The sequence below is a fragment of the Camelus ferus genome, chromosome 21 (genome assembly GCF_009834535.1).
Source record: "Camelus ferus isolate YT-003-E chromosome 21, BCGSAC_Cfer_1.0, whole genome shotgun sequence".
Taxonomy (NCBI): Eukaryota; Metazoa; Chordata; class Mammalia; order Artiodactyla; family Camelidae; genus Camelus; species Camelus ferus.
This window is the reverse complement of record NC_045716.1, coordinates 16,775,625-16,919,803: the sequence shown is the minus strand read 5'-3', so window position 1 is coordinate 16,919,803 and position 144,179 is coordinate 16,775,625. Positions and strand designations below refer to the sequence as shown.

At 42.4% G+C, this 144,179-nt stretch overlaps 2 protein-coding genes across 2 annotated transcripts; both read left to right on the top strand.

Moving 5' to 3' along the window:
- Nucleotides 1–34,629: 34,629 nt before the first annotated feature.
- On the top strand, nt 34,630–122,424 carry DDR2 (discoidin domain receptor tyrosine kinase 2). Its single transcript, XM_006173134.3, is given in 18 exon segments — nt 34,630–34,821; nt 60,207–60,315; nt 82,792–82,894; nt 84,350–84,581; nt 84,904–85,051; nt 85,440–85,545; nt 89,566–89,749; nt 95,530–95,773; nt 98,802–98,864; nt 99,686–99,816; nt 102,765–102,923; nt 102,925–102,976; nt 104,400–104,623; nt 105,870–105,997; nt 108,066–108,257; nt 108,530–108,764; nt 110,701–110,850; nt 114,950–122,424. Coding segments are annotated over 18 exon segments (2,613 nt in total). The 5' UTR covers nt 34,630–34,803; the 3' UTR covers nt 115,085–122,424.
- Nucleotides 122,425–123,593: 1,169 nt separating this feature from the next.
- Nucleotides 123,594–142,834, top strand: HSD17B7 (hydroxysteroid 17-beta dehydrogenase 7). The gene is made up of 9 exons (XM_006173133.3): nt 123,594–123,840; nt 125,723–125,926; nt 129,058–129,150; nt 130,215–130,329; nt 133,413–133,607; nt 137,524–137,628; nt 138,349–138,405; nt 139,947–140,045; nt 142,498–142,834. Exons 1-9 carry the CDS (start codon nt 123,662–123,664, stop codon nt 142,597–142,599), a joined length of 1,149 nt encoding a protein of 382 aa, XP_006173195.2. The 5' UTR covers nt 123,594–123,661; the 3' UTR covers nt 142,600–142,834.
- Nucleotides 142,835–144,179: the final 1,345 nt, after the last annotated feature.

Below are 144,179 nucleotides of genomic sequence, written 5' to 3'. Positions count from 1 at the left end.
CTTCACTATCCAGTCATCTGTCGACGGGCATTTCGATTGCTTCCATGTCTTAGACTTTTATATTTACTTTCCTAGTTATATTTCAAGGGTCAGCTCAGATGATGCCTGCTCCCTCCTTCAAGTCTTCCCTGAACACTCTACTGGCTTGATTTTTCTTCTTTTAGCATCTTATTCTTTCTATTTCATTATCCCACCAACCCAAATATATATATATTATTGTTATATATATAGTTATATCTATTATATCTTATATTCACTTTATCTTCTTCAAGGCCAGGGAACATCTTTTCTTTGTCTTTAGCATTTATAGTATCTGATACATACTAGGGGCTAGAAGTGTTATTGGCTAAATCAATATTAAATTATTAGTCTATTTTGAAAATAATAATGATAAATTAAAATAATCTATTTATCTTAATGATTGGTCTAATCAAATACAAATAAAATAAATAATCTACAAATCCAAAACTAATAAAATATTGGTTCTGGTGTCCTGCCATTCTGCTTTTGTGTCTAGTCTAGATATGGTTCTTTGAAGAATTTTAGTTTTAATTTTTTACAATATTAGGTTAGTAAAATCACTAACTTACAGTTAAGGATAATTTATCTCTCTTGTGAGGCCATTATTATGAAGCCTTGCTGTGTCATGACAGAGCTGGTTTCCTTTCTAGTTGGAGCATCATGTAATGACGTGGTGAAAAACTTGAGCTTTGGCGGGGAGAGTATAGCTCAGTGGTAGAGTGTGTGGTTAGCATGCTCGAGGTCCTGGGTTCAATCCCCAGAACTTCCATTAAAAGAAATTTTTTTTAAACAAATAAACAAACAAACAAACAAACCTAATTGCCCCATCCATAAATAAACTAATAAAAGGAAAAAATGGCAATGGTTAATTTAAAAGACAAACAAACAAACATAAGCTTTGGAGTAGGACAGACCTGCTTTTGAATTCTAACTCTGCCTTTGTTAGCTGTGTTACCTTGGGAAATTAACCTAGTGTCTCCAAACCTTAGTTTCCTCGTCTGTGGATGGAGGTTACAATGCATCTGTAATACGTGAGGTCCTGTAATTCTTGCAAGTGCTGGTTCTACTCCTGGGAATTGTTCACAAGTAAATCTCTCTTCATCCTCACCTGAGCGGTTCTCCCAAACCTGGTGGATTTTCACTAGGTTTATGGGCCTGAAAATGCAAACCACACCAGCCTAGAGCATTTCAGAGGCAGACTGGAAAGTTGAAGCAGAATTGCCAGGAATGTTGATGCCTGTTTTCCTGGCCTGGTGAGGAGGAAAGCAGACTGTGTCTCTCATTTTTTTTTTTACATTTTTTGTTGATTTATAATCATTTTACAGTGTTGTATCAAATTTCAGTATAGAGCACAATTTTTTCAGTTATAATTCATTGTCACATTTTTTTTTCTCTGTGAGCTATCATAAGATCTTGTATATATTTCCCTGTGCTATACAGTATAATCTTGTTTATCTATTCTACATTTTGAAATCCCAGTCTGTCCCTTCCCACACCCTGCCCCCTTGGCAACCACAAGTTTGTATTCTATGTCTATGACTCTGTTTCTGTTTTATATTTATGTTTTGTTTGTATTTTTTTTTTTTAGATTCCACATATGAGCTATCTCATATGGTATTTTTCTTTCTCTTTCTGGCTCACTTCACTTAGAATGATATTCTCCAGGAACATCCATGTTGCTGCAAATGGTGTCATGTTGTTGTTTTTTATGTCTGAATAGTATTCCATTGTATAAATAAACCATATCTTCTTTATCCAGTCATCTGTTGATGGACTGTGTCTCTCATTTTGAATCAGACAGATGACCAACATCTCATGGGAAAAAGAAAAATTATCTGTCATCTTCTATTGTCCCAGTCTCTGCTAACTCCATACTTACTTAAACACTAGACTCCGGGGTTCCCTGAAAAGCCAGTTCAGTCCAGGACATAAGATCAGTCTCACATATTATTTCTGTTCGCAGAACAATAAACGAGGGAGGCTAGCAATTACTGCACATTGAGCACCTACCATGTGGAAGGCACATTTAATAGAGAATTACAACGATTCTTCTTAATAACTTTGCAAGATAGGTATCATTATCTCCATTTTATAAGTTAGTAGAAGCTGAGCAACAACCAGGATTATAAAGCTGGTGAATCTCAGAGTGAGGAAATGAACTCAGATGGTCTGCATACATTTTAGCATTTGAAGCCTGCAATGTAATTGGACCGAATTAGCCATACGAGGTGAGAGTTTCCTCTTCTATGTCAGGGAAATTGTGCTCTAACAGGGTTAACCTTTGGCACCTTAGTACCACAGGGAAGCAGGTTTCAGAAATCCCGTTTGGGGAACACCTGGACCCTGGTCCTGCTTTCTGCCCCCATGATGAGGTGACACTGATGGTAGTATGTTTCAAGAGAGGTTGATGTTTGTAAACATTCCTGCACAAACAGGCACAGATTATTAGTGCAAGTTTTTCTAGAACAGTGAGGTAAGCCCCAGATATTAAAAGACTGTACCATAGCACAAATTTTGATATTTTCTCAAATTTTGAAGGCTTCAGCTGCCTACCTTGTCAGAGAACTAGAAGCCAGAGGAAAGCTGTACTAAAATACATGTGACATATGTTCTTGCTCTCTGTGGCCACTTTATTCCCGTGAAGTTCTAGATCTTTCACTGAAGAAACTGGCAACTTACAGTAGCCATTCGGCAACCCACGTGGATGCTCTGGCACTATGCAGAGTTATGTATCATTGTATCTATTTGGCGGAATAAGATAAACCTGTGGAAAGGAATGATATAACTACATATGCCAAAATGCAACTCCCCCCAACGTGTATAACAGAAAACCCAAGGTGAATAGGATGCTAATACTTTTTTTTTTAATTAAAAAACCCACTGTGGATGGGAATGTAATTTGGTGCAGCCATTACGGAAAATAGTATGGAGAGTCCTCAAAAAACTAAAAATAGACTTACCATGTGATCCAGCAATCCCACTCCTGGGTGTATATCCAGAGGGGACTCTAATTTGAAAAGAAACATGCACCCCAGTATTCATAGCAGCATTATTTACAGTAGCCAAGACATGGAAAGAACCTAAATGTCCACTGACAGGTAACTGGATAAAGAATTTGTGGTATATTTATGCAATGGAATACTACAGTGATTAAAAAAGAATAAAATAATGCCATTTGCAGCAACATGGATGGACCTGGAGATCATCACTGTAAGTGAAGTAAGCCAGAAGGAGAAAGAAAAATGCCATATGATATCACTTGTATATGGAATCTAAAAAAAAAAAGACACAAATGAACTTATTTATAAAACAGAAACAGACTCACAGACACAGAAAGCAAACTTATGGTTACTAAGGGGGAAAGAGGGTGGGAAGGGATAAATTGGGAGTCTGAGATTTGCAAATACTAACTACTACATATCAAATAGATAAACAAGTTTCTACTGTACAGCACAGGGAAGTATATTTAATATCTCATAGTAACCTATAATGAAAAAGAATATGGAAAGGAATATGTGTATGTATATGTATGACTAAAACATTATGCTATACACCAGAAATTGTAAAGTAATTATACTTCAATAAAAAAATGAAAAAAACCCCTGCACATCCATATCGTTTTATATATGTGTAGGATGCTTCTAGGAGACTACTCTGTTGGTAACTGATAACCAACTGCATCTAAAGAAGGAGAATGACAGTCTGAGGTAGAAGTGAGACCGTATGGAGTAGTGGGTCCAGTCTGGTCTGGGGAGTCCTGGGATTTCTTGAGACCCTTTCAGGGGATCCCCCAGATCAAAACTATTTTCATAAGTAACACTAAGATGTTTTTGCTCTTTTGACTCATTCTCCCATGAGTGTATGGCAGAATTTTACAGATACTAAATGACATATGCTTTTGCAACACGCTGAATCCAGAAGCAGATAAGAGAATCTGTTCGATTGAGCCAGATATCAAAGAGATTTTAAAAAGTATAAAACAATGTCACTTTTCTCCCTGAAGTTTTTTGAAAATAGCTGTTTTTACAAAAAAAAAATTCTTTATGTTAACATGCACTTACTGTTTTAATGAGTTAATAAATAATAAATGAAAAAGTCTCTGTTTTAAATTTCTAAATTGACAAATAGCAATTGACAAGTAGAAAATAGCAATTGACAAATACCCCGTAAACAAAATCTCTTAGAGGATTTGTCAGATTCCCTCAGGGCCTGGGGTACTTGGGAGGCTTCTGTTTGATAGTGGTGGGCAGAAATGTCAAGTAGAAAAGAAAATGTGAGCGAAGAAAAAGCTTGTGGTAAAATACTGCTTTCCCTTTTCTCCCCTTTCCTAAAGGCAGAGCTACAACTGGCCGGGGGTTCAATGCTCTAGAAAGTTCCGAGGCACGTGGCTTGAAGCAAAGGAGCTGCAGTAATTGAAGAGAAGCAGGGGCCGGCTGTTCTTGGGGATCCTGATCCTCAGAGAATGTTCTGCACCCGTTGATGTAAGTAGGACCAGTCACTGAAGCTGTGTTGCCACATGAGATTAGGGTGACAGTGTGGCTCCCCGTGAGCCCCTCACTTACCCTGGAGGGTGTCGCAGGGAAAGGTGAGCAGCTGGGTTCCGTCCTAGAGCTGATATCAAATGAAAGACCATGCATTTGGTAGTTTGGGAAACCCAATGCTGTGTGTCAGTTTCCTCTTTGTACTTCACTGATCCATTTGTGGCCAGCCCAGATGAGAGGCCCATCCTGGGGTGTCCTGGCTCAGGGTGTCTTCCCCAGCTCTGAGTGGCCCAGGAAATCTAGTCTGTTCCTGTCCCTGCAGGACCCACTGGAATCTCAGGAGTTCCTGGGCCACTTCCAATAGTACAATTTCATATATATATATATTTTTTTAATAAATAAATTGTAGTTTTCCAGCAATAATTTGAGATGCTTTAGAGGAAAATAATATTTAATAGAACAACTAAAACTAGAGTAAGGGAACCAGATCCCTGTAATAAGGTCTGGGGGAATTAAATATCCAGGAAAACCTACCCCAGGGATATTTACTCTGGATAAGTGCAACACTTAGCCCTGGAACTCACGGCAAAAAGAGAAGCAGAGCTTTCATGAGGAAACCAAAAACATCTGCACGGGTCCAAGAGGTCTGCTGTAGGTGAATTTTGGTGTGAATGGGACTTCCCAGTTTATCCTTTAGCAGACTCAGATCCCACCAGCAAAGCTAGTAATTGCCACGTCTGAGACCTTCTCAGCCTGGAGCTGACTGAAGGCAGAAACCTGCCTCCTTGCTGCCTGGATCCCCAGCATCTGGCTCGGGGTCTGGCTCGCGGAAGATGCCCGGTGAGAACTCACTGCCTTGACTTAGGCTTACGTCACTCTCAGCTTCTGTGGTGCCTGTTGAGTGAAAGGACGATTGAGTAAATAGTGGGGACCAGTGAGTTCCTGGGACGAGGGCAGGAGGTTAAAATTATTTCCTCATATCCCCAGGAGATTTCTTCCCGCTATGAAATGCTGCCGGGATTATCTACTCCTTTCTGTTTGTTATCTAGGTAACGCCTCCTCCCCCCCCCCCCATTACCCCTTAGCCTCCTTGTGGTGATAAACTATCTTGGGTCCCCTTCTTATAGGTTGCCTTGAAACCAATTTCCTTTCCTTCCTCCCTCCCTCCCTTCCTTCTTTCCTTCGTTCCTTTTCTTCCAGTAGACTCTTGATACTGGAGAATGATGCACATTTCAGAATGAATAACCCTTAGCGACATTTTACCACTAACCAGAGGCGAGTGCAGATTTCCTCTGTTACATCAGACTCCTCAAACATTACTTAGCAGTGAATCATTTCATTTTACCTTTCAGGAGGGTAAAGGTACCTGTCACTGTGGTCTTTTCTTCCCCTGCCACCCGGTCTTAAATGACTATTTCGAGAAATTATTTCAATATCCAAGGCATGTGCTATGAATAGCCTTGGTTTGAGAAGCCTGATCTGGGTGCCTCCCCTACCCCCACCATCCTAGAATTATGCCTAGAATTATCTCAAGCACTTTGGCTCCCCCAGGAAAGAGCCCTTCTGGTTTCTTCTAGTTGCCAATGCAGGCTTCCTCCTTTTCTGAGAATGATGAGACCAAGTATTCCAGTCTGTTTAGAGACTTAATAAGTCTCAGCTTCCTGTGTCTCTAGTTAATAGGAAGAGCAAGTCATTTAGCATCTAAACTGGAACACTTGTGAGGGAAGGGGGCGTTATTAATAATAGAAACTCTGGAACACGAGGCTTAGTCTGTGTGTATGGTCACCGACTTTTCGAAGATCTTGCATCTTTAATGAAGTCGATGAGCTCAGAAGGTTAACGATAGCTTTTGGAGATAAACTCCCTGAATTCTGTGCAGTTGTCTATTTTGGGCCCCTGGGGACTCTGGCATAGACTTCCTAGCGCCGAGAGTGTCTGATAAGCCGGTGGAGAGCCCATCCCCGGGGCAGACCATCGGGACTGCCACAGACACGGGGGCCTGTGTTTGTGGGACCCAGGGGTGCGGGCCTGCCTTCCTCTGCCCTTCTTCCCTGCCTCTTCCGCCTCCCCCACCTTCTCCTCCGCCTTCTATTTTTTCCTGACCCTCATTCTCTTGCTCTGCCCGCTCCCCGCCACTGTTCTGTTCTCTGGTCCTTTCCTCTTTTGTCTCCCTCTTTCTCTCTGTTCCCTTCTCTCCATTTGTCCCTCACAGTCTCTTCCTCTCTCTCCCAAAATGGCTCTTTCAACACTCTTGGAGAGCAGCTCAAAAGAGCCTTGCTGCCAACGTTACTTTCTCCTTTAAAGGAAAAGCTTGTGTTTCCAACTGTAACTTGATTTTCCTTCATGAGTTACAAACTGTCTTTTTCCCGTTGCAAGTGGCCTGTATCTCATGGGCCTCTTTGATGGGAGGTTCTGGTATCGTGTGTCCTGGGGGACGGGGACGTGTGCTCGGGCATGAAGACAGCATGGCCTGGGGTGAGGGAGGTGAGGGTGGCGGTGGCGGTGGGTGGACGTTGGGGCCATGACAGGAACAAACCTGGGAGGTGTCTGCTTGTCGTAGAATGGATTATGGGCTGAGATAAATGAGGTGCTGTGATCACGCTGCTGCATGAAGCTCAGTGTCTGAGATTTTGGAACTGGGCTGTGCCAGGATCATTTTAGAGAAGGCAGGGTCTGCATCAGCGTCGAACTAATCAGGGAGCCACAGCTGTGGCGGGCGTGCCACCACAGGACAGGAGGGAGCCCGTTAGAAACGGAGGAAGTGAGCCCTTCACCGGGAACTGCGGGGTAGGTGTGCCAAAGTGTAACACAGACATTCTGAAAACATTCTGAAAAGCAGAAGCTGAGAACAGTCTGCAGTGATCTGAAAAAGGACCAGTGGGCAAGACAACAACATGCTTTTTTTTTCTTGTGGGATCCAAGGACTTCGCGTAGTATGTTTACTTACTAAAATAATAACACTGTTTACCCAGCACCTGTGATGTGTAAGGGACCCTGGAAGTGACTTGGAGGGATTCAAAAATAAACAAGCGATAACACCAGCCTAGGTTGCACGTGGCTAATTGGAGCGGGAAGGGACACAAAAGAGCAATACACTCCAGGGAGGTGAGGATGTATGGCGAGAGTGATGAAAGGTGGAAGGAAGGAGAGAGCACTTGTAGCTGGGCTGTCAGAGAACAAAGGCCTTGACCATGGAGGGCGTGGAGCTTGGGCCAAACCCGGGAGTCTAGGCAGGATTTTCAACATGCAGAGAGAAAGACGTGGGTCAGTCATCGTCAGGGAACTGACCTAGGCAACCAGGATGCAGGATGACCAGTAAACAAGGGCTGCACTGGGCACACCGGTGGAGGGGAGAGAGGAAGTAGCAATCTCCTGGGAGCAGAAGCTCGGGGTCAAGGAGTGGAGGAAGATAAAGCTGGAACGGAGGGTGGCTGCCAGACTGGGGAGAACTCTGCCCACTGGCTGGGCTGAGACATCTGGATGCCATCCTAGGGATTCAGTGTTTGTGTGGTACCTGCTCTAGGAGGGAAGGATGGCTTCGCTTTTGGAGATGCTCACTTCTGATGCCCCTCGTGCTGTGTGTGGGTACAGTTCTCAACCAGATTTAAGGTGTCATAACAATAAGCCATTGGGGGAAATATTTGGGAGCCAAAAAATATATCTACACGAAACACTTTGAGCCAGTGTTTTCTAACATCTCAATCTCTTGCTTTTGCTTTGAGCTTTGTAGCTTTTAAGCATTGATTTAAGGGGGATCCACAAACTGTATGCCCTTAGAGTTGATCTAGGGCTGCTAGAAAGAATCTTATTTGTATTGTGTCAATTTTCATTGCCTTAGAATTTCTTACATTACATCAACCATTTTATTCGGAGATTGTGGGCTGAAGGAATCATGTTGTGTTCCTGGCTGGAAATGGTTGCAGAATTTCCTCCTGACCCTGAATCTGCTCAAAATTCCTGTGTCCTGGCTTAGAGAGCCCCTGGTTCCTCCCTTTATGATGGATGAGAAGGACTGGGGCTTCCTTCCAGACATTCATAGCACTTGTCGGGGTTTCTCACTGATGTCTCATTGTCTTACAGGAGACATTCACAAAACCTCTTGTACTTACTAATTTTGTTATGTATATGAGGCTTCCCCCAAAAGACTGTGAGATCCTCTTAGTCAAGGTCTGAGGCTCTATCAGAAATGTTTGCTTTGGCGTAACATTTAGCATAGTATTATGCATGTGCTGTTCTGCCTGAGGGTAGAGGAGCTGGATGGGTAGTGGTGGACTGCTGGTACCCACCTGTTCCCATGTGCCAGTATTGGGTTTTGTAGAGAGTGGGCTAAAATAGATCTTTGCTAATCAAAGCATCAACCACTGACAACATCAGTATCATCTGGGAGCTTGTTGAAAATACAGAATCTTAGGCCTTGGAATCTGTAATTTGATTAGTGTTTGAAACACATTGGTTTCCAGATGTACTGTATATAGATCACTTGGGGATCATGTTAAATATCAGATTCTGATGTATTTCAGGGTTACTTAGATAATGATAGAACAAGTACTCCTGTTCTTGTAAATAAAGCTTTATTAGAACCCAACTATGTTCATTTACATATTGTCTATGATTTCTTTTGTGCTACATCCACTTATGGCCCACAAAGCCTAAAATATTTGCTATCTGTGCCTTTACAGAAACAAGTTCGCTGAACCTCAGCATATGAGATGAACCCTCACTATTTTCTTAAAGAAAGGACATAGCTGGGAGCTTTCGCCCCAGTGGCAGAATTTGCAAGCCCATCTTAACCCATCATGGCGTCGCTGAATCATTAATTCTTAATTCTCAAGCAGGCAATGAAGGGTCTTGAGCCCCAGATTATTCCAAATAGCGGTACCAAAAAGTCTGTGACTTTCCAAGGCCCATATCATATCTCCCTCCTTGAAGAAATGATTGTGACTTTATTGAGATCTTTCCTCTACAGATTGATCCCATTAATTATTCAAAATAAGTTAGGCTTTTCTCAAGAATTGGAAAGACCCAAGAGGAAATTCTGAATAGAAATGTTTGGGACTAAGGAATAAAAACAGCCTTGTATGGGTTGGGTCGAATCCTCATTTTACTACTGAAACGGTAGCCCTAGCCCCAGCCCACCCCTGGGCTGTTCCCTGGCAGCCAGACTCAGATGGCCAGGGCCTGGAGTCCTTCCTCTTGTTCCCTGGGGAATCCCACCACCTGTCTCTTATTTGGAGCTTTTGAATTGTGAAATGATGGCACACACAAGCGACAAGCTTGCTGCATGTGTATGCCAAGCGTCCGAAGGCAGAGGCAGAGGCTTGGGCGGAGAAGCAGGAAGTGCGGAAGGGGGTTGCTGGCAAGGAGGCCTCTGCTCACAGACACAATGGAGGGGAGCTTGTGGGAGGAGAGAGGCGGCCCCAGGCAATCACCTGAGGATGTGGGCGCACTGAGTCTTGGAGATCCTGGTTCTCCTCCTTCCAGAACCAAGTCTCAGAGGAGGCAGGCGTAGGAGAATTAGGATCCTTTCCCCTTGTCTGGAGTTATCTGGAGACACAGGGTTTTGGTATGGGGTTCTGTGGGAGTCTTTGCTGTAGCACTAGGAACTCTGGCCTTCCTTAGTATCTCTTCTTTCTGTCTGCATAGCCCAGGACACTAAAAAAGGTTTTTTTTGAGGTGGTGGAGTGGACAAAAGTGGCGAGTCCTCTCCTCAATTCCAGCATCTATCCACCAATTCGGAGAAATTGTAGGAGTGAACTGGGGCCTCGTATGTTGAGAACACCTGCCCTGTTGCCAGGGAGCTCTCCTGGAGTTCTCTAAGGTGCCTCAGCCAGTTAGCTCAGCTGATCAGAATGTGGTGGTTTTAAAGCCAGAGTCACTGTCTGGGCTGATATTTCAGCCATTCTCTCCGTTGGAAGAAGCATAATGTATTCATTCATTCATTCATTCATTCATTCATTCATTCATTTCTTCCCTCACTCAATGACTATTCATTGAAAACCTACGGTGTCACAGAATAGTGGGAAAAACAAGAACTGGAGAGTCAGAAACCTGAGTTCACATCCTAGTTTCCCCATCCGTGCGCCAGCGTCTCATTCGAGTTCCAGTTTGGTTGGCACGTCTCTTCCTTCCTCGCCCGCTTTCTCTGACTCTCCCTGACTCTGCAGGTTGCACCCAATGCCTCTTCTCTCTACTTTTGGTGCAACTTCTGCAGTCTGTCCTCACACCTATTATGTGGAGATGATCTGTTGATTTTCTGTCTCTCTCCCCAGATTGTAAAGCCATTGATGGCAGAGATCTTCATAAATACTTGTTCACTCTCACTCCTGACACATATTAGAAATTAAACGTGCATCTGTTGCCCTGAAAGGACCTGGCTGGGTGACGTAACTTTCCTGAAGTGTGTTTTTTCTCATCTGTGGGATGAAGGTGATAAGAACGTACCTCATGACTTTGTCGTGAGGTTTAAATCACAACAGGACATTGTGGGAAAGGTTTAGAATGTTTGGCAGACTGTTCTGTGAACATAAATTGCCCACAAATATTGTGGTTGTTCTCATGTCTAGATTGATTGGGATTTGGTAGGAGACAAGTCCAAGAGAATCAGGAAGGTATGTGATGACCTAGCCCACGTTTCTTAAACAGAATGATTGAATGAAAGAGGGCCTGGAGACTTAGTTTGTCAGGCACGGTTTGGGTGTATGAGTTGACAATGGACAAGGGGACCCCCTCCTGCAAGCTCTAGTTCCCCTCCACTAGATTATATGCTCACAACAGCGGGGACATGCCTCATTTGTTTCTCTGCCCCTTTATGTTCCTAAGCACAAAGTGAATAAGTAGATAATTGAATTTTGATGGGCACTACAAGGCCCAAATCTCCTGACCCTTAACATCTCCCCATATTCCTGGCTTGTATCTGCCTTGTCTTGAGAACTTGGATAGTGGAACCGTTCTACAGAAAACATAGATTTGGGGAGAAAAGAGTAAGTTCTGCTTGAAATACGTTGAGTGGGAGATCTGGCTGTCAAATATTCAGGGCTGGGAGCTGGAGCCTGGTTATGTAACTTTTCACATGTCTGTTTTAGCTCCTAGAACCAGACTCAGAGCTCACTGTATAGCTCCCAGGGTGCTTGACGCTCACTCATTAAAAAGCATGTGATAAGTATTTCTTGATCCATTGCAAAAATATCAGGCTGTTTCCCATGTAGGTAACAAGGCAGTGCCGCAGATGTTGGAGCAGAGGTGTAAGATGATCTGACTTCTGCTGCAGGAAGACCTGACTTTGCTGCAGGGTATGAGAAAGATGGGAAGGGAAAAGACCTGGGGGTGGGGAGGCCCAGCAAGAGAGCAGATGGGCAGTGAGGGAGTCTGAAGCCGAGCTCTGCCAGGAGGGATGGAGTGGAGGGGGTCTGACTCCGCGAGAGACTGGTAACTCATCTCTCCCCATAGCATCAGCCCTAGAGAGGTCTCACTGCTCTGGGAGAAGCACTGACCAACCTCGAGTGGCTTTGGAACAAAAGCCAGTGACTGCATCCAAGGGAAGATAATGAGAAACACACAGGCCGTGAAGATCAGGAAAGCACCACTAATCTTTTTGTTGCAAAACTTTACTTTCCCAAACCATGGGCAAGGGTGCAGAAGACTCTGCGTGTGAACTTGGCCCCTTTACTAGGAAATAAAAGATGGAATCTCCCTTAATAAATCACAGAACTGACCCTATCCAAGAATCTGAGAAGGATGGAGTGGGTGGTGAGGAAAGGGAGGGGGGTGTGATGCTGATCAGTAGACAGGAGAAAGCAACAATGCAGACAGTGGCCCAAGGTGAGGAGACTTGAAATTTCATCTAAGTCCCCCCACCCCTAACAGTGTGATTTTACAAAGAGTGTTCTTTTCTTCAAATATGAAATATTTTTGTAATTAGAGCAAAGCCCTTAAAAAGGAGAAACTGCTTTTATTCAGTTGAAACCTCTAGTAATTCTATATACAGAATAAGATCCCAAGAATTAAAAATCAATTCAACAAAACATATGAATGACCTTAAAAAAATTTCTGTGCTATTTGATGTAGGAGTTTAACTTTTATGAATCTGTTCTAAGAAGACAACCTGAAAGGAACAAAATTTATACACAAAGATAGATGCACTGGGTACAGAAAAGAACTCATCTAAGTGGCCAGTATTGAGGATATGGTTAGATATATAGGTTGTAAGTCTTTAAAATGATGGTTCTGAGAATTTTAGATACCATAGGAAGGTATTTATGATTTTATATTAAGTAAAATTAGAAGTCACAAAGTTGTATAAAGGGCATGAGATCACTTATATAAAAATGCACAGAAAAAGCTCAGGAGGAAATATGCCAAAATATTAGCTGTGCTTGATTTTGGGTGAGAAGATTATAAGGTCATTTTTGGTTCTTTATATAATGGAAAGTTGATAAATAAGCATCTATTATTTTTATATCAGAAAAAGAAAAGAAGGTATACATTTTTTTAAAGGAAGATATTGTAAAAGAGTATTTGTTTTTTTCAGAGAGAATACATGAAAAATCTAGGTACCCTCTTGCCTACCCTGGGATTCTGAGATTATTTTTACCCTCAGGAAGATCTTTCCTTGCTTCTACTTAAATTATCCTCACACATCAGTTTGTTTCTGGGGACAAAAAAAAAAAAAAAAAACAACCCAGCAACTTTGCATTTGATTGCTGCTCAACATATGTGGTAATTCTCTGTTATCTTCATGGAAAAAAAGATATAAACGTCTTGATGTGGTATTCAAAGGCTTTCAGAATAAAATCCCACCTGATCTTTCCAACTTCACTTCCTATCAGTTTCCTATGTGTATTTTAATTAATTTTTTATTTTTTATTGAGGTGTAATTGACCTACAACACTGTTAGTTCCAGGCTTACAACATAGTGATTTGATATTTCTATATTATTAATGATCGCTATGGTAGGTCTAATTACCATCTGTCCCCATACAAAGATGTTACAGTATTATTAACTATGTTCCCTGTGCGGTACCTGTCATCCCTGTGATTAATTTATTCCTACATGTTTTCTACTCAAATCAAAACCCCCCTCGGACTTGCCATTTTTTGTACGTGTCCCCATTGTTCTATCTCTGAACCTCTGCTTCTTCCTGGGGACATGTTTGCAGAGCATGCATTAGAAAATCAAGTGGACCGGGGTCCTCTTTCAGCACGATCAGGCTTACGCTGCTGTGTGGCCTTAGCAAGCCATTTCACCTCTCTGGACCTCAGATAGCATACCTTTGATATAAGAAGGGGCGATAGATGGTTGCCAAGATTCCTTGCAGCTCTAGAGCTGGGAAGCCTTGTTCCCTCACTGCCCTGGGTGTGCTCATGCATCTGTCTGCACCTTGTCTCGGGTTATAACTGCTGCCTTGAGTGCCCCTATCCCTCCTCCGCACCTGTCAGATTAGAGCAGAGAGGTGGGCATCTGATCCCTCCACTTTGCTGCTTTCTGAGCATGTGGCCTTATCTCACCAGTCAGCCTCTCTGTATCTCATCTGTAAAATGAGATGAATAGCATCTCTCCTCTTGTCTCACGTGACAGATCTCAGTGCTGATCAAGGGAGAGGGAGAAAATGGAAAAGTTCCCTGTAAACTCTGAAGTGCCCTACAAGGCATTTCTGTCCTGTTGGCAGAAATCTCACCTGGACCCTGCAGCCTAGCACTTCGGAACAGGCACAGGGAGGAGGGGACAAAAACACCTAGATGCTCCTTGGCCTGGGATGGCTGAGAGCAGAGGTAATCTAGTGAGAAATAGCAAGAGGCTTGCGGTAGGCTGGATGATGCTGCCTCCGGCTCCCTGCCCCCCAAATGCCCATATCCCAATCCCTGCAACCTGGGAGTATGTTACCTCCCATGGTAAAAGGGACTTTGCAGATGCCAGTAAGGTTAAGGACCTTGAAGTGGAGAGATTATTCTGGATTATCTGGGTGGGCCTGATGTAATCACAAGGGTCCTTAAAAGAGGGAGTCAGGAGGATAAGAGTCAAAGAAAGAAGATATAAGGGTGGAAATAGAGGTCAGAGACGGGAGAGGATGCTATGCTGCTGACCCTGGACCGCAGAATGCAGGCGTCTGCTAGAATTTGGAAAAGACAAGAGAATAGATTCTTCCCTTGAGCCCCCAGAAGGAAGAGAGCCTTGCCAACACATTGATTTTAGGACTTTGAGCTCAGGAGAATACATTCATGTTGTTCTAAGCCACTAAATATTTGATCATCTGTTACAGCAGCAATAGAAACTCAGGGCCGCCCGGCCCGGCCTTCAGCTGTGGCCGTGCACCGGCTTGTGCACTGGCTTGTGCACAGCCCTTCTTGCCGCAGGGCTGGAGTTACCTCAAGGTCCTGACTGTGATAGTTTAGCGTTTTCTCCCGTTTTACCCTTGTTTCTTTAGGCTGGTGTGGATAAACATCAAGTTACTAAAACATCAAAAAAAAAAAAAAAAAAAAAACCCCAAAAACCCCGAGTATTTTCTGACTGTCTTCACCCCCAATTAGAGCGCTGTCTGCTCTTTCTCCTTCATGGCATTCGGTCTCTTGTAACAGTTCCAGGGATTCTTCGGGGATGTCTGTCCCCCACGTCGGGAGGAGGCTCCGTCTTGCTCCTCTTCTTTCTGGGCTCCCTGCCGGCTCCTGGCGTGGCCCGCACAGTGGGGGAGGTGCCTGCAGCTGCGGTACCTCCCGTCCCCTCCAGCCCCCAGGGGCCACCTGGGAACGTCCACCCTGGGCCACTGCACCAAAGCTGCACTGGGACGGCTCTGCTGGGCCGCACCTGCCAAGTCTTGCCGAACCCGGGTCCTCTTGATGCCATGATCTGGGTTTTTCCACTTAAAAGGAAGTATCATTTTCATCCCACTTCAATGCCAGGATGCAGTTCTGTCTGGTGTTTTCAGTGCCTCACAGATAATATCTATCTGTCTGTCTGTCTCCCTCTCTCTCTCTATTTCTATATATGTATTTTTATATAGCTATATATCTCTATATAGATATATACTTTTATATAGTTTATATATCTATATAGAGATATATATTTAATGAAAGCATATTTTTTTCAGCCTTAGAGGGATCAGTTCGAGATCCCTTTCCTGGGTGCTGAGAGACACCGTGCGTGTTGTCACATCGCAGCGGCTGGCATGAACAAGACATGGCATGCTGAACTCATTGCCACAGAGACAGCAACACAGGGGAGGGTCAGTTGCCCCAAATGTGTAGCCTTGATTCTCTCTTCCTTAGGAGGAGTGATTTCCTTGGAGGAGCCTCAGCTCCTCATCAGACAAACTTCTGGAAAATTCCATCTCAGAATTCCTCCGCACAGGCGAGGCCATACCTGAATCCCACGTGAGCTCCCCCTCAGTCCTCTGCTGCATATCCACAGTGTGGAATCCCTGCCGGACCTCCGGTTTCATCTGGAAAATCGGTGGGAGACCTGGACTCGCTGGACGCATAGTAAAATGGTCATTCTGTTCTTATTTTGCCTGAGTTTCAAAGTGTTAGGGTTTCAAGTGCATGCCCTCAAACTTACATATAGCCTTTAAAATATGTGCCTTCTTTGAGGCTAAAAAGTATCCACCATTGCAGTGCACTTCCCCCCACCCCCTCAGCTGCGAGAAGAGCGCGTGAAGGTGTGTGTGGTGCGCGGCTGGGGTCAAGGTTTCAGAGGCTTGACCCAAGCCTGGCGAAGGAAGAGAGGTGGTGCTAGGTGCCCGGTTTTCCCTTCTGGCTCCTTCATCCTTCTGTGACTCAGGATCTCCTTCCCGGAGCCCTATGCCCAGAGCTGCTCTCAGCCACCCCTCCTAACCTCACTGCTTAGAAGCTTGCTGTTTTTGTAGAGTTCTTCCCCATCTTAGGAAAAAGTGTCCCAAGATTTTACTTCTGTAAAATGAATCCTATTTCCTTATTCCCTTTAGAGTCCGCAGCTATAAGACAGTTGGGAAAGGGTAGTTCCAGGTATGGTATGTGCATTTAAGAGGGTGTGCGGCAACCGCCAGCACCTAAAAGCAGGTTTTCAGGCCTGTGTGGGAGGAGCCCGTGGTGAGGCAGGCTTGCTAGCACTCATGCATAGCAAGGTGCAGGCAGCCGCTGCCCCTCCACCTGTCTTTATTCTGTTCTGTTGCATCTCTGCCATCTGAAACAGGACGTGGCACCTCGTCAACACTCGAGAAACATTTACTGACTGGGTGCATCTATTCAGAGGTGATTCTGGATTGTATCATTCAGGGTTCAACCAAAGAAGCAGAACCAGTAGGAGGTATATATTAAAGGCTTGATCACAGGACTTTGCTTAGATGATGGTGGGGCCTGCCTAGGAAGGTCCCACATCCGTAGAGCAGGCCGTTAGGAAAGGCAGGCGGGAGCTGCTGCTCACGGTGGAATTTCCTCTTCAGGGAAGTCTCAGCTCTGCTTCTAATGCCTTTTGATCGATTGCATTGTTTCCGTCTGGATTATCCAGGATGCTCTCTCTTACGTAAGGTCAGCGGATTATGGATTTTAATCACATCTGCAAAACACCTTCACAGTGACACCTAGATCAGTATTGAATAACCAGGCACTGGAGCTTAGCCAAGTTGACAGATCAAAAAGACCATGAACCAGTGATTTAAAGAAACTGCTTGCCCCCTAGTTTCCTCTTGGGCATTGACAATATAGCTAATATCAAGCTGAATACTTTTGATGGTATGGACTGAATTCAGCCTTGCTGCTCCTTCTGACTTCAGTTGCTTTAACCAAAAGTGCAAACCCTGAGCTTCTTCTGTCATCTGTTGATGCTCAGAGGCTCACATGGTCTGGAAGGGTAAGTGGCTCCTCTCTGATTTGCCAGGAGCAAGTGGTTATGTTAGCTGGGGAGCCAGCACACTAATTTCAGTGATTTGACTCTGGTACAAGTTCTGTGGGGCCAGAGGGTGGGACGATGCTTTTTCCTCTGGCCCTGGTAAACATTTTATGCTTGTTATGGTGGTTGAAATGCTGGATTTCATCTTTTATTCGTGCGCCAAGAGGTTCACAGTAAATGAGGGGTGTGGTCTGTTAGGGGAAAGTGGCTGTGGCTTGGCCTCTCCACACCCTGTCCTCACACACACATGTTCTGGAACATGCGAATGTGTCGTGGGGGGGCTGCCCCTGGGAAACCATGGACCGTGGTCTGGGGGTGGGGAGGTGGCAGAGCGTGGTAGAAACGGCGCTGGACCAGGAATGAGTTTCGTTGCTAACTAACTACTACTAACTTCTCATCAGTGAGGCTTCTCCAGTCCTCTACTCACCCCTTTATTACCCAGGACAGATTTATTTAGTGCCAGGCTGAGCAGTAGGCTTTAGGATAGAGCAGGGAACAAGATAGATGCTACCCTTGTCCTTTTACAGCTTACCTTCAAGCACTTTGAATGCATAATAATGATCCTATTCATAGTGCTCACTGAGGGTCATCCTGCCCCAAGCATGTTATGACAGAGGAAGCAGGGGGTTCGCATAGGTTAAGATCAGGGAAGACTCTGGGAGGAGGTGACTATTATTAATGCCTTTCCTACTTTGTTTTGTTTGTTTGTTTTTAATTTTATTGAGTTATAATCAGTTTACAATGTTGTGTCAATTTCCAGTGTAGAGCACAATTTTTCAGTTATACGTGAATATACATATATTCATTGTCGCATTCTTTTTCACTGTGAGCTACCACAAGATCTTGTATATATTTCCCTGAGCTGTGCAGTATAATCCTGTTTATCTATTCTGTATATACCTGTCAATATCTACAAATTTCAAACTCCCAGTCTGTCCCTTCCCACCCCCCTCCCCACTGGCAACCACAAGTTTGTATTCTATGTCTATGAGTGTGTTTCTCCATTTTGTATTTATGTTCATTTGTCTTTTTCTTTTCTTTTCTTTTTTTCTTTTTTCTTTTTTTCTTTTAGATTCCACATATGAGTGATCTTATATGATATTTTTCTTTCTCTTTCTAGCTTACTTCACTTAGAATGGCATTCTTCAGGGATATCTATGTTGCTGCAAATGGCGTTATGTTGTCATTTTTATGGCCAAATAATATACCATTGCATAAATAAACCACATCTTCTTTATCCAATCATCTGTTGATGGACATTTAGGCTGTCTCCATGTCTTGGCTTTTGTAAATAGTGCTGCCGTGAACATTGGGGTGCAGGTGTCTTTCTGAAGTCTTTCCTACCTTGGAGTCATGTCCTTTCCCTGACTCTCTTTTCTTCTCCTCTGTGTCCTCTCCCTTGGCTATTTTGGGCCACCCACTGGTTTCTCAGTCTTATTCAAAGGCCTCTTTCTGATCAGCCTCTAGCCCGACCTTTTGCCGAAGCTCTTGTCTTAAGTCTCCAGCTGCATGAAGGACACCTCCTCATGGGGACCCTTAGGCATTTCAAAGATACAGCATCTGTAGAAGAACTCAACAATGCCATTGTATCTTTTTCTTCCCTTTTCTGTCTCTGATAATTTTATCACAATTCCTTTTTTTCATTTAGGTAAAGAACTTAGTCATCTTTGACCTAGCCTTTCTATTGCACCTGCCAGTTGCTTATACCCTTTGTATACTGGGCCAGTTATTAACTACTGTTCTGCAGTTATCTCGTCTATAATAAAAGAGTTGTGCTCATCTCATAAGACTGTGATAAAGATTAAATGAGTCCATGCAAGGGCAGTGATATAATATCAGCAGTCTATCCAGGTAGATCCTCTGGTTCCTTGTTTCTCAGTGTTTTTCCTCTTATACCTTGGCTTTTTGCTTTTCTAACTCTCATTGTCTATTATATTTCTGAATTGTTGTTTGCAGTCTACAGACTAGTAGCTAGACCTTCATGAACTACATGAGACATTATATACTTGTTTTTCTTCACATTTCCCTAAAAACATGCATGCTCTCTCTCCCTTTCTCTGTATACACACACACACACATACACACCCACAAACACATATACATACAAAAATATACACACATATATACTAAACTATAAATGCACACATATATTCACACATATGCATATATGTACTAAACTATACAAACACACACGTATACACATAGACTTACATATACTCCCTTCTTTGTTTCTTAATTAATTGACTTAATGTTTTGATAATGCTTCTAAATGGAAAAGATATAGGCAAATCCCTATTCATTGTGTAATGGTGAAAGATTAATTTTTCCAAACTATCCAGACTAATCATGCTTTCCATCACACTAATCATGAGCTACATTTTTTTCCCCCAATGTACCAGTCTCTCTGATGAGGGTGGACTGTACTCACTGGTCTTAGTGAAAGTTACCAGGGGGCATGCTCTCAGGGACTCCCTGTCCCTATGAGATGGATCCACTCAGAAACACGGAAAACCTTCCTCGAGATAAGCTCATGTAAATGGCTTCTGTGATGAAAATAGCATCGTGACGTAGTGCCAGCAATTCCAGGTTCACAAAGGACGGTTAGAATTTTCCCCGGTTCATTGCACACTGTAATTTCATCATTACATACATCCTTTAATTATGGGCTCTAATTGTGCATTTTAGTTCTGTAATTAAATATAAAGATGTTAATTTTGTAGGTGTTCCAGTCAGCTCAGATATACTTTCAGATTCTTTCCCCTACCCCACCTTTCAAAGAAAATTACTACATCATTAAAAAGTTTGTGCGCGGAAGGAGCCTCTCAGAGGGCTGCTTTTGGGAGCCAGTGGCTGTTTGCGTGGGAGGGGCCCTGGTTCAGGAAGGATACAGGAATGTTATCCTGATTATATTCCCCATAGACTGTGCAGACTCATGTCAGAGAGACCTCGCTGGGTCTAGGGCAGTGAGAACTCCTTTCATTTATATAGAACCGGTTTCTCTTGACTGGACTATTTAAAGGTGACATCAATTCTTAATGAATCATAGGAGAGGGAAGAACTGATGTTAGAGCAGCTCTGGCTTTTTGTTTCTCTTGTGACTTATTAAAGATGAAAAGGCATTTTGGATTACTGGAGTTTATAGTTTTAATTTGTGTATGGGCAGCTGATTATCTATGTTTCTGTCTATCAATCTACCTATTTATCTATCTGTCTATTTATTTATCAATCAATCTATCTGTCACCAGCAAGAGAGAGAGACAGAGAGAGAGAAGAGAGAGCAATTGCTTTACATTTTTAACAAGCACAGACCCAAGTTAAACTAGAATTCATTTTATAAGAACTCTCAATAATTTAGATCTTTCTTCAATTCTTTCTCTACTTTAAAAAAAAAAGGCTGAAAGACAGGATTTTCCCCCATGGACCACATTATGTCCATTGTATCCTATATATTCTACATATTTATCTAGTTGCCCCCATTTATAAATCTAAGCAAAGGGAGGCAATTCGATAGAGCGTATCACAGGACACAGCATGCCTGGTAATTATTTTCCCCAACATGTAAATTCCTTTTGGACAGCAATTCGATCCTTTTCGTATATCCACTAAGAGGTTATCCAGTGTTTAACACAGAGCCTGGAACATATTCCATACTCAGTAATACATATTGAGGAATGAATGGATGAATAACAGACACTCTGCCTCCTAGGAATTAGTCATTTGGAGCAGGATTAATCTGCTTTCATAGGTAGTCAACAAACAGGGTAAAGTGTGACATTTATCTTTTGGTGAGAAAAGAACATCCTTTTTGTTTACTGTTTCACCAACAGATATCCCTTTCCCCCTCAATTTAAAAAAATGTGGTAAAACATGCGTAACATAAAAATATCATCTTAACCATTTAAAAGCATAAAGTTCAGTGATATTAAATATATTCATAATGTGCAACCATCATCGTCATCCATCTCCATAGCTCTTTTTATCCAGTAACTCTGTATCCATTAAACAGTAATTCCTCATTTTTCCCTCCCCTCAGCCCCTGGCTACCACCATCCTACTTCCCATCTCTATGATCCCACTTTTGTTTTCACAAGTTCTTTTTATTTTATTGGAGTATAGTCAGTTTACAATGTTGGGTCAATTTCTGGTGTACAGCATCATGTTTCGTCACCCATATACATACATATATTCCTTTTCACATTCTTTTTTCATTACAGGTTACTACAAGATATCAAATATGTGTTTTCACCAGTTCTTTTGAACATGCAAATCAGTCTGAGTTTGGGTCCTACGTCTGCCACTCACTCATATTCTGATAGAGGCTATTGTATAAAGAAACTTACCATTGGCTAATTTCTTTGTAATTGTTATTACTAAAGCTAATATCAGTGTTGGAGCCCATGTAGAATTTCCTTTCTAGAATCCACTTTATCAGCGAGGGATGAATGCTGCAAACCCAAGTTTTCACGATTGGGAGCAGAGGAGAAACACTGCTTCAGTCAGCAAGCATTTCCTAAGAGCTCTTCATGATCCAGGGACTCTGCTGGACGCTGTGGATATGGGAATGGATAATACCAGGGCCATAGGCTAGTAAACAAGTGGATGGAAGAAAGGGATGCTGGCCTTGGCATACATAGCATTGACCACACGGTGGAGTGGTTGGGACCACAAAGGACGTGTGGTCCCTTCTGTGGCGGGTTGATGGTGGGAAAGGGGAGGTTGGTGGTCATGTCACTGTTGGTTGTGAGTTCACCAGTTGAAAGGAACAGATGAGCAAAGGCCTGGCGGCTGGACATAGGCTGGGGCCCTTAAGGAACCACACTTTGGCCTGCTGAAGCATGTATTTTAAAGAGAATGTGCCCGGCCCAAAGATTTGCACATATTAGGCACTTAGTTAATAGTTAGTAAATGAAGGAGTGGATCAAAGCGGCAGAGGGGAGGCTAGAGACACTGGTGGAGGCAGGATCCCTGAGGGCCTCGTAGGCCGTGCTGGGATTGGTGATGGGAACGGAGAGGCAGCCAATGGAGTTCTCTTTAAGCACTGGAAGATCTCCTACTGGTTTGAATTTTTTTTAAATCCCTGTGGCTGCAGAACAGAGAATGGATTGGAGAGAATGAGGCTGAAGCCATAAGCCCAGACAAGAAGGGTAGCAGCATTGGCTGGGAGCTGTAGTGCAGGCGAGAAGAGCATTCAGAGGCTGTTACCTAACCCAGGGAGAAGTCCCGGGGCTGCCCTGGCGGTGCGGAGGGGCAGAGACAGGCAGGCGGGACATCGCAGTCTGGCGACTGATTGCAGTGTGTGGGCACAATTAAGTTGAATGTGCGCATTGGAGAGAGAAAGTTGGAAAGTGTGTGTGTGTGTGTGTGTGCGCGCGCGTATGCACAAGTTGGAGCCTATGTGTGTGCAGGCAAATGAGTTGAAGTATGTGTGTACGCTTGAGTTGGAATATTGTATGTGTATACCTGTGTGAGTGAGTTGAGTGTCTGTGTGTGTGTGTGTTGGAATGATATGCATGCTAGTGCATTGGAATGTGTGTGTGTTGTGTGTGTGTGTGCGCATGCACCCGTGAGTGCAAGTGAGCAGTCAGAACCAATTTCTCCTAATTACTTATCTATTTGGCCTAAAGGCTTATGAAGTTCTCCGTGTGCCTTACTCCTGATCACATGCTCCAAGTCACACGCAGAAATGGGCAGAACAGCTCAGGGCAGTAATTCCATCCTGACTCACCCTAAGTGGTTTCCAGTCAAATTCATTAATTGCTCCCCCCCTTCATGCTCACACAGCACTTTCCTCCATTACACTTGTCACACCACTGTTTTTCTGAGTTTATATAATACTTTATCCTTGGAGCCTGTGAAACCCTTAAGGATGGGAAAGTGTGTCATTTATCTTTCTATCCTGAGAGCCTAACTTATTCAGGCACACAGTAGGTTCTCAGCTAGCATTTGTTGAATACGCTAAAGGAAACGCAGCATTTTTATAGCTTGCTTTGCCCAAACTGAAAGTCTCTGATGCAAAGTGTCATTATTGTCTCCTGTATTTTGGAAACACAATAACAGTTACCAATGTTAAAGAACCTACTACGTACTAGGCACAATGCCAGGTACCTTATGTGCAATGTTTTTAAAAGTCCTTGGCGTTTAAAGAATCCTAGGAGGTGAATATTATCAACTGCCTTCTACAAATGACAGAGAGAGGCTCACTAAAGCCAGGTAACCACCTGGCCAAGTCACACAGGTAGGAAGTAGAAAGAAAGTAGGAAGAAAGCTTGGCCCCTCCGCTCCGGTGCTCTGCAGCCTGCCCTTCCCCATGGCGCCCCATCCCAGCTCTCCATTTCCTGCACCATGGCAGAAGCCCTGCCCTTCCTGTGAGAAATAAAAGGGTTTAATCTGGTCAAAAGGAAACAGTGTTTCCTCTGTGCTCAAGGGCAGAGAGGGAACCAAAACCAATATTATCCCAGAGATGTGGCCAGTTTGGGTTCACGCCAGCTCTGAAGGCTGAGAGCTGGTTCCCAGGAGCACAGGAGGAATGATAATTGTTCATTTGAGATCCAAGCTCATGGCAGGTTGAGGATAGATTCCCTTTCCCTCGAGGGTTTGCCTTTTTCTTTTCTTCACCCAAGATCTAGGCGGGTTGCTTTCTACTCCAGGCGAAGCCACTTCCAAGTTCTCTGCTACTGGGTTGAAAATTCCAAATTTATTGAGGATTTACTGTTTCCAACTCTGTGCTAGTTATTGTGGTGGATTCAAAAAAAGGGGCAACGACCCCCTATCTCTAGGTTGCCTTGCACATAATTGGTATTCTGTTAATACTTTATTTGTTGATGGGTACCAACTGGCTGGTTACTCTTTGCAAGACTCCATCATGGATGAATCCCAGTTGGTCTTTTCAGGCTGCTTAGCTCTTATGCCGGTGGGTTTCTCATTGTCACGGGGAACTCAGGGAGAAAGAGGAAGCACAGAGGAGGCTCTCCTACGTGAACAGTTCAGGGTACCCAAGGGAGGTCTTTTAGCTTGTTTTCTTTCTGCCTGACTTTTCTACACTCTCCAACTCAGATGACATCCACACAATCTTTTTACTTAGCATCCTGGGGCTGAATAGCATCTCCCAGGGAGCCCTCAGCCCTGGGAACTGGGCAGAAATCAACCTGGGAGGTTATGAATTTCAGGGCCATCGGTGATTTCAGAGCTGCAGGAAGGTGTCCTACTTCCAAAACCACTTCCCTCAACTGCTGGATATTAGCTTGATTCCCTCCACTTAAGGCTTAGATCTCTGCTTTAGATGCACTGCTTATCACCTCTCCCACTTCGCAGTGTTTTTACCTATGCTGGAGCTTGTGCAAAGGTTTGTTTGTTTGTTTTTTTAAAAAAAAACAAACAAATTATAGAAGGGGAGGCAAGAAGAGTTCGGGCAACTTGTAGGGAAGGGAGAAGGTGAATTTGGTGAGACCTGAAGCTAATAAACATAGCTCATTTGGGGAACACTGACGTCCGCAGACAGATCTTCCTACATATAGTAGTTACGTGCAGTTAGATAAGATATAAAGAGTTACAACAGCTAAGGACATGGCCCTGCAGCCAAACTGGCTGCATTCAAGAGCTGACTGTGCTACCTGCCAGTTGTGTGGTTTTGAGCAGGTTAGGGAACTTCTCTGAGCCCTAGTTTACGCCTATGTAACTTAGTGATAATACTTATTTTTAACCTCATGGTGTTGCTGTGGGGATTAAATAAAGCAATATATGTAGAAATCTAAGAATAGTGCATGACACACAGTAAACACTCATTAAAAGAGCTATTATTAATATTTGGTCTGTCTAAATAAAATCTGTCCTACCTGGTGTGTCAGTCTCTCTCAAATAAACCCTCTGGGATTTAGCTTGGAAACCTAGGCTTGTAGAAAGTCAGGGCTGGGAGGAAGTTTAGAGACTTTCTTTTGGAGATGAGGAAATGTAGGCCCAAGGTCACATAGCGAGTCACTGAGGCATTAGAAAACACTGTCCCGTCTGTGGCCCAGAACACATTTCTTCTTACAAAGCTGCTCATCCTTGGCCTGGAGGGTGGATGGACCAGCCCTCCAGGTGTGACCTCAAGTCTCCCTGTAAATCCATCTCTCCTCAAACAGTGGCACAATTTCTATGGGAGTCTCTCAGATCACACCGTAGGTTGTGTCCAAAGACCAGTGAGGTGGAGAAACTGCCCCAGACACTGGTCCCCACATGGAACTTGGTGAGGGGAGCTCAGTGAAGTCTGAGGGGTCTGGAGGCCTGTCCCTGAAGGAAAAGTCTTGAGGTAATCTGATATGGAATGAGAAACACGAAAATTCTCAAAGACACAGTTGAAAATTCTCAAAGACACAGTTGAACATCTTAAAAGTCAAGGACTTGAAATTTTTGTCATGATGGTTCCTGCCATGCAGAGGCACGTTCTTAACAAAAATGATGCCCCCATACTCATTTCTTTCTTGTTTAAGACCTCAGTTCACTGGCCTTAGGCATATCTACAATGACTTTGGGAAAAAATGGACTCCTTTAAAAAGAAGTATAAAAATAATACAACGCTACCTCAGAGAAGATTTCTTTTCTAGGGGAGAGGACTTAACTCATAATCTGATCAGTCGAACCCGTTTCAGTCTTTTTCAAAAGACACTAAATTTTATAAAACTGACATTATGAAGCTGGCTTTTTCTAAGAAATCTCAAGTCCTGCTCTTGGATCAGCACTTGCTCGCTGTTCTCAGAAAAGTCAGCCTGGCTTCATTTTTGGGAGAAAAATGTTGCATCTTTTCAAATGGGAGCATCAGAGTCTATCTGTGACGGATGTGGTAGGAACCAGATGTTGAGTCTGAGCTCTGCTTCCCTGTTTGCTGGATGACCTTGAGAAAGTGTCTTCACCTTTCTGGGATCTGCTTTCTAGCTTTTGTAACGTGGATTACTGCCACAGGCCGACAGCATTAGCTTGTTTCCTGTGTAGTGTGCTCAGTCTTGACACAGGAAAAGGTTTCCAGTGACTGAGGGTAAAATCTCATCTAGTCTTTAACTGCAGTTTGGTTGACTGATCTATGTGATTTATAATTGTGAATTGATTGAGTTTTACTATCTGTTTTTCTTCTATGCTGGGTTCCCAGGTCCTCTCCTCTTTGTGGTGACAGGAGTCATTTACCAGATCATTTTCTCCTTCTATTTTCATTATTTAAGCTGCTCAATCCAGCCCAGATCCTAGGAGACCCAGCATAGATGGTGGGGGTGGTAGGAGAGTACACGTTCCCAGTGCGGGGATGTTCGCAGCTGGAGGGAGCCATGGGTTCTGCGAAAAACACCACTCCTCTGCCCGGAGTCATCTTATTAGCTGCTTCATTTCAAGGGAGGAAGGTTAATTTTGGGTCCCCCTTGGAACATGGAGGGGACTCTTGCCAAATCCAGGATCACCTTGAGCTGTAACCTCATGAGGCCCCTGGATGGGTCTGTGTGTCTGCTTTGGACCAGACCCAGGGTGCTGCCCTGTGTCCTATCCCCAGTGAGGGTGCAGGGTGGGGGTCAGTGTTTATCTTGGTGGGCCTCACTTGAACTGGACACTGCTGTTTTGTTGGTTCAGGCTGAAGTATATTTCTTTTTTTAATTGCCCCGGCACTCTCCCCAGGCTGCTTAGTCTGCCAATGCTGTTGGCCCCTGCTGCTCTGATCCCCTGGGATCATGAGGAGAGCACTGTTTCTCCCTGCTGGCCCCAGTCTAGCAGCAGCCAATCATGGCTGGCATGCATGGCTACAAGTACTGTTAGGTCAAAGGTCTAGCCAGTGAACTAGAACTTCAGTTCTCTCCCTAGTTGGGCTGAAGCTCCTGAGCAGGTGGACCTGTTGGGATATGTACAACCTGTGCCAAACAACTCCTGGGGCAAGAACTGGGCAGCCTGCTTGCTGTCGAGCTCAGGTTGTGAAGCACAGTAGGTACAATTAAGCATACTGGAGCCAGGCTGGGTTCAAATGCCACCTCCACTGCTACCTGGATGCATTAATGTAGGCAAACATGTCTCAGTTTCCTAATCTGTAAAACGGGTATATTTTGAAGGTTCTGAGGCTATTGTGTTGAGGATTGAGTGAACTAATACATTAGATTGAAACACATGTGACTGCTGGTATTTTAACTGTTTTAAACCTATGAACATAACAAGGATTAGTAGAGTGTTTTAAAAACATGACAACTATGTGCTGTCTAAGAAACTCACTTTAAATACAATGATGCAGGCATGTTGAAAGACAAAGGATGAGGAAAGCTATATTATGCAAATATTTACCAAAAGAAAGCAGAAGTGGCTATATTAATAGATGTGAAAATCCTCAACAAAATATCAGCAAATAAAATACAATATTGTATTTATACATTCTTTTTAAAGAATTGTACACTGCGACCAAGAGGGACTTATTCCAGCTGGGCAAAGGTAGTTCAATACAAAAAATCACATGATACGTTACTTGATGTAGAAAGCTCATTTGACAACATCCAACACCCATTCATGATAAAAACTCTCAGCAAATTAGGAATAAGAGGAATTGCCTCACTTGATAAGAGTATCTATTGAAAAGTCTATAGCAAACCGTGTACTTAATAATGAAAGACTGAGTACTTTCTCCCTAAGACTGGAATGAAGGCAGGGATGTCTGTCTTGATACTTTTATTCAACATAGTACTGGAAGTTCTAGCCATTGCAAAAAAGTAATAAAGACATGTAGGTTGGGAAGGGAGAAATAAAACTACATTTAAAGATGACATGATTGCTTACTTATAAAATCCCAAGAAATCTATCAAAATCCCTTTCTTGGAGCCAATAGAGGGATTCAGAAAACTCACAGGATACAAACTCACCAAGCTCATAAGATAAAAAAAAAAATCAGTTGTATTTCCATATACTAGCAACAAACATGGATACCAAAATAAAAAAAAAAGACATTTATAATCACTAAAAAATTCTTAAGTATAAATTTAATAAAACATGCACAGAACTTGTTTGCTGAAAATTATAAAACCTGAGGAAAGAAATCAAAAGTCCTAAATAAATGGAGAAACATACTATGTTCATGGATTGGAAAACTCAATATAGTAAAGATGCCAATTCTGCCCAAATGGATATATGGGCTTATCACAACTCCTTTCAAAATATTAGCATTTTTAATGAATCCAGAGCATATTATTCTAAAATGTAGATGGAAAGGGCAAATAATTATAATAACTAGAGCAATTTTGAAAAAGAAGAATAGAGTGGGAGGAATCAGTCTACCCTATTTGAAGACTTAAGTGGCTGCAGTAATCAAGACTGTGTGGCACTGGCAGAAGAATAGACACACAGATCAAAGAAACACAATAGAGAATCCAGAAATAGGCCCCCCCCCCCCAACATGCCTCTGTGTGGCTTTATTTTGCAAAAGAGCTCTAGACCCAGAGTCAGGAGGCCCATGTTCGGGTCCCAGGACTACTAGTCACTTGCTGTGTGGCCTTGGAAGAGTGGCTTCTTCCAGTTCTAAAAGTCTTTGAGGCTTTGGCTCTGAATCACTTAATTTTTTCTGGCTCAGTTTCCTCTCCTATTTAAAGGGGACATCCCGTCCTCTCTTTCTTCCAACCTTCTGTTTGACAAGCGATGACAAAATACCTTTCTCTTTGACGTATCAAGAATTCTACAAGCCAGAAGAGTTGCTACATTGATTGAGTTCATAGGAAACCTCAGCACCGTCAGAACTTGACTCTGTGCCCCCAAAGTTAAATGCCAAGGGCTTTATTATAATTTGTTAATTTGGTTTCTTTCTTCCTAACACTATCATTTCCTCAGTTTGGACTCCTTAAGGAGCACGAGGAGTGGGACTCACTTTTGTGGAGCTGTTTTTGGAGTTCTTCAAGGTTCAAAGTTCTGGGCTTGGCTATGTGAACCTCTGGGAATGTCTGTCAATAAGAGATTAAGAGAGGTTCGAAGACAGAGGCTCTGTTTCCCGGTAGAATACTTCTGCTTGTGTGGGCAGAAAGATCTGGAAATAATTCAGCCAACCAACAGCTAACCACCCAAAGAGGATTATATGTAGATTCACGTTGTGTGGGTCCTGGGAGCTTTGAAAGCCACATACTTGGAACACACGCACACGCGCGCATGCACACACACATACACACACAGAACAATAGCACCCTTAGCACCAAGGCCACCTTATGTATTTACTACCATAAATAGTCCTGGTTAAAACCAAGTAGGAAAATTTAAAATATACAGATGCTGATAACACCCAGACTTTAACTGGGGCACAAGAACTTTTCTTTCTCAAGCTCGTGAGGCAGGACAGCACAGTGATTAGAAGGATGAATTCTAGACGCAGACTGTCTGGGTTGAAATCAGCATCTCATCATTTATTAGCCATGCTTTTAGGTATCTATTAGTTAACTACTTTGTGTCTGGTTTGCTCTTCTGTATAACTGGAATAATACCTCTCTCATTAGATTGCTGTGAGGATTTGAAGAAATAATTTATGCTGAGCTTTTATGCATGAAACACACTTAGAACAGAGTGAAACAGAAATAATTGTATTCTTCTACATAACATATGAATGGAGTGGGACAGCTGGGGCCCCATTGCCTTAAAATAATTTCTCCATCTATCTTGTCATGGTACTGTTGCCACAAGACTCCTACACCATTATTGATCTGAGTCACTAGGTACAAAAATTTTTTCGAGGAGGGTCAGCAGAGTAGTTGCTAAACTAGCTTATTAGACTGGTGGGTTAGTGACCGGGGTCTAATCTCAGGGCTCCTGTTAACAAGGTTTGTACTTGTAGACAAGTCAGTTGGAGTCCCTGAACCTCATTCTAACCTGTACACCGAAGAGGCTCAACTATACGATCACTGATGTCCTTTCCAGCTCTAGTAGCTGAAGAGATAGGTGCTCCGTAGATGAAGAGAATTTTTTTTCCCCCCATGGAGGCTTAAGAATAGCTGCTTATTCATTAAGTACTTTTTAATGCAGCTGCTACTTTTCTAGCCCTTTGACCCATTTAACCCTTGTAGCAATCCTATAAAGAAGGCTTCATCCTTATCCCCATTTTATAGAAATGGAAACTGAAGCAGAGAGAGCGTAAATGATTTGCCCAAGGTCACATGTCTACCAAGTGGCAGAACTGGGATCACGTCCAGATGATGCAGAGTGCACATACTAGGCATTTCATTCAGTACCAGACAATGCTGGGCAGATAGTAACTAACAAGAGGAACCGTTTCCTCTTCATCACGGACCTGTGAGAGCACCTGGAGCTTCTGGGAGGCCCTCCGTAAACACTTAGCGTTCTTGTTGTTGACGATGATGACACAGCTGTGTTGGGCTCAGGTGACTTCAGCCTCCTGGCCATGTGTCAGAAGCTGACTGTGTTAAGCTTCATTTTCTTTTGTGGATGTTATCCACACAAGCCGATCTGGTCGGCTGGTCAGGGGCACAGGAGGACTCCTGACAGGGTGAAAAGTAGGACAGTCTGGCGCGAGGAGAAGACAAGGAGGCTGCCAGGCTTTGGGCTGCTCCGTTCTCTCCTCTGCCCGCCACTGTCTTTGTTTCACGTCCGCCAAAGTGGCACTGCGTGTTCCTAACACGTCCCTCGAAGGTTCCCTGGGTGTGGTAGAAGGAAGAGGAGGCAACGCACTACCTGCATGAGAAATATGGCAAGGGTTTGCTTTTTCCTGCGTGCCCAGTAGCCTCATCTCAAGCCTAAGAGCAAGTGTGGCCAGCATGGCTATAAAGTGGCACCGCTCCTTGGCTTGCTTTCCCTAGCCTCTGTAAGCTCGCTGCTGCTATTAGACTCTCCCTCGCGATGTTGAGAACTCACTTATTTCCAGAAGTGACCATGGTAGATGAGTAATGTTGCTTTGTTTTGAGCGCTTTTTATTTTTTTAGATTTTGTTTTATTTTTTTAGTTCTGTACATTGTTGAAAGGATGTAATCTTTAGAGGCGTTTTCCCAGCTGTCCTAGGAAAAGAGTTCTGATCTTGGAGCCAGTGTCCTTGGGTATTCCAGTCTCAGTTTTGGTTTTAACTGACTGTGCACTCTTATGACCCAGATTTCTGATGGGGAGGGAGGAAATGCCTGAGGCACTGAACCAGAGGTGATACTGCCTGGGTCAGATTGGAGACAGGGAAGAGGTTGAATTCTAAGACCTTGATCTCATCGATTCTGGCCCTAATGTAGTTACTAACCTGATCCCACAATGAATAATGAGTATTTAGGGTACACATGCCCAGCATTAATGGGGTACCTGGGTGGATGATTTTTATGGGTCCCCTTTTATATGTTGGTAGGACCAGAGAAATGAGACATGATGTAGGTGGGCATCTGGCATTTTCACTCGTAGCTTTTTGAAACTGCAACTCAATCTACTAAAAGTTTCCAGGCCGACTCAGGGCAAAGGTGATTGTTTTGGAAAATGTGAATGAGATTGGTCGGGCGACTCCAGGGTTATGCAAGCGAAGGGATGGAAGCAGTTGAAAGAACTTTTGCTTTGGACACTCTTCGAAGGGACTTTTACCAGGGGGAATACTTGAGCACGGGTTAAGACTGAAACAAGTGAGACCAACATGTTTCTCCAGTCAAGTGCCAGCACACACAAGTGGACACGGTCCCTTGTTCTGTGCAGCGTGAGACTTCTCCTCTGTCTCCTTTCCTTTGCACGGATGCCGTGACCACCCAGTGCTGACGGTGTGCTAATCAAAGACTCACAGCTAGTCTGTCTATAGAGCTTACCATTGGTAAGATACCTTCTACGTGTTTTAGGAATTACCTTGTAGTCTCATGGAAGCCATGTGTGATAGATAGAATTGTTATAGTTTACTAATAAGGCAACTGAGGCACAGAGAGGTTAAGTATCTCCCCCAAGGTGAATAAGTGGTTCAGCCAAGATCTGAACTCAGGCAGCACCTGGCTCTAGAGTTTAGGCTTTTAAGCACAACACTGCGCCGTCTCCGTAACATCTACCAGGTTATGGAGTTCAAGCTCTGTCAGTTGAAAAGCATTTCTGCACCATCTGTATTAAACATCGGGGCTGTGTGTGGGTTATGGTTCTTTCTGTAAGGAAGGCTCTGCCATGACTCACAGGAGAGGGGTGTCCTGGGGAGTGTCAGTAGACAGGATAATCCAAAAGCTGTCCTGGGTTGAACTGACCGGTCAAGGCTGCCAGGACACTGGCTGGAGAAGGTCCAGGAAAGTACAAAGGGTGGAGAGGTAACTCAGCTCCTGGCGGGCCCCTCGGCACCTGCCAGTCCATGGCTCGGCTGGTTCCGGCTGTGGTGCTGGCTCTCCTCAGACTCTTGTCAATGGGTTGGTACGTTGGTAGCCTGGTTTCCTCTGGGATCCCCTTACCATGTTCTGCCAGGAAGGCACCCCCACTTCTGTCGTGTGCCCCAGTTCCTGAATTCAGTCTGGCCAACCGGACTGTGTTTCCGTCATCGTCATTGGCTTTGTGGATTATTCTGTGCATCTTTCTGGGCCGGTGTCAGGGCTGCCTGTGGGCTGGGCCCATGGCTCTGGTGCCAGTTGTAATGTGATCAACCATTGTAAAGATAACCAATGGCAAGACAGCAACACAACCTGTCATGGGGCTGAAGCCGTGGCAACCCATGTGCCATCACATGAATGTTTATTGGATGTGGTGGTGGCTGTACTTGGGGTGCCATCACAGTGCCAGTCACTGTTTTGTTTTCACCATGACCCCATGTGGTAGATGCAGTTATTAAACTCACTTCACGATTGTAGATGCAAAGGCACAGAGAGGGTGCATAACTTGGCCTGGGTCACACAGCAAACACATAGAGGAATTAGGATTTAAACCTAAGCAGTGAAGGCCCAGTTCCTGTGCTGCTGACCACCAGGCTACCCCTCCTCCCCTCTGCTAGGCTGTGTAGGGGATAAAGTGATGGGTAACACAGAACCTTCCTCCAAGGCTGTGTCCTTGGCCTCATTCATTTAGGTTTTTGGTAGCCTTTGGGTTTACTTTAAGTTGGTGAACTTCTGGAAAATGTCATTTATAAGTAACGCCTCAAGGTTTTGTCTCAGGCTAATTTTCGAAAAGGTTTACCAAGAACACAGATGACAATACTGAGCCATGAGGGACCAAGATCATTTAGTCCCACCTTATCATTTGTGATTAACAATAATGGCCACTGAATACTGAGCACATCCTGTGAGCTGGGCCCTTTCTAAACACTTCATACGGGTTTCCTCACCTTCTGCTGCTCTCTGGGAGTGGACTGTGATTATCCCCATTTTACAGAAGAGGAAATTGAGGTTCAAGGATGTTATATAAACTGCTCATGTCACACAGCTAGTAAGTGGTAGGGCTGGCATAGGAACCCAGGCAGCCTGGCTTCAAAGTCCATGTTTTTAATTAACTGCCACTTGAGGGTGGAAGGATCACTGGGGTTAGGACAGTCCTTCCGGCTCTGCCAGATGTCAGCATGTGTGCTGCTGGCCACGTCTCCCCCCTCTCCAGTTCTCCTGCATTCATTAAACAAGTCTATAGCACACCTACTGTGTGCCAGGCTTTGTTAGTACTGGGCACATATTGGTGAATAAGACAGACTTGGTCCATGTGCTCGTAGAATTTCCAGTTGAATTTTCAGTTTCCTCACCTGTAAAAGATAAGAATTAAAATATATTAAAAACATTTCTCATCCTTTTGAAAACCCATGCGTCTTCTTATAAACAATAAAACATTATGCCTTCCCTAATGGTCTTTGAAATTTCCAAGTAAGTGAGTTACCATGACTAAAAATAAATTAAAGCTATGATAATATTGAGTAATTTTTGTTTTGAATCACACAGGCCTTCATCCCTACCCCTAGGGATATTCGGATACCCTGGGCCCCCAGCGCTGGGCATTCTTTCAGGGAAGAATCATTGGGATGGTATTCTCGCTCCAACAACAAAGGGATCTAGAGTTGAATTTTCAATTGCTTTGAAATGCTGGGGTTGTGTCTATTTAATTTGTGTTCATTCTTTCACCAGGCTTTGGCCCTTGGGTGTATGTGGCAAATAAACTTTACTCATTCCTTTTACTGAAAACCCTTTCCCCCACCAGGGCATTGTTGTGAGTCACAAGGCTCTCTCACCATCTGACATTTCCCCATCCTGTTTATGGAGGGAACACCAAGGGACAGGCCCACGTGTCTGACACACAGGCCCACAGGCTCCTCCCCCTTCAGCGGCCCTTGGGTTAGATGAAGCTTTTGGCTCCAGGGCATGTCTGGTCTGGGCGGTTTGTGCTTTGAGATTTGCATGGGAAACGATGCTTCACAGACCTCTTAGGAACACCAACTGGCTTATAAGTGCCTCCTGAGAACTGGGCTCTGCAGAGATTAGTTTCTTTAACTCAGTGCCTCTCATTTGCTAATCTATTACCCATGCTGTCCTCTGACCACTACAGGGACTCACATATAAACGCTCAGGGATGATGTCTCCACGCAGGGTAAGTGAGCACAATGTGCATGCTGGTTGTACTGAAGTCGCAGAGAGCAGGATAATTTTTAAAACATTTAAAAAAAAATTTTGACAAGGACATGAGATATATCCTCTGAACAAATTTTACAGTATGTTATGCTGTGTAAAGTATGCAGTACTTTTTTTTGACTGTAGGTACAATGTTGGTCAGCAGATCTCTAGGATGTAATCCTCTTATGTAACTGAAACTTTATGCCTGTTGATGAGTAACTCCCAATTTCTCTTTCCTTCCCAGCCCCTGATAACCATAATTCAAGTTATTTTTTCTTTTTAAGTATAGTCAGTTCACAATGTTGTGTCAATTTCTGGCATACAGCATAATAGTTCAGTCATACACACACATACATATATTCCTTTTCATGTTCTTTTTCATTATAGGTTACTATGAGATATTGAATATAGTTCCCTGTGCTATACAGTAGAAACTTGTTGTGTATCTATTTTATATATAGTAGTTAGTATCTGCAAATCTTGAACTCCCAATTTATCCCTTCCCACCCACTTCCTGCCTTGTAACCGTAAGTTTGTTTTCTGTCTGTAAATTTCTTTCTGTTTTGTAAATACGTTAATTTGTCTTTTTTTTTTTTTAGATTCCACATATAAGTGATATCGTACAGTATTTTTCTTTCTCTTTCTGGCTTACTTCACTTAGAATGACGGTCTCTAGGTACATCCATGTTGCTGCAAATGGCATTATATCATTCTTTTTTATGGCTGAGTAGTATTCCATCATATAAATATACCACAACTTCTTTATCCAGTCATCTGTTGATGGACTTTTAGGTTCTTTCTATGTCTTGGCTATTGTAAATAGTGCTGCTGTGATCATTGTGGTACATATATCTTTTCATATTAGAGTTCTTTCTGGATATATACTGGAGTGGGATTGCTGGATCATATGGTAAGTTTATTTTTAGTTTTTTGAGGACTCTCCATACTATTTTCTGTAATAGCTGCACCAAACTACATTCCCACCAACAGTGTAGCATTTGTCGTTTGTGGACTTTTTAATAATGACCATTCTGACTGGTGTGACGTAATAGTAGTTTTGATTTGCATTTCTCTGATAATTAGCAATATTGAGCATTTTTTTATGTGCCTATTGGCCATTTTTATGGCTTCATTGGAGACACAATTCCAGTTTTTGATTTTATGATTTTGACTATTTTATATATCTCATATAAATGAAATCTTGTAGTACTTGTCTTTTTGTGTTTGGCTTATTTCACTTAGCATAATGTCCAATTATAATGAGAATTTATTTACCTGAGGTTCTAAAAGCAGTGATAGATGTTGTGAAAAAGATGCAGTTTAATTCAGTAAACGTTAGTGTGGGCACTATGTTCATGACAAGCATATAGAGATGAATGAGACCAGTGCCCAGTGACTTGCTGGCAAATGACTAACAGGAGGCTCTGTAGGGGGAGGGAGGAGCCCTGTTGTGTAGCATTTGCTGATTTCCACAATGTAAAAATACTCTGGCTGATTTAAAATACCATAGTTGGTTTTAAGCTACCAACATGATGTCAACCAGCTTGCAGAATTCTTGAAAATTTAATAGTCAGCTCTCACGAGCCTATATGAGCTGATCCTGCACTCTGTTGCCAATGTATGCTTTCAAGAGGTTGTCAGTTTAGACTGGAACATAGATAATTTGTGAAGCAATATGATGAGAGCAGAGATAGATGTATGTACAAGGCAGAAAGGTGTCATGGGAGACAGTGATTAAATTCTGTGATGGGCACATCCCCTGAGCTGCAGGGGCAGGAAAGATGTGGAACGAAGGCCTATAGATAGGTGGAGACAGGGACCTTAAAGCATCCCCATTGTCTTCAGGTCAGAAGGAATCACCTTGGCCAATCTTAAGGTCCCTCTCAGTCTGATGTCACCATTCATGGCTAACCTTTGGTCTGACTCTTGGGAACACATCTTTGCCCTGGCTCACACTATTGTCCCCCTTTGCAAAACCTTTCCCCTTCATCTCCATTTCCCTACTTTCCTCATCCCCCTTCATGAACTCTTCCAAATCATGGAAAGCACGAACCATAAAGAAAAGATTGATAAAGTGAATTACATCAAAGTTAAGAATTGATGTTCATCAAAAGTCCCCATTTAAAAACTAAAAGGCAAACAAGAGAGTCAGGGAAAATACTTGCAGCACTTATAACCGACTAAGGGCTTGCATTCAGAACACATCAGTAAGTCACAAGTCACTAAGACGAAGACAGAAAAAGGGAGAGACTTGAACAGGAACTTCACAAGAGTGGCTATCCAAATGGAATAAATGAGAAGAGGCTTACCTTCACTAGTGGTTGGGGAGGTGTGATACCACCACACACCCACCAAACTGGCTAAAATTAAATAGACTACCAAGTATTGTTGAAGATTTAGAGCAATGGAAAATAACGTGTGTTGCAGGTGAGAGCTGAAATCGATACAATCATTTTGAAAACTTTTGAAACTAGCTATTGAAATTGAACATACACATACTCTATGACTCAGCAATCATTCCCCTAGATACATATCCCAACCCCTCCCCCAAATACATATGTACTGGAAGTTCAAAGTTATGTACTGGAATGTTCAAAACAGCATCCGTGGTAATGGCTCCAAATTGGAAACACCCAGATGTGTATCAACAATAGGGCATGAGCTATGGACCATTCATAAATTGGCATCCCATTTATGAATGAAAGAGAAGGAAGTGTTCCTCCATATTACACATGGATGAATCTTACAAATCTAATATTAAGTGAAAAGGGTCAGACACAAAGAATACAAATGAAATTATTCCATTTATATGTATTTCAAGAATAGGGTAAAACTATTGATGGGGTTGGAAGTCAGTTTACTGGTTACTTTTGGGGAGGAACAAGGGGGTTAGTGACTGAGAGGGTCACACTGGGGGCTCTGATGAGGTTCCTTTTCTTGCCCTGTGTGCTGGTAACAGGGTATATTGATTTTGTTATAATTCGCTGAACTCTACATGTATGACTTGTGTACCTTTCTGTATGTCTTATATTTTCATTGATTATAATTTTGAAAACTGTAGGAGCTTCTGAATCAAAGTGTTAGCATTAGAAGCGAATGTGTGTTCTCCTAGACCATTTTTGTGTGTTCTCTTTCAGCGTTTCCTATCTTTGTGAATTTAATCATTAAACCTTAAAAGATATGTTGAGAGTGACCATGTGCCAGGAACTATTTTAGATACTGAGGATAAACAGGGAACAAAATAGAAAACATTGCTGCTCTCATGGAATTCACATTTTCATGGGACAGGAAGGCAGTTGAACAAACAAATATACAAAATATCAAATGATGATGAGTGCTCTGAAGTAATATTAGGGGGTAAAAAGATAGAGACGATGGAGCTGGGGTGAGGACTTGGGTACTGTTTAGGTTTTACGTAGAGTGAAGAAGACTCTTCAGTAAGGCAGTGTTGGAGCAGAACCTGAATGAGTGACACATGAGCCTAGGAGATCTACGGGTGAAGAGTAATCCAGGCAGAGAAAACAGTAAGTGCAAAGGCCCGGTGTTAGGACCCCCTCCCCGCCAGCCTGCCCAAGCTGGAAACTGAGGCCTCACTCTTGGCTTTCCTCTCTCTCTTCTTTACCCTTTTATTCAAAACAAACCACCAATCCATTTAATTCCATACCTAAATATCTCTTAATTTTTCCACTTTCTCTCCATCCTCCCTGTTCTTGCCTATTTGGGCAACCGTTTCTTAACTCTGCCTTCCCGTGTCCCTTTTTTTCTCTTTGGTCCTCTGATGGGATGCCCCTTGTGCTCAGAGTAAACACCCTCCAAGGCTCCTGCTTTCCTTTCTGGTCTCATTTCTTGCCGCTTGTGCCAGGCACTCCGTGCTCGAGTCAACAGCCAAACTGAGTCCATTTCCCAAGTTTCCCTCTGAGACTCTGGACTCTGGGCTTTTCTATATGAGGGTGCTTCTGCTGGCAACATTCTTTCCTCTCCCCACCTACTCATTTCAGGCTCCACACATCCTGTGGGTCTTGCTTAGATGTTGTTTATTCTGGGAAGCTTCTGCTGCCCCTTAGCTGTCAGCCAAATGTCCTCCCCAAGGGTCTCATAGCACCCTGTGTCTCCCCCTCACTGTAATTGCCTTTTATTTGTCTGACCCTCTCCATAAACTCTCAAACAGAAACATAAGTAACTGTTTCTGTTTTGTGTCCCAGTGCTGAAGGCAGTTTAGAAATTGCACAATAAATTCTAAATGAATGAATGCGTGTTGAACTGGATCCTTGTGATATGACAACAGTCTAGGAGTATTTTTATTAGTCACTGCTAGAAATCTTTTACAGTCAAAACAATATCCATTAAACTCACAAAAGCCAGAGCAGTTTCGTGTTTAAGTTCTTGTTCCTGGTAATTTTGTGTTCCATCATTTCTCAAACACGTAAATATTATCTTTCAAATTTTAGTGTTACCTTGTTTCACTCAGTCATAAGTAAAACATCAATTCAGAGAGCTCTGAGTCTATTTGTGAAAAAAATTCAAATACAGAGACCCAAATGTCTGGCTCTGGCTGTAGAGCAATATCCTTATTGTGACATTTCTAGAGTTGAGAATTTCTAGAAAAAAATTCCAAGTTGAACTTTATGAGTTTTGTCAAGTTTGGGGCATGGCAGGCAGACATTCTTTCTAATTGGTCACAGCCCCTTCCTATGGAGATGAAAGCTTTTCACATGATGGGAGAGTGGGAGAGACAAGAGAAAGAGCAGATAGAAACAGGGAAGGCAGCTCTTCTTACGCTGACCCTTCCTACTTAGGTGACAAGTGATGCTGCTGATCCCTGATGCATGAGAATTAGGAGAGAGTTGAGCAGGGACTGAAATGGAGATGGGAGCACGGTGCCAAAGTCTCTCAAGGTGACTTTTAAAAATTGTTTTAACAGAATTGTTTGGAGAATGACAAATATTTGCGCATCAGGCACACTCATGGCTACCATTTTTTGAGTGTTTGCTATATGCCAGGCTGTATAACTGCTTTAAGTAGAGAATCTTATTTAATTCTACTAACAGTTGTACTGAATCAATACGATTATATCCCCATCTTGCAGATAAGAAGGTAAGGCTCAGAGAGGTTGTGTGATTTGCCCTAACTTACACAGCAGGTCAATGGTCATGCCGAGCTATGAACCCTCCCTCTGGCTTGAATGTGCAAGATTGCTAATCACTAGGCTCTCTGGCCTCCCGTATCCAGAAACAAACCAACTAAAAGTCAGTCTAGAGCTAAATGCATCTCACTTTAGGTTATCTATTCCTGTGGATTATCCATGGTTATGCTCCACTACTGGTTAAAGGGAAGGAGAGAACTGACAGCAAACTCCATGCACATGTGGGCATCTGACCTACAGAAGACCCGGACACATCATCTTTTTCACCAAATAACACCTAAAAAGCTTCCCCAAGCAAGGAATCTTAGAAGAAGTTCTCTAATATGTGGATGGGGCAGGTGAGAGTATCTTCTTTGAGCAAAAAGCGTCCCTCCTCTTTGGGGAAACATTGATCCTGGAGAGAAGGAGAGGGAACAGCTGGCTGTCTTTCCCCAAGGCCGGCAGCCCCCTCTCTGGCCTCCGGGCTCAGCGCTCTGGCCGAGGGCGTGTTTGTTTGGCTGTGACTCTCTCCCTTCAGTTTCCCTCCCGGGGTGTCAGATTTCATGAGCTCCAGGGCCAGAGCCTGCCACAGAGCTCCAGGCTCCTGCCTGTTTCAGCCTGAGCCTCTGGCTTTAATCCCTGTCTCCTTGGCCAAAGCAGGGCGAGGGGTTGAAAAATGACACTGATTGGATTCATATTTGATGGGGGCGATTGCTGGACAAGCACCTCACCCATCCCCAGCCCAAAATGAAACTGACAGCTACACCCTCCTGTAGTTTGGAGCCCAAACCACCGCCTTATTAAGAGAGGCCCCCCCCCCCCCCGCCCACACCCTGGCAGCTGGTCCCGCTCTTCCTGCTGGAATCAGAGGTGGGCCGCGGGCCTCACAGCCTTCTTCCCTGCCCTGCTCTCCGCCCCGCCACCGGTTTCCTCTGACGGAAAGCCCCCGCTTGTTTAACTGGCCTAGTCCTCTCCTTTAGTCTCCAGAATTCACTTCCGGATTTCTGGACCTTGAGTCCCTGTACTTCGCTGTCTAGAATCTCCATTTTCCTACTGAGATTTCCATAAGAGGCCCACCCAGAGCCCTTCCCTTGTGCCTCCACTCCTCCGTTGCTGAATCCCCCATTACCCTGCTGGGTGGCTAATGGGGTTGTTGCCGAAACTTGGCCTCCGTACCTCACCTATGGAATTGAGACTTGAGGTCAGAGTTTTGGATGAAGTAGAAAAGGCAGCTTTATTTCTTTGCCAGGCAAAGGAGCTCATGTCGGGCTAATGCCTCTAAGACTGTGAGCCTGCTGGGGAGAGAAGTTAGGGGGTTTTTTAGTAAGAGTTCAAGGGGCAGCACTGGTTTCCATGGAGATCATGTACAGGGTAACCACTTGTCTCAAAGTTAACCTTGTTTTTGTAGATGCAGCAGTCCCCCTTCTGCTGGGTCTGATGTTCACCTCTGGCTTTGGAATTCTTCTGCTATCCTTGTGCTTAGAATGAAGGTGCTTAGGAAAAGGGTCTGTGGAAAAGCGCTGTAGAGAAAAACTTGTGCTGTTTAAAGTCAGGTTGGTATATGCTTCTAGCGCTTTAGGCAGGCTGAGGCCTGAGACTTCTTGCCGTGGTGTTTGCACAGGCTGGGACCTGCACCTAGAACAACAGAATACAAAGAAAGCATAGGAGGCTAAAAAAATAGCTGCAGACCTGTGCAGTTGGGGGTGGGTTATGGACAACAAGATGCACGAAATGACAAACTGCTGTCTGTGAGGTGCTGGGAGCAAAGTGAGGGGGATGGGCAGATCACCCGAGACACCACCCACCCCCCAGCCCAATCCTGGTCAGCAAACGCTTGAGAAAAGCCATTTAAACTGTTATACAATTAAGCAGTTACAAATACCATACAGTTACTGATGACAATAGGGTCCTGCTCAGTTCCAGGGTCATGGGCACCATCTGAGGGGGAGAGCACAGTCAGGAAGAAATAACACAAATATAAGCAACTCTTCCCTGCTAATTTGTTTGTTGAACTTCATAGAATTCATGGATTAAGATTATTGGTTAGAGCATGTGTTTCTTAAGAGATGTAATTAGAGATGTTTTTTAAGAGGAACCAAGGACTATCTCCCAGAGCTGAACAGAGCAGCTCAGAGCCAAAGTGGTCTCCTGGGGAGGTCAGAGAACCCCTGACAAAGAGCAGTTGAAACCACAGACTCTTACCCAGTGGTTTGTTGAAGGCTGAAGTAGCCCAATAAGTTTATAACTACTGTAGCATTTGACATACTTGGAGAAATACACCCCAGAGGGAGACCGAATCTGACAACTTCGCATGCTAACCTGGACTGCTTTTTGTTAGGGCAAAGGAGGAGGTGGCTTTTGTTTATTTTTGGTATGTTTGTTTTTGCTGCCAAGGGGTTGTAATGTCATGATTATTTATTATTATATGTATGAGCCCTAGCCATGTGCTGGGGATAGTCAAAATGTATTCACTATGAAATGAGACAAACTCCAGTCATTTAAACAGCTCCAGTTGTAGATGTGAAGCCAAGCACTGTTTTAAGTATTAGAACATGATGGTCCTTTTGGGCAGTCCTGCTGTTAGCATCCCATGTTTTAAGTGAGGAGACTGAGGCATGAGCATTGCATAACTTGTGTGAAATCACACAGCTAGTACAGATCAGAGTTGAGATTTCAAGCCAGGCCATCTGGTTGCAGGGCCAGTGGCTCACCCATGGGGCTATCCTGCTGGTTATGATTGTAGAAGGAAGGGTTATAGCATGAGACAGGCTAAAAGTTATCCATTTTGAATCCTCAGACCCTAGACTTATTGATAGTAAAGATAGCAACTGCCAGTTAAATAAATCATCTCTGAAACCAAGAATAGAATCTACGAATCTGTTGGTGATGGAAGTTTGTAACATACCTCCTTGTCTACGTGCCTTGGAACTGTCTTCTCAGAGCACCTTGTAAAGTGAAATTGAACACTGGGAGAGCTGAGTGAGGGGGTAACTGAGAAGGTGAGAGAGTTGAGAAGGGAGAGAGATCAGACAGATGGCAAAGCTCAGTGGGGTACTGTGTCCAAGCAGAGCCATCCAGGGATTCAGTTCTCAGAAGCTGTCCAGGTAGACGCTCTGCTTACTGGGGGGAGTTAGTGCCTTGCTGTGTGCATGCTTGAGGCTGCTCAAAGCACAGGGAGCTATATTCAATATCTTATAATAACCTATAATGGAAAATAATCTGAAAAATGTATATATAACTGAATCACTTTGTTGTACACCTGAAACTAACACAATGTTGTAAATCAACTGTATTTCAATTTAAAAAAAATAAATTTTATTTTATTTTATTTTTTTAACACTTTATTGTGGTAAAAAAAACAAATTTTAAAGAAGGCATCAGGGGAGGCATGCATGGTCTGTGACTCATTCAAGGTGTCTAATCCTGCTGCCCATTTAAGCCTGCCCAGTACAGAGAATTTTATTTTTTAAATTTTGAATTAGTTAAATACAGAGCTGCTTAAGAGAGTACATGGTAAATATTTTTGTTTGGTAATTATTATTATAGTCATAGCAATTATAGAAATTGCTGTTTTTTTAAAACCTTTAAAAATTTTTAAAGTTTTATGTAATTTTTAAAGATTATTTTCCATTTACAGTTATTATAAAATATTGGCTATAATCCCTATTGGACAGGACATCCTTGAGCCACTCTTACACCCAACAGTTTGTGCTTCCTGTCTGACTTATTTCACTTAGCATGATGCCCTCCAAATCCATCTCTGTTGCAGCAAATGGCAAAATTTCATTCTTTTTTATGGCTGAGTAGTATCCCATTGTTGGTGTATACCACGTCTTCTTTATCCATTCACCTGTCAATGGACACTTGGAGAATTAATTTACTCTTCCTTCTCCTTTATTTTCACTCTAGATATGCTGTGGTGATTACTTTTCAGAGGAGAAGGAAGAGTAGTACCTAACTCAAGCTGGGTTGAGATCCAGCCCTGTGATGAGTGTCCGGTTGTCCTCTTCCCACCTCTCCTCTGACTCCTGCTGTGTGGACACAGCTTAGGCATCTTCAGGGCCTGGAGAAGGTTGTGGTGAAGAATGTTCCCACCAGCATAAGCTGACTGCTGGGAGGCTCTTAGGCACCTTGCAATGCACGGCTCTCCTTTTGAACTACGAGGGGGGTCTAGGAGGCTGTTTAGAGGGTTCCTCCCTAATTGTTCCTGTTGGTTTTTTTGAAGTGCTTCTCCCACCAGTCATGACCTCTTAAGAATGTGCTTTATTCCTGAAGTCCTGTTCTGGGGGTTTCAGAGGAAAAGGAGGAGAGATTTGTAGGTTTTTCCAAGCCTGAAACTGCTCTGTTTGATTCAGAGGATGAGGAGCTTTTAATCTGTGACCCTTTCGGTTTTCTGGGGGGGCTCTGTGAGGATATTTTCTGGGGTTCTCCATACCCTTATTTAACAGAATTATCTGCAACAGGATGTTTCCTTGGCAGGGAATACAGGAGAAGGCTAGTGTAGACGGCTAACTTGTGTCAGGGCACCCTGATGCCTAGGAACATGGCAAGAGGCCAAGGGAATTTTGAAAACGAACAAGAGGCATTTGGACTTCTCAAGTGTCTTCTCAAGAACTGTTCACTGGATTGAACTGACACTTTTCTCATTGGTGTTATAATTCTAAACCCTTGCCTTGCTAGGCCGTGAAGACTTGGTGATTACCTTCATCACATCTACGTTGGCTCCACTCACATCCATTCATATGCCATCGTTTCAATTCTGCTTTAACTCTGGACCCTTCCCCAGTGTCACTTGCTTGAGAAATAGTGTTTACCCAGCCCCACACTGTGAAAAACTGTCGTATTTGCTCTGACTTGGGAGTGTTTACTTTTATGGGCATTGGCTTTGCAGAGTATGGGATGTTGTTGGAAAACAGTTTGAGGCTGAATGTGGTTTTGTGATCTGGTTCCTACAAACTGTCAGGCTGATGGCTGGGTCCTGGATGCCATGCTCTATGTGGTATTTGATTCATTCCGAGCCTGAGAAAATAAATGCAAAATGTAGAGCATCTTCAATGTATTCAACTTCTCTTAAGTTTTTAAAAATTTCATTTTCTCTAAGAATCACTCATTATTTCTACAACTGCCATCCAATTTTACCTAAGTAGAAACCCAGTTTTAGTTTCATAACACTATGCAAAATTCTATGGTAAAATTCTTAAATACGAATACCAAGAGTTTTGGTTTTGCAGAGAGTTTAGCTAACACTCAGAAAGATCTCTTCCTCCTAATTAGCTTATCTTCTCTCTGTGGTCTGTTATGTCGACTGGTATCCAGCTCAGTTAGTCAGGAAAGCGACCTCCCACACACGCCCTGAGTATAGTCATAAGCATTTTCAAACAGGTACTGTTACTCATGAGACAGCTTCTTTAAACTGCCGTGGGCACACACAGGTGGCATCCAGCATGTTTGCAGTGACCGTAAACTTTGCTCTGAGCCTGTCTCTCACCACGTTTCTTGTTTCCAATATTGTAGGATTCAAACTTTCGGATTTGCTTTCCTGTTTTCAGCCTTAGATCACCCTTCACTTGATGTTCAGTAGCAATACCCTGGCTTCCACTGGGAGCATTATCTTCTGCCACTTTGGGCACATGTGCTGCTTCTTGTCAGCCCTGCATCCTGTACCCAGGCTGGGACCTCGTGGGTGCTACGCCTACTGGGCTATCGTGGACCCCACGGCCATGACCTAGATACGCCTGTATGCCACGTCCCTTGTCAGGGAGTCAGGTCCAGAACATCATGAATCTCATTTGAGTGCCATATTGAAGATGCACACCCAGGGGAATATTTTGTTCCCAGGGCAGCCTGAGACTCTGGGACTCCAGGATGATAAGGGTAATGCTGAGCTTTCAGACTTTCTATCATATGATTTCAGCCTTGGGACCCCTTTGTCCTTGCAGATCTTCACATGAGAGGGAGAATTTGTGCAGAAGCATGAGCATGCTTGGGTTGGGTCATTCTTTTACTAAACATGTTTAGATGCATATTCTAACCAAAATTTTAGAAGCAGTGGCACCCCAGGACTCTAATATTGGGATCTGGGACTGTGACAGGCCATTGGAAGAGGTATTTTTGACATGAAACAGCTGTGAGGTGTTAGAGTCATTCGTCACTTACAGGGCGCTGTGGGGAACAGGACAGAGTCTGTGTTTTCAAATTGCTTATAGATATGGGGTAGAGACAGAAGAGGAAACTATGGACTGTGTAATTAAGCCAACTGTTTACCTCCCCATATTCCATCTTCTGTGTATGTTGTAGTGAAATGAAATAGGAGAAACACTGCGCAGTGTTGGCTTATCTTTCACTGGTATTCAAGACTCTGATAAATAATTCAGATTTGAGGCGATCAGGATATGAGAGGAGGAGCTGAAAAAACAAAGGTAATTTACCAATGTATGTTTGTAGATTAAAACACTTGAATAAGTAGGATTCTCCTGCATAGAGAAGGACTCTTGCCTACAGTTTCCTAAAAAAAAATGATTTTTCAGCTTCTACTTGAATATACACTCCCAATAATGGGGAGCTCATATCCTCACAAAGAAACACACCTCATCTTTGGATGGCACTAATTTTTAGGATTTTCCCCTTTATTTTTGGTTAAAAAAAACACCAAAACGTTCTTCCTCTCTGAAACGTCCTTAGTTTTGACTTGGCAGCTCTGTTGTGTGGTCTGGATCCTTCCACTTCAGGACCGTGTGTCATATGTATGAAGACCCCCCACCTCCTAGTAGAGTCTTCTTTTTTCCAGGGGAAACATTCCAAGGTCCTGCAATGAGTCCTCTTGCTTTCTCTGTGGAGAAACAGCTTCTCTTTTCTCCCCACTCGGTGTGGGTGAAGCAGCTTGAACCTGGAGATCCTGGAGATTCTGCCTCCTCGGACTTGCACAAAGCCCAGCATGCCCTCCCTGAGGAAGGTCTCCTTCCTCTTATTAGTCCCAGTTGTGCAATTTCAAATCCTTCTCTTGCTCCTCTTTGTCTTATTTTTTTCCCTCCCAGTGTTTTTATCACACAGGCATCATTGCGCATTGTGACTCACATTTCTTATCTTTACTTCTTTGCAATTACGGTCACTCTGCCTTTCTTCTTAGATGATTTCTTCCATTCTCCTTTGAAAAATTTTAACTTCTCCCACCAGCCGGTGCTATTTAGGTCCTTTTCGTTGTCCTCCAGTTTTAAAACCAGATTACATTTACAATCCGTAGAACCAGTCAGTTCAAAAACACCAAAAGCAGTGCAAAGTCTTAAATGCACTCTCTTCTTGCGTGGCTGTTGTCTACCCAACTAGACTCATATGTGTGACCCTGCGGATACATGACTGAAGTGCCCATCACTGCTGCTGTCTCTGAGCACGCAGTTTGTTGATCTGGGTTTAAGAGTGTTTGCGTCTGTCTATGTGCGGGTTCAATTTAACTCCCGTTTCAACCCCGTGCAACCCCGTGCTTCTCATTCTCCTCTCAATGGCCGTAGCACTTTTACTTTCTACCACAGAATTTAATTGTATAAACTTTGGTGCTGCTCACTGTCAAGAAGGAACAGAATATGAGAGAGGGCATGTCCTCGGCATTTCTCCCCTTCATTTTGCAGATTGTCTCTTAATCTGCTAAACCACTCAGCTTGCTAACTCCGTTGGCTTTAGTAGAGAAAAGGGCTTAACCTGTGGCATCTCTGACCTTGTGTGTGTGCGTGAGTGTGTGCATCTTTTCCTTTTTACCACCTAGCACCTGCAGTGTGTTTGGTGTTGGGGACTCAGCAGTGATCAGAGGGAGATGCTGTCTCTGCCTTCAGGGGATGTAAATTCAAGTGCAGGCCAGGCCGTGTGCTAGGAATCAGGCACTCCAGGCCCCGGTTTTTCTGTTTAATGGATTTTGCAATAGCTGCTTCCCCTCCACTCAATGCCGGCCTTCTCCAGAGTCTCTCTGACTTTCCCAAACCCAGTTATATCCTCTGTGAGCACGCGGGGGTCCCCACGGACTGGTGACACCACCCACCATTGGATCCTGTTGCTCGGTGCACATTCTTGTAGCTGCAGCTGAGCGGGATCCTGCAAGAAGGAGCTCGGCCCTGCACTTGACTCAGACCTTCCCCTTGCCTTTTAGAATGTCTGCCTGGCGTGGTCATTGAGAAACCTCAGCCTGAAAAGAACCTCAAGCTTCAGAAAGAGGCACCCAAGTGTGTTTGCTGTCAAACACAAATCATTGGCGAGTCTCCTTTTCACTTCCTTTTCTGGAGGAGGCACCACATATGAGGGTGTTCAGGGCATGGGGCTGGCATGGCATAGAAAGGGCACCTCCCTGTCCCTAACCCCAGAAGTGCCATGTTCCCTGATGACCAGGGTCCACCTTGGAGCAGCGGAGGCCCGCAGCCTGAGAGCATGAGGGGATGGGTGGGGGTGCTGGCTCTGCAGAACGTGCACGTGGGCCTTGTTCCCGACTGCGGAGGGTCGCTTGCGTGCATGCCCTTCACCCTAATTCAACACACGCCAATAACAAACGACTATCAGACAGGGCCTCTGAGCAGTCACAGACCGTTTCACAGAACACGAGTTTACCAGAGACTCTTCACGGTGAGCTTAGCTTTTTCTTCAAGGAGTGCACCCTGTTGGGGCTGCCAGGTTCCCCTGGGATTTGCCCTCTGGCTTTGGCGAAGCCCTGGGGAGAAAGTCCCCAGCTCCAGCCTCCTCCCTTCTGATAAATGCTTGCTGTTCTGCTCAGTGGCCGCCTCCCAGGACAGGGGGTGGGGGGTGGGGAACCAACCTCCTTTCTGTGAAGACCTTTGGCTGGACTTCTCTGTCTCTCCCAGGGGTGAGCAACTGCGGTTCCTGCAGCCTCAGGCTTGGCACCAGCTCATCTCTGGTGGATCCAGGACCTCGATCTCCCATCTCACTCCTGCTAGGGCCTCTGTGTCCCTGAGTGACCCCGCAGGATCCCTCTCCATCCGACTGACTCTTCACAGCCCCTGCCATCTGTGACTTTTGTTCTAGACACAAGCCTGAAAGGGGCTGTGCGGGCTTCTCTTGCCATCTCCGCTCCGGCCTCAGTCTGGTGGCACTCTCCTCTGTGGTCTGGACAAGGAACGGGGATGAACCTGGGCTGCCTGTTGTCTTTGTCTTGTGATATTTAAAGCAACCCAAGTGGCAGTGACTGTAATCCAGTATGTTCCTGGGCTGGAGGGAGGAGTGGAGCCCCACCTGGGTCGGGGGCAGTGCTGTGATGCTGCGGGAGCCTGGAAAGTGTTTGGAACTATGGCTGACAGAGTTTAGATGCCAGGGCTGAGAGGGGCCTCAGAGCTCCTCCATTCTCACTCACCCTCCCAGTCCCCCACCCCCAGTCTGAGCCCATCAGGGGAAGGGACCGCTCAGGTGACAGCGTGGTTAGTGGCAGCCCTGGGGCTAGAACTCAGGGCCGAGGTGGGTTTGCAGGTAGTGTGTGCAGCTTCTGCTTTCGCCCTCCTCATCTGGTCAAGATCCTTTTGAGGCCCTGAAGTTAATGTTGTACTTGTAATTTTATATTATGTTAATAAAATGGACCCAGTTCAGGCCTTTCTAGGGCACTGAGCTCCCTGTGTGTGTGAGTTCGCGTGTGAGGGGAGGGGGCAGATGTGAACACCGAGCTGTCCCAGTGCTGGGGTGCCAGACGCAGCTCGGAGGCCAGGCGCCTGAGAGGCCCCAGGTCAGTCAACAGGAACCAAGGGGCACGAGGTGGAGGCAGGTGGGGACCGTTTTATGTTTGGAAAATCCTGCCTTCACTTCGTCTTTACTCTCCTTCCTCTCCCTCATCGCGTGAAGGCATTCAATGTGGCATTCCCTCATGCTAATAATCTAGAAAGGATCCCAGGCTAGTGATGTCACACGGTGGGTGTTCTGTGGTCCCTTCTGCCCCTGGCAGGGCCGTGTCTTCTGTGACAGTGATTTCACTCAGCGTCCTCTCTGCTTCCTGGATGACGAGGGAGGGGGCCAGATAGCTCCAGGCTCTTTCCTCCCCCACCGCTTTGCCGAATTCTGGTTGTCAGTTTACAGATGAAAAGAGTGAGGAGAGCAAAGCGCTCTTCTAACAAAGGCAGGAGCAGAGCTGGCTGTGCAGGGAGGGTCGCCTCGGGTCACCAGGGGCACATACTGTGTGCTTAAACACCGACAGATTGGGCCAGTCTGGACTTTGGCTCAGCACCCAGCAGCTACATTTTGAGAAGCATGAGATCAGGACTCCCCGAGGAAAGCTGGGAGTGAGGAAGACATCAAAAAATCCTTGGGAATCAAGACAAAGCAGGGGGATGTTTGGTGTGGCGATGGTGTGTGAATGTGAGTGTGTCTGGGGGCCCCTTTCCTGCCAAAACCAAGCTCATTTCTGCATATTTGTTTGCTGAGTATTAAATACTCCAAAGATTGCTCTTGCTATTTGTTGAATCTGAAATGAAGATGACTCAGCAGAGAGGAAAACAAGCTTTGAATGCCCCGAGCGGCCCCTGAATGAAAGTCTGTGGTCCTAAAGCAAGTGGCTTTTCTTCTCCCCACCAAGCCCTGATCTCCAACACACACACCCGAGCACAAGGACCACGCACAGCTGTGCACGCGCTGCGCCTCGATTCCGCTCCAATTTGACCCAAGTGCCTTTATCTCGTAGTTCATTTCCCCGTCCCACTCCGGCAGCCTTTCCAGGGCCCCACCCTTTCCTGCAGGAAGGCTTGTCTGAGTTTAGGTGGAGGGGCCCTGGCTGCAGGCCACAGCTGGTTTTCCAGGAGGGCAGGCACTTCCTCTTTGGCCCTCATCACGGGCTCAGTGTGAAGATTCCTCAGGGAAATCTGAGACTTTTTACTCTTCCACAAAGTGGTAGTGGCCTCAGATTGTCTCTAGCTTTTGGACCTGGAAAGATGGATTGTCTGGGGAGAATGACCATCTGCCACATCAGGTGCCCTGTCTTGTATGCAAGCTGTATTCCTGAAAAGTTGGGTATAAACTGGATTTAGGTATACTGAATCATATTCTGAATTACTGGGAGGATTTGCTCCCAGAGGAACTCTGCAGTGGACCCTTTTATTAAGTGAAGACTTATTTTGTAATGTGGAGACTCACTCAGTGATTTATGAGTCTGGTAAGTAGATGGAACACTTCTGTATACTGAATGCTATTTTAAATGTACTGCGTGGAAACTTGTTATTCAAAGGTACCCAGCACTGAGGGCTTGTGCAAAGAATTATTCTGTAATGTGGATAAACATCTCATGATTTATGAGCTTAGCCAGTTCAGACATTTCTTAAAGTGGGATATCCTTCTTGATCTGCTTCAGAGCAAAAGATGGGTTTTGCTAATAATCAGAGTTGGGGGGAAAAAATGAGAGCTCTACTGTGTGTCAGTTACAGTCACTTCAAAAGGGTTTGGGAGAAGCCGAGGTAACTCAAACTTTCCATTTTGTTAGGGCAGAGATCCTCAGGGCTGCCGGCTCTGCCTGCTTTCCATATTATCACTGAGTGGAAATGATGTGCTGTTTTTTCCAAGTAAGTGCAGTTAACGATCATAGCAACACTTACAAAAGTGTTTCTTTTTATATCTAAATGTATGTCACCTAAATCAATATCCATCTCTCTAGTTATCTATGATGTGTCTGTCTGTCTATCTATCATCCATCTGTAACGCGTGTATTCAGCCCTACCATAAAAAAGAAATAGCCCCTGCAGTGGGGCTTGTGTTTTGGGGCACTGAATGCTGTTCCTCCACCAGGACAGAGAGCTTCACACCCCGAGATCTCTGGGTGTGTGAGCGAGGGGAGAGACCCGAACCTCCTGCTTACCCTTTCTCACTCAGCAGTTCGAAAGTCATTTCAGTGCTCAGTGCCCAAGGTTCCTGGCTCTACCCTCACTCTCTATCCTATTTGAGAGCTAGAGTAAACCTTGTTACTGGGGAAATGGTCTGACTTTTCCCCTCAGCTTTATTAAGATATAATTGACATATAACATTGTGTAAGCTTAAGGTGTACAGTGAGTTGATTTGATACATTTATATAATGCAAAATGATTATCACCATAGCATTAGCTAACATCTTCATCCTGTTTTTTTGTTGTTGTTGTTGTTGTTGTTTGTCTTTTTTTTTTTTTTTTTTTTTTGTGGTGAGAACATGGAAGATCTACTCTTTGGTATAAAGCACAGTATTATTAGCTCTAATCACCATGCTGTACATGAGATTCCCCAGAACTTATTCATCTTATAGCTGGAAGTTTGTACCCTTTGATCAGTATCTCTCCACTGCACCCCCATCCCTGGTAACCGCAACTTAACTGTTTCTCTGAGTTTGGCTTTTTTAGATTCCACATATAAGTGATATCATAAAGTAAGAAATGGTCTGACTCTTTAAGGCAGTTGGACAAGAGGACTGTGGTACTTCCTCAGGTGTGTATAACCTGGACCTTCTAGAGACCCAGGACTGACCAGGAGCAAGCCCTACCTGTAGAATTCTCCCCAGAATGGGATGGCGTCAGGCAGGATGTACTGATGGCTTGCTCTTAAACCATGATGTGGCCCTTACTGTGTTTCAGAAAGAAGCCTCTGGAAGCTCACCCAAGTATAGAGATAATATAAGAAGTTTAATTTTAGATTTTTTTTTAAAAATTCCTGGTAATTTCTGGCTGTGGCTATCACACTCCCATCTGCCTAATCTTCCATTGACTCCCTGGTTTTTCTGATGGCTTTGACCCATGGCCTGCCTAGATCCTGGTGTGGGCAGTCCTGAGATGGAGAGTCAACCATCTCCCACCAGATCAGGGAGGTCCTGAGTCATGGCTCCTTTTGGAGTCAGATTGGAGTGTTCGTCCAGCTGGCTAGGGGAGAGGATTTTTAACTGTGAAGAAGGAAGTGGGTTTTTCATTACAAAGGACATATTCGCTCTGAGCTGCATATTCACTCATGTTCCTTGGAAAATACTGAGCTGTGGGCAAGATAGCACTGGCCATGGTGTCAGAGGGACTGGAAGAGTCTTAACTGTATCTTTTTCTAGTTTGTGACCCAGGCAAGTCAGAATTAATCTGATTTTGATATAGAGAGAAGCAAGGCCCCTAACCTTAAATGACTCCTGGTCTGGCTTGAAAGACAGACAGAACTGTGTATAATTCAGCGTGATGAATGGGAACCAGCAGCCAGACCAGGTAAGCCTGCCTAGGCTGTGGGTGAAGTGAGTTCGGGTCCCACTTTCCTAGTTTGTAAAGGGGGTGGTAATCTCTTCTTTCAGGTTTGTTGTCAGGCTTGATGATCCTGCATTTGTAAGCACTCACTAAGGGGTGAGTGTTCTAAAAAAAGAAAAGCATACGTAGCAATTCTTCACTGTCTTTTGCTTCTACTCTGTATCTGCAAGTTGCATTAACCGATACCCTCTCTCAGTGCCACAGGTGATTCTCAGGTTCACCCCACACTTTGAAACTGTGGGATATACATGGTTGGTTGGAAAGCACCCTTGAGATTCTGACAGACGTCCCCCAGGAATTTTTTTTTTTTTTTTGATCAGAAAAACTAATGTGAATGACATTGACAAGGAACCTATTTTCTTTGTTAAAATCGAAACGTGACAGACAAGGCTAGAGTTTCCTTTTGATCACCATTTCCAGTCTCCCCTGCCAAACACTGCAATCTCTGAGGGAACTGCTGTCATCAGCCTTGCCTTTCAAGGATCCTTGCTCTGTCCTCACATACTACAGTGTGCACTAGATTGGAGCTGGTTATCAGTATGGTGTTTAACTTTGAGATCTTTTATGTATATATTAAAGTATATTAGAGAGAGAGAGAGAGAGAGTGTGTGTGTGTGTGTGTGTGTGTGTTTGTGTGTATGTATCCATAAAAGTATACAGTGTGCTTTACATAAATCTTGCAACCTGCTTGTTCACCTAAGACCATGTAGTGAACATCTACCCATGTAACTACATGTAACTCTGACTCATACTTTTAAACTATTGCATAGTATTTCGTAGTAGGAATATGCCATAGTTTATAACTTTCATTTTTTTCTTTTTTGATAATAGCCAACCTGACTGATGTGAAGTGATATCTCATTGTGGCTTTTATTTGTATTTCCTGATGATTAGCAGTATTAAGCATTTTTTCATATACCTGTTGGCCATTTGTATGTTTTCTTTGGAGAAATGTCTATTGAAGTCATTACATTAGCCCATTTTAAGGGATTTCATTAGTTTTTTTTTTTTTTTGCTATTGATTTATAGGAATTCCTTATATATTTTGGATATTAATCACCAGATATATGGTTTGCAAACGTTTTCTCCTATTCTGTAGGTTGCCTTTTCATTCTGTTGATTGTCTTGCTTGCTGTGTATAAGCTTTGCAGTTTGATGTCATTTCACTTGTTTATTTTTGTTTTTGCTGCCTGTGCTTTCGGTGTCGTATCTGTGTAGTCATTGCCAAGACCACTGTCACGAAGCTTTCCCCCTTTATCTTCTTCTAGGAGTTTTAAAGTTTCAGGTCTTACATTTAAGTTTTTAACCCCCGTTGATTTGATTTTTGTGTATATGATAAGATAAGGGTTCAATTTCATTCTTTTGCATGTGAATATCTAACTTTTTAACACTATATAAGAGACTCCTTTTCTCTATTATCTGTTCTTGGCACTCTTCTTGGAGATCAGTTGGCCACAGCCTCTATGGGAAGCATTATGGAGATTTTTCAAATATTAAATATAGGACTACCATATCACCCAGAAATCCCACTTCTGGGTGTTTATCCAAAATAATTGAAATCAGGATCTTGAAGAAATACTAGCACTCCCATGTTCATTATAGCGTTATTCACAATAGCCAAGATGTGGAAACAACTTAAATGTCCTAAGACAAGTGAACAGATAAAGAAAATGTGGCTTATACATACAACGGAATATTACAGCCTTAAAAAATAAGCAAATGCTGCAATACGTAACAACATTATGAACCTTGAGACATTATGTTGAGGGAAATAAGGAGCCACAGAAAGACAAATACCTCATGATTCCACTTATATTAGGGATCCAAAATAGTCAAATTCATAGAATGAAGGAGCAGAGCAGCAGGTGCTAGAGGCTGAGGGGAGGGGGAAATGGAGAGTTACTCATCAACAGGCATGAAGTTTCAGCTGAGCAAGACGAGTGAGTTCTAGAGATCTGATGTACAGTAACTGTGTTGTGCACTTCAAACTTTGTTAAGAGGGTAGATCCTGTATTAAATGCTTCTTACCACAATAAAATAAAATTTAAAAACATATTGCAAAGCACTTTTTTGTGCCCACCTCATTGTACACATAATGTTAAATCTTTCTCTAGGGTAAATAATAAAAAATGGAATTAGATCAGGGTCTGTGTGCATTTTTTAATTTAAGTTATCCTCTAATTTATATGCCCAGTGGCAGAGTATGAGAGTATCTATTTTCCCACAGTGTTGCCTGATTTCATAGTTTCACACTTAATTTTTTTGCTAAGCTGATGGATAAAATTGGTGTTCAACCACGGCTTTGGTGTTTGTCATTCTGATTCTAGTACGCTCGTTGAGTACTTTTAGATGTTCACCGGTGTTATATTGTTTCCTCTGTTAAATGCTTTTTATTTACTTGGCCCATTGTCTAGTGGCTTTTAAAGAATGATTTATAGAGATTCTTTATGTATGCCAGAAAAATACGTTACACATTATTTTGGTCTAAAATTTCAAATATTTATCTTAGTGACCTGCTTGTCTGTTAAGTTATGATGTCTTTCATTTCAAAGATGTTTTGAATTTTGTTGAAAAATGTATCAGTTCTTTTCACTTGCTAATTTTGCTTTTTATGTCTTACTTATGCAGGTCTTCCTTTAGCTCACAGCAGATTCTCAGCATTTTCTAGAAATACTTTTATAGTTCTGATTTTACATTTTGGACTCTATTTTGGCGGGGGCAGTGTGAACATACCTTTCTTTGTTTTTGAAAAGGCTGTTGAATCACCTGAAACTTTTCACCAATGCTAAATGCCCCTTTTCTCATATAGAAAGTTCCTACTTATATATGTGAGTCTTTTCTTGTATATATGAGTATTGCCCATTCTCTTCATTGTTCTGTTTATTTCTTTGCCAATTCCATATTCAGAGGGGTCTTTCCTGACCGTCTTAACCTGAAATGGCCCTCATTCACTCGTCGTCACATTGCTACATTTTATTGTCTTCATGGTACATATGTCTCTTTAGATTTCTTATTTATTTGCTTGTTTGCTTATATATTATAAGCACCACAATCGCAGGAGTCTTCTCTGCCTTTTTTAGCACCTAGAACAACATGTACGAGACTTTTGGAAAAATCGTTGCTGTATGAATGAATGACAGCCAGTGACTTGACAGGGGGTATATGCATTTTGAGTTTTATTTTTAAGGTTGAATACACTTTTCTGTTGAAGGAGATTGTACTATTAACCAAAGAAGTGGGTAGAGAAGGGCCTTCCATCTTCTTGAAATTCTTTCATGTATATTTATGGGTTCTGTTCACATGTCATATTGCTTAAGTATTGAACCCTTGGGAAGATTTATTCAAAGAGGCAGAAAAGAGTGCTGTCTAGTTATCATAAGCTTTGGGGATACTTCCTTTTAGGATATGGAATTTAGAACGGCCAGATGCAATCACTGAATATGTGGCTGAAGACAATCATTAATTCATTCTGCAACTGTTTGTCTCGCACTCTGGTAAGTGCTGAAAATGCAATGAGTACAGTAAGCATGGGGTTTGCGGGGGTGCAGACACTAACTAGACAACCACAGTGATGGATACATAATTAGAAACTATGATCACTTCTATGTAGAAAAATTATAAAATGCTTTCAGTGCTCGCACAATCAGGAAGGTCAGAGAATATTTCACTAAGGAAGTGACCACTGAATGGGGATTTGAACTGGACAAAGAGAGGAAAGGAACTTTTTGACAGAGGTCCTGGGGCAGTAGGAAATGGAAGAAGTCTGAATGTGACCGAAGTTGAAAGGTGGAGCAGGAGTTTAGCTCTGGTGAGGTAGGCAGAGGCCAGATTAAAGGAGTGTGTGGTATGATGATAAGCAAAAATGAAAACAGAACAAAGAACAACAGAACAACCTAAGTGGACTTTGGAGTAATACAAACCCTGGGTTCGTGTGTGAGCCTGTCAACTGTGTAACCACATCAGTTTCACCTCTTCCTCCTCAGTTACCTTATTGATGAGAACAACCCTCATTGGGTTACTGTGAATATTACATGAGATAGTCCTGGGCACGTGTTAGATGTACATGGTGTAGCTATAGTACTTCTAGGCTTATTGATGGTTCTTTTGTGTTTGTTAGCTGCTGGACATCCTAATTTTAAGTAAACAAAGCAGAAATAACCACTGGTATTGGAGATTCACAGCCTGAAACCAAGTAACAGTTTCAAAAAGGAAATTCAGTCAACCCTTTCTAGCAACTTGTAAGTTCTGGTTAGTTCAGTTAAAAACCGTTTTTGAGCACCTACTTTGTACAAGAGATAAAGTATTCTTTTGGAATTACGAGAATGAGCCATTTTGAAGCTAATGATGAAATGGATAATTTTAGAACAATGTTATGGAGGACCTAATAGAAGCAAATTCAATGTGTGAAGGGAATGAGGTGTAGGAGACATTCCTTGAAGAAGGAACTTCCCTCTGGGGAAGGTTATGGAGGGGAGAAAGTAATGGCAGAAAACCCACAAGGAGGTAATTGTAGGACTGTTCTTCAAAAGGCTTCTAGGAGAGGGTGGCTTGCCAAGGCAGTGCTCACAAGGCTGAATGGCTGCTCACAAGGAGCTCAGGCCTTTGTAGAAGGACATCCTGGATCATGGCTGTGGGCTAGCGCGAGACTACAGCCAAGACCAGTGTCTCCAAGGCCGGCCTGTGTGTTTCTTTTTCTAAGCGTGTTTGTTTGTGGACTCATTTATGGAAACACAGTGGTCCTGCTGTTGGCAGTGAGTAGGCACCGAGACATATAAAAATCCAAATCAGTGCCATGAAACTATGCCCATCACCCTTTGAGGTCTGTGGTCACTTACCCCTGCTCCCTTCCTTGGGGCCACTTTAAGTCTTTTGTGTTTGGTTAATTTTGGTTTCATCCTCTTCAGGCAGAACTATTTGAATACCTTTTTTTCCCCTTACCACTTTGGGTGGGTCAGAGTTCAACTGCTTAGAAAACACTATAGAAAGCTTCTGCTTCCTCAAAAGAATATCTTCGCTATGTCATCCTGTTATTTACTACATTCCAGTTATTGCCCATTAAAATCTTATTCATCCTTCAAGAATCTGATCAGGCACTGATCTCCTCATGGAACCTTCTCTCATCACCCCAGCTTCAAGGAATTTCATCTCCCTTTATAATTTTGTATTACGTATTTTTTCTAATGGTGGATCCAACACTTGTCGATTATTATTGTCACCTAGAAGAAACTTTCTTTTTTAATAAACTTTTTATTCTTGAACAGTTTTATATTTATAGAATCATTGCAAGGATGGTACACACAATTCCTATTTACCCAATACTCAGTTTTCCATATTATTAACATCTTACATTAGTATAGTACATTGGTCATAGTTAATGAACCAATTATAATATGTTATTATTAACTGAAGTCTATGCTTTATTCAGATTTCCTCAGTTTTCCCCAGTGTCCTTTTTCTGTTCCAGGATCCCATCCAGGATGTCACATTACACTTATTTGTCGTGTCTTCTTAGGCTCCCTTAGCTGTGACAGTTTTGGGACTTTCTAGTCTTTGGTGACCATGACAGTACTGAGGATAATGCATCAGGAACTTTGTAGACTGTCCCTCAGTTGGGATCTGTCTGATGGTTTCCTCATGAATAGACTGGAGTAGTGGGTTTTGGGGAGAAAGACCTCAGAGACTGCCATTTTCATCACATCGTATCAAGGATACACACTTATCAAAGTTGATGCTAATCTTGATCACCTGACCTGAGGTAGTGTTTGTTATGTTTCTCTACTGAAAGGTTACTTTCTCCATTTCCATACTATACTCTGGAAGAAAATCACTCTGTGCAGCTCACACTTAAGGAGTAGGGTGTGGGGCGTAGGAGGGGTGGTTATGCACCACCTCTTTAGGAGCAGAGAGTATCTCCATAATTTATTTAGAATTATTTTGCAAGGAAAATTTGTCTATCCTTTCCCATTTATTTATTCAATCATTTATTTATCTCACTGTAAATATTTTATATGTGAGTTATAATCCAGTACTGCTTTATTTTGTTGCTTAAATTTGTTGCAGCTTTGGCCATTGGGAACTCTTTCTGTTGGCTTTTGCATTCCTTTGACATGTCCCCATCTTTTTTTTTTTTTTTTTTTTTTTTTTTTTGGTATGTGTACTTTCTCAATTTGAGGCACTAAAATATTCTCTATGCTTATCTGGCACTAAAAGATGCTCCAAAATCGTCTGTCCCAGCTCTGGGATCAGCAGTTTCTCCAAGGAGCTCTGGTTCCTTTTATTGGAGAATGGTATTAGAAATCAAGATCTGGGCACTAGGTTTGCTCGTTGCTCTTGAGTGTCATTATTTCTGGACCCTTTTAGCTGATATAGCAAGGAGATAGATATATGTGTGTGTGCTAACCTGTGTACCCACGTATCTATAAATATTTCCATATGTAGCCATCTATATCTCTATTAAACTAAACGAGTTCATACTGATGTCTCAACTCTAATCCATTACCACATGGATTATACTGGGGGAACCTAAAAATACAGAATCCCAGGTACCACTCCAGAGCTAATAAATTAGGATAAATATTGACCTTGCATGTTCTGAAAGGCAAGCACATTAACATCATTGAATGTTTTTCTTGGTTTCATACTGGAATCAATGTCAAAATTATGAAAGCATCATAAACATAAGCTTTACTTTATCACCGTTGACAATTTGGGTAAGTATCTATCTTAGTAAAACTTTGTTACCTGCCTGTAGTTTTGTTCATTTTAATTCCATGAGTGCATGGTCTAATAAGAGTTTGAAAATTCTTGTCTTACATAACTATTGAATGTCTCAGAGTTTTAAAATTCTTCTATTATGTGACTATTGAATGGCCCATTCAACTATCAAAGTCTATAATTTGAAGTTCTAAATATAGAAATGAACACTGTAAGAACACAAAGATAATTGTGCAACTTGTGTTCCTTCATGTTAACAGTATCTGCCTCACTCATTTCCTCTGCTTCTCTTTCTTGTTTTCCTGCATTTTTGCTGGGCTGCAGGCTCCAGTTCCAACACCATCTTCTGAGATGATCCTGATTCCCAGAATGCCCTCGGTGCTGCTCCTGCTGCTGCCTATCTTGGGTTCTGCAAAAGCTCAGGTTAATCCAGGTAACACAGCCATTGCTCAGCCACATGCTGGAAGACCAGCTCAACATGCAAAGCCAACAGTGTTTACGCTGGGAAGGGCACTGCTAAGGGGTCCAAAGGGTCATTCCCCCTTCCCTCCCCTTTAACTTAATGTCCATGGTAAAACATGGCCATAGTAGGAACAGAAATTAATATACTCTCTATATAACATATTGAATATTGTGAAAGGGCTTCTTATATGGAGTAGAGTGGAGTGAAAGGAAAATTTTTTTAAATAGGAGGTGGAAGAAGCAACCATTTGCTTTTGCATCTGCTGGAAAACAGAAGGAGAGACTTTGTAGATGCCTTGGAGAATTTCTGTAGATTGGTTTTCCAGTTATTTTTGGCTGGTTAAGGCTTGTATTTTGCTTGGATGTCATAGTATGCTTTTGGGACCCTGGTCTTATAGTATCTCAGGCAGTTTCTCTTTCCTACAGGGAGTGGCCATGCTCAAAAATAGTTATGTTAGTCCCCTCTTCCCAACTTTTTTATTACATATGTATTTTAACTTTAAACTGAAGTATATAGTTGTATCACTTGTCTATTACCACAGTAATGCCACTTAACAACCCATGCAAAGTTGGTGATTCAGATTAGTCTTGGTTGGACTGTTCTTCTGGTCTCTGGATTCATGCATGTATCTGGGAATCAGCCGGTTATTTACTGGCTCATCAAGGATAACCTTGGCTCTGATGACTGGGGAAATTTCACTCTGCTCTCCTCCAGCAGATTAGCATAGATAAGTTTTAATGGAAATTACACAGGAAGAGCAGACGGGAAAACATGCTGCATTTTTCAAGTCCCTGCTTAAATCATGTTTGCTGAGATCTCATTGGCTGAAGCAAGTCACATGGCTAAGCCCAGAGCCAGAGTGAGAGGGCACAAAAAATTACACAGGGAAGGTTGAACACAGGGAAGTGTGATAGATTGGAGTCGTTTTTTTCATTTTGCCACGAATATGTGTATGGCACAAGTGGTCCACGTGATGACTTGTACACACTGAGCACGTCCACCTAAGCAGTGTTCAGATTAGGAACCAGAGCTGTGTCAGCACTTCAGAAGCTCTCCTCCTGCTCTCTTCCCCACCCTCACCGGAAGGGTAGTCATTATTCTGATTTCTGACGACATAAATTAGTTTTGCCTGTTCTTGTACTTTATGTAAGTGGAATCAGAGGACGCGTAAGTACTCTTTTGTGTCTGGCTTCTTCCATTCAACATTGTGTTTCTGATGTACATCCAAGTCATTCCATGCAGTTGGTGACTATTTTTTTTCATTGTTATATAATATTATTTTGTTTGAATATTTTATTTATCCAGTCTACCGTGGATGGAAGTTTGGATCATTTACAGTTTGGGCTCATTATGAACAAAGCTCCTACAATCCTTCTCGTAAAGGTCTTTTGATAGAGGCATATACTCAGCCCTTCTGGGTACATACCTAGAAGTGCAATTGCTTGGCTATATGTTGTGTATGATCTGTTTTTCTTCAAACTGCCAAGGAGTTTTCCAAAGTGATTTTTACCAACGGCCCACCCCTGGCAGTGTATGAGAGTCCAGGACTCCATCCATGAATTTGGATTCCCGAGGGCATTTTCATTTCCTCCTTTTCATATGGCACGGGCATGCGTTTGTGAAATGCTCACCGTCTTCCCCTCACAAAAATTCCACTTCCATGAGATATTCTTTATACTGTCACAGGGTATAATCAAAACACCTTAAAAATCAATGCTCAATTAGTTAAATAAATTCAGTGCCTTATTACTTTCTTTTTTTGTTTGTTTTTGGGGGGAGGAAGAAAATTAGGTTTATTTATCTTTATGTATTTATTCTTTAACAGAGGTACCAGGGATCGAACCCAGCACATCGTGCATGCTAGGCAGGTGCTCTACCATTTGTTGGTGCATCTCAGATCTGAACTTTGACACCATTGTTTCATTTTTCTGCTTTGTGCTATTCTCACCTAGTTGAAGTTTGGTTGCGTCCTAGTACGTTTAATAAGCCATTTAACAAGTGTCATTCTCTTCTGCTCTGGTCTCCAAGGAAGAGTCGGTAAAAGTGCACAAATGGTAGGATGTTTTGATGCTAGGCTCACTCATGGAGCCTGGTATGACATGAGGATATCCTCATGACATGACTAAGCCAAGAGAGCTAGCCTTATGTGTTAGACAGCACTGCTGGAGCCCTGGAGCAGGAGACAGGCAGTTATCTGTAGAACATTTCTCCCTCTGTTCCTGGCATCAACTATTTCTATCGGCTCTTTCTGCTGAGGAAAAAGAAATAAAGGTCTTGACTTGCAAAACTCTTTAAAGGAACATGGAATGTTTGAGGTGTGTTGAAGGCATAGTCCTTCTCTCTTCCATTTCTTGTATTTCACTAAGTTAAGCTGGGGCCAGGCAGTGGGAAGCTGTGATTGGTGAGTCTAGTCACAAGGCTTCGGGCTTATGGAGGATTGTGACTGGCACAATGATGGACATGGGGTAGGTACATAATAAATGCAGTTAATTTAAGGGTGACTTTTCAGAAGTCCTTACTGATGTTACTGAAAGACTGAAAGTAAAAAAGTAAATTCTTGCCAGTTAGATTTCTGTCCTCCACAGGCTGGCCGTATGGCATAAATAAGTGAAATGTTGGAGTTAAATCAGGAGACCTGGGTTATAAACAAATCTTATACACAGTCATTGTTAAAATATTGTTGAATGACTGAATTGTTGTTAAATATAAATAAATTATGATAAATTACATATGTTATAAATTATATAAATGTTAAATTATGAATTGTTAAAATATTGAAATATATTTTAATTGATTATTAAGTGCAAATACTGTTTGGCAGATAGTAACTGGGCTAAGCATTAAATTCAATTACCGTATAAAGTCTAAAACAAATATTGATTTAAGCTCATTTTGAACATTTCACCATGAGCATTGGTCAGTGAGCCTTCTGTCTTAATATGATGGATTCATAATAAGGATATTGAATATGTATAAGTTTTAATCTAGAGAAATCAGCAGATGCCAACAGGGGGTGACTAATGTTGATATACAGAGAAATTCTCTATAGTTTGAGAGCATGAGTCTCCTGCAGGTGCCACCCCCATGGAGGCAGCAGCATAGTGCTCATGTGACATAGGTCAAGGTCTGATGGCAGTGGGGCTGTCGGCTCTCTGGTCTATAGCACTGGAGCTTTGAAAGTGGCAGCAAAGCAGGTGGTGGGTCAGGTGATGTTAGTGGCATTTCCAGTAAGAGCAGTGTTGAAACTGGCACTGTCACGAGGGGCTGCAATGGAAGCTGTGCAAGTCCATGTGGGAAATACTGGCATACAGGTGTGTGTACATGGTCTGGAAGTGTGGGCAGTACGCCTCCCCATCTTCCAGCTGCAGCAGTGCATCAGGGATTGGCACCTACTGACTGTCAATTCAAGTAGGAAGTCATTGGAAAAGTCTGAGGCAGTCCCCTCTGTCAAAATCATGGCTCAGGAGTATCATTTAGCTATTGGCATCTGCCTCAAAGAATTGCACCAACAATTTCTGAAAAGCATCTCTACAAATCAACAAAAAAATTGGATGTTACTAGAACATTCTAATGAATGGTTTGCAGTTCACTTGGAAAATAATATTTAACCCACTTGGAAAATTATTTTGAGAACAACCCTAGTTACAATCCTGGCTTGGTCATACATTAGTTGTATGACACAGAGTATGTCGTTATACTTCTCTTTGCACTTCCTTAATCCTTTCACCAGCAGTGAGATGAAGTTGGATGAGATAATCTGTGAGACCCTTTGTCACAAATTTACTGTAATTTGGTGGTGTGGGAGCTTTGCTGTCCAGATTGGAAGATATTGATGGGCTCTGGGCTTGGAAAGAGGGTCCCTGAACTTGCGTGGCTGTTCTTCGTAAGAAAGACCATTTGTTCCCAACACCCTGCCACTTCCCAGGCTCAGGGATCTAAAGTCTGAATGTCTTGAGAACCTTGACTTTGAGGCTAAGCACATAGGAGTTAGCTGAGGAATATTTTTCTAATTTAAAGCCTAAAATGCTCCCTCGTGACAGGTTGAAACCCTGCCACAGCCTCGCCTGCAGGAGCTTCATTGTACCACAAGCCACCTGCTCTAGGGCATTTTTTTTCTCTAGAGGTGGGTCCAAGAAGAAGCCTCTTAAACAGAAGAAATAGCATCTGCAAGGTCTAGGAGGGAGGGAGGGTACATGGTAGGCTGCCTGGAGGAGGGTGATGAGTGAGGGACCCAAAGGGGCAGCTTTCCATCCTCCTGTAGAGTCCATTAGTCAAGGACCCTCTTGCCCAACTTGGGCTGAGGCTCCTGGACTTAATGGAAGAGCCGAGGACCTCCATGGGGTAGAGAAGTCTCCAGACTCCACAATGAAGTACAGAATACGCCAAGCTATTATAGCTGTTTGATCAGCCACCAGGGTCAGTCTTCTCCACGGGGTATAAAATCAGTGTTTCAGTGGCCATTGAGCACCCAGAAACACACAGATTTCCAGGTGGGAGAATGGATGTAAGTAACCTGTTAAGAGCACAGGGGCAGTTGGTGCCACTCTCCTGACTTGGTTCATGACAACTCCTTGCACTTGGAAAAGGGAGAAATACCCCATTCTCCCCAACAGGCAGCCCAGGCATTGAGGATCCATGGTGGAGAGCCAGGGCAGGGCAGTGCTGGGACTTCCCACTTCCATTCTGCATTTTTCCCTTGTGGGAAGTAGGCAGCTTGTAGCAGTTCAGAGCCCTGCGGTGAGGATGTCCTCCTTTGGTGTCTAGAATGTTCCCACTTTGAAAGGAGAAACAAAGACACTAAGGGATTGGGGTTCAGAGGGGAGTTCTTCTCCTGATGACTCCAAATTTATTTTATGTTCATCACATTTTTTTTTAAGCATCGATATTCAGTGAGTTCTTAGGGTTTAGGGACCTAGAATTCTAGGCTATTCATGTTGCAATGGACCTTAGAGATACTTAAGTCCTTCTTCCTCATGTTACCGGTAAAGGAACTGGTTGTCGAAGTGGGTGAGTGGTTTGTCCATGACCGCACACAAAGCTAGTGGTAAAGCAGGGACTCATGGCTCCTGTTTCCCTGCCCAGTTTCCTTCCATCAGATACCCACCCCACTGGGAGCCAGTTGATGAAATTACCTTTCCCCAATAATCATGTATAGCTGTGCAGCCTTATGGTTTCCTTTCTGCAAATTCCAATGTGCATTTATGGAGGTGAGAGGTAGTTTGGGTTTGAAGGTCAGCCTGAGGCCAAGGAATGGAGAAAGCCCACAGGATCATGTAGGATGCACTCTTGGAACCTTGGTCTCACTAGCACACTCAGCAAGCAAGGCTAAAGCCAGAAGCCCTTCAGGACTGACTCGGCCTTGCAAAGAAACCAAAAAGCACTAGAGATGCTCTGGTTCCCTTCTGCACAGAGTTTGTCTCCCACCAAGGCTGATACTTGCTACTTTACCTACATACATTTACCAACTGGAAAATCACTTTTGTTTCCTTGGGTTCTCATCATTCATGCCCTCAGAGATGTGCTGAGAGGGTTTATTAATGAGAATGTGGTGCTAGTTCCGGGTTTCCAAAACCAGGCCTGAGGTGCTAAGGCTGAGTGTGTGTGTGTGTGTGTGTGTGTGTGTGTGTTTGCAGCATGTGTGTGTTTGTATGGCCTGAGAAGGGTCCGCAGGAGGAGATAAAAAGGCTGGGAAGAGACCTCCCTGGTTGAATTTCTCTTAAGTGAGCAGTGCTAGCTGCTGCCCAGATTGGCTGTTTCTTGCTTTTGTGTTTGTTTGTCAAGTCTAGCCTGAGAGTGGCCTCTGGTATCCTTCCTGCCAGTAAACGGATCTTTCTCTGGGGATAACAGAAACTCATTTGCCCCTTAAGCACTCACTTGTGCCAAATGGGGGAGAAGAGAATGCAAGTTTCAAATGGTAGCAACTAATATTTAATGAGAGCTTAACATATTCCTGGTACCATTCTAAGTAGTGTCGACAAATTTAATCTTCACAATCATCTTATGAAGTTGGTCGTCTCATGATTCCAGTTTCACAGAGGGGAAACTGAGGCATAGAAACATTAAGTAACTCACTCAAGGTCATTAACCTAGCCAAGTGGCAGAGCTGGGATGTGGTCCACCTCTGGCCAACCTGTTTTCCACCTCTGTGCTCTAATCACCTCCTGGAATGTTAGACTCACAGGATGTTTGTGCTGCTCAGTCGCATCAAGTCCCCAGTGTCATGCTGTTGAGATACTGAAGGTATGATAGTGAGCCAGAGATAAAGGATTGGCCAGGCTGGGTGAAAAGAGGAAGGGAGAATATTTAAGCTTAAGTAAAGGCACAGAGATGTAAAAAGCAAAACAAGAGTGTGGAGATGGTTGTTGCTGAAGGGTCGAAGGGCAAAGATGAGGTTAAGGTGGCACCAAAATCAGGAGCCACTTCATTTTGGGATCCTCAGTATGTGACAAGTGCTTTCCAATCAAGGCTTTGCCTTTACCCAGTGATAACAAAATACCACGCCATGTCCTCCGTCCCAGGATGCATGTTCCCTTTGCTGTAAGGTTTCAACCAGTCCTGGATCAGGACATCACAAAATTTAAGCAGGCAATAAGCCTCTCTGGGCCCTCTTTCCAGATTGTTCCCCAAATTGGTGGTTCTTCTTGACCCTACGTTCACGCTGCAGACAGTGTGGGGAGTATGTCTGACCAAGCTCAGTGTGATGACAACCTAGGTGGTGAATGGACCATGGCAATGGAAATTAAGAGATTTAAATTCTGGTTCCAGCTCGGTCATTATCCATCTTTTGACTTTAGGTAAATCTCTGTGCCTTACTTTGCTCACATATTAAATGGGAAGCATAAACTCTGCTTTCTGCACTTCATAGTGTTCCTGTAGAGGGACCAAATGAGGTAGCAGACATCAATGGGATTTGAAAGTTATATGCAGATATCAAGGGTTGTGATTTGTTACTTTTGGAAAAGAAGGAAATTAAAATAACCCAAACGCTATAAAACAATAGTTTCTATCAAGCAGAGGAAAGAGAAAGGGCTCATTAGTGACTATTACGGTCCCTTGTGGTCTCCAAAAGAGACTCAAGTTACCTTTGGGGAATGAGGGGTTCTATCAACCCCGACCTCTGGCCATCCTGACTCCAAGAGATGCAGGGCCCTGTGCCCAGGGCAAGCAAATCTATGACAGTGTGTTTTTTCTGGGGAGAACAGTCTGATTGTTGACTTAGCTCTTGGTCCTAGCCAGCAGGCCTCTAAAGAGTGTGGATGTGGCAAGATAGGCCTCCCAGGATTTTTTGGTGGTTTGGACACTGAATACATAGTAAAGTAAAGTAAAAGTTAAGACATTCAAAACAATGAGGTTTTTTTTTTTTTTTCCTGGCTTAAGTGGGAGGTTATGAATTGTTTAAAAATATAAAACTTTTTTTTTCTGCTTCATAGATATTTATGACTTTGGCCATTGTCTTCTTTAGTGTGGTGATGACCTCATGTGTACTCATGACCAGCACCTGTTACAGTGCTTGGCTTATGTAGGAAATTGATAAATGTTTGAGGAATAAGGAGAAGGCGGGAAAGAAGGGAAGTCAAGAAGCTCCCTGGTTTCTCTGTGTTTCTTTTTTTTTTTGCTACAAAAAAGGATATAAATCATTCCATGTGAGACTTGATCTGGCGATGTCAGGAAGCTAAGGAGGGGACATAGAATATCCTCCCTTTAAATGGTGGGGGGGGGCTAAGTAGGAGGATGATGGACTGACGTTCCCTGAGCTGCAGCTACTCACGTAAAGAGCAAAGAGGTCCAGCCTCCGGCGTCCGAGGGCTGGGAGAGCCCTTCCCCTGGCAAAGGTGGAGCAGCCTCTGTGCTTATTCCTAAAAGCCTAAGGTCTCCCTGCTTTGACCTATCGGCAGAACATTTTAGCAGTTACAAATAATGGGGGAAAATGTGTTTAAATCCACCCAGATTTGTGTAAAGTTCTTACCGTTGGCATTTCAAAGGAAGAATTCAGATTTAATCTTTTGGGTGCTAGAAGCAATGGTCAGGGGTCTAACAGTGAAGTGTATCTTCTATGTAAAAGCATTGCTAACTTGAGACGTGATTTATCCTGGCACAGAGGGAACCTTGGCTGTGGGGATAGGCTAAATCCACCTTGAGAGAGCTACAATATTAATTGGTTTATTTTTAGTAGGTTAGACCAATATTCAGGACTTTGTTACAGCTTTTTTTTTTTAATTGAAGAACTTGTTCAGTAGTGATGGATAGCTGTACTATTACCACCACCACCACCACCACCACCAGCAGCACCACCCCCAATGATGGTAGCAACAACATGATGTATCTTTGGCTACTAGCTGTGTTCTTGATTAAATAAAATTAATCCTTAATTTCTCTTATGAGCATAAATCTGAATTCCTCTCTTGAAATGCCAAGAGTAAGAAATTTATAAAAATTTGGGTATATTTAAACACATTTTTCTTTATTTACAGCCACTATAGATGCCCTGCATGTAGGCATAAACTAGCTTGGCCCACTTTTCTGTGAGGCTAGGGTGGCCTTCTCTTTAGAAAGGGGTTTGATGTTGGATTTTCTCAAGAAGATGTGAGCCCAAAGTTCAATTGGCCAACAGTTAAAGCATTTGGGGCTGCCTTTACTTGGTAGGGTAGAATATCTTCGCTCTGGGCAATTGGTAAGGCATAAGCTTGAATTCTCGGTCACGCACTGCTTTTTAAAAACCCCTGTGTTTCCTCTGTGGCCTCTCTTCCTGGTGGGTCCTGAACTCTCATCTTTGTTTTGTCAGACTTTCAAGAGCTCAGCTCTGCCTTTCAGAGGGTTTCTCCTTAGGTCTGTATGTTGCCTCTCCACACAACCCTGACGTTCGGCAAATGTGCTGAGCAAGAAAAAAGCTGCCTGCTAGAAGGATCCCAGGTCTACTTCAGACGCTCTGAGATTTTGTCCTGTGGTGACCCTCTACCAGTGCAAAACCCAGAGCTGGCCTCTTGCCCTGGCCCCAGCTGACAGATGGCTAAACCTGACCATGGAAGTCATCTCAACTCTTAGATTCTGCCTTCCTCTGTTCTCACTACCTCAGCAGCAATCAGATGCCTGCAAATAAATGATTTACAAATTTTATCTTCCAGGTATTCTCAGGGACAGTGTTGGTTACTGCAAGCTACTGCATCCCACCTGGAATCAGAAATAAAAAGTTAATTTTTACCTTGTTGCCCTTATGATTTGTGTTACCTGATTATGCTTTGCTTTTTGAATTGGCTACTAGGAAGCTCAGAGACAGCTTTGAGGCCCATCACCAGCCAAAGGTGTAGAACCGAATGTTAATATATTTTGGATATTAACCTTAGCTCCAGCTTCCCTTATTGTCCCTGTTCTCTTTCCCTGACCCACATTTCTTCACTTATTTGTTTATTTAGTATCTTGTACAGCTTTAGAAGCCAATTCCAATCTCTTGTTTTAGAATGAATCACAGTAAGAATAGTTAAAAAATAAATAGCACCTAACCTTTATTAAGTGTTACTGCTCCAAGCGTTACTCTAAGCTTTAGTCTGCTCTAAACATTACTATCTAAGTACTTGACATAGATTAACTCATATTTCCTTACAGCATCCTTATAAACAAGTACTACTAGTACCAGTAAACTGAGAGGCTTGAACTTCAAGTAATCTTTCTAAGGCCATAAAACCTCGGAATTGTTTAAGGATGTAGTATTGAAAACAAACGATTCCTTCTTCTCCTCCTAGATCATTTGTTAAGCCCTACTGCCTTCTATGAAACATGCTAAGTTCTTTGTATACATTATATTAAATCTCTACAACAACCCTGCTTGGCAGGATTATGAAAGACTAGGAGATTGAGGTTCGGAGAGGCTTAGTAACTCGCCCTGGGGTCCCACGATTTGAAAATGGCAGAATCAAGTTTTAAGCATAGACCGGTTTTGATTCTAAACCATGCTGTAGCTTTCTTCCCAATGCCTAACTTCATGGTTACCCAGCTGCCTTCAACTTACCTCCGTTTTGAGGGAAAGGGCACATTGTTTTACTATGAGGTCTTCACTGACTTCGGTAACCAGGAAGAAGACGTATCTTGTCTGACCCTCATACAGCTGGATCGGGGAGCCCCCTCTTCTGGAACTGTGCAATAGTTGTTTCTAGAATGACTTCTGGGTTTTTAAGAAAACTGCAATTGTAAAGGACTATTCTGAAGGAGAATTTCAATCCGGGGAAAAGAGGCCTTGGCAGCATAGCCTCATTGCACCTAAAGGAACCCACCTAACTTTCCTCAGCACCTTGCAAGACCCTGTTATGCAGATGTTTACCAATCTGAAGTAGCCTGCGAGGTACAGCTTGTGGACAGAAGGGGCCCTAACAACAGCTTCTTTAATTGTACCACCTTGGCTTTTCTGAAACTGGAAAAACTAGGTCACAGTAGCCTGGGTGTGAGGACAGAGGAACCAGGGCTCTGGAGATCTGCATTGCAGTCCTAGTTACACTAGCCAGCTGTGCATCCTTGAGTAAGTCAATTCACCTTTCTGGGCCTTAGAAGTTCTGGTATTTAACATGGAGCCCCTGAAGGCATTGGCCTGAAGTCCTGTCTCTGAAGTTCTATGATTGCAAATATTCCTTTGGGCCATGGACTGTCTTGGATCCCCTGATTGACCCCAATAACCGCACCCCTCCCCAACCCTGGTCAGTCTTATCTTCTGTGTGCCCAGGGAGGCCCAGGTGTCAGCTCTCCATGCTTCAGGCCTCGTGTGTGCCCTGTGTGTGTTTTCCTGGAAGCTGCATATAGGACACTCATTGATGGGGGATCCTGTGGTCTGGAGCGAACAGGGAGATGGTAAACATCACGGAACAAGCAGCCCTTTCAGACTGTCAACTTTGGCAGCACAGTATGAAAATAATTCTTGGAAGCTGGGGCCTGGTGGCAGCTGCTGCTCCTCAGCCTGCCTGCCAGCCCTACCAGAGCTCGGGACGCACCGGGCTCCCGCCTGGGCAAGCAGCAGTTGGTGCTGGTAGTTTTCCACTCTGGGAAACTGGAAAAGTGAATTGGCTTCTCTGTCCAGGAGATTGGTGGGTAGCGGAAGCGTCAGGAAACCACCGGGACGACTCAGCAGGCAAAGTCAGGGGATAGTTCTTTGCTGCAGGGTCTCTGCTTCCCTTGCTGCTTCTCTGCCTCTTCATGCTTCTTTATATTTCATGATGTGGAGCTCCGAGCCAGACTGACGGGCTCTGAGAAAGGTTGAAGTGGGCTTGGGGAAAGGTAAGGAGACCTGACATTTAGGACTTGGGGCTACTTGGCAGTTCTGAGTCTTTGCTATTGGCCGGGATCCCTTCCACAGAAGGAGGTTACCCAAAATAGGCATATTCAATAGGAAAACCACACTGGTACTGCTGAGAAGTGCCACGTTGGTTGCCCTGGGCCAAGGTTCATCCCGGTTTCAAAGACCTGCTAGGATGGAAAAGGCCGTCCAGGATCAGCTTGTCTGTTTTCCTGTGTCCTTTCTCTGAGGCTCCTGGGAATTCTGATTCACCAAGAAACTGCCCAATGGCTGCTTTGCTGGCCCTTGTCTCTGAATTCCTTGTCCTCATCTTTACATTCCCTGGTCTCGGTGTGTAGACCTCCAGCTCTGCTCCATTGTCTGAAGATGGTTTGTAATACTTATGACCCAGAGCCTTACTCTGGCTTGAGCTGGGGATCGTCCACTGACTAATATTCATGCCAGAGCTTCTCTTCCTCTCAGGCCAATGCCCACAGGGCCCTTGAAAGAGCATCCTTGCTGCTCCCTGTCCTCTGGAGATGGTTGTGAACTGGGCTCAAGATAGGGTTCACTCCGACAAACCTTGACCCTCGTTGGGGAAAGCATTGCCCTCTGAAATGAAATTTTTCAGCAAACATGGGCTGAGTATCTTCTTTGGGAGGTTCTGGGGCAGAGAAATGAAACAATTATAGCATCTCTGAAAAATTCATCATGTGGGGAAGTTCACAGTTCCCATCCATCCATCCTTGCATTCATCCTTTCATCCATCTACCCGTCTCTCTACCTCTTTATTCTTTTGCCAAATGTGTGTTGAGCATCTAATGATGCTCTGTATTGGCAGGTGGTAAAGGGGAAAAGAAAGAATCTGATATGATTATTATCTTCAGAATTGCTCACAGGTTCAATAAGGAGTTAAACAAGCACAAGTAAAACAGAACATTTCTGGTGAAGGTTGTGACCTAAAAGAATCCCCCATCCCCCCATCATCACTCTTTATCCCCCAAATAAAATTGTTCTAGTGTTTTCCATAGTTTTGTCACACTACCTGAAATAGTAATGGCTAATAATAGCAATTGTCAAATAGACAATTTGATTGCCTATTTGATTGTTAAAAATCTATTATTTTTTATCAGTCTCCCCTACTAAAAGATAAGGTCCATGAGAAAAACCATGTTTATCTATCTTGTTTACTACCGTATCTTCAGACTAGTACCTGATGTATAGCAGGAACTTATTTATTAAATAAATACATGAACAGTCATTAAATAAATATACTTGTTATAAAGACAGGTTACAGTAAAGTATGTCATGACTCAGACTTGTAAGGAGGCCTCAGATATTTGCTGTCTGGTTACATGACAGTAGTAGGGACTATCTTTTCCTAACTTACCAGGTCTTTGTTTTTCAGTCTTGTAATAATGAACAATAGAAAACTCCTCTTTTATCACTTTTTCAACAGACATTTATTGAGCACTCAGTTGATGCTGGACACCCTACTAGAAATTGGAGAGACAACAGGGAGAAATATAGACAAGATCTCTGCCCTTAAGACATGTACGATTTATGGGGGAGACCAAAATTAGACAATTATTTATACTACAGTTGTGAGGGTGCTGTAAAGAAAACCAGTGCATTATAAGAGCACATAACAGAGATTCCCCATTTAGCTGGGGGCTCAGAGGAGTTCTCTGAGTTGAGGGGGTTGGGGTCTGAGAGCTGAAGGTTGAGCAAGAGTTAGCAGGCAAAGGAGGAGAAAGGAAGAACCTTCCAGGCAAAGGGAACACCATGCTTAGAGAGAACTTGAGGTTTGAAGGTACTTTGTGCCATTGTGAGATAAGACTAGTGTTCTGGGATTCAGAGAGTGAAGGGCTGGGAGGGCCCAAGATGAGGCCAGAGAGGTGGCCTGAGGCCTGATCAGGTAGACCTCTAGGGTCACATCGTCCTAGGAATCCTGGGAAGCTGTTAGAAGGTTCCTGTCAGAATAAGGCTTTAGGAAGCTCATTCGTGTTACTGGATGGAGAAGGGACAATAGGGGAACCAGGAAGACGAGCTGGAAGGCACTATACAGACCAATCACGAGGTGGTGGATGTTGGGCCCTGCACAGGAGGAGTGGGGAGGGAGAGAAATAGCTGGACTTCAGAAGTCTGTGGGAGGTAAATGTGAGAGATTTGCTGATTGACTGGATGATTCTGAGGCCAAGTTTACATCTCACCCCTTGATTGCCTCTCAGCAGGGATAACGCGTCACTTATCCTCCTGAACACCTCCTCTCCAACAATTCTGTATTTGTTCAGAGGTTCAGAGACTCCCTTCTTGACTCAGGGAGAGCCCTTCCAGTTCTCATCAATGCTGTGGCCACTCTGCTGTCCACACATGGTTGACATAAGCCCCTTTGTGTGATGGAAGGGCTGGAGAGGATGAGGAGGAGGGGAGCTCTGGCCCATTTAGCAGTTTCTTTTTTTTTTTTTAGTCTTTTTATTTATTTTTTTGTTGAGGGAGAGGTAATTAGATTTATTTACTTATTTATTTTTTAATGGAGGTACTGGGGATTGAATCCAGGACCTCGTGCATGCCAAGCATGTGCTCTACCCACTGCACTGTACCCTCCCCCCCACCATTTAGCACTGTCTTTATGCAGAGAATAGAAGCCTCTTCTTGTGGCCCAGTTCCTCTAGTTATCAAACTTGAATGTACATCAAAGTCAGCTTGCTGAGCCCCATCCCCAGAGTGTCTGATCCAGTAGGTCTGGGGTGGGGACTGATAATTTGCATTTCTAACCAGTCTGCAGGTGACGGTGATTGCTGCTGGTCCTGGGAGCACACTCGAGGAGCACAGCTTTAACACAGTGATACATAAGGAGCACCAAGAGCCCTGGGGGAGGGAACTGGTTCTCCTTTACACCAAATAGGGTGTCCTAGGGGGACCTCAGTCTCTCTGTCTCCCTCTCTCTCTGTTAAATAGGGAAAGCTCCCATTTTTTTTTTAAATTGCCTTCACAGCATTATTGAATCTCCAGTGAAGAACAGTGAATAACTTACTTTACAAGGAACACGCCCCGGTTTGTAGACAATACCCACTTCCAGGATGCAGGAGGTGAACGTGGGATAAATCTATTTATAGAGGCTGAGGAGCCAGGGGCTGGTACCCGAGTTTAGTTAGAACACAAAAGAGAAAGGATTCCTGAGCCCAGGAGATGTAACAGAACTGAAATGTTTCATGAAGGCAGACGCAGCCACAGCGGCTCTGTTAAAATGTCTTGGTTGCTGTTCCCAAGATAAGCAGTGCCTTGGTCGGGAAGTTGTTTGCAATAATAGCATGATTCACCCCACACGACCCTCCTTTCCCATTTCTGGTTTACTTGAGATATTCCGAGAAGCAGTTCTCACTACACTCATGGCTCGGTGACTAGAGATACATGACAGCCAGCAAGAAAGCCCAGTGGGACCGTGAGTGAGAACTTCTCTGGCTCTCCAGCGTGACCCCAGAGACTCAGCCTGTGTGCAGGCTTGGGGGGATCTGGGCACTGTGGTTCCGAAGACTGGCTGCACAGCGGAATCACCTGGGAAACCTTAGAAATGTGCAGGTTCCTGGGCTCAGCTTCAGATGTGCCAGAGAAAAATCTCTAAGAGGGGGCTGACAAACATGTATTCTAGAACCTTCCCAGGCAACTCCGGAGCAATTGGCTTATGGACTAGCTTTTGGGAACCACTGCCTTAGAGCGTGTCTACTTCCGCCCGTTGCTCTACACACAAGGAAATGGAGACCCAAATAAAGTATGGAGTTTGCTCAGGTCCCACATGGTTCGAATGGTAGAGCCAGGAGTGAACTTGAAATCTTTTGAGTTTCAGAGGTTGTGTAGTTTAGTGAGGTCCCACCCAGTCTTTAGAGTCAGATTCTAATCTGAGTTAATATTTACTCAATGAGAGGCCCTGGGCAGTTATTTAAACTCTTACCTCCTAAAATGGGTAATTAGTGTGAAATATGAAATAAGGAGTGTGAAAATGCTTATCTCATTGCCTGACACTTGATAAATGCTTCTAAGGATGCTATTATTACTGTATTTCCTCAAATTTTAGAAACTGCTGACTCTGAGATGTATCATTACTTTATGTGCCTCTAAGGAAAAAAAAATACAATTAAACTATGACTCACTATTTGCTTGCAAGATGCATTCAGATTTTAGAGATATTAATGTAAAAGAAAAAAAGGGAAATATGATATTCCACTTCTCTTTCCTCCACCCTACGAAGATTATTATGTTACTTACTTTAATAGTAAATGCAAACTTCTGTTTTTTTTTTAATTCAAGTACAGTCGGTTACCATGTGTCAATTTCTGATGTACAGAACAATGTCCCAGTCATGTGCCTACATACATATATTCGTTTTCATATTCTTTTTCATTAAAGGTTATTCCAAGGTATTGAATATAGTTCCCTGTGCTATACAGAAGAAATTTGTTTTTTTAATCTATTTTTATATATAGTGGATAATATTTGCAAATCTCAAACTCTCAAATTTAGCCCTTCCCACTCCCTTTTCCCCAGTAACCATAAGATTGTTTACTATGTCTCCGAGTCTGTTTCTGTTTTGTAGATGAGTTCATTAGTGTCCTCTTGTCTTCTTTTTTTAGATTCCACGTATGAGTGATATCATATGGTATTTTTCTTTCTCTTTCTGGCTTACTTCACTTAGAATGACAATCTCTAGGTCCATCTGTGTTGCTGCAAATGGCATTATTTTATTCTTTTTTTTGGTCTGAGTAGTATTCCATTGTATAAATAACACCACAACCAAGTTAGCAGAGTGCTTTAAACAGAAGAGTTACGTGATCTGACTTACATTTTAATAGCTATGTGGAGCAAAGTGGACAAAGGGAGGCCAGTTAGAAGATTCTTGTTCTATTTCTGGTGACAGGGGACAGTGAACTGGCCTAGAATGGGAGCACAATATGTGCAAAGGTAGGTGGGATATGCGAATATTTTTAGAGTAGCTAACAGGATTTTACTATCAGCTGATAGACTGGATATGAAGTGTGAAAGGAGTCAAAGATGGGCCTCAAGATTTTTGGCTCTGCTAACAGGAAGGATGGAGTTGGCGGAAATGAAAATGACTAGAGGATGGCTTGGAGGGGACTGTATTTTGTTCAAATGTCTTCTTACTTCTGGTCTAAATCTATCTCAAGGATTTACCTGCTTTTTGCAATGAATGTTTTTTAAGCACCTATTCTCTCTCCAGATGTGCACTGAGAAGTGAAAGAAATAAAAATGAACAAGATACAATCCTTTTATTTTTTTTTCCTCCAAAGTTTGCCATCGGCAGGAGAGATAGGACTCACACACAAATAATTATGTTACAAAGTAGTCTGTCCCTACTGCTCTAACAGAGATATTCAAAATGTCAGGAATAGCTGAGTCACTATGCTGCACACCAGAAACTAACACAGTGCAGTAGATCAACGACACTTCAGTAAAAAGACAAAAGTCAGAAATCAGAGAGAGGAGAGATTTGTTGGAATTGGTACTATCCTCCCTCAAAAACGCTTGCTTTCATTGACCGCAAACTCATTGGACTGCAGAGGAGACTGCCAGGTAATCACTTAAGCTAGTCTTCCCACTTCAAGTACACCGACCTCTTTGCTGTACCTCAAACAACCAAGAATGCTCTTTCCTTGTACTTCCTGTTCCCTGTACACAAAACTTGCTCACCTGGCTTGCCGTCTTCCTTCACTGAGACCTCTGCTCAGTCACCTTATCTCAGAGGACTTTCTGATCTCTTTGCTTAAAGGAGCACCTGTCCCCTTTCTGTACTTTGTTTTCTTCCTGGCATTTACCATCTTCTCTCATAGTAAATATTTATTTGCTTATTGTCTTCTCCCCGACCCTAGAATGTAAACTCTGTGACAAAAGGCACTTTGACTGTTTGATGTTGTATCCCCATAACCCCCTTGCCCCAGAATCACTGGATACCTAATTAGTAAAAATAGGAATTAAAAAAAAAAAAGACTATGGATTTGGAAAGCAATAAGGAAACAAGTAGATTGTCACGCAGAGGGTGATGTTGGAGATAGGACTGGGTTCAGAAACAAAGCTTTGGTTTCAGAAGGGAGGGAGGGTGTCAAGAGAGACTATCCTATTGTCTGCAGAGATGCCCTCAGCAGCCTGGCATCTTGGAAGAGACAGCTTGCCTTGGGTCCGTCCCTCTTTTGGTTAAAGCAGAGGAGGGCAGTCTGGTGCACTGGGACAAACTCTGGATTAGGACTCGGAAATGTGATCTGAATCAAACCCCTACCGCTTAATAGCTGTGGGGCTTGAGCTGGTTTCTTCATATATAATTTGAAAATAATAGTACATGCCCTGCCTACCACACAGGGTCATTGCAAGGGTAGAAGAGAGGTCAGCAACTGGACAGCACTTTGCACACTGTGAAGAGCTGTATTTTAGGGGTCAGGATGGGAATCGGGGGCACTATGACAGGGATGATAAGCAAAGAAATCAGGAAAGCCTGCCTTGGCCAGCCAGGCCCCCTCCCTGGGAAGTCCCTGAGGGAAACAGACACACAGGGGACTGTGGCAAAGGGAATGCAAAGTCCTCCATTAGTAGCTGGCCCTGTGTCCCAAATGCCAATGCAGGTGTTCTTTAAACTGGGGCGTATAGTGTCTGGGTTAACGGCCTCCGGGAGCCTCTCCCTGCCAGCTGAGTCACTGGTGCTAAGGGCTAAAACACTTAGCACACCCATCGACGTGTAGAGGAAGCTTCCAGGAGGAGGCCAGGGCAGACCCTGAGTCAGGGTACTGCCTCTGCTGCAAAACAGAACAAAGCAGAAGAGGGGACCGTGGTGCGTGTGACTTTTTGAAACGTACGTTGACCTCACTCATTGGTAATTTTGGCCTCTTTGGTATTCTGGGTTAGTATTTCCTCATCCTTACTCCTCCCTTCAGTTTCACATTCCAGAGAGTTCAGATTTTGAGAATCTGATGCTTTGTTTCTGAACCTCCCAGATTTGCACTTAAGATTCAAGAGTAACGATTATCTGCGGAACCGATCACCTCAGATGGAGAAATGATACATTTGACAAGAATAGGCAAAATGATACTAAATCCCCAAGTTCATCTCTTGTTTCACATCTGACTTGGGAAATGCAGTGGACAGAAACATAGGACAGTTTCAGTTGGGTATATGGCCATGTTTCTTGCCAAAGTTGCCTGTATATGGTTTTGCTTAATCGTACTGTTTCTGGAAGTATCCTCTGGCCCTCAGCCCAGAGCCACCCTTCCTCTTCTTAGGGTCAGACAAGAATCCAGGAGCTTTACTAGGTGTGGTATGGGCAGAAGGGCCCCTTGCCTTGGGTGTGTCATGGTTGCAGTGGGGATCCTTGTTCTCCAAGTCCGCCATGTTCATTCCTCAAGGACAGCAGTGTGGCTGCTTGTGTGCCAAGCTCGAGCACCATGCTCACATGAAACCACTTTCCCTCTGATGTCTTGCTGCCTCTCCAGGGAACTTCCAGGAAAGGAGCTTTATTCCTGCTAACACTGTGATTTGCCTGCCGCTGTCCCCTTCTAGCCTCGGGATGCCTCACCTGTCTTCCCGCACCTCTACTTCATCTGTAGTCCCTCAAGGTGGGCAGGCTTTCCAGGAAGCCAGTAGTCATCAAGCCAGTTTTCTTATTTCTGCCCTGTAAACATTAATCTCCCTCGGGGTGAAGGAACATAAAGACCTGTCTGCCTGCCTGCTTGGAAAAGGGGAGGGAAAATATGCAAGTAAAAATCTCAATATATCATCCTGCCCTAGAGGTTACTTTTTTGAAAAATAGCTTCAGTGACGTATTCCTGGCGTACAGTAAACTGCACACATTAAAAAATGCACAGTATGATCTGTTTTGACATATGTATAAAGCCGTGAAATCATCACCGTAACAAGATAATGAGCATGTCCATCACTACCAACAGTTTCTTTGTGCCCCTTTGTAATTCCTCCCGCCCACCCCTCCCTTCCCCAGAAAACCCCTGACCTGGTTTCTGTCAGTGCAGACTGACTTGTTTTCATTTTCTAGGATTAAATATAAATGGAAGCATACAGTATGTACTCTTCTTGCCCAACTTCTTTCACTCAGCACAATTATTTTGAAATGCATCTGTGTTGCAGCCTGTATTGATGAAGGGTTCTTTTTTATCACCGAGGAGTAGAGATGGGGAGGAAAGTGAGGCGCCAGGGTGCACGGTGCATGCAGGTGCTCACTCTCAGGGTCCTGCAAAGACAGCACTGGCACCTCCATGGCCCTGGGAGTGAGTGCATCCTTATATCTTGCACCCTATGCTCTTCAATTGCTTCTTTATAATCCCAGTCCTGCTGAGGAGTATTTTATTGTTTCATTGCATGGGTATATCATCATTTGCTTATCCTTTTACCTGCTGGTGGACATATGATTTTTCTCCCCAGTTTGTATCATCTCTTACAAATAAAGCTGTTAGGAATACTCCAGAGTCTTCATGTGGACATACACTTTCATTTCTTTTGGGTAAATACCTAGTAGTGAATGGCTGCATAATAGGGGAGGTGTATATCCATGTAGGTCTGAGTCTGGACTTTCTCCTGTTTCCTTGATATATTTGTCTGTCTCTATACCAATATCATACTGTAGTCATTTCTGTAGTTTTAAAATAAGTCTTAAAATCTGATGTCAGTCCTTCCTCTTTGATCTTCTTTTTCAAAGTTGTTCTGGCTATCCTGGGATCATGGCATTTCCGTATGAATTTTAGAATCATTTTGTTTATTTATACAAAAATGCCTGCTGAGACTTTGATTGGATAGAATGGACATCTGAATAGTACTGAATCTGTTGACCCATGAACATTGCGGTATGTATCTTCAATTATTTAGATCTTTAATTTCTTTTTGCAATGGTGGGTAATTTTTTACGTGCAGGTCTTTTACATCTTTTGTCATATTTATCTCCAAGTGTTTTATAATTTTTGATCCTACTGTAGCTTGTTCACTGCTAGTATATAGAAGCACAACAGATTATTGCATATTGATCCCATGTCCTGAATCCTTACTGAACTCATTTTTTAGTTGTAGTAATAGCTTTTTTCTTTCTTTTTTCTTTCTTTTAATCTGATTTCTCATATAACTGATTATATTATCTGCAGTGAAAAACATTTTTACTTCTTCCTTTCCTGTCTGGGTGCCATTTATCATTTCCCCCCGTCTTATATCTCTATCTGGAAATTCTAATATGATTTTTAAAATGGAAGAAAAATTGACATAAGAGTATACTAGTTTCAGGTATACAACATAATGACTCTATAATTGTATATTTTGAGAAATTATCACTACACTAAGTCTAGTTAACATCTATTACCACACATAGTTACAAATATAATTTTTTTCTTGTGATGAGAATTTTTAAGATCTACTCTCTTAGCAACTTCCACATATGCAATATAGTATTATTAATTATAGTCTCATGCTATGCCTATGTATACATAGTCCCATGTATAGCTCAGTATATTATTATTATTTTTGTTTGAATAGCCAATTACACTTAAAGAGATGTGAGTAACATTAAAAGTCATTTTACATATTTACCAAGTAATTACCATTTTGAATGGGAGATTTCTTGTCATCTTTATCTTTGATCCTCTGTTCATAATGTACCCTTTTCCTCTAGATGTTTTTAAAATATTCCTCCTTGTAAGCAATTGGATTATGATACACTGTAGTGTAATTTTCTTCATGTTTCTTGTGCCTCATGTCGTTGAAAAAATTTCCACCATTTCTTATTCAAATAAGTTTTTCTGTCTTCCTCTCTCCTCTTCTTCAAGGACTCCATTTATCTGTATATCTAGATATTTGAAATTGTTCCACATCTTTTTTTTTAATTGATTGATTAATTAATTGATTCTCTTTTCTGTCATTGTTTCATTTCGTATAGTTTCTATTGCTGTCTTTATGTTAACTAATTTTTTTCTCCAGTGTGTAATCTGCTTTTAATCCTTTGCAACGTATTTTATCTCACACATTCAAGTTTCATCTCTAGAAATTTGCTTTACCTCTTTTCTATAGCCTCTATAGCTCTCCTTACATATTTGAACATATGCAATACAGTTTTAACTATTTTAATGTTCTTCTTTTCCAGTTCTAACTTCTATATTAGCTATGGATCTGTTTCAATTGATTTTTTTTTTCTCATTGTAGGTTCTATTTCTCTGCTTCTCTTATATACCTGTTTGTTTTTTTTTTAATTGTACAGGATGTATTTATACTAAAAAAAAAGTATTCCATGTTAATCTGGATTTAAGTTTAGCTAGGGATCCTGTATTATTTTATCTGGCAGTCCTATGTCCTGAGAGCTCTGGTCCCCTTGACCTCTGCTGACTCTTATCTGCGTCTTCTCAGCTCAGGGACTCCTCCAGCCTCTGCCTGCATCCTCACTCACTGTGCTGCAGCCTGGACGCTCTCTCACGGCACTAAGCTGTTGCAACTCTGGAGCCCTTCTTTGTTTCCTGCCTCTGGAATTGTTGGCCTTGGTTGTCTGATATTCATTATAATGAAACCCAATTTGTCATATACTATTCCCAGGGCTTTTTTTTTGGTTGTTTTCCCCAGGAGTATAAATCTGGCTTTTGTTACTCTATCTTGGTTGGAGAAGGAAGTTCATCTCCAGAGATGATTATTTTTAGCTAGAGGCCAAAACAAGGTGCTGATGGGGGCCAGAGCTCTGTGTTCAGTACCTTCATAGAAGAGTTTTTTGGCTCTGCTCTATAATTTCATGAAATCAGCTTTCTAGAAAAAAAAAATGCTATGAATCATGGAAGGTACCTGGTGATTATGAGGATGATTCACCACTGTTGGGAAACTGATTAGAAATGCATACCGGCTAATAAGGAAATGGGGGTGGGCCATGGAGTCATTACCAAATCAAAGGATAAATCAGCACATTACAGAACTTGTCAGAGTTTGGACCAAAAGATAGGGTTGGCTGAGGATCAATACTTGGGAAATTGAATGCTATTAAGTTTGGATTCAGGGTCAGGAACAAAAAAAGGCTGAGAGAGCCAGAGAAGTCAAACTGGGGTCATCGAGGGCCTTAGTCCCTCTTTCCTGTCCAATAATCAGTTACACTCTAGCTGATGGAGGGTCTCTGAAAAATAAAAGCATTTTCCCTCTTTTCTCTCTGGTTTCTCTTGGTTCAGCCATATGCCGCTACCCTCTGGGCATGTCAGGAGGCCATATTCCAGACGAGGACATCACAGCTTCCAGTCAGTGGTCGGAATCCACAGCTGCCAAGTATGGAAGGTGAGGATGGATACCCCAAGAAAACCTGAGCTCCGGGTTGGACAGAATTACCTACTCAAGGGGCTAAGGAAGACGGGTGGTACTTGGTAGGAGCTGGGGGGATAGGAGCAGGACATCCAGTGGGGCCTGTCCTGTTCTGCATGTTTTCAGGGGAAAAATTCAGGGCCTGGCATCATCTGCTGGTCCAGCGACCTCATCCTGACCACAGAGGCCCTGGGGCCGCATCAGGCACGGCAGATGGGTTCACTGACATGCAGTGGACTTGCTTTATCTCAGCTTCTCACTATGAGCAACTGCAGGAAGTGGACTGCAGCAGTAGATACAGGAAGGTGCAGCTTAGGTGGGACACTGGGAGTTAGGAGACCCAGCCCTCTTCTCAGTGGCCGTCTGTGAAACATCTCTCACATTGCAAGACACCAAGGCCTTAAACAGACATTGGGGCATCCAGCAATTCTTCCCTTCTCTGAAGGGCCCTCACACAGAAGGGCCACCCTCATCCGAAAAACAGAGTATGATGGATTCTTTGTGTTCTAATATCAGGGGCCCTTTAAAGTAATATACTCCTGTGTCAAAAATGATTCAGCTTGTTAGGGCCTCATTTTCTTCCTGGAATCTAGTTCTTTTGATATTAAAGTATTGACTTCTGTTAAAATGGAATTACCCATTAGAAAAGCAACTGTGGTGAGCCTTCTCCATGATTTCTTGGTGTGTGAAAGATTAGAGTGATGTTTGTTGGGGCTGGAAGGGAGCAACAATGAGTAGATGCCATCTGTGAGTGAAGGCACATTCGAGGGAAGATGGAAAGGGGTAAGAGGTTCCCAAAGTAAACTTTATAATGATTTCACGATTTTGCTGGCTGGTAGCTCAGCCTGGAGGTAATAAAGTGAAACCAGATTATTTACTATTCCCTGACATATCCTAACCACTCTCACCATAGGGTTTCTTTGGCCCTTTGCTGAGCTGCCAGGCTTACCCTACTGGTTAAAATTCCACTGCATTACACAACCCACACTAGAGATCTTATGACTCCTCCCTCGCCACTCCTATAACTTGATATCCGGGCAGGGAGTGGCCAGCCTTGTTATGCCGAGACTGAAAATGGGGGGTGGTGTTATGATGAGTCAGTGGGGAGTAGAGGGTAGAAAGGGTTTCATTGCATGGGACCTCCCTTGAGATCTCTGAGTCAGGATGGGAAATGAAGGCTACATGTCATCTGAAGACCTCTAGCTCCCTGGTGGTAACTGTATTTCTGGGTTTCACAGTGCCCCAGGGAGAGGGAACCGACCACAAGTGGAAACTGTGGTGATGGAGTGATGGGGAGAGCCCAGAATATCCATCTGGACTGGACTCCCAGCCTGTTCTCTCCCCTTAGGGCAAGCAGCTACTTGCTGGGGATGGTAAATAGCTCTGTGTTTTCATGGTTTCTTCCTATCCCCACAACCCTTGTCAACCAAGGCTGGACTCAGAAGAAGGAGATGGAGCCTGGTGTCCTGAGATTCCAGTGGAGCCTGATGACCTGAAGGAGTTTCTACAGATCGACTTGCACACCCTGCACTTTATCACTCTGGTGGGGACCCAGGGACGCCATGCAGGGGGCCATGGCATTGAGTTTGCCCCCATGTACAAGATCAATTACAGCCGGGATGGCACTCGCTGGATCTCTTGGCGGAACCGGCATGGGAAACAGGTAAGAAGAAGAAGCATCCAGACCCTGGGATGTCCAGGACCATATTCTGACTTAGGCCAGAAGAGGATGTACACAGGTTGTCTGTGTAGGTACGTGTGTCCACAGACCTGGCACGCCCTTGGAAATGTGTGACACAAGATGAGGGAGGGTTGGGTGGGGGGCATAGAGAGGAATATCAAGGCAGCTGAGAAAGCTGAGTGGATACATTCTGCTCCTTGAATTAAAAACAGAGGGTCCATTAAAAAGGTAATGACTTGGGTGATGAAGAAGAGTCAGTTTAATTTTATAGCGTGTCCTCACTCTTTCTCTCCTCTCTCCTCAGGTGCTGGATGGAAATAGTAACCCCTATGACATTTTCCTAAAGGACTTGGAGCCTCCCATTGTGGCCAGATTTGTCCGCTTTATACCAGTCACTGATCACTCCATGAATGTGTGCATGAGGGTGGAGCTTTATGGCTGTGTCTGGCTAGGTAGGTCTCTAGAGACAGAAAAATTATAAATATTATTAAAAAAAATCAAAAAACCTAACCCCCTGGGAAATGAAGGCAATCAAATCAGAAAGAGATGGGGTTACTAATCACCAAGAAGTGATTCCCTCTTGGTCAGAACAAAGAAAGGAGTATTGTTCATCCACCCAGGGCTTGGTGCCCCACACCTGGAAGAGTGCATTCCAAGTCACTTTGCTGACGGCTGCTAAGGAATGCTCCTCAGCGGTGCTTCCTGCAAGTCTGCTTTGAGTCCTGGTGGACACACTGCTCAAGATTGCACTCTCCAAGCCTCAGGTGGCCCCCTAGGATAGTTGGTCTGAGGAGTAAGTCCCTCCCAAAGGCGCTGACACATCTGTGTTTCCTTTGGCAGATGGCTTGGTGTCTTATAACGCTCCAGCTGGACAGCAGTTTGTACTTCCTGGAGGCTCCATCATTTATCTGAATGATTCTGTGTATGATGGAGCCGTTGGGTACAGGTAAATTCTGGGAAACAGTCATCATTGGAATGGGGAAATGGCCACCAGAAGAGAATAATATTTTATCATGGTTTGGGAACAATAATCAATGAACCAATCAGTCAACTAACCAGTGTTTATTTAGACTTTATACTAGGCATTATGAGATAAATTTAGGTGAAATAAAATATGTAGTCTTTATCTGGGAGGAACTTAGAGCTTAGTGGGGAAGACAAAGTAATCGCAAGAAAAACAATAAATTATACGAAGCAAGGGCTACTTTTGTGGCATGGCTAAGTAAGGTAGCCATACCTTTTGACCCTCAAAACAGGGCATATGGTCTGACACAAATGATAGCCTACTTGTAGAGACAAAGGGCCAGAAGAATTGTAGTTATAAGTATAATAAATTGGACAGGTAAGGAAGTTCAGAAAGAATGAACCCCATAAACATAAATGCTTTAGAAATTGTGGGGAAAAAAGGAGACTATTAACGCTTACAATAAATAGACAAGGAAAGTTTCTAGGATGAGATCAGAATTGGATCAGAGGGAGGTAGGTAGAAAGGAGCATAGGAAAGGAGAGCAGGGATGAGGACCAGAATGGCCTGACTACAGCAGAAGCTAGAACTGGGAGCAGCAGAAGGAGCAATGGATACACCTGAAGTGGACCAATGGAGGGCCATGGTGGAGAAGCATGTTCAGATACAGGAGGAATTCAGGCTTGGATAAGAGATGTTCCCACCTATCCCAACTCACTCCACGTCTTGCCAGTCTTCTTCCACCCTACTGCAACCGTGTTCTCTCTCTTGGCTTGGTCTTTGTCTGCAAAGATTGAGCCTGGCAGAAAGGTCTGACCATAGTGAAGTTCAGAATAGATGATGGAGGCTGATGGTGAGAGAGAGAGAGAGAGAGAGAGAGGGAAAGAGAGGGATTAGTGAGTCTCAGGAAGAGAAGTGTGGAGTTAGAGCACTTCCACTGTCTTAGGCGTAAAGCACTGCCCTCTGGTTGCCACGCCCCGCGTGAGGGCCTGACTCATCCAGTCTTCTCCTAGTCACTTCCTTTTCATCTACTTAGTCGCTGTTCTTCCCCTTTTACTTAATCTGCCTTGGCATCATTTCACTTAGCCACACCCAACTGGCATAAATTTAAAGCACAGAGGAAATCAGAAATCAACTGAATTCAGTTTAGTTTCATAAACCTTTGTTAATCAACTGTTACTATGTACAAGGAATTTGGCTAGACTTGGTGGGTCTTCGAATGTAATGAATTCATTGATCTTACCTTTAGGAAGCTCAGAGTTAGGAATGGAGGCTAAACCAGGATATAAATTACTATGATATGAACGTAAGAGTAAGGGATATACTGTGAATGATTTGAGATTCAAAGAAACAAGGAAGCTATAACAGGAGAGTGCAGCATAGGGAGGGAAAACACTTGGATTCATGTAATAAAAATATTTGTTTGCTATGAGGCTAACGTGATAAAAATGTGTCAGAAAAGAATTCTGTAAAGGCAAAGTGCTACATATATATGTAAGTTATTATCTGATTGGATGACCAATTAAAACATACTAGAATAGATAAAATCTGATATGGCCCCAAAAGACGGGTAGAACTTTCACAGGCAAAGAATCTCGAAATGGCATTTTGGGCAGAAGGAATAGCATGAGGACAAATGAATCGTGGTTGTCACGTTCAGGGGAAATCCCAGGAAAGATCCACAGTATCATTAACCATGGGCCATATTTATGCAGCAAAGCAAAAATGAGAAGCATAGCAAGGTAGATTTCAGAGGTTCTTGAATGTCAGGGCCAGGAAGAAGAGGGGAAGAAGAAGGAGTTCTTCTTCATCAACATCATCAACACAATAAGTCACCGAAGACTTTTAAAGCTGGAGAAGAACATGTTGGGAGCTCCACTTTAGGCAGATTAATCGAGCTACATTCAAAGGTTAGATTTGAATGGGGGGGTGACCTTTTCTAATTCCAAATTCTGTTAAATGGAAGAATTAAGGACTCAGGCTAATTTGATGGTGACTGTGGGAATAAGAATGAGAAAGGGATATTTATTTAGGGACCATCTCCGGTCTGATTGGATACAGGGAGCAAGACAGTAATGTGAGGAAAAGAGTTAGATGAAACAGATTAGTCTAGGTTACTGAAACAATGGAGATAACATTTATTCACTCAACAAACATATTTTGAATGCTTATCATGCTCCAGGTACTCTCAGTGAATGTGGAAGAGAAGTATAAGTGACAGAAATGGGAAAACTAGGTGAAGGATTAGTTTAGAAAGGGATGGTGATGGATTCAGTCTGAAATATAAATTCAGGGGACTGACAGAGCATTCAAATAGAGAAATAAGGTGGGTAACTGGAAATATGGCTCTGGGTGGACCCCAGAGGAAAGATTAAGAAAATAATTACAGAGATTTAGACACAATCAGCTTCTACTTAACTTTGGTAATTAGATACCTAGTTGGGGTGTGGCTGAGTGATAAGATATGAAGTTACCTAATTCAAGGTCTCAGGAAATAATCATAGTAGCAAAAGTTACTTTCTTTTTTTAACTAAGAAAAATTATAAAAGTAGTGTATGCTGTCGTAGTAATTCTAACAATTCTCAAGTATATGAAGTGAACAGGGGTAATTTCTTTCCTTACCCCTTTCTCACTTGGTTAGATTTTGATTAAAGAGAAATTGGATGAGAATTCCTTTTAATTTGTGTTGCTTTTCTTGAGGCTTTCACGGGGATTTATTTTTCTGGGGACAATGGGAAATATATTTATTGCAAGTAAATTTATGTTCTCCTAGCCTTCTAATCTGTAGAGAGAAGAAAAAGATGGCAAAACCTTGGAAGGGAGATCCAGGCTCTGGTCATTGTGGATAAGGCCAGTCAAATTTTATAATTTGCAGAACATTTTTCAACGAACACATACATTTAAAAATGTATCTGTAAGGCTGGCACAATCACTCTTAGTAATTTTTTTTTGTAATGCACAAATTTTACATATCATTGGTCTGACTATAATCTCAAGGGTCACATGCATTATTGCTTGAGGGTACAGTACATCAGTCTCTTCATTTGGGAGACTCCTGACATATTTTCCAGAGCTTGAGGGGGAAGAAGTTCCCCATGATGGGTTCTTTCTCTGTCTTTCCATGGAAAGAAGGAAGGAGGTCTTTTTGTGTTCTTCAGATAGTCAACATAAATGCAGATACATCCCACACAGCAGTCTGGCTTCTGGCAAACTCAGCCGTTCAAAACAGAGCCTCACACTCAGAAGTAGAAAGGCTGCCAAGCTAGCAAAGAAAATTATATCCAGTGCCTCATGTCAAACATTCATTTTCCTCCATGAGTCTATTATTCTACAAATGTAATTGAAGTTAAATACAAATTAGTATTTAAATTTGGCTGAGGTCACTTTTATTTTTTCCTTTAGTTTGATATCAAATTTAAGCTGTTGAAAATGTGGGGTAGAGGAAAGCATGGCTGGATTATCTGGAATTGATTCATTGAACAATAACAACATATTGTCAAAGGAGAGTCAGAAAAAGTTTCCAACTGCCTCCCGGACCATTTACTTAGTCATGGGCAAGCATCTCTGTCTTCTGTAGTGTTCATTCTATGCGCTCATTCATTTAATCATTAATGGATTTGTTAATCAAATGCATTTGGTAATATTGAATCATTATTTAAAGACTTATTATATCAAATATATAAGAACAGGTAAGGATACAATAGACCATAGAAAGCTTTTTATATACAATGATAAAAAATTATCTAAAAGCTTTGCTATTAAAGAGGTTAGCATCAAATATTTTGTAAAATTCACTTACATAAAATTCTTAGTTCTCCATTGATGCTAAGAATAAATGAGTCAGTATTATAAAACATACTGGATTTTTCATAATTCTTCAACCTCCAAGATGATCAGCTCTTACAAAACCTGGGGTGGAGAAACCGGATGATAGCTCTTCCGTGAATGTGTAATTAATGCCAAGTTCCTCTCTCCCTTTTCCTCCTCTCCCGGCCCGTGCAGCATGACTGAAGGGCTGGGCCAGCTGACAGATGGGGTGTCTGGCCTGGATGATTTCACCCAGACCCACGAGTACCACGTGTGGCCCGGCTATGACTATGTGGGCTGGAGGAATGAGAGCGCCACCAACGGCTACATCGAAATCATGTTTGAATTTGACCGCATCAGGAATTTTACTACTATGAAGGTCAGTGGAGTTAGGCGTGGAAGCCACACTCATGATGGAGGGAAAGAACTCTGGGGCGGTGCCAGCAGGACAGGATTCAAATGCATCTTCTGTGAACTAGCTACATGCGTTGCATGAGTGACTTCATCTTTCTGGGCCTGTTTCTTCATTTGTAAATAAGGAAGCTGAACGAGGTCACTGTTGCTCAATGTGTGTTTTGTTGTTGTTACTGTTTCAACACCAGGGTCAACACCCGCCTTAGGCAGAGCGGACGCAGTATCCCATGTCCACAGTACTTTTTTAACATCCATGGAAATGGTTTAATTTCTTTTAATGTTAGAATAAAAGAAATGAACTTTGGGGTCAAAAGTTATTCTCATCTTCTTAACAATGCAGTCATAAAATGTAATTTTAATATATAATTTTATGGGGGGAAGGGCCCACAAAGGCAAAAGTGACTCGAGCCATTGGAAGTCATTACATGGTCCTGCCCCCACTCTGCAGGGAGAGGACACCCTTGTCAGTAAGGGTGGCTCGTTCCAGCTCCAATTCTCAATGGAAGAAGAAGGGGCTTTGCATTTTGAGTCACTTCCCACCCCTTGAGTGCTTCCTCCATGCCGATAGCACTGAGAAGTCCTGGCGGAAGATCCCTGAGTTTTTTCTCCTTATCTATTATCATCCATCTGTGTAGGTGTCTGGTTCTCTTATCAGACCTCAAGCTCCTCCGAGGTTGTGATTCTGCTTTCTGATCTCTATACCCAAGTGTCTGGCACTTAATACATGCAGGCTCAATAAATGTTTGCAGATGAACAAATGATATCCCTTAGTGCCTACTCTAACCATTTATACTTACAAATATCTCTGCCACCCGGGGTAGAAGGAGGAAGAGAGATGATGGACAGGAACAGGACACTGACCAATAGTATTTCCTTTACCATAAAGAGAAACTTGAAGACAGAGGGGGGCCAGGTAGAAGGAATCGCTGTGACTCCTGGCTGGGCCGATATCAGGGTTCTAGACCTCAGTCCCAGGGTTTCAATCTGTCTTCTCCGTGGAATCTCTATGACTCTTTGTCCAGTCAGAGGAGTTGGTTAGAATCAAGGTTTGAAGATGGGGTGGTGAGGTGGGTTTAACCCAAGTCTGTTCTAAGGCCTAAATGTAAATTATTAGGGTTTTTGTTTGTTTGTTTTGTTTTTTGCTAAAATACCATCACCCAAAAGTCTGTATTAAAATGCAAATATTTTACCTGTGGGAGAGTAAAACATTAAAAATTAATGTCTTGAATGCAATAATAGAAGTTGTTTTTTATCAGTTTACTATTACAGAGTAGCTAAGAGAGAGTAGGTACATTTTACTGAGTGTTGGATGGAAACCAAAAGACTTGGGAAAGGCACAGACTGGGTGTGTGCTGGGGCACGTTAGGTGCAGACCCTGAAAAGAGTTGGGGGTGGGGGTGGTGCTTAAAGCCTGATTTACATTTTCTCTGAGGTGGAGCCTTTCAGAAGAGCCCACCCTTGAGGTAAGGGTTGAGGACATCTCTGTTAATGTGGTGAGTTTCCTGGCACTTCAGTCAAATGATGATTTTCCTTTTTTCTTACTCAATCCCAAGTGTGTTTCAGAGAGAAAGGAATGGAAAGGAACAAAAGTCTATGCAAAAAGTGACCATCCTGGACGCTAAACTTGATTTCTAAGATTGAGGAAAATTGATATTTAAGGGTAGAGGGGAAAGTTCTTTTGTTAAACGTAAGGGAGAAAGCCTGGGAACTTTTATGGCTCGCATATAACTCTTACTGGTTTAGGAAGGAGCATAAGAAGACTCCTATATAAGCGCCAAGAAAGAGAGTGGGCAAGTGAATCTGACTTCACACATGAATCCCTGTTTATCTGTGATTTTTCCCTGTTAATAACTGGGTGCATCCCATTAATGCCAACAAACTGGTGTCTCTGCCTCTATGTCTACTCGGTCCTCAGTTTCAATATTTGTTTCCCAAATCCATTCATTCTTGTATCTTTGTTATTAATTTAGCAACAGTATTTGGGATATACATTGCACTATGCTAGGTTCTGGAGGTAAACAGATGAATAAGAAATGGTCCCTACCTTGGGACAATTTGCAGTTCAGTGGGGGAAGATACTACTTATTTGTGAAGGGAGGTATGTAAGATGACACGAGGACCCCAAAGAAGGGAAACTGTTCTATTGTTAAGGGTTCCTAGTAAATCAAACTTTGTTATTCTTGGCACAAACCTGGAGTCAAAAAGAAAATGCATGTCTGTTACATCACTCCCGTATGTTAAGATGATAATAGCTCCTAACTGGATTAATAGCTATTAGTTGCATGGTGAGAACAGAAGGATGAACACATGCCCAGTCTGCCAGTGTTGTTCACGAATGGCTCTTTGGCAGTTGTAAAACACGTGTGTGCAGTTGTGTGTAACAGATCATTTGTCACAGGTTTTTTGGGAGGGAGAAAGGAAATAATGACAGTAACAAAACTATGTATGCTTCAAGAAAAAAATTTATTTGTATTGCTTAATAATGTGTTTAACCAATATGTACCAATGAACATGTGTATCAATTTAATATATATCATTGGCAGAATTTCTAGTCCCAGAAATAATAAGATGTATTTCAAACTCTCCATAAATTTATAATATTTAGTCAAAAGGCTTTGATCTTCTGGGGTCCCAGCAGCTCCTATTTAACTAGCTTATCACAGGTCAAAATTATTCAAAAGTATATTCTGCAATGAGAAGGTACTTGAAATTTCTTAGTAGCTGAGTCAGAGCTAGTCCTCTCAAGGTCAACCAGGTCTCATCTTTTCAAGGTTAAACAGGTCTCTAGCACATTTTAATTTTTCTGAGATAAATAAAAAATGAAAGATGACTTTCAGGTCACTGATGTCTTCCAGAATAGATTTTGCTACCTAGGCAAATTATTGCCTGTTTCCCTCCCTACCCTGAATGTAGTTTAAATATACCATTAAAAAAAAAAAGTAAACCCACAGAGCATTTAAAAAAAATGAAAACATTACCTATATCAAAACAAATGGGATACATGTAAAACGACACTGAGTCAAATTCATGATATTGAATATTTTCTACATTATTAAAGAAGGAAGTAGCAAAACAAATGAACTAGACATTGAATTCTAATATCAAAGATAAATGCATAAACCGATTTATTAAAAGCAGAAAACTATAGAAATCATATACCCAAAAGCTTATTCTTTGGAAAAATATAAAATAGAAAATGTTTTATAAGACAAATTAAGAAAAAAATAATGAAAAGAAAGGTACTTTGAAATATATATGCATTTTTCAAAATGTATTCTCTTTATTTAATAAATATATGTCTACAGAGAAATGAAATTCTATGCTATTTATTTGCATTTCAGGAGGATTTCCAAAACGTCTGTCGGAGAGCTTATTACCTTCTCCACAGGCCACTCACCCAACACTTCACAGATTTCAAAACATCTGAAAAATCTATTGAAACTGTAGATGGTATTTCTTTGATTTTGTTCTTAGCCTTGCTCCATTTACTTGTGTTCAATAAACTGGGACTGTTAACTCATCCCAAAGAAGGTATTGACACATGTTTTCATCATTAACATTTAGAGGCAAATCCAAATGGAAAAGTTGAGGTGATTCGCCCCCTGTTCTGATGTTGACTGACCAGACAGGTCAAATCTCTCTGAGTGCCAGTTTCCGTATTTAGTGCAGGAAGAGCTGGACCAGAGGGTTTTTAATGTCTCCAGTCACTCTAATATTCCATGATTCCATTCTTTTTTTTTTTTTACTTTTTCATACTATGTTTATTTTAAAAAAAAACTACATATGTTAAGCTCTTTTTCTTTTTTTAATAGCAAAAAAATTATTCTTTTTTCTTAAATGGAATACTATTCAGCCATAAAAAAGAATAAAATAACACCATTTGTGGCAACATGGATGGATCTGGAGATTGTCATTCTAGGTGAAGTAGCCAGAAAGAGTAAGAAAAATACCATATCATATCACTTATTTGTGTAACCTAAAAAAAAGACACAGGTTCCATTCTTTTAAAGTATCTCTAATCTGTAAATTTCTGTGACAATTACTGCTTTTTCCTCAGCTAAAAGTAAATTCTGACTGGTAATTTTGTATTGACTGTCTAGAAACCAAGGGAGGGTATTGACGATAGTTGAAGGGTTACAATTCAGGACCTAAACAAGACATAAAATGGACAATGAATGACAGTGATGCTTTTCTACCCCATGAAATCTCTAAATTCAGGGAATAGTGACCAGCAAATCTCCATTTTCCACATAAGACTGAGCCAGAGGATATGTTACTAACTACCATGAGAGATTTGATTTAGTTACAAACATGTACCTTCCATTTTCTTTTAAATTGAAGTGTAGTTGATTTACAGTATTGTGTTAGTCACTGGTGTACAGCATAGTGATTCAGTTGTACACACACACACACACACACACACATACACATATATATATATATATATTTTATATTCTTTTTCATTATAGGTTACTACAAGATATTGAATATAGTTCCCTGTGCTATATAGTTGGACCTTGTTTATCTATTTCATATATAGTAGTTTGTATCTATAAATTGCAAACTCCCAATTTATCCCTCTCCCCACTTTTCCCCCTGGTAACCATAACTTTGTTTCCTATGTCTGTGAATCTGTTTCTGTTTTGTAAATAAGTTCATTTCTATCATTTTTTAAGATTTCACATATAAGTGATATTGTATGATATTTGCCTTTCTCTGACTTAATTCACTTAGTATGATAATCTCTAGGTTCATCCAGGTTGCTGCAAATGGCATTATCTTATTCTTTTTTATGGCTGAGTAGTATTCCACAGTGTATATACAGACCACACCTTCTTTATCCAGTCATCTGTCAATGGACATTTAGGTTGCTTCTATGTCTCGGCTATTGAAAACAGTGCTGCTGTGAACATTGGGGTGCCTGTACCTCCCATTTTTGAGGGATGCTACACACGGCAAGGTGCTGCAGAGGAGCTATTGTGGAGTCTTTGTTCCTGATGGCCCTTAAAAGCCATACAAATATCCTAGTAAGAGAGTCACGGCAGCAAGTGAGAGGGTGCAAAGCTACCTTCGCCAAGACCTTTTTTTCTCATCTCAGAAAATATCTGTGAGGAAGATTTGATGCCCTCATCAAAATGGCTTTTCCTAAACTGGATTTAATTCAGAGAGAGAATTAAGTCTTAGGTCTCCAGCTGAAAAATTCTAATACCTGGAACTTGAAATGAGATTTCTAAAGAGAAAGATGAAATTGTTTTGGATTGTATATTATTTCAGGTTTCTGATCTAAACCTATTGAAAGGAGTAGACTGGCTTTGGAATGCGCCTAGGAGGAAGTAGTTCAGAATAGCTTGATTCTGGGCAGATAGCAACCGCGATTGAGAGGATCAGAGTGGTTGAGAGGGCTATAGATAAGACAGCGTTAAGGGCAAGGAAGGACCTGAGAGGATGCTGGCCCAGCCTTCATTTAACAGTTGAGGACACTACTCCCAGCAGCATGCAGTGAGGTGCCCAGGGGAGCACAATCGCAGATGGGTGCCTGGGGTAGAAGCCCAGATTTTATGAGATCAGAGCAGTGTATCACTGCCACTACTGAAGTTCCTAGAAGGGAAAAATCCAAGACTGCAGATCGCCAATTATTCACCAACGGTGGTGATCAGAGAAACAGGCAGGTCTGGGATCTTACTGGGTACCCAGTGCCACTCAGCATGATCATCCTGTCACTCACATGCCTTTTTCCTCTGCCAGGTCCACTGCAACAACATGTTTGCTAAAGGTGTGAAGATTTTTAAGGAGGTACAGTGCTACTTCCGCTCTGAAGCCAATGAATGGGAACCTAACGCTGTCTCCTTCCCCCTTGTCCTGGATGATGTCAACCCCAGTGCTCGGTTCGTCACAGTGCCCCTCCATCACCGCATGGCCAGTGCCATCAAGTGCCAATACCATTTTGCTGACACCTGGATGATGTTCAGTGAGATCACCTTCCAATCAGGTTGGGAGCTCAGGGGGGCCCTTAAAGGAAGTGGGAACTGGGTGGTGAAGGAGAAAGGTGTTGTCTGGAGCTTCTCGTTGGCAGGCTCTGAGAGGAGGAGGATTGTATAGGTGGCTTCTTAAGGGTACACAGAGGGAATCTTTTCTCAGACTAGTTTAGTTGTGGAAGGGCAGGGGGTGAGGATGAGGAAGTGGGCAGAATGTTTACTTGGCTCTCATATTTGTCTAAAAGAGATGTAAGATAAAGAATTAAAGAAAATGAGTACAATGTGTTAAAACCTTTATATAAATTAAGCCAGTTAAGGGGAAGCACACCTAAGCACTATTAAAATATTATGAAAATGTTTAAGTGAAAATACCTAAATATACACAAAAATGTCTAAATATACCCAAAAGAGAACAATGAGCCCCCATCCATCCATTAGCTTTACTAATTTACTATTTTTTTGTCATGCTTGTTTCCTTTATTCATTCCTTTTTGCTATAGTATTTTAAAGCAAATCTGAGACATTTGATTTCATTACTAAAAATTTTAGAGTATATATAAGAAAATAACATTACATTCATAATGCCATAATAACACCTAGCAACATGTATTAACAAATAATTCCTTAATATCATATAATAGCCTGTCTACACTCAAGTATCCTGGATTGTCTACTAATGTCTTATTACTGTTGGCTTTATTGAATTAGGATCCAAATAACAAGGCCCTCTTGGTGTACTTCCTTTATATATTCCAAGGTGATGTCTCTTTTAATCTAAAACAGTCCTTTAAAAAAAAAATTCTATTCTGGTTTGGCTGATTGATTTCTGTGGTGTCATTTTACTCGAGCTCCTGTCCTCTGTCATCCTGTAGACTGGAGGTTTTATCTACAGGCTAATTTGATGCAAATTCAATATTTACTTTTGCCAAGGGTTTTTCATAGATGGTGCTGTGTACTTTATGTTGAGCCCCATCATGGAGGTATCTCGTTAGACTCTCTCACTTTTAGTGATGCTAAGACTGATCTCTGGGCTCAGGCGGTTACCCTTTCATGGAAAGTTCCTCACCAACTTTCTCCTTGGGTTTTACCCTCCATGGATGACCACTGCTTACATTATTTATTTCATTAGGAGCTGCTAAATGGTGACTTTCTAATTCTTCTATTCCTTCTGTACTTATTAGCTGAATTTCTTCTGAATAGGAGAACTATTTCCCATATGCTTTTTTACCCTGAAATACAATTCACATTGGAAAGGCAGGACACATGATTAATTTTTAAGTCGACGTCCTACCAATCTTCAATGCTATCCAATAAGTTTTCTTTTGTTTTTCAATATCATAATGCATTCACTGGTTTTTATAAATGTAGTATGTTCAATCAACTGCAATTATTATTTTTAATGCTCAAATTGTCCTGTATTTGACTGGAGCACACATGTTTAATCTGGCTCTGTCTTCTTTGGATTAGATAAATGTTTGATAACTATCTTGTTTTCTGAAAGAATGAGATGTTTCAAGCTCATTTCGAACATTCACTGCCCCAGTTGTTGAATCAAAACAGTTCCTCGAGCAATCTTGGTTCCTTTTAGTGGGGAGTGGTATTTAGGGACCATAGCCGGGGCAATGAGGGTTGTGCCGGACCTTGAAAAGTTAAAAGGCATTTAGCACATTGTCTATACCATCACAATTTAGTTGGAAGCACAAAACCTATAGAATGATTTCTCATAAGATGCTCAAAGTGGTGCCAACAATAAGTGGTCAGAAGGAGAAAGGCCACTAGAAAGTAGATTTGTAATGCACGGTGTCAAAACGGTGAGATTAGCACTGGGACTGGAAGAAAAACATAAGCAAAAAACGACCTAAGAGAAGAGGAGAGAGTAATTTAAAAATAAACCAGAAGACTTTGTATTTCCTGATTTGATTTTTAAAAGAAGAAAACTTCAAGATGTTTTGCTCAATAAGATGTCCTGGTAAGGAAATAGAGCATGTGTTTAGGAAAACAGGCCCCAGTGTCTTCTGTTATAAAATTTTAATCTGAGAGCAAATGGGCTGCTTATTTTACATCCAGTAGTTTATTAAGAGCAGAAATTTAGATTTTCAAAAGCAGTGTCATTTACACCATAAGTGTTAACTCGGGGACGGTAGGTTCCTGTCATCCTCAGGGATTCTCTCTGCGGAGTAATTGGTACGCTTATTCTTGCTATCGCTAATTACAGCTAAGGACTATGGTTACTGATGCCTGCGGTCTCTTGAACTTTAAATTTAATATCATGATGATATTAATTTTCACTGAAGCCTGAGGATGCAATTCAGGAAAGTACAGATAAAGGCCAGACATTTTCCTATTTATATAGCAATGCTAAAAAGAAGAAAAATTAGGATTTTTGGAGGGGGTGTCTCTTTAGAAGGAAAATGCATGTTCTAATTCTTGACCCCACCTTGAGTAGACAAATCAGAGGGAAAAATTAGTTACCAACATCAATCTGTCAAATACACTTTTGGGATCTAGTCTTAGAAGTTTCAACATCGCTGTAAAGGATACTTTTAATTTGTTCATAAGGATGAAGGCTTAATTTATAAACTAAAGGGCTAGGACAATGAAGCATATAGTGAAAACCCTTTTATGAAGCAATTTAATTTCCTTGAAGGGAAGATCGTCTTAGCGCTATGTCTGTCCCGTGTCTGCTTACCCATCGTATTCTCTCTACACTTTTCTGAGCCAAGGTCTCACTTCCTATACACACTTAATGATAATGTGTGGTCACAGCCCTCTGACCACTCCTCCTTAAACTTTTTTTTTGTACCGTGACACTTAGTAGTTAATAATTTAAACAAAAATTTTATCAAAAAAAAAAAGTTGCCCTTGCTATTTAGATGAATGGTGATATTTTTATGTAATATATTTGGGTGATTTCATTTCTAAGAAAGGCTGGTGGGAACCCACTAAATTGATTTCACACCGTGCTAGCTTAGAACCTGCCTTCAGAACAACTGCTGTCTAGCTGTCTTCTCCCCGGTTCTGACTCACCCTGTTCTGTAACAGATGCTGCAATGTACAACAACTCTGGAGCAATGCCCACCTCGCCTGTGGCACCGACAACCTATGGTATGTGTGCCTCTTGCTTATAAAAATTAAGCCTGGGGGGCCTCCTGGAGGATGAAGAAGGGTGGAGATTGGCAAAGGCCTGAGTGTGCAGTAGGTTTGATACCAGGTGGCTTTGGATAAAGAATAGCTCTGGAAAGACAGGACAGTCCACCTCCAAAGTTAAGGGCCCAAACTCACTCTTTTCACTGTTGGTTCCTGTAATTCTTCAGCTGAGGAAGAGCCTGGATCATTCCAACTGCTTCATGAAAGTTTGGGAAGCTTGGAGCAGAAACAGGAAAAGGGACATTTCTAGGTGAGACCCATCGTGAGGATCTCGGAGTGGAAGTCTGCGGAGCAAAATGCTTGTCTCTCTAATTGGAGATAAATATGGCAAAGTATATCCATTGCTTCAGACAGTCACTGGCCATATAAGTCAGCAATCTGGGAAACATGAGATCAAGTTTCTCCAAAGAGGACTCTCAGCTCCCATGACGGGTCTCAAAGAATGCAGAGTGAAGCTGATTCTTCACCTGTTTTTCATGAGGTGTGATTAGGGGCCAGTAGACTTAGGCCATGGTATAAAGGAGCAACATTTTGGGAAGAGTGGAAAACCTCTCCATTATCCAGTCTAATTCATGACGAGGAGGAGGCTACTGTCCTACGGTGAACTGTAGAATATAGGGCCAAAGTAACCCAAGCGTAGCAGAAGCGTTAAGGTGGCACCTTGTGGAATTATCTTGAAGGAACAGGTTCTGCCTCCTTATGTCTAGTTCAATCCCTCATGCTTTTCTCCTTGCCCCATGAGATGATAATATTCTTCATCCGTCTTTTCCTGGTTACAGATCCAATGCTTAAAGTCGATGACAGCAACACTCGAATCCTGATTGGCTGCTTGGTGGCCATCATCTTCATCCTCCTGGCCATCATTGTCATTATCCTCTGGAGGCAGTTTTGGCAAAAAATGCTGGAGAAGGTGAGGAAATGCAGAACAATCGTGGGATGGGAAGCTGCTCCATCCTTTCCTACGCTGCTGTTGACCCAGGAGTAAAGGGCAAATTACAAAATTATTTACACGTTTAGAGAGTAAACTGAGGACCCCCAAAAACATAGGAATGGAGAAGCTTGGCTGAAAGGAGTCAGAAAAGAATAAGCTAAGTCCATTTTCTCATTTTTAGAATGAAGATTTTGAAGAAAACTAAAAAAACTCTTCCCAACACACTGAATCTCAAAACGCTGGCATCTCCCTTGAAGGTTGGAGGAGAGTTCAGGCATCTGCCTTTTTTTTTTTTTTAAACAAGTGATTCTGATGCACAACTCAAACCTAGCTAAAGTTTCTGATAATTCTGTTCCTTCTCTTCTTTTACCAACTGTCTGTTTGTTTTTTTGGTGTGTTTGTGTATGTGTGTGTGTGTGTGTAGAAAAACATTCAGCCTCACTGATATCCAAGCTAAGTTTCTCACAATTCTATTCCTACTCTTTCTTGTACTTGAAAGCTTTGGTCATGCGTCCTTCTGAGTCCCTCCTCAGATTTTTTTTTGTCTAGGCCAAATGATCTATATATTTTCTGTCCCATGTGTCTTGTCACAAAAACTTTTTTCATGATTTTACTTGAACCTCATTGAATAATGGTGAGTTGGGTATAGTAGTTATATTTAACTGTTTTTCTGATGAGAAAAATGTGATGTGTTCAAGGTCATACAACTAATACCCTGTTTTCTATGCTTGTTCCAGTTGTCAATCTTGAGGTATGCTGGCTTCTTTTCTTCTAAAATATACACGTTCCACCACAGATGGGATATCTATGACGTTTCTTGGTTTCTTAGGCCAAACAGAAACTGAGTTCTGCTGCTACGTGTCTGATACTCTTGGGATTTGCTGATGATAAAGTGTTTCTAGCTTTGGCCATGGACATCTTCCCTGGCCAATGAGTTCAAGTGGATGTGGACTGTAAGAGGCCCTGGAAACTCTGGGCTGTGAGGCTTGGAAGTGCCCCGGGAGGGCAGGGAACAGGAGGGAGCGTATAGTCTAATTGTGTTTTATAGCTTCTGTGTCTGGTCCTGGGCTCTCAGAGGAGACCAGTGCCTATGTGGAGTACATACCCGAAGAGGTGATAGGGCACCGTGAGAATGGACTTGAATCTTCTGAACTTTTTGTGGGTAGGACAAGAGGGAAGGGACTGAAATCAGTGAAGTGAGGGGAATGACCCAGACAAGTAGCTTGCAATTCCTTCTGATCTGTTACATATTCAAGGGCTAAGATGATTGAGGTCTATTTTAAGGTCTTTCGGCAGAAGTATTTCATGGAAGAGAAGTCCCTCTTTGCTTCCCATAGAGACTTCTATCATTAGTCTGAAAACACTTTAACTAAATTAAAGCTTTCAATCCATAAAGAGTGACTGAAGGCTGAAAGGTAGAATCCACAGAGAGCTCACCCACTGGCATGAGGCAACATCAAAACCTTTCTTCTTGTAGAATGTTGGAACACACTGGGTATCTGAATTCCCAGGTGAGGGGTAGCAAAGAGTGGTGGTGGTGGTAGAAGCTGGTGGACTGAAGGGTCAATGGACAGCTTGAAGCTGATATGTGTTCTTATTGAATACTCTGTTTTGACAGCATTTTAGTTGAGGAGAGGAGGGTCTCTGTTCTCTACTCAATGAGATATTTTTCTCTTTATTTGAGCAAGAATTTACCACTCTTCTCTGACTCATTCTTCTGAGTCCCACTGGGATATATTCATGGGCTGGGGGAGGAATTTTGGATTGGAGACTCTCCAGGTACAAGGGGGAACAAAATTTTTGCCCTTGAATATTTAACTTAGTCCTTCAAGAAATTCTTTCTCTCCCTATAAAGCCCGAGTAAGATAATTCAAGATGCCCTGGAATAACACATGATTTCTTCCTGGGGAAAGATTTTTTTTTTTTTTTGTAGAAAATCCTTAAGCATACACATATATTACCAAAAAAAATTACTCAAGATAGCCTTATGCTATAGCATTATTTGCAAGATACTTACAATGGTGTTCTCAGAATTCACTCTTTGAGAGAGTCAACCCGTATTTATTGAGTGCCTACTCTGTGCTGGGCTCCGTGCTCAGTATTGAGGCTGTTACTACAATAAAGGACCTCTCAGTCTAAGGTATGGAGCAGACATCCAAGTTTTTCCATTGAGCACCCGAAGTGTGTTTGTTGGAGTAGAACATTTTACGTGTTTGCATCCAAATAGTCACATATATTCAGATTCTGGGGTTGTCCTTCTGAAGGTGCAGGTGGATAACATTAGACAGGATTCCAGAACAATCAGTTGTTTTATTCTTCTTATTCTTGTGTTAGGTATCATTCACCTCAGTATCCCTGGATGCCTAGGACTTTCCTTTCCTAGTTTGTAGCCATTTCATTTTTGGTTTGTAAAAGTGCAGGCTTGAGGGGGTATTACCGTGACCTACAGAGCCAGAGTGATCAGGTGAACTACAGCTTCATCACATTGCAGCACATTTGTTGAGTTAATGAACATTTTAATGTATGTCTATACAAAATCAAAGCTATGGAATGGTGTCAGGAAAAGCCATTATTTAACAGAACATTGAAAACTCTAAGATTGAGGAGATCTTTGATTGGCTACTGAGGTAGGTTCTTATGGTACCATATGAGTAATGCTTGTAAGTGCTTCAGTGGAAGCTAATGAATGTTGGCCAGCACAGACATTTGGAGGTCAAATTCTGCCTTGAAGAAGTGAAGGATTAGTCTAAATTTCTACAACACAGGCATTGGTGGAACCAGACTGCATCCCTGACACTTGCATTGCTTCTGGAGTTTGAGTATTAAAGAGTTGTTTCACCTGAGTGGAAGAGCTGGGTTTAAGAAGAGGACAGAGTGACGATCTTCTTTGTGCCAGCATGCCTTTCTCCCCACTCCTTCTCTTCCAGGCTTCCCGTAGGATGCTGGATGATGAAATGACAGTCAGCCTTTCCCTGCCAAGCGAGTCCAGCATGTTCAACAATAACCGCTCCTCATCGCCAAGTGAGCAGGAGTCCAACTCCACCTATGATCGCATCTTCCCCCTTCGCCCTGACTACCAGGAGCCAGTCCAGGCTGATACGGAAACTCCCAGAGTTTGCTCCAGGGGAGGAAGAGTCAGGTGAGGATGAAACAGCTGGCAGATCATTGAGGGACAAAATTTAGGAAGGTGTGACACTATTCTTCCTACTCAACCAAATCTAAGTTTTATCCTAGAGAAGCCCACCTTCTCCTGGGAAGTCCACACTGTCTTTCTAAATTTGATCTGCTGCTGCTCCTAGCCTATTCTGAGCTCCCTTCCTTTGCTGTGGGACATAGCAGATGTTTGGAGGGACCCACATGTCAGAAGAAGAAAACAAATAAAACGTGTTACTAAGATGCTAACACTAGAAGAACCTAAACAGTCTAATGAGTCCAACCTCCTCATTTTTCATAGGAGGAAAGTGAGAAAGCTCAGATAAGGTACTCCTCCAGCATGAAACACCATCGGGGTGAATGCAGGACAAGAATTTGACCTGGAGGAAGAGAAAGTAAAGCTAAAGACACGTTAGAATTCCCAGATTTTTAGCCACCTAGATAATTGAGTTTTTTCTAACTTTTTAAATTTCTCTTTGGTGAAAATTTATTAGACTAATACAAGATTTTATTACAAGAGTAAGTATTTCTTGCCTTTTCTCAGCAAAAGCATTGCTTTGATAAAACAGTGCCAATTGAATCACATCCCAATGTTTTTGAAAAAGTGCTACAGAATGACATCAGATGGGGTGGTGGGGTCATCAGTGAGGCTCAGAGCAGCTTTCCCATGAGGTCAGCAACCAGAGAGTGACCCCAGTCAGTAGAAGAGGACTGGTGGTGCTCAGGAGAGAGCTAGTTGGAGAAGTAGACAGGACTAACTGTGAGAGCATAGACTTTCCAAAGGGTCCTTCCAAATGAAGAAAGGAAACTACTGTGTATTTAGATAGGAAACACTGAAGGAGCATATTGAACTACAGAAATTTTACAGAGGCACCAAGAATAAGGGATATAAATGAATTTATTTCCTAGGCTGAACCAAAGTATTTTACCTATTTTCTGAAGTCTTAAACACACCCCCACCCTCATATTTTAATGTGTTTTTTTCTAACGTTAGGATGTATCTTAAGCTAGATGATATAAATTTAGTCAGAAAGTTTTTAATCTCTAAAATAAGTTATCATATCGGTGATAGTACCTTAAAATTAAGGAAATACGCTATTAAGTCTTCAAACTTTAATACCTCCACCCAAATATAGTGCAGGCCTTCCTGTGGCTACACCAGAATTTCACGAGCTTAGCCAAGGAGGTTGTTAAGGGTCCTGTAGTAAGAGGGTACAGATAAGTGGTGGCCTGCATTCTGAAGGTCACAAGAAAGAGCCTCTAGAGGACTCATTCCCCAAATAAGAATGTCACGGCGTAGGTTAGGCTGTCTTGGGGGCACGTTTTAGCCCTCGTTTCAGATTTTCTTTTTTGAAGAGATCTCCAAAGATAACCCCTTGGAATGAGACTCCTTGTCCTTGTCTTCCCAGGCTGCAGCGGTGTCGTGAAGCCGGTCCAGCCCAGTGGGCCTGAGGGCGTGCCCCACTATGCAGAGGCTGACATCGTGAACCTCCAGGGGGTGACCGGAGGCAACACCTACTCAGTGCCCGCCGTCACCATGGACCTACTCTCAGGAAAAGATGTGGCTGTGGAAGAGTTCCCCAGGAAACTCTTAACTTTCAAGGAGAAGCTGGGAGAAGGCCAGTTTGGGGAGGTGAGCTGGCTTTTTGAATGGGGCCTTTTTTGGTAGCTCAAAGGAAGTGGTTGAATAAAAACGGCCAGTAGAGCAAAGTGTCCCATCCAGAGTGCATTCACACTGAATGTCTCCTCCGCTTGCCTCTCCTTGCACAGTCCTCGAGAAGACTACTATTGGGTCAACCTCATCTTTGCCAAATAGCTGTGGAATTCCTGGGAATTCTGATTTTTTTATATAGAAGTCTTTAAGCAGGCAAGTCACTGGACTTAGATATCCTGAAAAACCTTCAATATTTTGAAAAATTTTTACAATAGGTTATAGAGGGTGGGGACCATAAGATGTGATCATCGGTTATAAACTGTCCAAGAACATCCTGCTATTTGATAGCCACTTTGGGTTTTTTTTTTTTTTCCCTTTTCATGGGAGTTACGTGTAAAATGGTCAAAAACAGCCTCGCCCCTGCCTTTGGTCCCAGAATCGGCCGCTAGGGAATGAATCACTAGCTAAGATAAGGAGGAGCGCTCTTCGCAGTCGCCCTCAGAGTGACGCGCGTAATACCTGACTCTTCACTCTTAAGTCAGTCACATGAGCCGTCTGAGAATTCAAAGCAATGATTTAAGTGGCAATAGAAGTTCTTTACCACCACCCGCTAAATTCCAAGTGTAACTTGGTTTCATAAGAATATGTGATTGGTTTCCAGTGTGGGTGGCATGCATCCTTGTGAAGGTTTGGTGGCGGTGGAGCTAGAAGGGTCCGTGGCACCTGTTTATGGTGTTGTACGCACCCATTCTGTCTCCTGGGTTGGAAACACAGGCTCGTTATACTGTCACTAGTATGTAGGGGTTACTGATAATGCTAACCCCATACTAAGGGATTAGTTAGAGAGGAAATTGCCTTCTGTTTTGCACAATCCAGTAACTAAACTTCCTTGAATCAATGCTCAAGCATTTATACCAAATGACGTTTTGTAGTGGCTTTACTGTAACAAAATACGATGCCACAGATTCATTCGCGTAACTAATATTCCAATCAACGCATATTTCCTTTATAAAGCAGTTCCATGTCATATTAGCTGGGTGTCTTACCACTGTTTTTATCAGTGATTGGAGTCAAAGATGTGCTGTTACACGTATCTTCTTACTGGCCTTTTGATTATTTTGCCTGAGTTGTAAGAGCTAGCTGATCTCCAGGAAATGCCCAGCAAGAGCACTGAGGCACCTTCAGGAGAAAATGATCATGCTGAGACTAGATGACTTTTGTCTAGGTCCATCTCTGTGAAGTGGAGGGAATGGAAAAATTCAAAGACAAAGAGTTTGCCCTAGATGTCAGTGCCAACCAGCCTGTCCTGGTGGCCGTGAAAATGCTCCGAGCAGATGCCAACAAGAATGCCAGGTCTGTGGTCTGCATTTTGAATTTTCCTTTATGTATTTCAACCTTCAGGATCAGGAACACTTCTGGAAATGTCTGAGCAATTTTTTTTTTTTTTCTTTGAGATGGGAAGGTCTGCGAGCTGCCTTACCTAACATTTCCATGGCTGTACTTTCTTTTCCTGATAGTCCTCATCTCGGTTCTCACCTCTCTCAAAAACAAATGTACATTTTCTGTTGGATCTGCTACATATTTACTTCCTACCCTCCTCTGCACAGCACTGTCCTCCCCAGCATACATAGCAGTCTGAATGCATCCTACCTCTTCAGTTGTTGTACAGAGACACACTCCTGAATGTCGCTACCTCTCCTTGCAAACTTTTCACAATCACACACATCTTTCTTGCTAAGCTTCTTCCATTCTCCTTTTTCCTTCTGCATTTCTATTTACTTTCTCATCCCTTTTTTTCTCTTTTATGCTCCTTTTCTTCTATGTACAGCAACCCCCCAAATGAGAAGCTACCTCTGCTTGGAAAAGTATCCATGGACCTCAAAGCAAAAGGATCCCCAGTCCTTTAGCAGTTTGCCAAACTGGCTAATAATCTCTTGGATCCTTAACTACATACATTGGTTTCCAGCCCTACTCCGTTGTCTGACAGCCTTTCCGTTACAGTAATGGTGAGTTAATCCTCACCCAGAGAGGCATGTTGGTTGAAAGCTGGTTGTATGTGTCTCAGAGGAGTCCACACATCTGGGTAACATATGCATTTCCCCCTTTGGGTTGGCTTGATTTGTCTCACTGACATTCAAAGGGAGGGAAAATTTATGATCCCTATTCCTCAAATTATCATAAATTCCAAGAATGGAGATAGGGTTTCATTAAAAGTCTTGGAATCGACAGGATGTGGAATGAAGAAAGAAAGGCAAGGGAACAGAACAGAACTGTGGAGGTTTTGGAATTTTAACTGTGAGAATTTCAATCTTCAGAATATTAGTATGAATGACAAGTGACATCCTCTGGGTCCCAGAGAGAGATAGAATATTCCCAGTATTAATCTTAGCACATCACTGGAGAAAGTGGCAAGAAGAAAAAAAAAAAAACAAAACTACAGACGGTGACCAAGACTTTGCCCATTGTTTTGTCTGGTGAGGTTTGGTGTCCCACCTGTGTCCCCTCCAATTTAGCAATGATGGATGGCTTAGACTCTGGGCCCTCCCAAGCCAGGGAACCCCTGGTTTGAGGTTGAAGGGGGGATGAAAGAGGGGAGATGTTGCATCAGGACTACGTTGATTTCACAGACTTTAGATTGACATAGTATGACTCCCAGGCCAGGATTTCTAGAAAGCTCACAGGAGACTTATAGCCAGTCTGTTCCAATAGTTTTGAGAATGTGGGCTAGTGGTCTCACAAATCCAAATATTGTAACTGGGAAAGTTATAGCCCACTTTGTGACTCAAGGGTGGGTGTCACTGTCTACTCCAAGTGTTATTAGTGTTGGCCAACTGAGTACTTCTTTTGGAATGACCCCGCATTTCCACCGCAAACTTTAAACAGCTCTGCTTTGAACAGGGCTACTAAGTGTGTGCTGTGATTGACTGCGGGCGTGCCCTGCATTAAGAAAAGCCAGGATGGGGAAATAAAAAATTATCAGATAAACCAGAGGATGGTCATTCACTTTATAAACAATGTCCTTGCCTTTATTTATGGAGTGACTCCATGGCTTTTTAAAAGCATAAATACCCCCATTGCACTTAAAATATGATTTCTAGATAAAGATTTTATTTTTAAGATGAGGGAGCAGGATATATTTGATTTAACAAATGTTGATCACTTTCTGTGTGGTAGGGATGCAAATGTGAATGTCATGGTTCATGTTCCCCGCAAATTACAATTGAATAGGGTGCATCGTATTCCAGAATGAGTGAAGTGAGACAGTTTCCAGGTACCAATGTCTCTGTCCTCACCAAAGGTTATCCAAAGGGGAACAAGACTGGATATAATGGGGATGTCCAGACTTTGCTGTGTCTTCTTCCCCCATCTTGATTCTAACTCTGGGAGCCTCTGGGCTTATCTATGTCTGTGTCCTCCAAAGGAATGATTTTCTTAAGGAGATAAAGATCATGTCCCGGCTCAAGGACCCCAACATCATCCGTCTCTTAGCTGTGTGTATCACTGACGATCCTCTCTGCATGATCACTGAGTACATGGAGAATGGAGATCTCAATCAGTTCCTTTCCCGCCATGAGCCCCCCAGTTCTTCCTCCAGCGATGTACCCACTGTCAGGTAAACAAGCCAGGTCTTCCATCTCTTCCCTGTGTTTGTGAGACTCACCTGGGATCTGGAGATGGGGAGCAGTAAGCCTTAGAGTTCATCAGTGTCCTGGGATGGCAGGGGAGGTTAGTGTGCAGGGAACAATGGAGCAGCTGCCCTTTGGGGGAAAGCAAAGAGAAGGGGTGTTGTGATGGGAATCCCAGTTTGTTGGTACCACCTTTAGAAAGTGGACCTTTCACAGCTTCCTCTCTCCATAGGCGACTTTCTCTCTTCTGTTTCCTCAGTTACACCAACCTGAAGTTTATGGCCACCCAGATTGCTTCCGGCATGAAGTACCTTTCCTCTCTTAATTTTGTTCATCGAGATCTGGCCACGCGGAACTGCTTGGTGGGTAAGAACTATACCATCAAGATAGCTGACTTTGGAATGAGCAGAAACCTGTACAGCGGTGACTACTACCGGATCCAGGGCCGGGCGGTGCTCCCGATCCGCTGGATGTCCTGGGAGAGCATCTTGCTGGTGAGTTCTCTGCATCTCTGAGCTCCACCCTAGCAGCTGGCGTGTGGGCGGGTGCACAGGGCATGGAGGGACACACCTGAGACAGCAGGAGGCAGACGATAAATAGGCTTTGATACTTCCTCTGACTTGAGATGATTTGCTTTGTATACTAAGTATTATGTTTTTGACACCTGCCTACTTCTGCTGCTAAAATGTAACACGCTTACTATAGAAAATTTGGGAGAAAAGTTTAAAAATATACCCATAATGATAAGAGATTTAGTGTCATTTCTTCCTCTCTACCCTGTCTGCCTAACTGATTGATCTGAATTAATTTAGAATGTTAAAATCTTGTCATTTAAAGAACTGTAATCCACACAAAATATTTTCCTTCTTTATTAATTTCATAATAATGTTTTCAATTATTATCTAGACTGATCTCTATTTTTATGTTAGGGCTATCACCATTTACTTTTTAAGTTCCTCATTCTTTCCTTTATAATTTTTATTCAACTCTTGGTATTTTGGACTATGAGTGAATAATTTTTCCAAATGCCTCTCTTAGAGATATATCTTCTGACCATGCATATTTGAGATAATTTATTGTTGATTTTATACCACTTAGCTGATTTATAGAATTAATAGATTTTAAACTTTTACTTCCCACAATGCTGTATACATGTAATTTTGTCTTTTGTCATTTAATATTGCAGAGAAAAGCCTGAGAGCAATCTAGTTTTGTTCATTTATTATTAATCTGTTTATTTCTTATTCATATTCTTATAGGACTCATTAATTTATTTTGAAATGAACAAAATGTATAGTTATCCTAACTAGTATTAATATTTTCATATACTTCCTTTGAGGATTTTTTTCTATACATGTATTTCTGTGAACATATATATTATATACATAAAATTATATTACATATTGGGATAATACCATGCAATCCAATTCTCTATCATTGATATTTCCTATGTTAGTAGATATTTTTCAAAAACATGATTTTAATGGCTGCATAATATTCCATTGTGTGGTTATATCCTATAATTTAATAATGTTGCTATAATTTGATATTTAAGTACTTTGCAATTTCCTGCATTATGAATGATGCTATGATATACATTGATTTATATAAATCCTTACAAAGATTTTTATCATCTATATAGGTGAATCAAATATTTTACCCATTTCTAATGTGATTGTTAAGCATTGCTCTCTTTAAAGGTATAGCATGTTGTTGTAAAAGATTATTAGACTTGAGATTCAGAGGATTTTGGTCCAAATCTCAGGTTTTTTTCCATTACTAATGGTCTTTTTTTACCAGGACATTTTAGTAAACCTCTCTTGTCTCCCCTTTCTGATCTGGAAAATGAGGATAAATAAGATCATCTACTTCAGTGTCGTATTTATTAAACATGTGCCAGTATTTAATGCATGCTAATTGCATCTGCATCTCATTGCTGTCACTCCTTAGTCTATCCTTCAAGACTGTGACGATCACTGAACTGGGAAGTGAGAGTTCTGGATTCACCCATCTGCATTCATCAGGCACTTAAACTAGATTCCTGTATCTCTAACATAGATGCCATGAACTTCCCATTCTAATTTTGCCTTTCCCTTGAGCATTTCCCCAGTGCTACCCTAGGCCCTGGAGTTTAACCTTTTAACACCCAGTGGGAGAGTCACATAGCTTATGGCTTCATCCTTTTCAGCCCTTGATCTCATCTCCAAGAAAAGTAGACCTCAGCTCAGATCCTGAGGGTGAGAGAATGGCCTACAGCTTGGCATCAGAACAACTTCATATTGTTTCTAGCTTCCGCATGCAAATCTTGGCAGTTCCAGTGCTCCTGGCCCTGGGTAGTGAAAGGGGATAACTCCAAGTTACGAAAACGGAATATACGCTTGTCATGCACAGATTATTCTGGATTTTCCCTTCTTTTCCTGACTTAAACAGGGCAAGTTCACCACGGCAAGTGACGTGTGGGCCTTCGGGGTGACTCTGTGGGAGACGTTCACCTTTTGTCAGGAACAGCCCTATTCCCAGCTGTCAGATGAACAGGTCATTGAGAATACTGGAGAGTTCTTCCGAGACCAAGGGAGGCAGGTGAGAACTGTTGGGGGTGGATGGATGTGGTCTTGGGTGTACTTGAAGGACAGACAAAGGGAAGTTCTGACTTAACAGGTTAGGCCTGAGCTGGACGATGGGCTCCCTGGATGATAGTCTTTTGTCCCTAATTATAAAGATAATGTAAAAGACCAAGAGTTTTTGTCACTAATCGTACAGGTGATGTGAAAGGCCAAGGTCCTTCCTAGGCATCCACTCACTCTGCTTTATCCAGATGTCAACCCACTGATCACTGGGGAGCATGAGGTGTCTCATCAGGCTGCTCCCCAATTCAAAGATACCAGGAAATAAAATCCTATCTCTCATGTTTGATCTATTCCTAGGCTGTGTAGCCTTGTATTCTTGGTTGAAAAACGTAAGAATAAAAACATAAGCTTAAGCTTAAAAGTGGATAAGATGTTATTAGCATTCATTAAGAAATTTGGTTTGAACTGTCTAGTGGTGTTTTTAGACTTACGTTTTCAGAGACCGCCAGGTGCATCCTGGCCTTGCCGCTCCTGGAAGGTACCCCTGGGCCCATCTCTTGTGGCCTCTCAGGACTTGGAAAAAACTGGGCTTCCAAGCTTACAAGGGTGCCAATTCCTAGTCAAGATAATCCAGGATTCCTTTAGGTGACTCAGCGTTTAACATTCTCGTGAGACATGGGATTCAAATCTTGCAGGTGGCTGGAGCACCGCGTCCCCAGAGTGGCCTGGCCACAGCACACACTCGGAGTGTGGCAGCTCGGGCAGGAAATAATAACAGCTGGGGAGAGGAAGAAGGCTCTTGCAGAAAGCTAAAAGTGGATCCTCTGTGGCTTAAACAGATCAAAGCAAGCAAAAGATAAGGGAGTGACTAGAGATAGCACAATATGCAGGTTAAAAATAGGAGGGAGGGTCCTGGAATTTAACTTTATCTTGGTACTCTAGATATTTTGGTAGCAGAAGATCTAAATTTTCCATCTTGGCTATGAGGTACTTGCTTTCTCACCAGGACAAAGGGTAAATGTACTCCTGTATGCAGGAGATAAGCGAGTAGACCAAGGAAAAATGTTTTTCTCCTGGACTAGTACATCATGGCCCCCTGGATGGCCTATTAGAAGTCTCATGGCCAATTAAAGGTTCAACTAGGAAATGTAATTTTATTCATCATAACAACGATTCTATCCTGGAATTACAGGCAAAGGAAGGACTATTGTAAACCTGTTAAGTTTCCCTCATCTGATTATTCAGTGGCTGAAATCCCACATGGAAAAAAATTTGTATCAGGCAAAATTGTACCACTAAATATTCAGCCAAGAAAGGCATGCTTCCCCCTACTTTTTTCCCACAATATACTTTGTATTACAAATATTGTAATTGATACTAAATAGCTTTTTGCTTAGCATTAAGACGTTAGATATTAATTATTCAAATATTACGCTATTCAATTTCACAATAAAATAGTTTTATCATTTAATGGATATTTTAATATCTAATAATCTCTGAGATTTAATTTTTCTTATTTATTTTTAAATATTCAGTTTAAAAGTGTTCACCATATTCACCTTTACTAAAAACTAATAGTGAACCAAATTTATTTTGACCAACTGCTAAATGGTTGAGTGGTAAAGTCAAATATTTGATTAAAACCAATGCTAAAGCCAAATACTCCCACTATGTGCTAAGTTAGAAGCTTCTCATCTGCAAGCATGAGTTTGAATTTTTGATAAAAACTTATTTAACATATGAACTTACTAAACATAATTTATTAAATTTGTATTTTATTACAATTTGCAAAATTTAATTATGTTAAATTTTATTATTAAAATTTCAGTATTGAAATTTTAGAAGTCTGACATGGAATATATAGGAACAGTAATTTCTCAACACTATCAGCTATTAGATGGTTTCTCTGGTCACTAGACTGTACACATGTGATCTAATTTGTTTTCAGATGGCACAGTCAAGGTCACCAACATGTTGAACCTAGAAAAGATAATGCAGAAGAAAAATTTTCAGTGACATGAATTCTAGCAGGAATCTTATACTTAAGCCTCATCGCTTAATCAAATCTTAAATCCTTTGCATTCAATTGAAAATGCTTGGAAGTCTACAACAATAATTTCAATAATTAAAAAATGTATTTGACATTTTTGTTTCCAGTTTGTTTTTACGAACTGAAGAATTCCCAGATAGCAGTTTCCTTGAAAGCTCATGGTCTAAATGGAATTAAATAATTAAAAATTAAATACAGTTTTAAAAGTTTGTTTTAATGTTATTAAAGATGGAATTCTCTATAGATAAGAATTATTATGAAATATAACTTGAGTTATTATACAGTTTTGTAAAAGGCAAATTATTTATTTATTATTTCAATTTTATTGCCTCAAAACAGATACATTTATTCTAAAGATACCTTACAAACATCCCACAAAGGGCTTAACAGTTTTAAGTTTCACCAATAGTATTAAAGAGTGCCCATTATCCTGTAACCTTATTTATATTAGTAATGTTTTCTTTTAAATTCTTGGTATTTTATAACCATAGTCATTTATAACATACTGAGTTAAAGCTTGTCAGATCTTATCAAATATTCCAATAGAAGTCACAATTATTTGCCTTTTTACTCGTTAATTAAGAGTCGATGATGGCAAGCTCCTTAACGTTGGTCTCGGTTATGATTTTCTGGGTTTGACACACAAACAAAGGAAACAAAAGCAAAAATAAACAAGTGGGACTGCATCAAACTAAAAAGCTTCCAAACAGCAAAGGAGACCATCAACAAAATGAAAAGTCAACCTACTAAACTAGAGACAATATTTACATTTTCTCTGATAAGGGTTAATATCCAAAATATATAAAGAACACATACAACCCAATAGCAAGAAACCAAACAACCCAATTAAAAATGAGCAGAGGAACTGACTTTCCAAAGACATACAGATGACCAACAGGTACATGAAAAGGTGCTCAACATCACTAACCATCAGGGAAATGCAAATCAAAACCACAATGAGATATCATTAGCTCACACCTGTTAGAACGGCTATTAGGACGAAGACAAGAAATAACAAGTATTGGCGAGGAAGAGAAAAGGGAACCCTCTGTGCGCTGTTGGTGGGAATGTAAATTGGTACAGCCACTATGGAAAATAGTGTGGCAGTTCCTCAAAAAAATTTAAACTAGAACTACCATATGTTCCTATGATGCATGATATAAGCTGATGTTGGTGTGGGAGAAGGCAAGACAGCTGCAGATGTTGGACCCATGGTTCAAAGAGCCTGAGAAATTTAGGTTTGGCTCAGGAATATGTCAGTATACCAAGGTATTCAAAAACACAGGTAAAGAGTTGACAGGAATGGATTACAGGCAAGCAGAAGATGACCTGGGGTCAAAAGAGTAGCATCTCGCTGGAGGAAGAAGTCAGTAAGTGGCACTCTGGGAGTAGAGCCAAATCCAGCTCTAGGCTAGAATTCAGGGCAGGGCTGGAAGGAGGGTGAAAACACAGATGTTGGTGAATAATGTAAAGAAGAAATACAATCTCCTCTACCTGGGGCCAACACAGGGGAGAGGGAGGGCAGAGAACATTATGGTCAGGAGCTACATGGACACAACCTGCATCTTGGTTTCTGTAGCTGGCTAAGATTTTATCCCAGTAAAGGAACCCCAGTAAAGGAGCCGAGGCAACTAACATACTTTCTGCCCCTGCCACGACTGGCCCAGCCAAGATCAGCCTCATCATGAGTGAGCCATAAATGGAGGATTTGGTGTTCCAATCACTTGCTGTCCAGTCTAAGCTGCCTTTGTGCTTCAGTTTCTTTCTGTCTTTTCCTTTTTCTTTTTCTTTTCTTTATCTTTTTTGCATGATAGTAGGGACCCCGGAATAGCCCATCAGGAAATTCTGCTCCAGAGAACTAGAAAAGACAAAGCAGATTGGGAAAGGAACTGATGTGATTAGAGCTCTTGTGACAAGGAATAGAATAGACACCACGCTCATTTCAGTTTTCGAGTCCAAGTGGGGAAGTAGGCAAATCAAACTGTGATGCAACGACTCTTCTTTCTCACCCCCTTCTTAAAATTCTCTCTCTCTTTTTTTTAATTTATTTTTGTTTCCGAAGACTTACCTCCCCCAGCCTGCCATTTGCCCTGACTCTGTGTATAAGTTGATGCTCAGCTGCTGGAGAAGAGATACCAAGCACCGTCCTTCATTCCAGGAAATCCACCTTCTGCTTCTTCAGCAAGGGGATGAGTGACGCTGTCAGTGCCTGGCGACATTCTGACGGCCCAGGTCCTCCTCACAAGACCTACCACTCACCTGCACCTAAGCCACTCCTTCTGGACATTGAATGGACCTGAGAGACAGAGGCCTGTTTGCTTTTCTCTCTCTCTGTCCCTCGTCTCCCTCCACTCCACTCCCTCACTCTCTATCCCCGACACATATATACATTTTTTTTTTTACATTAAAGAACTAAAAAAGAAAAAAAAAAAGCCTAGGGCAGATCTAGTAAAGAATTTTACTTGATATACCAAAAGTGTTGGATAACAAAGGCTAGATAATTTAGATAATTTATAAAGGTTAAATGTGCTTGTGTTTATAAATGTGCAAATTATACAATATTTTTTTCCATGTCGCCTTTTAAAAAATGGTTTCAGAAAGAAAAACTTGAAGAGTACTAATGTCTTAGGAAACATGTGATCAGGCTGAGGGAAAACACTTGTTAAGTGTGGAGAATCTGATGAAATGGTATTCGGTACTATCGCAGATGGTTTTGCTTCCTAATTTGTCCTCTAGACATGTCTGAAACGCTGTGTCTTCCTCTCCTGGCAAAGTAGATGCTCCATGCTTGAAAAACTCCAGCTTCTGGGATGGGTGTTTTGTTCATTCATGGGCAGGGATCAGGGTTGAGGTCTATATGCATGGGAAATTCAGAGAATGTATGTAGGAAAAGAGCATCGACTGCAGGGTCGTATGAACAGGAATTGTCATTTGAAAAAAAAAAAAAAAGTACCTCGTGCATGGACGTGTTCTTGAACGGAGAATGGATGCAGCAGAAGAGGCCTTACGGAGGACAGGTAACAGGTGCGCTGCTCATTTCTGCAGAGGGCCCTCCTCTTACCTTGTTCAGACATTATTGTGTGTGTGTTTTAGTGAGAGCCTGATTTTGAATCAGTAAAAACTGTTGTTTTGATGTCTTGATCTTAGGTCCTTTGGTTTCTGTCCTCTAAATCTTCCAGCTCTTTTAGTGGATGAATCCCCTATGGGCCCTGTGAACTGGGCATTTAATTTCTCAGGCATAAATATCTGAGGGCCACAATAGGGAATGTATTCTGAGCGTTCTTGAAAGGTTGACCTGGGACTGACGAAGGGAGGTTACAGAGAGATTGATGTCCATTCCTTATCAGGGAAAACACAGCCAGAGGCAGAACATACAAGCATGAAAGAGTGGCCTCCAGAGGTGGGGAGTCCTTTGTCACTGAAGAGGTTCAGATATAGGCTGAAGAACTAGGCAAGGAAGATGTAGGCCTTCAAACACAGATGTAGACTCATGGGAGATGATACTGTTTATCCTTCCACCCTAAGAGTCCTTAAGAGGCGCAGGTAGAGCGTGGTGGAGGAGCTGCTCGCTACTACTGCTTAGCGTTCCCTCTTCCTTGGAGCTGGTTTGACCAGCAGAAAAGAAAGCATTGAGACTCTAACTTCAGAATCCACAGACACTGATAACACTGTCTAATGAGTGCACTTAGAACAGATTCCAAGCTTTCACACTCCACAAATCCTAAGATTCGGTATGAAACTCAAGAAGGGAACCCTCAATTCCCGTTGAGCAGAAACAAGAAAGGATTACAGAATAAGCTTCTCAGACTTAAAGGAAATAGTCTTGCCCCCTTGGGTCTGCTTCTTTGGCCTTCACCCAGCCCACCTTCCATACAATCTCTCAGGAGCTTTGGTGGTTCCCTCTGTCTGGCCTTCAGGGCTGCCCCAGGCCAAAGCACAAATCCCCAACCCCCAAGATTCATGTCGTGGGTCGTCTTCCTTCCCCTAGCAAATGCCCTTTCCCTATAGTTGTCCTGTGACTCTGATCTGGTCTCCCAGGACTGCACTTTCTAGAGGGCATCAGTTTGGGAGCTATTTCTGCCTCAAGCCAAGTGTATCGTCTTGGACAAGTCACTTTGCTTCTTTGGACTTTTGTTTCCTTATCAGTCAAGTGAGCAAATCGGATGAGATGATCTTGAAGTCTCTTCCTGTTCTGATATGTTCAGTGCTCACAGGGTAACTAGATCTACCATGGATGCAGACTCAGTTATCCGGTCGTGTCCTGCTCTGAAAATTGTGGCCAGCAAAAGAGATTGCATGGGAAGGTCACTAGAATAGTAATACTAACACCTGCCCCTTGTTCAGTGCTTTAAAGTTTACCATGTGTTTCCACGTACATTATCTCACTTGATAAATGCAGGGATAAATGTTCTTTTATACCTTGTGACCTGCCACGCATTCTACATGCTCAAGATCAATGTTAACTTCACATATTATTCAGAGTTCTCCAGAGAAACCGAACCAATGGAATATATATATATATATTTATGATTTATTATAAGGAATTGGCTTACATAATTATGGAGGCTGAGATGTCCCACAATCCACCATCTGCAGGCTGGAGACCCAGGGAAGCTGCTGGTGGTGGTGTTCTGAGACCCAGAGGGCCAGTTGCAGGCAGGAGAAGGCTAATGTGTCACCTTGATCAAGCAGTCAGGCAGAGGGGGCGAATTCCCCCTTCCTTTTTTTTTTTTTTTCCCTTCTATTCAGGCTCTCATTGGATTTGATGATGCCCACTCCTACTGGAGAGGGCAGTTGACTTTACTCAGTCCACCAATTCAAATGCTAACCCCATCCAGAAACACCCTCAGAGACACACCCAGAAATCATATTTAATCTGGGCATCATACGTCCCAGCAAGTTGACACATGAAATCAGTCAATACACTCCACTAAAATTAAACAGATTTGAAGTCAGGACCTACAGCCTCTTCTCATTTATCCACAAGTCTCTGGCATCCTCCATCCTCCATCTATATCCAGACCAGGCCGTGACTTCCTATGGGGCAAGAGGAGATACGTAATATAATTCGTCCTTCCTTTGCCTAACATCCTCCACTTACTTCTTTTTTTACAATTCTGCCCCCATACACTGCATGTCATGATCCCTTAAAAAAAAATCTCACATTTACAATGTATTTAGTACATCTGGATTTTCCTGGCCTCGAGTCAGAACAGTAATTTATTTCGGGTGGCTGGCAAATATGTATTGTCACGTACACGTCTCCTTTCCTGAGGTGAGGAGGGCTCCATCCTCTGGGGCCGAGACTCATCCTACAGACACGGGTTTCACTTCTACCTTAGCCATCCCCACTGAGTTTAGCAACACACATCTAAGAGAGCCGACCGAGTGCGTGATGAAGGTTGAGTATGTAGAATTTTAATGTCTCTGGAATCTAACTGAGACAAGTGATGCTAGAAATTGTGTAGAGAAGGAGCCAGGAAAAGCGATGAGAACCTGTGAGGCCCTGTCACCTTTCTAGTAAGTTATCCTCTTCGTGATCTGCATGACGTATTTTATGTCCAGATGGTAGTTTGGGGTAGTCAGATTTCAATTTATACTCTTGCTGGTTAATGTGCTGACTGCAAAGTCCAAATCCTGATGCGCTGTTCCAAACACATGTGCTCAGAAGAGATCTGGAGTAGGAAGAGACATTCCTGGGGCAAATGTGGTTCTAATGCTATGGAAAGATGGCTTGCAAGTGTACAAGACTGTGTAGCAAAGAGCATTGCATGGAAGTGGAGTAAAGAGTGAGTAAGAGAATGTGCTATGACTGGACGGGAGGCAGGTGGGGGTTTAGAAAGAAGTCTGCATACTAAGGGGTAACGGAGGGAGTGTGAGAAGGGCGGAGCAGGTTAGGGCAAGTAGGGGAGGCACGGGGATCCTGTGGGGAATCCACTCTGAAGCACAAAAGCAGATCTCTCTGAAGAGAGAGCTAAGTGAGGACGGAAAAAGTAAGTGTCTTGAAGATCAAAGCTGAATGGATATGGAGAAAGAAGACATTCCAGGTGATAGAGATTATAAACATGTCTATTAAAAAAATGAAAAGTCAGGTGCAGAGTATGACGTGGAAGGGAGCTTTTCGGAGTTTTGAGAAAGGGGAAGCCCATTGTGAATATAAAAACACATAAACAACCAGCAGGGAAAAAGCTTTTCATCTCAGAAGAAGTGGGAGACGGAGGCAGTTTCAGCACCTGTGTCTTCTCGACCATATCGAGTACTGGGGTTTAATGGTGGTGAGAAGAAAGCAACTCTTTGTCTGACCTAGACTTGGCTTTCCAAGTGCTGCTTTGGAAATGAAGACCAGGAGATGGAGGACTTACGGTAGTCCACGAAGTTTTGTGTTCCCTTCTTTACTTCTGGTTATGAAATCCATTTCAAACGATGCTCATCATTGCTGTGCCCAGAAAGGCCACAGGGAAGTGTTGGAACAACAGGCTTAAGTTAGACGAGACTGAATCTTGTTCGGTATCTGCACAGAGAGGTGCGTGCCATGTTGGAACCATGTGCTTTTCTAGTCCCATCCAGACTTCCCACAAGAAAACCATAATGTGGGGCTAAGCCGTATGTTTTGAGTAAAGGAGAACAGAAGAAAGGCGAGTATCTGAAAGGGGGAAGGAGATTGTGAAGATGTTCCGAGGAGATAGTCTAAAACAGAACAGCATCTGTTTTGCCCAAAACTACAATCAAATGAAGACAATGACAGTCGAGGCTTAGATTACTCTCAGTATATAGCTATTAAGTCTGTGATCGTAAAATGAGTCTATAGACCTGGAATTTGACATCTTAGTCTTTTCAGGAAGACCTCTGACCTCTGGCAGTGCACATGGTAGGGCCCTAAATGTTTCTGGAGGATGCAGATCCAGATCTCTGAGGGAACTTCCTTCTGAATTGAAATTTAACACTTTTTCAGAAACAGATGAATGTCTTCCACTTGGTAAATGTCTTGGAGTGCTAAGCTGAGATGGAAGGAGACTGGAATCATTAATGGTGATTGGATTTCTGGCATTTTGTGTTCTCTGCTACAATTAGCTGCATTGCTTGGTGGCAGACATGGTGGGTAATTGTTTAGTTGCTGTATCCTTTTTTTTTTTTCCCCCAACTTATTATTTTGAAATACTTTAAGACTCACAAGGAGTTAACAAAAATAGTACAGAGTGGCCTTCCCCTAACACCAGGCTTTCCCATTGATAACATCTTATGTAACCACAGTCCATTTTCAAAACCAGAAAATTGACATTGGTTTAATACTATTAACTAAACTACAGACCTTACTCAGATTTCACCAGCTCTTCACGTGGACACATTTCATTTCTGGATACTTTTAACCCTTGCTGATTTGTAACCTGGCCTCGCTTGGATGCCTCAGGAAAGGCATTATTTGGATCAATTCTACAAAATCCTAAAGAGCATATAACGAATTAATCTGCTCTTTTATCAGTAAGCAATATCCTGCTTAGACTGTTTTCACACTTTCTGACTAGTTTGGCTGTCTGGCATCTGAAACAATTCAAGAACAGCTTAGAAAAACCAGGCAACACAAAGGACAGTAAGACATACCCACTGGCTAGAGACGAGGGTATAAGAGAAAATTACAGATGCTTTCTGAAGTTCCTGCGAGTGATTAGGGTTTGTCTGGTGGCAAGGAGAGGACTTTAGAATAAACCAGGATTCTGGTCAAGAGCTCGGTGGCGCTTAGTTAATGGCGCCAAGGATGGCTTGTGGAAGGAATAGAGGACGATGGTATAGACCCCTAATGTGTAATAAAACACTATTTTTAGAATAGTAGAGACGTTTCATTTGCCTAAACATCTATTTTTAAGTGGACTAACAATCACATTGGACCAAATTAAACACAGTCACAGTAGCAACCTGGCTCGAAGCTTGGGGAGGGGCCTGGGCGTGGGGGTGGGGTGTTGAAACTGTTTTTGTGGATTACAGCTTTGAGTTTCGTGATGGTATTTTTAAGTTGTCCTGTTTAAGGGTCACAAGATTATACCGGTGTTCACCTCTACATACCCCATGTCCTGTAACATTCCTAACACACAGTGAGCACACGATAAGTACTTGCTGAATGTTTTTTTTTTTTTAATGAATAAAAGATAGAAGCAGAAACTTGTCATTCAGCATAACTGGAGTGAATTTAGAGTGAATTGCTTTGCTGTAATGTAGAGGATTTATTTTCAAATGAGGAAAGAGGAAAAAGTGCCTAGACTTGTACCTGGTGTAGCACATCCTTCATGTGTATATTTATTGATGATAAAGTTGATCTATGGAAATGCCTTATTCTTTGAGGTGTTTAGACAGAAATGCAAGGTAGTTCTCTACTGGGTACCCCACCAAGAGCAGGGAGAGACTCTGGCCCCAAAGTCAGCTCAGTTGAAACAAGCTTTTTAGTTTCTCCTGCAGACACCTTGTCAACAATTTTACGGGCTTCCAGAGGAAAAAGATGAGAGTCCTAAGCTAGCCTATGCTGACCCACATTCACAACTGCATGTAAAGAAAGAATGTGCAAAGGGTCTCAAGGGAAGGCACAAAGGGATAAGGTGATCACTTTCAGTGAAAACCTGTTTTCTTGAAAAGAGTCTTGGAAAGAATTGAAAGTTGAGAGGGTTCCTGCAACACACCAGGAGTTTGTAATCCAGCCCATTCATGTTATGTCCTGTACTATCCATGATGCCCTGTTCTTCTACCCCATTGTCTGGTTTCTTTTTCTGAGGACTGAGTTTCTGGAGCAATGTGTGGTGCATTCTTCCTACAAGGAGGAAACATCTGGACTTTTTTCTGCAGGCTTTGGAGGATGATGTGTTTTGTCAAGGGGTAAATAGCAAACTGATTTAATTTCTGCTTAAAACTATCCTAGTCATCCCCAAATAGAATGCATAAAATTTCTCTGTATTAGAAAAAGAAATGAGATACCCATTGTATATTGTCTTTTCTTTATTTATTCTCTGTAAGTCTGTCAGATGATAAATTGTAAATAACAATGATTAAAGAAATATGCTACTGATCGATCCTTCTCTCTGTGAAGATAGCACTGGTGTGGGCTTTGTTACCCTTCCTCTTTATGCCCTTATACCCTTTTTGGAGAAATGATGGGGCACAGGGACACAGCAGAAGGGTGTGTGTGGTGTGGGTGCCTGTCTGTTGAGGTATACCCAACAGAAGCTTATTTACCTAGGCCTCTCACATATTAATTGACAGTTTATTGGAAGAAAAGCATCTTGGTCTCTGGCATGTCCAAACACACCAGGGAATGGGATTTTATGTTGTCACATTAGTCGAGAATTGGGGATTCTTTATTGTTGTTGTTACAAAGTTGTCTTGTTTGATACATAGAAATCCTTTCTAAATCCAAATATGATCTGTCTCAAGACCACCCAGGCATACAAAAAACTATGAACAACCAGAATACAGACTCAGTCTTCATAACAGAGACTAGGATGGAACCACCCAAAGCAACATGTTATCAATAAAAATTTCAACAATCTTACTGGAGGAAAGAGTGAACTGAGTTTTTATTCTTCATAAAAATATTAGAAAACAATGGTCAAATAGAGAGAAGATCAAAGAATAGGTAGGTAGAAAATACAAGGAAGAAAGGTTTTGAAGGGAATCAGGTAATTAATAAAAATATATTAGTTTTTTTTAAAAAAGATACCAAACCAGTTGATACCAAATTAATCAAAACCTCTAGGATATTCAAAAGCCAATGCAAATAATCTGTCTTATATCTTTCAGAGATCATTCCTCTTCATAAATAACTAAAACTTTGAAAGAGGCTATGAAGTAAAATATGTTCTGTAGAGTTTGATACACAGTGTGCAGTACTGCTTAGTGTGGACTCGCCCTGGTGATGGTTTCACTGTTACCAGTCCACCATAAACCCAGAAACCTAGAGCAAGCAGTTTGGCAGAGTACTCTTACATCTGATGAATCGAATAATAAAAACAAACAAAACAAAAAAAAGAACTGGGGCTTGTATTTTGTATGCCTTTTGCTTTTTATTTCATTATTCTAGTAATTTATTTTTATTTTATATTCCAAAAGTACCCATCTGGGATAGCTTGGAAAAACAAAACAGGTCCTTTACCACAAAGAGTTTGAGACACGCTTAAATAGATTACAGTACACGATCCATTACGTCCCATGTAGTTCTGAGATTCTCTGATTCCATACCATATTCCACGTTTTGAAAATTGGTAATTCACGCATGATTCTACGTAAAGATCCTAATAAAAATCAATGTTCATTTTCGCGAAGATGATTTTTTCAGACGAGGAGGAGTTCTGGGACCAGAAGCTCAGCTGGTGGCCCAGTGCCCGGGTCTACACATCCAAAACAGAGTAGAAAAGTAAATAGACGATAATCCCCAAGCTTCAGTTTCTAGACCCAACCCTTTTCCCTACTATAAGGAGTTCTGCTGCAAATATCCTGAGGTCTTCCTGCGGTGCAGTGTCCATCTGAGGCGCCTGGGTACCCACCCCGAGCGTGCCACGAAACCCGCAGCCGAGCGCTCGGCTGGGAGGACACCCCCACCACCACTGCCGCCCGGCGTCCCCGGAGCGGGGCGGGGCGTGGGCGGGACACCTGCACCGCCCAGGGGCGGGGAGAGCCCGGATTGGCTCGGGCCTTGTGCGACACGCGGCTCCGCCCCTCGGCCTATCTCACTCCATCTCCGCCCCCTGCTCCTGGGACCGTTGGCTGCGTTGGAGGAGGGGCCCAGGGGGAATCGATGACGCAAGGGGCGGTGGGGCCTCGCCGGACCCTGATTGACGGGCTGAGGGGCGTGGGCGTGGCCGGGGCGAGGTCACCTGTCAAAGTCCCTCGGAGCCCGCTGTGCCAGGTGCCCGTGTGCGTGGCTTCTGAGTGCACGACGATGCGGAAAGTGGTTTTGATCACCGGGGCTAGCAGGTGAGGCCTCCTTCGCCGTCCCAGGGCCGGGGGATCCGAGGGAGCAGCAAGTAAAGGGCCAGGACGACCCGCCACCTGTCCCTGAGCTTGCCTCCGTGGGGACTCGGGCCGAGACCCCGTTCCGCTCTTCCCTGGGTTCCCCACTGCGCGAGGTACGGGGCGTGCCGGCGCCCTTGAGGTGCTCAGTAACTGGTGTTTTGAATTAACCATGACAACGGAAAGAAAAACTCGAGCGCCACCAAGAGATGAGGTCTCAGATGAACCTCTCATACCTAGGAAAAGGGCGCTTCCCACGCAGACCTCGGCCCCTTCCGTGACTGTCTCGTCACTTTTCACAGTCAGTGCCTGGCAGTTTAGTCGTGACCACGTGGCCATATCTTCTACTCCAGCTATTTTATCAATGCGGGACTTCCGCCCTCAGATAAATTTCAACCTTCATGAGCATTAGAACGGGGAGGGGGAAGAATCTCGTTCCATGTAACACAGTGCTAGACACCTAGTATACACTCTTCAGAAACTCAGAGAAAAGTGACTTTTTCCTGTTAAGGCACTGTAAGGAGGGTGTGCAAGTAACCATTACTGCAAGTGGTTAATTACTCCAGGCTTGCGCATTTGGATTCAGCCTCTTCTGTTGTCTGTTTTACTTCTCATTTGCAATTCCGTGAAGAATGTGTGGAGGGTTTAACCAAACCATTTTTCTAATTGTTGCATTTGGAGATGGGGGGTGGGGGGTGGGTTAAGACTGAGGATATGTTAAACGGCATTTGAAATTAGTTCACTTTGCAGTTATCTAGCCCTGTCCATGTTAACTAAGCCAAACCTGATAGGTGTCTGTGATGGGCAGAATTTTAGTGTGTCCTCTCCTGAGTGACTTTAACAACTGGTATGGTGCTATCTATGTTGAAGTTGCTTAAACAAGTCAGAATTGATTTTATGTGTTTGTTTCTTTTACATATATTGTCATATGTGCAATTGTATATTTATATTAAAGGCCTATTCTCAAGTGGGGATGAAGAAACTAATATATTTGATGTTCTGTGAGCAGGGCCAACAGGTTAGTGATGGTGCTAGGCTCTTTTGGGGGTTCTGACTCTGCCTGGAATCAGTTTAAGTCTTGGGAGAAAACCCATTTTCCCAGGGATTCATTGCTATTACCCAACCTGATCTGACTGCTGTCCCCATCACAATGCTTTTTCTTGTCATTTGTCCTTGACACATGTATTCATCCTTCTTCTCTTATCCTGGTACCCATCCTATATTTCCTCTTCCTATCTTCTGCTTAATCATGGTGAGTTCTTTCTCTTCCTGTTGGCTATTCAGTCATAGTAGTTAAGAGGGACTCGTACCTCCTGCCAGTTACTTATACCGCTTCCTGAAAGATTCATCCATTTCTTATCAGGAATTTCTGGTGCTTCTGATAGTGGCACTGATACCAGTTAGAGCCCTTGCCCTTGAGAAATCTAGACGATAAAGTAAAATATGCACACATGAAACCACTAATAAGATGATCTTTTCAACATTTGCTGGGATGTATTGAATCATTTTCATGAGTGTCATAATCAGTGTAGAATGAAAACCACTGGTAGGATAAGCTCTGTCTTAAAAGAAATGCTAAAGGACAACTTTCATTTGCAGTCCAGTTATTTGCATCATCAAGCTATTGCAGAATGAGAGAAACACAAGCTGGTCAGCATCCTGAGCAAGTGATTAGAGTTGGGGGGGGTTCCCCCCTTCTCTACATAATTTTTTGAGTCCTTTCTGTCCACCTGGGCTCCTGTTTAGCACTCAAGTGGACAAAATCAGACTTCTGAACCAGAGAGAAACGCCTCTCTTTGGCACCACCTCAGTTAATGCATATTCTGTCTCTGAATTGCCCTCCCAGTGGCGTTGGCCTAGCCCTCTGCAGGCGGTTGCTGAAGGAAGACGATGAGCTTCACCTGTGCTTGGCGTGCAGGAACGTAAGCAAAGCGGAGGCCGTCCGTGATGCTCTGCTGGCCTCCCACCCCGCCACTGAGGTCAGCATCGTGCAGGTGGATGTCAGCAGCCTGCCGTCGGTGTTCCGGGCCTCCAAGGAGCTCAAGCAAAGGTATGCCTCCTGTTGACAAGTTTTCTCTCATGTGTTTGTGCAACACAAGAGCTAATAAAATAAGAAGGGATAGGAAAATCTAAAAAGGAGTAGGTGAAGTGTTAAGAAGATACACTGAGGAAGTCTGTATGCAATAACTCATTATGTCTCAATACCACGTTTTCATTCTCAGCCATAGTCATGGCTGTTCCATGAAGATTAATTTGAGTTCCCTTTGACACGTGGTCAGTTGTGACGCCTTCCGTTAGTGTAACTCCTTTGATGTTTGAATGTATTGTTTGCATCTTTCCTTCACGTAAGAACTTCATTAAGTAGGTAGGGCAAGTACTAACAAGAAAATTCCCCAGGCCACTAAACATTTATTTATCCCTGGACAGTGATTGGCATGTAATAATCATTTGATAAATATTTAGTATATGGAGGAATAGAGTCCTTGGATGTATAACTGCTCAGAAAGTGTACAATAAATTACATATAGGTGCACAATACATTTTTCTGGAGAGAGAGGGTGTTTTTTTTTTAATTCTAAGAGGAATTTATGATCAAAAAGTCAGAAACCCTGCACTAGTCCATGCTGAGCCCTAGCGCTATCTGGAATCATTAATTTAGCTGATAATTTAATTAATAAGTTATTAATTAAATTTTTGTAGTTGAGGCCCTTAAGAGGCAAGAACTGCTTTATTTCCTTGGACAACAAAATGAAGTTCGATACAAACGGGAAAGGCCTTCTTGGAAAAAGCATTGGCTGAAGAATAATAGTTGGCGGATTTTTTGTATTTATTGATAGCCATTGGCAGTATCCTGGTCCAGATGCACATACTACAAAGCAAAACTTGTTTTCTTTATTCGTTTGTCTCCCTGCACCCTTAGCCCTTTGTAAATGTGGTTTCTCTCTCTTACTGCTGAGCTTCTAGAATTTTCTGCCACGTTATCTTCCTAAAAACAGCTTTTCTAGGTTCCACATCTCTTACTCTTCCCTAACTTGTCTCCAGATCTGTGAAACTGTAGTTATTGTCCCTATTGGGTTAAAACCCTTCAAGTCAGGAGAGAGGTTAGGAGTTTCAGGTCATGTTTGCAGGCTTTCCCCAAACCTTCTCAGCCAGTTGGCTCTCTCATCTGTTTTGTATAGATTTAATTATATTTCCTTATTTACCATAAAAGAACCTTTATCCTCAGTTCATAATAGCCCATTTCAGTGCAGTTACCTCTTGAGATTTAAAGTGGTATCATTCATAGTATTGACTATGCTCAATTGCCTTCAAAGTTTCAAGATACTTAGTTATTACAGTTTTAGTAATTTAGTATTTAGCAAGATATTTAGTAATTTAGCCAAAATTTAAGGTAGTGAGGCTGTGGGGGAGAAGGGAGCACTAAGATAATGAGTTGTTCCAGCTGCCTGTCGGCATGTAAGTGCAGCTTTGATGTATTTATTTAATCTTCAAAACAGCTCTCTTTGAGATGGTGGTATTATTCAAATTTAGGAAATGGTGGTTGTAGTAATATTCACAAATTTGTGAATATGTGTCAGTGCCCAGATAGATCTCTTGCTTATATGAAAGATCTTCTGCATTTAATGGTCCAAATACCTTCAATTATAGACCTAAAGTTAGAGCTGAAGAGAACTTGAGAAGGAGCCTTTCCAATTGGCTAAAGCAGCACCATTCCTGACAACTCGTCTTTCCACCTGTGATCCTCCCTTCTATTAGCTACGTGCTGATGGAAACGAATAAGAAATAGTGGCTCTGTTATATCCAGAATAGAGGAATTGTGTCAATCATTTAAGCTTTGAGAGCAGTAAGTATGCCATTTTACTGCGACCAGACCTTAATTTGGAAATTTGCAATTTGCAATTTGCACTGTTTGCTAAACATTTCCTCTCCATTCCCAGCCAAAGGTGTTAATATTCTTAGATAAAAGTTTGCAGATTAGATAATGGAACAACTAACAACAGTGGACCTGCACTGTTTTTGTGGCACTTACATGGATAACCTGACAGTTTATAATTAGTCACGTGGTTGTTGATTACTTATAGGATGATCAAGAAGTCTGTGTGATCTGTATTGGTAACCACTATGATTCTAAGCTGCCAGCTTTAGAAGCTGTGGCCCGTATTGTCCTGGGCTATACAGAGAACATGGGGATGTGTGGTGTATAGAATTCTAGGAGACGTTTTGAATATTCATGGTGTCTGTATTATAAGAGCAGGCAGGCACTACTTGTCTTGAACCCAGTTCAAAAGGGATACACCTACATAAGGCTTATGCAGGTGAAAAAGCTTTCTCAAGTCAGCGTTTTCACAGTTCTCTCCATGGCAAATCTCCTGGAGCAAGCCTGTCAAGAGTATTTTATCCCTATTCAGCTTCTAAAACTTGTTGTATTCTTGTGAGCTTTCATCATTTTAGGACACAGAGCGTGGCCATGAACAAGGAAAGGTTTCCGCATGGATCAGATGCTTTAGCAGATATCTGTTGATTCTTATTTTGTGGTTGGCTTTATTCCTTTGATAACCATGTAAGTGTAAAAAGCTATAGCTCTAAACTGCTCATAGAAAGAATGAACAGTACATATATGTAAATTTTAAAACAGTTTTATCTCTCAGTGAGTTACATTTCCTAGAATAAACTTTGCTTACCCCCCTAAATAAATAAATAAATAAAAGCACATGGAAAAAAATTTAAAAGATATCTTGGCATTCAGATTCTAGCATTCATGGGTTAGATAAGGTGAATATCAATATTATATAAATTTTGCTTGTCACTGAGGGAAGGTGGGAATCTAAAAACAAAACAAAAAAAACCCCAAAACTTTCTAAGACCAGGAGAGTGGGTTCAGTGGACAGAAAGTTACCACAGTGCCTTCTTGGGAGGACTAAGCTGGAAGGAGTTGATCAGAGAGGATTTGACTTCAAAGCCCTTTATAGCTCTCCAGATTCTGTTTGAAGCCACCATCCAAGAAAGAATATTCAAATGTTTACCACGGCTAAAGAAGAACTGTTGAGAAGGTAACACTGATGCTTTCACGTGCTGTGGCCAGCTTTTTGGTTCAGAAAGTACTTTCTGTCCTGCATAGGCCTTCTTCATCCTAGTCACTTCAGAGATAACTAACAGTCTTTTATTGGTTTTTCCTTACAGGTTTCAGAGATTAGACTATGTATATCTAAATGCTGGGATCATGCCCAACCCACGCCTAAACATCAAAGCACTTTTCCGTGGCCTCTTTTCAAGGTAATTTCCATCTTGAAGATGGACTGATTGGAAGAAAGGTGTTTATTTTTCTGCCTTGTTCTGCCCCCAGTATGTTAAGCGGAGGGGATGAAGAGGTGTTGAGAAAACTGAAGACAGGAAGGAAGTGTTGCAGCCACGAGATGAAACAAAAGCATTCATCTTTTGTGCCGCATGCGCTGGGTCTCATGGTGTCCTGGGCCCCAGCACATGCCAAGGGGCTGTCTGAATGTGCCGATTAGCAAGAGCATTCATTTCAGAACTAGGCAGAGTCGTCGGTGAGACTCTCGTACCCAGGAAGGTGACTTTAGAAGCAATTCCCTGCTGTTTGCCAGGTGTTTTCACCAGTGGGCTGGGAAAACGCACAGAACTAAATACCTTCCTGGGACATTCTCCATACGCATTGGTATAGTGGCTTCCAAAGATGTTTAACCGCAACCTACAGTAAGGAAACATCTTATTTTATGACCCAGTATACATATTCGTAAATAGATATTCTTTTACTGCTTGCTTCTTCCTAGACTGCTACTTCTGTTTTACCTCTCTGCCCTTAAACACACACACTTCCACACACAAACTCTCACACTACTCTTGACCTGCTACATTGATCTTGCAACAAACCACCATATTAGTATGTTCAATGCCTCAAGAATTCTCAATAATAAAACAGCCCTGTTTAACTTTGTTCAGCAGTTAAACATCCATTTGTGCCAGGGAAGACTTTTTCTTCTTGGCATAGCCATTAATCCCCCAGGGAAGTTTACTTGTAACCTGATTTGGAAAGAGGTGAAGGGAGTTTTTGGCAGGTTTTGGAGAGGCTGAAGTTCCTATTGGTGGTATGAGCTGTAAGTATGTGAGTCCTTCTGTGAATTGGGGGTAAGGCAGCATTTTAAAATTCGACTCAATACGCACAATAGCCCAGTCTGAGAAGTAAGTATTTTTATTCCTGTTATTATAGAGTCAAGAAAAAATGTAGTTTGGGGGTGGGGGAGAGCAGGAAGGGGTGTTTCTTTCGTATCTTCAGTTAAAGAAGCTTTAAAAAGTCATGCAATTGTCTTCTGTTTCAGAAAGGTGATTCATATGTTCTCCACAGCAGAAGGACTGCTGACCCAGAATGATAAGATCACTGCCGATGGGCTCCAGGAGGTGTTTGAAACCAATGTCTTTGGCCACTTTATCCTGGTAAGAGGGCTTTGGGGTTAATAAGTCAACACTGAGAGCTATGATCCTAAACCCTTGCACAGATACATCACTGTGCTATTTCGTTACGCTCATTAGTTTATGGCTAGCATTAAATCTTTGAGTGTTTCAATAGAATGATCGCAGTACTCTTTGAAAACACTGCTTCCCTAAAGCAGCCTATGAATACACTTTTTTCTTTTGACATCAACTTTAGAGAATGGAGAGAAATTAAGAAATAGACACACAAGCAGCTTCAGAAACAAGGTCCAGAATTGCGAAAGTGCCCCAGTCCTGTTCTCAGTAGTCTCTGAAACTGGGCTTGGCGTCAGATAGGATGGGGTCATAGGCAAGCCATGAATAAACAATACTTCATAGTTAATCTTTTATTATCTTGATTTGTGATTTTTTTAAGCATCCAGACTTGGGTGTTGCAATTCCAGACATACCTAGAAAGCTGCGCCAGGGATGGGCAGATTGTCTGGGTGGTTCTGTGCTCTTGCCTCAGGTTTAATCTCATAGCACAGCTTTAACTTCTAGATTAAGTAATGCCCAACTCTGCTGCCAGTTGCTTATAATTCCTTGATGTGGGACGAACTCCTTCTGATGCTGGGTTTGTGGGCAGAGAACCTGTATCTCTGACACTTTCATATTCACAATCACTTTTTCTCCCCTTAAGCCTACTTTCCCTCAAAATTGGATCTCCTTGAGGACTAGCCTATATTTACAGTAATTTAAGATATACATAAACACTGAAATATTGTGAAACCATTAAAATAAATGAGGTAAATATTTTGCATCTACATGGGACAGCCTCCACTATTTATTGTTGAAGAAATAGCAGGTTGTAATATGTATAGTGTGATCTCATTTGTATAAACAAACAGAAAAATACATATCTTTACATTTTGCACATATATGTATATACTATTTCTAGAATGATACAAATGAAATTGGGAACAGTGGTTGCCTTTGATGAACTGGGGTGCTAGGATGTCAAGGACGAGTGGGAGATTTGTGTTTTATTTTATATCCTTTAGCACTTAAAAAAAATGTGGTATTACCTTTTCATTGACAAAAGTCAGTTAAAATATAGTCAGGATGGGATTGAATTCTTACCTAGTCATGTTTTATAACTCTGCAGAGATCCATTATCTAATATTTCCTTTATCTTTTTATAATACTCTCCTCTTTCTTTGCCCTCTTTTTGAATTATTAAATTAATTGGCAATGATCAAGGAGAAGTTAATTGTTACTACTGACAGATTGTAGTTGTTAAGAAAATATAGTTGGGTAAACTGGGTTGGGGGAATGGCAGAGGGGAGCTGAGGCTGTAGGCACGGCTATCACAGGTCTCCTGGTGACGTGACTGGCCCTTGTGTATCCTTCTGTAGGGAGGCATGTCAGCAGGGATTTGGGGACTGATTTATCACATAAAGTAATAGGAAGCCTTATGATGCCTTCCACTGTCTTCAAATTAAGTTTTCGGAATCTTACCCACTTTTTATGGAAAACAGACTTAGATTCTAGGTCCAGGTGTAAATGCATTATCTAAATGGACCCACCACCATATTGATACATTACTATCTTTTTTTAAATTAAACATTTGCTCTATTTTTTTGTTGGATCATGCACTATCTCCCAATTACAATTAGATTTGTTTTATGCCTTCCAAACATTAGCGCACTCAGCATCACCTTACCAATAACCGACTATAAATCAAACTAGGTCACAGTGGTTATGTCCACATCTAGATTGTTAGGGTGATCAGGAACTCATGTGTGTTTGCTTTAGGTTTTAATTCTTGGTTATATCTCCAGATATGAAAGAGCTGAGACATTACTATTGACGAAAGCCCATACTTTATTCACATTTCTTCAGTTTTTCTAACGTCCTTTTTCAGTTCCAGCATCCCATCTAGGGAACCACCTTACAGTCAGCAGTCAGATTTCTTCAGGCTCTTCTCGGTTGTGATAGTTTCTCACACTTGCCTTGTTTTTGGTGACCTTGACAGTTTTGGGATGACTGCTCAGGTATTTTGTAGATGGCCCCTTGATTGGGCTTGGTCTGTTTTTCTCATGGTTAGAGTTGAGTTAGAGCTGTGTTTTGGGGAGGAAGACCACAGAGGTCAAGTTCCATTCTCAACACATCGTGTCAAGAGTGTACACCATCAGTAGGACTTACCAGTGTTGGTGCTATCTTTGCTCCCCTGACTCGAGGTAGCATTTGTCAGGTCTTTTCCATTGTTAAGGTTTTCATTCCCCCTTTACATTCTGTACTCTTTGGAAGACAGTTACTATGTGTAGCCCACATCTCAGGGGTTGTGCTTGACCTCCTTAAGGGTGGAGTAGCTACATAAATTATTTGGAATTCTTCTGCAAGGGAGATTTGTCTCTTCTGCATTGAATTCATTGCTCAATCATTTATGTATTGGTCAATTATACCTCAATATAGCTGAAAAAATAGTCTGTTATATCTGTATGGACTCATGGATATGTTTTTTCTACTTTGAACTATAAATACTACTTTATTTTCTTGCTCAAGTTATTTTAGGTTGGGCCAGTGGGATCTCTTGCAGTTGGCACCTGTATATTTCTGACATACCCTCCTCAGTATGACTTTCTGTTTTGTTTTGATCATGTCCTTTCTGGCAGCCCAAGGTGTTTCAGGCTCATTTGTGTATTTCCTGCCCCAGTCTCAGATGCAGCCATTTCTCTGTTTCCTTTTATTGGAGAAGGGTATTAGAAACTGAGATCTGGGTGCACAGTGCTGTTGAGATAGCATTTGCTTCTAGGCCCTCTCAGCTAACAGAGCAAGGACACTCACATGTGCACACTGACCTATTTATGCATAAATATCTATAAATATTTTATGTGTAACCACCTGTGTCTCTATTAAGGTAAATGTGTCTAACTCTAACCCATCATCGTGTGGGTCAGTCTAGCCTCCTTCTCTAGCGTATCTGTCATGTCCCACTCTTAACAATGGCACACTCATAGTGTACATTCATAGTGGTTTCAAAATGGTTATCTTTATGCCCCTGGTATAATTGGGTACATTTCTGTTTCTTTTTTCCCCTCATTCAGCTTCAGGAGCTGGAATCTCTCCTGTGTCACAGTGACCGTCCATCTCGGCTCATCTGGACCTCATCTCGCAATGCGAAGAAGTCGAATTTCAGCCTTGAAGACATCCAGCACAGCAGGGGCCAGGAGCCCTACAGCTCTTCCAAATATGCTATTGACCTTCTGAGCGTGGCTTTGAACAGGAAATTCAACCAGCAGGTGAGGCCTGGCTCAGGGATGTAGGAATGGCAGGGCAAGGGTTTCACTACCACAGTTGACTTCCTAGTAAGATGGCCGGCTTTCTAATAGCTGTTGCAATTTAGAAGGTGGCATATTGTGTCTTGAGCAGTATTGCTGTGAGGACAAGATAAGACATGACTAAGATTGATAGTTGTTGCAAATGAAAGTTTTAGGGCAGAGATAATTCGCTCCTGACATTTGAGAGGTATATGGCATTTAGTCCTTTGACATTTACAATAATTATTGAAAGATGTGTAGTTTTATTGCTATTTTGAACTTAGTTTTCCAGTTGATTTGGTATTTCCTCTTTGTTCCTTTCTTTTTCTTTTTGTGGTTTGATCATTTTCTTTTGTATTATCTTGGTTTCTTTTTTGTTTTTGTGGCTCTGTTTTGTGTTTTGATTTGTGGTCACCCTGTTTTTCAAGTATATTAACCCATTACTACATCTGTTTGCTTTAAACTGATAGTCATATAAGCTCAAAAACATCCCAAAAAGAATGAAAAAAGGGAAAAAAAACTATATTTTCTTGCTTCCCCTCTCCCACCTTTAATGATTTTGATGTCCTCTTTTCCAGGAGAAAGGGGATGGGGAAGGGATAAATTTGGGAGTTTGAGATTTGCAAATGTTAGCCACTATAAATAAAAATAGATTAAAAAAATTTTCTTCTGTATAGCACAAGGAACTATATTCAATGTCTTGTAATAACCTTTAATGAAAAAGAATATGAAAACAAATACATGTATGTATATGCATGACTGGGATGTTGTGCTGTACACAAGAAATGGACACATTGTAACTGACTGTACTTCAATTAAAAAAAAGTATATGGGGGGTTCATTCCCTATTCTGTAGCTCTCCAAGAGCTATAATTTAGGTTAACACTACCAACAGTCCCAACAGCCACTGTTAAGCCACTATGTTAATTAAAACATAGTGACTTGCTATGTTTTAGGTGCTGTACTTTTCATCTGTGTGTGTCATGTGACACCTTTCCCATCACAGTGAAGTTGGTCTCAGTATTCCCATTTTCACATGAGGACACTAAAGTCTGGGACCAGTAAGTCATTTACCCAGAAGTTACACAACACCCATAAACAGTAGCGTGGAGAGTTGAGCCCAAGGCTGTCTGACTTTATAGCTTGGACTTGTCCCACTACCCCATGCTGTCACACTGGATGTCACAGCACAACCAGCAGTTAGAAAGCCTTCTGGGCAGTGGTGGTCTTTGGTGAGACTGCAGGGCTTTGTCTCCGAGAGGACCCCGGGTTTAGAGGGTGTTCCTTCGGAGAAAGCAGCCCTTGTCGGTCATGCTGGCTCCTTGTGGCCTCTGTGGTCTGGAACTTAACTGCTTCTTTGTAGGTCTCTCTTGCCCTGGGTCTAAAATCTTAACTGGAAATCTCCAGTCTTTCCCATGGGCATTTTCCTTTGTTTGCTTTGCCTGTGTTGTTTGAGGGTAGAACCTTGGGGAAATTTAATTCTGCTAATATTTACGAAAGACTTACCATGTTTAGGGAATTGGGCCAGGCGTAGAATCGAGGAGGAAGGAAAGTAAAAAGACCATGAAGAAGCTATCTGCCCTTAAGGGACCTTCTTTGATCGTGCATTAGCTACAGCAATCTAAATCTTATGTAATGGTCTCGACCTAGTTTATTCTGGAATGGGGACCTTTATCAGATGGAATTCTGGTTCTGAGATCTGACTCTTAGAATCATGCCTCTTAGTGAAGAGGGTGGGGTAAAAGTAGACTCTGAGAGCATATTCTCTAGAATCCCAGCCCTGCCTCCAGCTTTGTAAGCTTGGACAAGTTATTTAATTTCCCTGTGCTTCAGTTTCCTCATCTGAAAAACAGGGATGATGATCGTGCCTGCCTCGTAGATTTGTTGGAAGGGATGCTTGAGGGGACTGGTATGTGGTGGTCCCAGCAGTGCTTAGTGCTCAGAATGTGCAAGTGTGTGTGTGTGCGTGTGTGTGCACACCTGTGGTGCAGATGGGTGGGGGGTGTGCTATGTATGTGCATATGTGTGGGTGTGCATTTCCACATGCACATGTGTGGGTTTGGTGGGTGTGTGTACATGTGCATGAATGTGATTGAATACGTGGTATGTGTGCATGGGTGTAGATGTCTGTGGGCATATGGTCTGTGCATGTGTGTGCATGTGCTTATGTGTGTTTGTGTGTTGGCCATTGTTTGTTGTTGTCATTATTATTACTTGAGCTCAGTGTGTTGGTCCAATTGTGAGTTTCCGTCTGAGGTTTCTTGAGATGTTTAAAAACTTAACACAACTGCTTGTCCTCTGGAAACTTCCTGTTAGGGGTAAGGTCAGAGTGCATGAGCTTCTTTTTTCATATAAATAAAGCTCTGGGATTTTACTTGTCTCAATTGTCAAGTAAGTTTTGGGATTTTACCTTTTACAAAAAAGGGAGATTTAGTGAATGCTGCTGCCTCCTAAAATCTGTGTGATTGGCTTTGGAGCCCATGATTTTTCCTCCTTGAAGAGAGAAGTAGATAAGAAAGAACTACATCCCTTTGAAGCCTTGTTTACTAGAAAGGTAGTCTGGTCCACATCGGCTACCTGATAGAGTTTAACCATCATCCATGAATGACCCCTCACACAAATCTTACGGAAATACTTACAGCGCTCACACTCATTGCATATGATTACATCTGTGGAAGGGCTGTAATCCTGGATAAGACAGCCTCCCTGCTTGTTTTAGTTGCTCAATGTCAGAAAGTCATATGTGTTGCAAACCCTGGATTTTAGTTCACAGACGCCATCATTTAGAGCTGAATAGGCTATAACTGTTCCGGGCTAGTTCCCAGAAAAAAACTTTTCCTTAGTCTGTCTTAGGGGCAAAATATGTTACTCTCTTGGGGAGAATTATTTTATCTCTGGGGCTCCTGACTCTTTTCAGAGGACTGTCGGTGAATCAGGGGGACTCTTGGGGGCTGGACTGTCTGCGTCAGGTACCGCCAGGCCCCGGAGACACTGAGTGAAGGATGAAGAGCTTCCAGTGTCGGATGCTCGGGGTGCTCTCTGTGCACCGAACTGTCCGTGTTACACTGGCACTTTCTATTTTTCGTTTAAAAGAAAAAAAAAATAAGATTGAAAGCAACAAAAATATGAGTTAAAATAGTCAATGTCAAAATAAGGTAAAATGTAGTAAAAATGAGACCAGTTAAGCTAGTAAAATAAATCGCAGTGCTCCGAGCATTACTGGAGACCGCCCAGGGCCCTTTCTGTTATTCATACGTGCTCCGTGTTAACTGGAGCTCTCTTTACAAGCAGATCTTCCTACAATGAAGAGTCCTAGGCTAAGCACCTGATTTAGAGCAGTTGCAGGGGATCTTTGTGGAACCACACAGCCCTCCGCTCCTCTCTGATCTGGCAGCTCCCACCTCACGCTAGAGAGATGCGTCTTACGTACCTGCAGGGAAACAGAGACACACTTGAGGTTATTTTCCAGATAAGAAATTTCGTGAAGGCAAAGACTGTACTGGGTGTGTCTTTTTTTTTTTTTTTTAATCTCCACTGCTTATTACGATTGGCCAACTGCTCTTCATTTAAGCCAGTAACATGGAAAACTCAGGGAGCCAGGTTCTACTTTTCTCATCCAGCTTCAAGCCTGGTTATTCTCTGTGCTGTAAGTTTCTTGAAACTAGAGACTTCATCTTGCTGTTTTTTGCAGCCTGAGTGCCTCTCATGGTGAGTTCTCAGTACGTGATTCTTAAATGGAAAGGGACCACCCAGCTTCGAGGACAGCCTAGAGCACAAATCCTTGATACCCTGGCTCCCTGGCTCATTCGTGTATCTTTTTTAATTAACTAGCATATAGCTGGACTCAGTCAATGTATGTTGAATTAAAATCGATTGCTACCCCTCTCTGTGCTCCCAGGGTCTGTATTCCAGTGTGGTGTGCCCAGGTACGATGCTAACCAACATAACGTATGGGATTCTACCTCCCTTAATATGGACACTGATCATGCCAATCATATGGCTGGTAAGTGATGAGTACTTCTTTTCTTGGTTGACTTCAGTTGTTCTAGTTGGCACCCAAAAGACGTGTTTAAGGGTTGGGAAATGATTTTAAAAAATTTAAGAAACCTGAAGGTGGCAGAGTTCCATTTCGCTCAAAGGTTTTGAAGTTTCTTAATAAGTGACCTTTGCTTCATACTACCTGATATTCCCACTGCAACACCATATGAGTGTCCACATTTCTTTAAGGAAATGTCTCTTTGATCATGCACCATAGGTCCCAAGAGTTCTATGATTATATAATTTTGGGAAACTTGTGTGCATTAAATGTTTCCAAGAAGGGTATGATGGTGCATCATATGATCACAGAATTGTGTTTTTGCTTGTTCGTTTTGTTTGGTATTCTGAGCATCTTGTAGGACCAGTGTCCCTCCAGCACACATAAGAAAATGCTGCTTTTAGGAAATGACCCTCCCTTGCAGAGCTCGGGGAAAAAATACCCGTCCATTATGGCAGGCATAGAAGAAAGATGAGAAGGAAATACACCTTCATGTTAAAAGTGGTTGACTTGAAGTGATGGAGATTAAGTGACATTTATTTTTTTAGATTTCTTTAATTTTTGAAACTGGAAAAAACTGCTGTATGGTAAGAAATGCAGGTTGTCTGTCTTAGTATGTAAATGAGTAATGCTCTGGTGACTCTGCTCTAAACTGCCACAAAATGACTGTTGTTTTCTCTTTCTCAGCTTCGCTTTTTTGCAAACGCCTTCACTTTGACACCAGACAATGGAACAGAAGCACTGGTATGTTACTAGAGTTTCAAAATCTTGCATTCACTTTGCAGACGTAAATTGTCAGTTCAATGGTTTAGAAACAATCTCAGCAGAAAAAGGAACAAGCTGTGAATAATCAGAGTCCTGTCTAGGGTTAAGGTGTTAGGAGTGAACTTTGAGGGGTTAGTATCTTTCATGGCGCCGGACACCATGCTTGTGGGGACAGCACTTCTGTAGGAGCAAGGTACACCAGCAGCCAGAGGAGAGCAGTGCAGTGGACGGCTGCCAGGGGCAGGCAAAGCAAGGGGGTGGCTGGGCGGTCAGTGCGAGATTCCCCGTGGAAAAGGTGTGTTTTGCGAGTCAAGATTAGTGGCAACCAAGTCCAGCTCCATTTCCTTATGTGAAGATTCTCTTTCCTCTGTTACTGTGGGAGAAGCAGGTTGTTACTTTGTTAGAATGGGCAAAGGACATGAACAGAGAGTTTTTAAACTGTTTTCATCGTATGAAAAGATGTCCAGTCTTACTCATACTAAGAGAAATGCAAATTAACATTATAATAAAAAACTATTTTTCAACTCTGATTAGCAAAGATTAGAAAGCTTGACAATATACTGTTTTGTCAGGGGTCTAAGGAAATAAGCTGTCTTTTCCTTGCTGGGGGAGAGTAGGTTGATACAGCCTCTGTCAAGGACTGGCGAGATTGCTCAAAATAATAAACACACATACCCTTAATCCAGTAATTGCATCTTTGGGATTTTATCTTATAGATGTACCAAGAGTTACATGGAATGATATATTTATCATTCATCACAGTGAGGTTTGTAATAGCAAAGACTGGGAACAGCCTCTATGTCCATCAGTTGGAAACTGATTATATAAATGTTGGTACCTCCATGAAAGTGAATGCTGTGCCACTTTGAAAAAGCAGGAAACAACTCCTGATATACTGATTTGAAAATATCTCCAGGGCCTGCTGCTCAAGTGAAAAAATGCAAAGTGTGAAATAGTGTGTACATTTTGCTTCTATTTGCATAGAAGAAACAAATGGATATATTTTTAAGCAAATAGATTTTCTTTGGAAGAATACACAAAATACCAGCGAGAGTGCTTGCTTCCAGAGAGAACAGCTAGGTGGCTGGGGAACTGGGGAGGGAGGAAGACTTACTTTGTACCATGTACGTCTTCTGAAATGTTGTACATGTGCATGCTTATCTGTTAATGAAATGAAATATTACATCAGCGACCTGCACTTTACTGTAGCATGAGGTGAGTATCCATGCTGAGTAAGCTCAAGTTCACATGCCATGGATTTTAATTTGAGGATTAAGGAAGAGACAGCTAAAATATGGGGGGGTGCTTTAAACAATTTTTCATTGGCTACTGTTAATTTTAAGCAGGCTGCCCTGCTTTCTTCCTTCAAATTACAGCAGTGGTTGGTAAAGACATCACAATTAGCTGATGTTATTCAGTTTTAGAACTGGGGGCTCCGTGAAATGCAGATGGTGAATCCCTTCCAGCCTCACTCACCCCGGGCAGAAGAGAAGAATCACTGACACCCTCTTCCTTTCCAGGTCTGGCTTTTCCACCAAAAGCCTGAGTCTCTCAATCCTCTGGTGAAATATCTGAGCGCCACCAACGGTTTTGGAAGCAATTATGTGACGTCGAGAAAGGTGAATCTGATTCCTCCGTTTCGCTGAAGAGGTTTGCAGCTAGGCTGAGGGACAGGTCGCTGGGTTCCTGACCAGCCCCACCAGCCACCCAGCTGCTCATCCCCGGGTCTTCCCTCTCTGCTCGCTGGCATCGCAGTGGTCTGTTTTCACGTCTGCCTGCCCTCTCCTGCCTCTCCATGCCTTCTCTCCACCCAAACTGCTCTCACCCTTCTTCTTTCTACTGATTGATTTCTCCTCTTTATCCTGAAGATCTCAGCCTCTTGTGACCTTTTGCATTAGATCAGATGCCTCTGTGCTAGGCTTTTTTGACCTCTTGTGCCATTTCTGCACAGAATTCATTCACCATCGGCTCCCCTGTCTGAGTCTAAACTCTGCGAGGAGGAGGAGTGCACCGCCTTTCCTATCACGTTGCCTTGCCCATGACAGGTGCTCAGTGAATGTGTTGCAAGTTGGATGAAATAAAACATGTCTTTCTGAGCGAAGTTAGCTTCTCTTTGAGAGTTCAGTTCTGCTTGTGACGATGATAAGCTTTAATAGATTAGTGTTTTGAAGAGGCAGGGGATGGAATCTGGGGGAAAACAAAATGAGTGCTGTGTTTTTTAGACTCTGTGTAATCCTCCAAAAAGAACTTTAACATAGTCACATATTAGAAAATGAGAAAGTTTATTTTGACCCTGTAAGAATTAATTTTGTTGCATTTTTGTTATGAGGAAGGTTTATTTCAGCCTGTCATTTTTCACTGCCTAGCTTACTGTGAGGAAGCATTGGCATGAAAGGTTTAGATCGAAGCAAATATGTTATCTCAGCAAAGTCATCGAGGTAATGGGCAGTAATCCTGTCTGTGTCAGTAGCTTGAGGTCTAAGGGGAACCATGCTCTCTGCTTCGCGTGGTGTGTGCTTACTAAAAATGAAACTGTGACCCTCCGGTGTTTTCTAAAGTATGTTCCATGGGATGCTAGTTCCTTGAGAAGATTTGCAAAAAGCAGTTTGTCAGGCAGCTAAGTTTGAGAAAATTGTATTCCCTTTTTTCAGAGATGTGCACAGTGCACATTAGCCCAGTAAAGGCTTTGAGAAGTTGACACGGTTAAGAAATATGCATGATGTATTTCATCCTGGTGTTTCCAAGTTGTTCTTGATTGTATGGCTTTTTTTTCCTCTTCGGGTTTTACATAACACTTAACAACATCCCAAAGAACACACTTTGGGAACTCTTTCACAAACTAATAACCTTATTTTCAGGCCCTGAGAGTTTGTTTGAACTTACTATCTATTGGTCTCAAAGGAATGATTTGTTTACAAGGCGAGAAAATGTTTAATTTTATAAACTGAAGTATTTTATTAGCATCTATGGAAATACATTGCAGAAAGTGTTTCAGCCTTTGATTAACTTGGGGAAGTCAGTTTTCTGCTCTGTTAAAAGGTTGGGTTGACTAAAGAGATCTCTAATGCCTCTTCCAGTTAAAATATGAAAAAAACCTCTAACATGATTGAATGAATATAAATGTTATGTCCAAAATAATTGTAAAGTTTTCTTTAGCGTTTAGCTTTTTAGCTCTGTAAAGGAAAAGCTTTTGTTTTGGGGGTTTATGCTCTGTGTTGATATGAAAAGACATATCACTTTATAGGGGCTGAGAGAAGTTTTCATTTTCATTCAATGTATCAGTTAAAATGAGATTCTCTTCATAAAACAGAAGAATAAGATAATAGTGGATTAAACAAGATAAAAGCTTAGATTTCTCACACGCAGGTTGAAGAGAGGCAGCCTCGGGCTGGTCTGGCAGCTTCGCAAATTGTCAGGGTCCCAGATTCCTTTTATTACCACCCACCATCCTTAAGGCATGGCCCTCATCCTCACAGCTCAAGGAAGCAATATGGAAGGGGGGAAGGGGTGCCCCACTCCTTCTGAGGATACTCCTGCGTGGTGCCACACGACACTTCCAATTATGTCTCATTGGCCAGAACGTAGTCACCCACAAGCTTCAGTGAAGGCTGGAAATGTCATCTTTTCATCTGGAGGCTGGTGAGCTCAGCTAAGATCAGGGCTCTTTTACTAAAGAAGATGAATATTAGGAGGTAGATAGCAGTTGGAATTTTTAAAAACTGTTGATTTTTCTCTTTTGTCCTTTCTTTTGTCACAGATGGTTGGTGTCTTCTGTTACTAGGTACATAGGAGTTAGGGGAAACAGCAAAACTCAGCTCTTCCAGTCTTGCTATTTAAGGGAAAAGTAGGTAGACGCGTTGAATGCTGGAGTCTGGACTGAGAGTTAGCGTGTCCTCAGGATTCTGTCCTCAGGCTTCCCCACAGGGCAGCCACTACAGCCCTTTCCAACTGCCCCTCCCCTGACTCTCCCCATCCCTGGTTCTCTTACATACGTTAAATGGCTTCTTACATTCAAACACTGTTTGTTTCATTTTTCCTTTCAATTCATCCCTATCTTTGCTTCTTTTCCAGATGGACCTAGATGAAGACATTGCTGAAAAGTTTTACCAAAACCTATTGGAACTGGAAAAGCGTATTAGGGTCACCATTCAAAAAACTGATAACCAGAGCTGACAGTGCCGCTCTCTGAAATGTTTCATGCCTTCTGTGGGTTCTGGAGCACATGGGTTTCCACTGGGTTGGATGACATGCATTTGTGGTAAATGGAACTATAATTTTCCCTTTTCCTTCATTTCAGAATCACCTCTAATACTGTATGTGTGTGTGCACATGAGAAAAAGATCAATAAAATATTCATTGGATATTCTTAAGAATGGTGTCACATCAGCATTGTGATAGAGTCACTCAACCGAGTATCTTTTTATTTGTTCTGACAACTGGAGCCCTACACTTCATGGGATTATTACCAGATGGGTCGACCAAACCCACGCTGGGGTCCTAGCCTAGGCCGAGACTCCTTATGTCAGCCAGGCAGGTTCTTTTTCCCATCAGAATCATGCAGCCAAAAATGAAGCCCACGCTGAGACTGGAAGAGCACAAGCTTTATTCAACAGCCAGAGAATGGAGACGGGGGAACCTAGTTCACAAGTCAACTGCTCAACCCAACTTGGGAGGAGACACCAAGTATATAGGAGGGTTGAGGGGAAAGGGAGGGAACTGGAAAGTGTGGGAAGAATAGTCATGAGTTATCCCAGAACAGGGGTCTGGTTTGGACCTGGAACTGACGCAGCTCTCCTTTCCAGTCCTTGTGCAGGCTTTTCTGGTTTTTGTCATGGCAGTCACCAGCGGTCATGCTGCTGGTGGGTGTGTCATTTAGCATGCGAATGGAGTACAGTGAGTGTACCATGAGGTGCAAGGTCCACTGGAAATCAGATCTTCTGCCATCTTGGGTCTAGTTGGTTCCAAATGATACTTTTTTTTTCCCCCCTCTTTGCAGTTTCCTCCTGAAACTTAGATAAGAGTGGTTTCTATTTGAGGAAGGGTCAGGGTATGATCCTGGGACAATAGCCTTGGTAACAAATCCCCTCTTTCCTTTTTACTGTTCCTCATTCTTTTTTTTTTTTTTTTTAACAACTTTATTGTGGTATAACTTCTGTACAGTAAAGTATACATATTTCAGGTGTACAATTTGATGAATGAACTTTGAAAGATCTATGCATCTATTAAACCACCACCACAATCAAGATGCCTAATATTTTCATCACTCCCCAAGGGAGGATGTGCCCATGAGAGGGAGCTGTGAAAGAGGGAAGGTTCTGTCACCTGGGAAATTAGAAAGGAGCTTCAGAGGCACAGAGGAGCAGAGACAGAGCAACTGTCCAGCAGTAGCAAAACAGAGAGAGCAGTACACATGGTCCTGGTCACCTCACTACACTCCCCAACCTGAGATGCACACTGAAGTACATGAAGTGGCTGGGTGCTGAAACTCAGGCTTCAGGATACTGACTTGGGGAGAGGACTGGGGTGTGGAACAGCCCACAACTGGGGGCGTACACAGGACACAGCCTGGGTCTGCTGTAGAAGCCTCATTGTTAACATCTGCACTAGGGGAGGGGTGGGTCCCCGCCATAGCAGTGTCCTTCTCTGCGTGCTCACGGTGGGTGCAGCTCTGCCTCTAGGAGCACTGGGAGTGCACAAGCCCTGGCGGATGCCCCTGTGTGGAAGTGGGGCTGAAACCTGAGCCCTGTCAGTGG

Excerpts from the sequence above, each read along its gene's own strand:
- HSD17B7 (XM_006173133.3), top strand. The coding sequence starts at position 123,662 with ATGACGCAAGGGGCGGTGGGGCCTCGCCGGACCCTGATTGACGGGCTG. Across the intron at positions 137,629-138,348 it reads TCATGCCAATCATATGGCTG|CTTCGCTTTTTTGCAAACGC; the intron begins GTAAGTGATGAG and ends TCTCTTTCTCAG. Across the intron at positions 138,406-139,946 it reads ACAATGGAACAGAAGCACTG|GTCTGGCTTTTCCACCAAAA; the intron begins GTATGTTACTAG and ends CTTCCTTTCCAG.